We start from the raw sequence: 144179 nt of genomic DNA on the forward strand, positions 1-144179 counted from the left end.
TTAACAAATAATGTGGATATCATTGTGGGCGTCTGCTACAGACTTCCTAGCCAGGATGATAATGCTGACAAATTATTTGAGAAACTAAAGGACACTTCAAAGTCAACTGCCGTTGTCCTTATGGTGGACCTCAACTTCCCAGAAATCAACTGGGAGCATCACACAGATGGTACAATCTGGGACAGAAGATTCATAAAAAACCTGTGTGACAACTTTGTGAAAGAGGTTTTAAGCCAGCTGACCCAGAATCACGGAATCATAGAATATACTGGATTGGAAGGCACCCATCAGGATAATCAAGACCAGCTCCTGGCCCTATGCATGACACCCCAAGAATCACACCGTGTGCCCAAGAGCATTGTACAAACACTTCTTGACACAGAGAGGCTTGGTGCTGTGGCCACCTCACTCGGCAGCTTGCTCCAGTGCTCCAGCTTCACCCTCTGGGTGAAGAACCTTTTCCTAATATACAACCTAAATCCCCCCCCCCCAATTCAGCTTCATGCAATTTCCTTGAGTCCTGTCATTATTCATGGAGGGAACAGATCAATGTCTGTGCCTCCCCTTCCCCTCACAGGGAAGTTGCAGACTACAGTGAGGCCTGTCTCTCCTCAGTCTCCTTTTCTCCCGGCTGAACAGACCAAGTGACCTCAGCCACTCCTCATCCTGACTTTTCCTCAAGGTCCTTCACCATCTTTTCAGCCCTTCTTTGGATCCTCTCTAACAGTTCAATGTCTTTCTTATATTGCAGTGCCCAAACCAGCCCCCAGCACTCGAGGTGAGGCTGCCCCAGCTCAGAGCAGAGCAGGACAATCCCCTCCCTTGCCTGGCTGGTGAAGCTGTGCCTGATGCCCCCTGGGACAGAGTTGGCCCTCCTGGCTGCCAGGGCACTGCTGATCCATGTTCAACTTTCTTTCAAACAGGACCCCCAGGTCCATTATTACAGGACTGCTGTCTCATTCCCCAGTGTGTACATCCACGGTTGCCCCATCCCAGGTGCAGAATCTGGCCCTTTCCCTTGTTGAACTTCATATGGCTGGTGCTTGCCCAGACCTCTAATTTGTCAAGGTCTCTCTGAAGGGCCACTGGAGTACAAGAGCCTATACAACCATTTTCTATTAAAACACTCATACAGAAGAACTATAGGATTAAGATTTGCTTTTGAGCCATGCAGTCCAAGTATCTTTTTTTAGAACCATAAAGTGAGTAACATTGCAGAAAGTAAAGCATAGCAGTGATAGCTCCAGTCACTCTGGTCTGAGCAGAGATGGCTAAGTTGACACCCCGTTTCAGTGGGGATAGTCATGGTTCATTTTCAGATGTTCACATTCTGAAGAACAGTTTTGCAAGGGCTTGTCTTCAGGGACTCTCCAAAGACTACAATATCAATGATTTTTCAAAAGGGGACACAAATGTGGCATTAGTCACTAGGACTTCTAGAAATAATTTTTAGTATCTACATTGTCTTATCCTGCAGACAGAGTAAACATGCAAGAATGTCTTTACAATAAGTTCTCTCTTCTCTTCTACATGTGGTACCTAAGAATAAGCAACATGGGAAAATCACAGTCTTTATCTAATTCCATATAGATTACACCCATTCAATGCTAGATGACTGCTGTGCTGTCACGGGTGCTTTCTAAACACCAATTTCACTTCAACTGTCCAAGACCAACTCCAAATGCAACCACCTTGTGTTGTGAGAATTCACATTTTCCATGTGCACCTCATTTAAAAAGGGACATAACATAATTAAAATGTATTAAATGTATCTCTTTTTTGAATATAAACTATCATTAAATCCTTGAACCCATGAAAACAACACAAAAATCTGTGTACAGCCACCAGATGGTGCCACCTCCATAATTTAACTCTCCCATCCAAGCATCCTTCACAAAAAACAGCAAAATCAATCATTTGCTCTGAGTCTTGCAATCTTGTGAGTAAAAAAAAACAAAGGTCAACTTTAAGATCCAGAGACTCCATTTTGGTTAAAACTGCTCACTGGCATTTGAGCTTTTCCACTCTCTTTTCTGCAAAACAGTCACACTTCATGATAAAGAGTCGTCTTTCTGGTTTGGTGTGATGGTTTTTACTGAGATAGCGTTAATTTTCTTCACAATAGCTAGTGTAGGGTTATGTTTTGGATTTGTGCTGGAAGCATTGCTGCTAACTCAGGGATGTTTACTGCCAAGCAGGGCTTACAAGGTGTCAAGACCTTTTCTGCTCTTCACAGCACCCCATGAGTGTGTGGGCTGGGAATGCATAAGGAGCTGGGAGAGGACACAGCCAGGACAACTGAACTCAATTGACCAAAGGCATATTCCAAACCATATGCTGTTGGGGAAGAAGGAAGAAGGGGGGACTTTCAAAGTGGTATAATTTACCTTCCCATGTGTCTGTTATATGTGATGGAGCCCTGCCTTCCTGGAGGTGGCTGAACACCTGCCTGTCAATGGATAGTGACAAATGAATTCCTTGTTTTGCTTTGCTTGTGTGCATGGTTTGTATTTTACCTATTAAACTGTCTTTACCTCAGCTCATGAGTTTTCTCACTTGTGATTCTCTCCTTCATCCTGCTGCAGGGGTGTGAGTGGGCAGCTGGGTAGTGCTTAGTTGCCAGCTGGGATTAAACCTTGATGTTTGGTCAACTGAAACAAGTGAAAAAATATTTACCCATATGCTGGCCTTCAGATCTGACACCATACACTTACCTACTTACCTTCTCTCTTGTCTCCCTTCCTATTTTCCCCCATCAAGACATGCATTTAACAGACTCGAGAGTCTTACAGATCAAATCTAGCATGTAGACTACTGTTTGACTACTGCTATTACCAACCTTGAGCATTATCAGTGTGCAGCTGCATTAGCACAATGGTATCATCTAACTGAGGTTCAGTAGCACAACAGAAGTGGGAATGCAGTATAGAAGTGCAGGCTTCATTGAAGACCAGTGCTTAGTGTCTAATTAAAACACAAATAAGGTGTTCAATAACTACATATAATATATGAAAAGAGGCAAATTTCTACACATTGAGCAGGATAAGCAGCATATTGTAGGTATTTATGTGGCATATTATGAGTATTTGTCTGCGTAGCACAGCAGAAATGTACACTGGTGTTGAATATAAGGAGCTGTTTATAATAAAAATATGAAGATGAGGATGGCAAATAAGTTCTATGAATTGATTTCTCAAAACTGAGGAAATAACATATACCTGCCCTTTGTGTCAAAAAGAGGTCTGTGTCATGCAAAATATCATGTAGTGTGCCCTGAGCAGTTCTGTCAATTGTACCTGTATACTCTGAATAATTTTATTGACACATTCTCTTGTGCAAATTTGTCATGTCAAATACAGATTATTTGTATTTTCAGTACACAGAGTTGCCCTACTGGGGTCCTGGTGCCATTTCTACTGGATTAAGTGGCAACGCATCCACTTACTTTGCTGATGAGGGAACCATTTGGAATGATACCTAACACTGCTCTTCCAAAAACAGACAATATAACAAATGCTACTGTAAAACTTTACTTTTTTGGAACTTCAGAGTATGTGTGATGGAAGTGCCAAGGAAGTGGCACTTTTAAGAAGAGTTGCTCAAGCTGCTCAGCCTTCTTTTCTATGTTTCTTTTTTTTCATTGGAAACTCTTTAGAGTTCTTCTTTCCCCATATTTTATCTATACTGGAAAAATAAGGATCAGGATAGAGCTTTCAAAATTCCTTTGAGAAATACAGTAGGAATAGGTTTGATATGGGTCTAACAATTCAAAGGATGAAAGGTCTCAATATTTCAAGTGCTTTAATACTGAAGCAATTTTGTACTATGTGTGTTCAAACTGAGTAGTTGTTTCTCTCATTCTCTTTTCACTGCCAACTCCAATTTTTTGTTTATATGATAATACTTGGGCTTTCAGTGAAACTGCATACTTTAAAAGAGTAAAAGATGCTTTGATAGGCTTCAGTAATCAAAGACCTAGAAAAGCAGTGGAGCAAGAACAAATCTCTCAAATGGTATAAAACAAAGAACAGATCATTTATATGTGAAATTTTTGATAGAATAATGGTTTTCTTTACATATAAATGTATAAAACTGTAAATCCTTCTGAACCGATTTGCTGGAAAAAATTACTGCTATTACTAAAAAAGTGTCAGAAGTTTTTGTCTGTCTGAAACCATAATCCATAGGTTTGGAACTGTACATCAGCATGGCTTTTTTATTTTTATTAATTTTTTTGAAAAAAAAGCCCAACTACATGTTTGTAGGACCTCTCCATATTGTCTCAGTCTCCACTCAGATTGTTTTTCCCCCTTTTGCAGGTTCTTAATTTACAACAATTCTACAAAATTCCCTCAAACAAAAACATCTCTCCTTACATCACTTGTAAACCCTGGATATATGCCCTCTGAGAAGGATAGGTAAACTATAAAATCCATGAATACTGCTTGTGTGGGAAGATGATGGGATTAAAGGTAATGGTATGAAAAACACAGGGGAAAATACAGTTGCTACTCCCTGGATGGAATGTGGCCAGCACACCTGACCTCCCACACACAACACAGTCTCAAGGGAATTAAAGGAAGGGTGGAGTGGGACACCAAGACCAGGCTCTGTTGACACCCTTGCAGAGGAGGGAGGAACTTGGTAGTACTTTCTAGCTGATAAACTGCATAGCAGCTGAAAAACAAATGAGATAAAGAAACATGTCATGCTGTTGCATCAGCAGCTATGGTGAATTCACTCTCCTTGGACTGACACATATCCCTGTCCCAAGGTTATGTTTGGTACTATACTGAGATATCTGCTGCTGAGGTACAACCTGTTTTGTCTACTGCCATGTCAGACTACAATTTTGAACAAAGCTTGAAGATCAGAGTCATCTCAGGGACAGTCTTAAAAAGGCTACTGGACTTCTAAAGCTTCTATTTTACCAAATCACTGAATGAATCCTTTGATGATGACAAGAAGAATAAAATTACTCTCTAGTTTGTTCCTTGAACTGCAAGAACTGGCCTTAAAATTTAGCTGAAGTGTCTTATTGATAAGAAAGTCCTGGAGTTTTTATTGCATAGCTTGAGCAGATAAAAACCTCTGATTTTATCTTTGGATTTCAAAGTCCTTAAGCAGCTCATGCTCAGTAAGACTGATTTACTAAGATTACTATATGTTTCAGCAGTAACTACATTGCTGCATGTGTAATTGAAGGATTGTATGACTTACACATTTCACCTTCTCTTGAGGAAAAGTTCATGTAAGCAGAGCAAACATTCCACCACGATTCAGCTGATTCTGAAGGAGATTCAAAATCAGGTGACTCCAAAAGATTTAGGAAATAAGACACCCTTGTGGTGTGTGGTTTTGCTGTAGTTATAGTCTAAAAATCTCCAACTAGCTCAACAATTTTGAAAGCCCTGTAAGATTAGGCTTTTAGGTTTTCAGGGACACAATAAGAAGGTTCACAGTTCCTCCTGCTGTATTCACTGCACTTGGTGCTTCTTTGAATTAAAACCACTTGAAAGCACTATTGGAACATGGAAGAAACAAGGATAAGAACATTCATATTGATGAACATGAAAATGCATAGAATCATGGCCGTATGCCTAAAGTAATGTAACTTCATTAGATACTGGAAATTAGAAGTTTTTAAAGAGAGTGTAAACTAAGAAGAAACATCTTTTACACTGGATTCTATTTTTTTAAAATGATAAATCTACTTTCCTGAATTCTAATATGTGGCTGAGAGGGATGTTTGTGATTGTCCTGAAGCAAGGACAACATTTACCCTGAAGATGACCTGCCATCCTGGCAGACCTGTGAGGTTCTGAGTCACTTGAGTAGAAGTCTTAGCAGGCTTCACAAAGAGGGTAGCAGAAAGCTGACCTGGAATCCCGCACTGTCTCAAAGAAGTCTGTGGCCTCCAGGCTCAGCTTGCAGAAATTCCATGAGCAGTGAACCCAGAAAATTGGTTGCTAACATCTTGTCACATGTTAAACAGCTTTGTTACAGCTGTAAAGTGCCACATATTAAATAGCTTTGTTACAGGTGTAAAGTGCCATCAAGCACTTCAGAAGCTTTGGTTACAAAAATGGGAAAAGCGGAGTGATTACTAATTGATTTCAATGGAGACTGCAGGAACATACAGGATAAGAGTTCAAGTGGAAAAACTGCTGTCCAGGTGCCTCTGATTGTCATGTTGGCTCTGATTGCATTGTGTATGTAGACAGAGTTACCAAATTTTGTGGAAATACCAGGGAGAAACTTTGGTTCATGGGACTGGATGGATGCCCCAAGATGCTCCACTATTTGATGCACTCTGTTCCTTACTTCACAGATACTGCTCCAGCCTGGGCTTGAAATTACACTGCTCCTGCCAGTGCTAGTGAGCTGTGGGACATGAAGAGGAATGAAGGGGAAAAAGATGGAACTCCGTGCCTTGATGAGTCTGCAAATGTTATGGATTTCTAGGTAGGTAAGAGTCACTAGTAGGACACACATGCTTGTCTGTGGTCACATACCCTAGGCCTAGCAGTTCATCAGCAGTAAGCAGTTTTTCTCAGGTGGAGAGCTTCAAGCCTCACTAATTGCTGTAGAAGTTTCCCCCACACTTTGTGAATTCAAAAAAATCCATCATACCATAAAATTTTCTTTGCAATAACAGAATAAAAATTGTATCACTGTGATCAAAAGAAATCATACTTGACCTAGGACACTCCTGCTTCCCTGACTTCAGAAAGCCTTCTCCAGAATATTTGAACAAGACAAAGAAATTTTACCCATACCCTAAGGAGCAGTAGACTTGCAAAGTAAAGTTACTTTGGAAAACTAACTGGTAGAAGATAATCTTGAAGACATATAGTGCCAAAGCCCGATTTTGGAAGAGTAACTGGACAGAAATAGATTTAATGTCTAGCTTTTCTAAAAATAAATAGGAAGGTGTGTGATTTGAGTCACAAAATAAAGCCTTGTGTCCACACTTTTCTCTAGAGATAGCTTATAAGAAATATGTCTGGCTTTGTGTAAGAAATTTATAAAAGCCAGCTAGAGATTCTATAGAGATTCTCATGTATGTGTATTAGTGCATGGACACAGTTACATTTGGTGTGCACAAGCTGCTGATCACATTCAGGTTCATTGGTCCAATTAACCTCTTTCTAATGTAGTTGTGGGTTGTGTTTTTTGTTGTGTGTGTGGGGAGTGTTTTTATTTTATTTTATTTTTATTTCTGCTGTTTTTCAATAGAAAAAGATGCTAAACCCAAGAACTGGAAATGCTGAGATTGTAATTTTTCCAAACAATACAAAGTAACTTCAGAGAAACCTAGGACTGTGTATTTACATCTTCTGTTATCATTCTTCAGTCTCACTCTTCCCACTTCCTTGTGTTAATAAGGAACAATGTAATTTTTATATACATAAAAATGTATTTATTTATATCAAGATACTTATTTCCAAATTACTTTATTCTGCATATTGGGTGGATGCAAGGCATTACTGGTGTGGCAAGTTCTGGTAAGCAGGCTTATAAATCCCACAGTGAAAGGAAAGGTCAGAAGTGGTAGGCAGTATTATTTATTTCTGTAAAAACGAACAAAAAGGTGTATAATATCTGGCAGTTTTCTCATTCCTTTTCCCTCAGTGGTTTAATTTTTTATACTGAATACAAAGGTTCAGCAACACTGACAAACATGAGGTGTGTAGGAAATCCAGTGGCTCACTTCAGTGACTCCCTGTAGCCACCTGCTGTGAAGGGCCTTCGGTCCGAGCAGTGAAAGTCTCCAGCATCAGGAGTGCAACTGCCAGGGAACCTTGTGAATGGTCAGACAGGGAAATTTCCTTAAAAAACCTGTGACTGCAGGGGTACTCAGCACAGCCACTCAGGGCAAACATGGCCCAGTTATTTCCATGTGATTCAGCTGATACCCAAGCCAGAAAACACCCTGGGAGTCAAGCTCTTTGGAGAGACAAATTCAATTCAGTTTGTTTCAGTCATTATGCCAGTAATAGCTCAGCCACTTTTGAACAGCTCAAGACATGCAGTAATTTCAATATCTGCCTAGGCTGGGGAAGAGAAAAATACTCCCAAACCTGTTATGGCTATGCCACATTTAAATCCCTTGGACAAACTAATGGGTTCAGTGGAGAGCAAATATATGATTAAGGGATTGGAATCCCTTAGGTTGAGGGAGTCGGGCCTGCTCAGCCTCAAGAAGAACTGAGTGAGAGGCAACCTTAACAACGTCTGTGAGAACCTGAAGGATCCAGACCCTGCTCAGTGGTGCCGAGCAATAGCACAGGGGTCAACGGGCAGAAAATGATGTACAGGAATCTCCATCTATACATGAGGAATAGCTTCTTTACTGTGCAGTGACCGAGCACTGGAACAGGCTGCCCAGAGAGGTTGCTGAGTCTCCCTAACTGGCGATATTCAAGAGCAAGCGGGCCGCAGTCCTGCGCCATTAGCTCTCCTTGCCTGAGCAAGGAGATTGGAGCAGACCTCCTGCGGTCCCTTCCAGCCTCCCCGATCTGCGGTACCGCGTACCTGCACTGGAGCGGGCAGCCGGCACGGAGCGGCCCGGCGGGCGGGGCCGGCGGCAGGCGGCGCTGCGCGGCCCCGCGGCCGCCGCCGCCTCGGCCAGGCCCCGCCTGTTCCTGGGCGCCCGCAGCGGGAGGAGCGGGCAGCGCTGCTCCGCCCTCGGGCCGCGGGCGGGGCGGGCTGGCGGAGCGGCCGGAGCCGGGGCGGCGGCGCTGCTGCTGCTGCCGGGCGGCGTGAGGCAGGATGGTGTTCGAGTCCCTGGTCGTGGACGTCCTGAACCGTTTCCTTGGCGACTACGTGGTGAACCTGGACAGCTCCCAGCTGAAGCTGGGCATCTGGGGAGGTACGGGCCTGGGGAGCCGCCTGCCCTCCCTGCCTCCCTCCCGCGGCCGCGTGCCTTCCTGCCCGGCCGGGCTCGCCCTGCCGCCCGCACAAGGGAGGAGGCCGGGCGGCGTCCCGGGCGCGGCCGGGCCGGGCCGCCGGCCCACCCGACGGCTCTGCCGCCTTCCCACCTGCCCGGCCGCTTAAAAATAGCCGCGGGGGCGGGCTGGGAGGCGGCGCCCGCGGAGCGGCCGGCCGCGGCGGCGGGGGAGGGGCTGCAGAACCGGGGCAGGAGAAACCGGACCAAGTCCTGGAGGCGCATGAACGGCCGCTTCTGTTTTGTTTTTCCATATGGAGCCTCCCGTGCTGTCTCCTAAATGGGGACGGACCTTGGCTGACCGCGGTGTCTCTGGTGCTCGCGGAAAGTTTGGGAATTGCTCGGCGGGCAGTTTGGAGGCGGGAGCCTGACCTGGTTGTGGGAATGCGACACTGAACTGGTTTACGGGCGTTTTCCACTCCCGGAAATAAGCCGTGCATAAACGCCAAGGGTTTTGACGGTGTTTTAGTTCTTGTGGGAGTGAGTGGCCTCTCCGCGAGCGGCAGTGACATCCCATTCGTTCTTGGCGCTGTCATCTGTAGGTCTGGAATACTTGTTATTTTTAGCCTTAAAGAACCAGGAGTAGATACTGCCTTAGGTGTTTGCAAAGGCGGTGCCTGGCTGTACTAGGCGAGGTAAGCAGTGGTTACATGATCATGCCAGTTCTGAAGACAGTAAAGTGTTCTGTTTGAATATGCGCTCCTGAGGTCTCCTTAGTAAGGTACCTACAAGAAAACAGCACCAAAGGTCTGTCAGACACAGACCATGAACGGATGCCTATGCAGTGATTTGTGCTGGCTCAGTTTTGAATGTACATCCCTGGTGTCTGCAGCATCAGCAAAAGCAAACACAGAGGGTCAGGTTTTTTTACAGGTGCATTCAGACAGTAGGTGTGAAACATCCTCGAGGTATTTGCCTACCTGCAAATCCATTCCTAGGCACTCATATACATTAACAAGATTTTGTAAGCTTCTTGAGCATATTGCAGCATGGACATTTTTGTTTTCATGCTTGTTTTCTGAAATGGCGTCCTCATTTAGTTTCAGCTCTGCAGCAATTTTCCTTCAGTTAGTCAAGGCGTTCATAGCATCTTTGTAAAGTTTAGTCTCTATAAGGACTCCTAACACAGCAGCAGCACGTGTAACTGCTGGGGACAATGTATTAGTCCTTAATCTCTAGCAGTAAGGCTTAATATCGCATATCTCTTGCTGATCAGGTGAGCCTTATTTGAAAAGTTTGATAATTGCACCTTTCTGCAGAACTGTGTCAAGCTAATTGCATGATTTATGTACTGAAGTTACCATCGTTTCTTCTTGCTGTTCAGTGAAGACAGAATATTTCATGAAAAATACGGAACATTGTATATGTTTTGGGAAATAGTTGTACATTGCAAAAAAGGTGAAACTTATTTTTCCCAGCTCTCTAGGTTGCTGATGGTTAGTCATGACAGCTTGTGCCTCTGTGAAACAACTATTAACAGATTGTACATTGTCTCAATTGAAAAAAAAAAACCAAAACCAAACTGAACAGCCCAACTCAAACAAAAACTAAAAAAAACTTCTCACTTTTTCTTTGAAGTTTTGATATTCAGCTGTCATATTTTTCCATGTCTATGGAACTTAATTTTCTTTTTATTATTTTATCTCCAAGAGGCTCTCACATTTTAGAGGCTTTAGTATATATTTAATATATATTTGTATTTAAACTAAATTTCTTGTTTCTCTAGTGCTTATGTACTAGAATAAAATTATTTTTTCTCTACATGGCCTCTTGACTTGTTTATAATGTATACTGATATACCAATGTCTTGCTCTTAGAGGCTCAGAACAGCCTCTGTTGTGTTGGTAAGGCATCACCTGTAGAGTTTTATATTTTCCTGGACTACCACATTTTTTGACTTAAATTATGTCAATGTTTAATGGTATGTGTATCTACAATATTTCTTTTATTTCAAATATCTCACAGGACCTAGAAATTGCATTCTGCTATGTAAAAGGCAGCAACTATTAGTAGTAGCAGCAGTAGAAAATGTAGACTACATTTATATGGAGTGCATAATTGATTATCAGATCCTTACACTCACAGTATACCTAAAGTCTATGGATAATTTTGTAAGCTTGTTAATTACTGAAATTCTGTAACTAAGGTATTTTTAAGAAAAGTACCATTTTTGCCTTCATATTTTGTGTACACTTAATAGCTGTTCATGCTTGTCTGTGTGCTCTGAAAGCATTTCCATTACAGCTGTGTGTTTTCTTACAGTGTTTGTCTTTCTGTATCATGATAAGATTGCAAAATTTTACGTAATTCCTGTACTACTGAAATTGTCCCAAATCCATCAAATGAAAAGAAAAAAAAAAAAGGAAAGTTGTTTGGTTTTTTTTCCCCTGTAACAAATCACCACTGCTTTTTGGATGCTAGAGCATTGCACAAGTATTCTCTCTCTCTCTCCCTCTCTCTCTCTCTCTCTCTCTCTCTATATATATATATATATATATTCTTAAATTTTAAAAGGCATGCATTTTTTTTTTTGCCTCTGAATGATTAAAAACTGGAATGGTTTATATTAGAAGGCTGTAGGGAGCAAATAGTGCCCTTGTGGTTTTTTTATAGCTAGCCTCTTTGAATTAAGGTTAGTAACATGTTCATAGGCTGTGTATAAAATCCAATTTTACATAGTTTCAGCCTCTAAATTCAGAGCATTATTAATGACTTTTTAATGATCATGCCTAATATTAACCTTGGTTTTGATAAATGAGATAATTCATCATGCACTATTAAAGCTATTCTATATTTAGTCAGTGTAGTAAAGTTGTTTGAGGACGCTGCTCCAGAAAATACATGAACACATTAATAATTACAGTAATGACGTTTTTTCTTGTTAAAAAACCCACAGAATAAAGGGTATTCAATATGGACGATCTCAATATTGAAAAGCATATGATATCCTAAAACATGAATGGCTGAGAATGTTGCAAGAACTGAATGACCTGAAATATAAAAGGTAGTGCAGAAAGTTGAAGGTAGCTCAACCCACACAGGTATAAAAGGTAATTTGAACATGTAAAGCCAATACTGGAGAAGCCAAGGCTCAGAAAAAAGTGTAAAAGGAGAAAATCATATGCCTTGGGAAATCCATTAATATGAAGTAAGGTAAAAAAATGTGTTAAGCAGCCATTAGAGAAAGCTGTAGGATAGCTGATACTGGGAAGGACAGTATTTTTTAACCTCTTTTTTTTTGGTGTTCACTAAGAAAGATAGTTTCAATGGGCTACGTTAACCAGTGTGCAAGTACTTGGCTTAGATGAACAGGTTAGATAAGTATTTAGGTCAGTCAAATATTTTTGAATGCTCTGGATCTGGTCAAGTTAAAATACTTGAAAAGATGCTTGCAGCAATATGAGATGTCTGCAGTTATTTTTGACAAGAAGTGAAATGCCAGTGAGGTTTCCAGTAGTGAGAGATTAAACAATTGTTTTATTACAGTTCATTATACTGTTATTTTCTTTTGACTCTGCCTAATTTTTCAGTGTTTTGTACTACCCTTTAAAAAGCTTAAATCTTGGTTGACTTGGCACACTTGTGTAAGGTTTCAAGCATGTCTTACTTAACACAACTTAGTATTTGAGTAGCTGGTGTCTTTTTTGGGGCAGCTGTGTGAGTAAGATGATATAGGCAGATAAGTGGCATGTTTGTGAGCATACAAACACTTTTATTTTTGCCTACAACTATTATTATAGTGAAAGACAAATACTTTTGTTTACTTTGCCTTGTCTAGGTACAGCAGGTGCAACCTCCTGCCCTCCTCTTACATAATAGTAATTTGAATTCACTGGAGTGATACATAATGTCTGGTAGTTTTTACTGTCTTTCACGATCTATTTTACAGTAGATGTCAATAGACGAGATGTTTGGCAGGCACTGATCCTCAAAGGCTTGCAGCTTGTCTCTAGAGGGCATGCTTAAACACAAATAATTAACAGCACAAACACAAGTGGGAAATGACTAGCAAAAGCAGGTGTTTGTGTTAAGTGATCAGAGAGGTTCACAAGCTGACAATGCTGTTGGAAAAAAGCAGAAATTTTGTTACAATATTTGAACAGGAGTGTTGGGTACTGATTAGATACTAGCTAAGGTATTTGCATTTTCTCATCTTTCATCTCTCTCTTGTCTGCTTTCCTTCCCCTGCCCTTTTATTTGCAAGACAGCAGAGTGGTTAATTAGATAAAATCTACAGGATTTTTATGTTGATTAGTTTTATTCCCCCTTTTATCTTTTGTTTTCAACCATAATGAATTTTCTGTTAGACTTCTTTGGTGAAATAGTTTACTAGATCTATTTTTGCAAGCTGAATCCTTGGTAGTAGATGTTAGTTCATGCATTTAAATTAATGAAGTTATTTTGAGTATCTAAAATTAAGACACTAAAGCTATTTTTCTAGAATTTTGACAGCTGATTTATTTTGATGAATTATTCACATTGTCCAGAGATCAGTAAATCTAAAAATTTGCTTTATAGTGTAGCCTAAATAAATTCTAGACTTTACTATAGATATTTATAACTGTTCTGGCTTTTATTATTGTTTTGGCTGGTAGCCTGCATGTTTAACCGTAGGTATTTATACAACTCCGACTACTTGTACGTACAGTTTCTAAGGTTGCTTAGTTGGGTAATTTTTAATCATGTATTGGATGCATGTCTGACATCAAAACACTTAGTTGCTCCCAACAGGAGGACACCAGCCCTGCCAAAAAAACCCAACCAACCATCAGCAAAAATGACAATAAAGTCTTTAAAGTCTTTATGTGTTTTCTGATTTTTGCAATTAAAATCTACTGTCCAAGGCTAATTCACAAGCTGTTTTACATCCTGTAACTAGGGTTTATTACCTGGTTTTCTTGCTTCTGTTTGTGGGGGTTTTTGGTTTTTTTTTTGCCTCCAATCCCCACCTGAATGGTCAGGATTCAATGTGGTTGCACTTAGATCTGCATTTCATTGCAAGGGAAATGACTACATGTAGTGGAGACTAAATTTTGATAATGAAGGAGAATACTACAATAACTACATTTCAAATACTGAGCATCAGAGTTGGTTGCAAGCTTTGCAAGTGTGATGGCTTTGGAAATATTTCCTGTTTACTGCTGGAATGTTTAGTCAGTGTCTTGGGCTCTCTTTCAAGTATACTAAAAAGAAAGGTTACATCAATATACATAACCTAGTGCCTGTTTAGTAGACTTTCATATGCTTTGATGGTCCATTCACTGATCAGACCATAACAAGGCTTTTGCAAGTGAACTGTTATATTTTAGTGAACATGTTTCAGTAAGTTTGTACTAAAATTCAGATGCTTGGAGTTGTACTAATGGGTATTTCTTCTAGTAATTCTTAATTAAAACATCAAACTTTTTAATTGTAAAATCATAAGTGATTTTTAAAAATAGTAAAATCATAATCAAAAACAGTGAAGAATTATGTACCTCACTTCCAAATCCCAGCATTTAATGTAGAATTTTCGAAAGCTTCCCATTTGAAACATTATTGATTCTCGAGTTATTGTCTGCCATTATAATGTGCTCAAATAAAATGAGAAATAGTTCTGCCATCAGAAAACATTATTTGTAAATGTTTAAGATAATCCTTACTCACTTTGCAGTACTTAGTTTTTGGAAGCATCTGGGCTGCCAAATTATTGTAGCTTGTACCTCTGTGGAACAGTGGCATGTGTCAGACTCTTGATAAATGAGAGGGGTTGTTTACATAGCCATCAGTGAAAGTGAAGAAACTCAACCCAGCTAAACTGCTTCATGGCACAACTGAAGAAACTGCAGAAATCGCACCTTGTGCCTGGTAGCTTGGTTACGAACCTGAACCTTTGCTCTGGATACCCTTAGAATTACTTGCCATGAATACAATTATAATTAGTGATATCTTCTTGAAGAAGCAAACTGGTTTTTTTTTTTTTTTTTAGTGTTAAAATGGTATCTACAGAGTAAGCTTTATCAGGGAATAAATTTAGAATGGAATTGAAAACTATGGTATATAAAACTCTGCATGTAGTATTTCTCTGGAGAGGCTGATGTTAGCACATATCAGGTGTATAGATTTCTACTGGAATGTGATTCTAAATTGCTGCAATGAATAAATTAAAACATTAAAATCTTCATAGTATTTTGTGAGTGCTATGAGATGGATGGATTAGTTTACCTGATCAACTCCTCCATATCAGTTCAACGACTTGAGTCAACTGTTCTAGTGCGTACACTTTTGAGATTTGGGTCCAATTTCCCAAAATTGGTGCTACTTTGAACAGTTGTTGATTGCCATTAGCACTATATAACTGCAAGAATATTCTTGCAATTGGAGAGCTCCCATTTCTCCATACATTTTGCTATTTCTAACATGCATCCCAAAAGAAAAGCATTTTGGGTTAATTCAACCTTCATTTGCAACCTCAAGTTGTATTGCTTTCCAGGCCTGTAATCTGCTTCTGGTTTCTGGAATCTCATTTATGCCTCTGCTCAGCTGTATCAGATGTCTATTTCATGTGCATGTGTTAATGCTCTACAGCTAGTTTGAAAGTAATCATCACAGAAGATCCATTCGTGTAGATTTTGCAGAAGACATTGCTTTGGACTGTGTGCACATGTTTATGTTATGAGTTTTCTGGTCCCAGTATTCTTTTTGTTATGGCAAGTGTTTGATGTGAAGTATGTTGTAAAACTGATCTTGCAATTTAAATTTTCTTTGTTCTCTCCTTAAAATTTAGGTTACCAAAATACTTACTGTGAATTTTTGTAGGCCTATAAATAAAACTGGCAAAAATAAGATCTTTTGAGGGCCAAAATTCCACTCACATTTACTGTTGCTGGATTTCTACAAGGATAGGAGACAGATGGTTGAGAAAAAATAAGCTAACTTTTGATTTCAAAATGGGTTCTTAGAAAATTGAGAAAGGGTTTTCCAGCATCTTTACTTTGAGTAATTTTATGTTATTTTTCATGGACATGCAAGCTCCGTGAGACAATCTCAGATATAATTTTGTGGAATGATTAATCATCTTTCATGGATATTTGCCATGTAGGCTGTGAATCTCTTCCACGGTAGAAGTTTTGGGGACCATAGGTCACGGACCACTGGGGTGCGCCACTGAAGGGGAATGAAGCTCCTAAAATTTGTAGGTACTTGTGGTTAAAAAGGAACAACAGAAGTGAATCAGCAGTCCTGACTCCAGTGTCAGTGCAGCTGATGGTGTGTCCAAGGTCCAGGTTTGATTCTGGGTATCTTTATACAGTTAAGATTTCTGTGCCATGGAGCTAATTTGCTTGTTTACTATGAAAATGAGATATCATCTGCAGTTTGTTCTTCTAAACCTCTCTGGGAATAGGTCAGAGGTCTTTGGGTGTCTCTGGAGGTCTTGATCCCTCCTTACTGGATTGACCTTAGGTAGACAGTCCATGCCTGCTTCTTGTCCTCATTCCTTTGCTTATGCTCATTTTCAGGAGCCAGAACAAAGACCTTTGTCCAAGAAGAATTCTGGCTTATGGTGGTCTGTATGGCCACCCTTTCCTGCCACATCCTGTTCCTTCTCATGGCATGTTCTCACTAACAAATCTTGGTTGACTCCACTGCTATCCTCCATTGGTGTTTGATACATATATTAGGCCCCTTATCTTCTAGGCTTCTGTGACCCACAGGTTCAAACTTTGGGACTTGTAGTGTGTACCACTTTGGTTATTCCAATTTTTCTTTTGGCTTCTTTTCTTTTAGGAGCTGTAGCACTGAAAAATCTGGAAATAAAAGAAAATGCACTGGTAAGCTTGTGAAAGTAACAGTAATACTTGCAAAAATTATTCCTGAGCTATGTTATATGTGTTTAATGGGTTTAATGTTCATTTTTTGGTTCTTATTTTAGAACACACTTTCTTTTAAGTGGAAGCTCACTGATTTCTTTCTCTGCTCATATATATATTATCTGATAAATTTGAAATTAAATTTAAAGGGGAAAGTATGCATTTTTCATCCCCCTAGGAGAGCTCTCAGCAATTGCTAGAAGAATGTGCTTAGGTCAATGTGCTTTTAGTAATACTGAAAGACCTTTTTTTTCGTGTAGCTCATGAAGCTAGGACTATGTTTTTGTGAATGTATTTAGCCTAACATAGCATAACAGTCTAAACTGGTAACCAAATGCTTGCTTAACCATTTTACTGATTTTTTTTTTCTTATGAGGTTAGTTTGTTAAGGTTTTCATGATAACTTTTCCTGCATTGAAACATTTCACAAGTTGCTGAATTGAGCTTAAATTTTCTAAACATCTTTCTTTCAGAGTCAGTTGGATGTGCCATTTAAAGTTAAAGCAGGACATATTAGTAAGTTATATTTTATCTTATACACATGCAGGAGTTTCTAAAAGTACTACCTTTCCTTGCAAGTGACTTTAGGCATCCCAAGCAAGTGATTTCCATACTTTGTATACTTTGTACACTCTGAAGTTATCTCTTCTGAAAAGAAACTCTTTTGAGTTTTCAAAAAAGTGTACTGGAGTCTTGTTTAATCACCTCAATATTAATGAGGAAATACCCAGCACAGCAAATATGAGCAATTGGGCAGGATTGGATCTCATTCCTTGCCTTAATAAGACTCCACAACTGATTTTTACCTTTCACATGCCTTTTCATCTCCTTCCTTCCTTGTTTTTGCTAAAATAAAAAGTTTTCTTGTTGCGAATTGATTGTTTTATAAAAATGGTTTCTTAAAGTAACGTAAGTTTAAAGCCATTGTGCTTCCTTTAAATTGACCCTGGAATAATGTGTTTTGATTTAGTATTTTATTAAAATTTGCACTTGGGAGGGCACTATAACTTCATGCTCCCTGTGTTCACAAAACCTAGTATTTATGACTGATAATGTATAAGCTGCCCATATGCTTTTCTTGTTTCTGAGGGTGCTGCAGTGGATTTTCAAGGAGGGAGACACTGCTGTTAAGAAGTAGGAATGTAGTTTAAGGAAATAAGGAAAGACTGTAGATTTGATAGTTCTGCTTGTGGAATAACTTCTCATGTTGTTTATATATTGTGTAAGAAAATAAAATCCAACTGAGGAATCTTTTGCCTCAGGTTCATTGGGGTATTTTCTCTCCAGTATAATAACTGTTAAGAGATTTTATGTTTAATATTAATTATTTTTTAATTTCTTTTCCAGTCAACTATTTAATTGTCTACTTTGACCTTTTGTATTTGTAGGTCAACTTAACCTACAGATTCCATGGCAAAACCTTTATACTCAACCTGTTGAGGCAGTCCTTGATGGAGTTTATTTGCTTATTGTGCCCACAGCCAGTAAGTTAATTTATAGGAAGAAGTGACTATAGATTGGTGGGATTTCAGAATTATCTGGAATGGGTTGATACTGTTTTGATGAGCTTTATTCTTAGTAGATACTTTTAGCAATTACAGTTAAATAATGGAATGGAAGTCTTTCAGTAATTTAGGTTTCATCACCTATTTTTTTTGCTATGCAGCTGTTACATGTGACTTTTACAAAAATGTAAAAATTACAGCTTTTGAAACAGTATCTTTAAAAACAATATACAAGGCTTTTCGGTATTATACATTTTTACATTATGTGTTTAGGCATAAAATATGATGCTGAAAAAGAAGCCAGGCAGCTCTTGGAAGCAAGACAAAGGGAACTGCAGAGAATAGAAGAAGCAAAGCAGAAGATAGCTGACAAAGGTAAGACTGGGAAAAGCTAATGGAAATGATGCTGCTTCTTTCTTTACTTGAATCCAGAAAGTATGTCTATGTATTCTAGATTCTTGTTTTTTCCTTGTTACTTAAAAACCTATTAGTTATGGTTTTTTAGGTGTAATTGCCATCAGTATTGCAGAACCAGCATTCTGAAAATAAAAAGGTTTGAGTGTTGATGTGGTCTGATATAAATTGTGCTTTTGTATCGTATGTCACCTGACATTTTCTTTCCTCTTTTATGAGAAGCAGTTTATTTCCAGTATCAAAGCATTTTTACTGATACGGCTTTTTAAAGGTTTGCTTCAATCTGTTCTTCATGCAAATTTGCTCACCTAGAGTATTGGTGGGTGCTGGTCATACTTTTGAATTACCTGATTCTTCACTCTGCAGGTGTTAAAGCTAGGAAACCTACTAATCTGAGGTTGTTAATGTTGTAGATTATACAGAGTAAACATGTGTCTATATAAATGGAGTACAATGTTATGGAAAATTCAAACACTTATCATGCTATATTTATTGTGTTATTGTTTTGTCTAATTAAAAAAGATACTGAAATGTAAACAAAATGTTAAATTGTTTTTCTTTAACATAGATAAAGTAAAAGAAGAGAAACAAGACACTTTTGTAGAAAAGCTAGTAACTCAGGTCATCAAAAATCTTCAGCTGAAGATTTCTAATATCCATATTCGCTATGAAGATGATGTAAGTACTTTTGTTTATCTTAGCGTAAGGGGTTGTGCACTGTAACATGAAATTGGGAACTTGTCTGATTTCTTCTAGTTCCTTTTCATGTTGAGAGAATACCAGTAAAGTTGTGGAATTTTAATAGTTTGATTAGAAAGAAACAAACATATGCTTATGGAATATTAATTAATTTGTTGTCTTTTCCTGTTTTTTTAGATCACAAATCGTGACAACCCCTTGTCATTTGGGATTTCACTTCAGAATCTAAGTTTGCAGGTAATTTTATATCTTACCTTTTATCTGACAAACATGTTAATTTCTACCAATAGATGAAATATTTTTGTGTGTTGGGCTTTATGGTAACATACTGTCTAATGGAAAATGCACCTATAATCATCAGTAGTGCAAGATGGTAACTACTTGGTTTATCAAATTCAGCATAAGTACTGTGGTGGGTCTGCCATTAAAGATAAAATGCTAGCATTAAAGTAGATCTCTAGGAGGAAATTGTTATTTGCCTGCTGTTTTTTGTGGTTTCCAATACACTTTGCTGGATTTGGGATGTTCATTCTGCATATTTTACTGAAACTGACTTGAGCTCCAAGAAAGGAAGTTACTGCCTGATAACAGGGAGTGTTGGGAAAGGAAAAAAACGGAAAAAGAAAAAAAAAAAGACATATTTTTCTCAACTGGAGGTAATTTTTTTTTGTCTGTGGGCTGCACTTTAAGGTGCTAAGAGTAGTAATCACAAGATGGTATGAATTTTTTTGTTTCTGGAAGACTGTGTAGCAGGAGCAGTATGTTGCTTGTGCTGAGTTGCTCTGATCTTAAGTAGTTTTTGCTGTCTAACTGCTAGTCTTAAAATATGCCTTAAGTAAATGTTACTTTCTTGAATGAAATGGTGATTTTGTAAGGGTCTTCTTTAGGCTCAAACTAAAATTAATTGCTTCCAGATTTATAAAAGAATTCAGTCCCTTGTTTCTCTCTGTCCAAAAAACCTGTCTAAAAATATTATTGGTGTAAAGGAAAACAGTTTGCAATACTGAAAACAGAATCTTAAAGTATCTTTGTTTCTTGTGTGCAGCCTATCAGTGTACATACATGTACCTATTTTTGGGGGAATTAGCCTTTTCAAGTTTTTGTTTAAATTAATGGATTAATCATCTTAAATCAGAAGATTGTATTACATTATTTTCCATGGTATTTAGTAATGATGATGCTACTTTCTTTTTCTGTACTTATAACATGTTGGTGAATTATAGATATTGGAGTATTTTTGTTTAATTCTCATTTCAGACCTCAGATAAGAATTGGAATCCATGTTTACATGATGAAACTGCCAAGTTGTTCCACAAGGTACAGTATAGACTGTATGCTAAAGAAAGAATTGCTAATAAAACAAGCTGCATTAGAGTTTCAGAAATTAAGATCAAGAAAACATGTAACTGTGTAGACTTATTGTAAAAGTAACATTCTGAATATTTTTATTCATCCAGACGTAGTGAAATCCAAATTATTAATCTAAAATTTTTAGATACCAATACATATGTTCTGTTGTGTTTCCAGCTTGTGCGACTGGATAACCTTTTTGCTTATTGGAATGTGAAATCAGAGATGTTCTACCATGGTGGTTGGGATGAATCATTGGTAAGATAGTGTATCTTGTCTTCTAGTTGAAACTGGGAAGCAGAGAACACGCTTCACATTCAGGCCTGCTTCTTTTTATGTCAATGTCCTGGGGAATTCTCTGTAACTAAAAGCATTTTAAGGAAAAAACAGTATACCTTAAGTCTTTCATGTGATAGAAGTATAATCCTCATCTGAGAAAGTTAAAAAAAGCCAGTCTTCTGTAAATATCTGAATTTAGACAATTGATGGTCATCTTACCACTATTGGGTGTTATTTTATTAGATAAATATAGACGCATCATTCTGTTTAAAACATAGATGAGTATTTTGAATTTTGCTTTGGGTCAGAGGGATTATCTGAGAACTGTTTAAAAATGCTAACACTTTGTATTTTAAAAAATTTATGTGGAAATAGAAATGCAACTTCCTGTTCACTTCACTGTGTGTGTAGGTTAACTTAAAACAGGGAGTTGCCAGCCACAACATGATTCCAGACGGTTATGATTTTGGTAAGTGTTAATTGTAATACTAATTTTTAATTGTATTTTTTACTGCATCTCCAAGGTTGTCACTTTGGCTGTTACTCAAAAATCTTACTAAGGAGTGCCATTTAAGCCTGGAAGAGTAATTGTTTTCTGACAGTGAATACAGTATTGTATAGTGATATTAAAAAAGCCTTTATAACAGTGAGTCTTGAGTCATGTATCATTCTAATGGAATGTAGTAACATTAGAATAGTAATTAGAATAGATTCTCATTGTTAACATCCGTTGATTAATTCCTTTATTTAAGAAGTTTAGCAGTAACATACACACTGTGTAAGTTTGGTGAATTCACAGTAGCTTGAGTATGTTTTTGAGGTCACCTGCTTTATGCAAAGTATCTTTTTTTCCATGAGAGGTGGAAAAAGTAATCACACAACTTTGAAACATTAATTTCCTTTTTTTTTAGTGGGACTATTGCAAGTTAGATTGTTTGAGTATTACTTATGTAAGTCTGAAAATCACATTGGATTACTCAAACATGGTGATATTTTGCTTTCCACTGTACGGAAAATACATGTTTTTTGTTTATGATGTCCATCTGTGACTGCTTAGAAACTGTTCACAAGTCTGAATGGCCTTGGAAGTGGCTTGTTCTCCAGCAGGAAAGTCCTCAGTTCACTATAGCCAGGGTTAGAAAAGGCACTGTCATTTTTATGCTGCTACCTTCCCCTAAAAGTCTCTATGTTGACTGACAGAGAACTATCTAGTAATTTCTTCTGATTCCTTAGCCATCTCTTTTAGTTGCTGGATTTGATTATTGTTGCAAGAAAACTAATGTTAAACATTATAAATTGCTAAAGTCTTTATGCAGTAAGTTCAAAATAGGTTTATGTAAAGATTAGGATTCAAGATTTACACTCTTAAAATTCAGCAGTGCCATCAGAAATGCTGACCATGCTTGTTTACTGTGGTAGATGAAAATTTGGTCCTGTTTGATGCAAGTCTTTGGAAGTCTAAAACTTTGATAGGAAAGTAATAAGCATGAAGTCTAATTTTATACTTCATGTAAATAGAAACATTATACTTATGTATAAGAACCATAAAAAAGAGGAATTTAGGAAGCTAAATAGAGGGAGAAAATTAATTGAAATGCTACCATATAGAGGTGTAGCTAAAAGTTTCATGGTTTCTTGTAAAAATGCATGTTTCCACTAGTATGAACCTTTCAGATAATTTGGAATATTTGATACGTAGGTAATATATCAGTATTTTTGTTGAGATGAAAGAAACAATATTTGAAAAAAATACGATTTACATGAACTCAGATAATATAAGAATTCTTAGTGTTGCTTAATTGCTGAAACAGATGTAAATATTGAACTAAACGTGGCTTCAAAAGCCTGATATTGCCAAACTATGGAACAGATAAAATATTTCTGCTCTGAATGTTTTTTCTTGTAATATTGATTTTGTTCCATGCTTACTTGGGCTTGGAATTAGAAACATGGAATGTTTGGTTTTAACCATTGTTGTGAGTATAATTTATTGAAGAGTAAAGCATTTGTAACAGCAACAATAACAAAAAAATCTTAAGGAATCACAGTTCCTATAATGAAATAAATGCTATATCTGAAACTGTCTTGTACTATAGTATCTTGTATCATAGCCAAAAAAGATTCCATTTGTTACAAATGTAGACTATTTATTGAAACATCTGCATGTAATTCAGTGTACAGGAAAGTTAGTGGTGGTGTTCTGCAAAAATTTGTTTTGTAAATGTTGACAGAGTGAAACTGAAAATTGAGTATAGATTGTATTCTAAGTTGTGCTGGTGCAGTTCATGTTTTTCAAATCTAGCATTCTAAAACTAATAGTCTGGCATAATTTAAGATAAATATATATATAATTTACTGCAGTCTTAAATAATTCAATTACATTTTTTATATCAACTTGTATTTTTTAGTATTCCGCCCAATTTCAGCTAAAGCCAAGCTCCTTATGAATCCTCGATCTGATGTTGACTTTTCATCACCGAAAATAGATCTAGATGTAAACTTACAGGATATAACTGTTGAATTCAATAAGCCACAGGTACCAACTGTTTTTCTGAAATTATATGTAATGTAGTAAAAAAGTTAGTTTGCAGAATAAGGAAGGCAGTCTGAAATTTTATAGTGTACATATAGAATCTAGTAACTCAGTCTTGTTTTTTTTGTAACTGATTTTCTGTTCAAAGAGAAGCTTGATACCTGTTGTTCTCAGAAAGATAATAATACTGTTTGAATTTGTTTGCCCAGTACTTCAGTGTTATGGAGCTTCTTGAGTCTGTTGATATGATGACTCGAAATCTGCCATATAGGAAGTACAGACCTGATATTCCAGTGCACAGCAACCCCAGGAGATGGTAGGCAAACTTTGACTTTAAAAATAATTTGTTGGTTATTAACTTGAAATAATTACCAAGGAATTTCTTCTTACTTAAGAAGGTTAGAACTCATTTCCTTCTGAAAGGAAGTATTCTCTTTTGTTTTTATTATTTTTTTAAGCTGAGGACCTCAAAGCAAAGCAAAGCTATGGACACAGTATTTGAAAATCTTAAACTCTTAAAGACCATTATCAGGAGCTTAAGTCTGATAGTATTTTTGTATCATAAATTTGTTTAAGTGAAAGCCCCTGTTATATGTTAGGTAGTTCTACAAGAATATAGTTATTACCTAAAAACAGGCAAACCTTTGCAGTATGGATGGCAAGGGTTTGATTTATTTTCAGAAGATTCCTTGCAAATATATTTGTATTAGTCTAACATGTGCATGCATAGATTTGTGGATACTTTCAAACACCTTTGAACCAGCAATCTGTCAACTTTTTGTGGAGGGGTAAGAGGAAAATTCTTAGGTTTCTCAGCTGATCAGAAGTGTGCTATTAGTCAGGGGAGTTTACTCTTGGCAACTTGAATTTGTGAGAGTCTGCAAAGCCTTAATATACCAAAAGAAAGATAAGCTATATGTTTTTCTTTGCTTTTAGGTGGAAATATGCTATTGATGGCATCCTTGGAGTAAATGTTCAACCTAAGCTCCAAATGTGGTCATGGGAACATATTTCACATCATAGGAAGCAAGTGAAGAACTATAAAGATTTGTATAAAACAAAGATAACATCAAAAAAACCTAATGAAGAAATCTTAAAATTGTTGGAGGTTAGTAATTTTCTGTTGAAGGCTTAAATATTGCTCATCTTGATACTTGTTCGAACTTCAGTGTTAAAATGTTCCTAAATAATTTCTAAGTTATAATAAAATTTTCATTGGCCATACTTGCATCTTTGTCACTACCTTTCTTTGTAAGTAGTATTAATGAATACATGAAGTAAATCTTTAAATTAGGAACTGCAAGAAAAAACAGCTTTAGCTGTTTTTTAAGTTTTCAGATTGAGCGAATTAACTTGGATTGCATGAATTGAATTGCTTGCTGTTGTTTCCTGTAAAACTGAGGTGTGGTATGTAACAGTTGTTGAATTGTCAAAAATAATTTTTCATCTCTCTTCTAGGAATTTGAAAAATCCTTGGATATTTTTAATATCACTTTAGCAAGGCAACAAGCAGAAGTTGAGGTAAAAGTGCATCATTTCAATGTTATGAATAACTGAAACATGAAGTTGTGGAGATTTTAGGCAGATGCCTTTTAGCTATGGTGATTGAATTGTGTATCATACAGTCATTCAATTTTCCTTGTTAATGGCTTTTTATTATAAGGCATAGTTTTTCATCTTTAATAAAACAAAAATTAGATAACACCATATACTCTTTCTTCAAAATGATTGATCTGGAATCACTCTTTCTACTTCTGTTGGGAAAGATCTGCTGTGGAAAATGTGGCCAACGGATGACTGAAGTTAAATTGGAAATGTTACACCCAAAGCTGTCACTCCCCACAACAGCCTAGGCTATTAGTTTATTCCTTTTCTTCATGATACTGTGTTATATTGAGTGATCAGCTGTAGTATGTTGGCTCTTTGAAAAGAGATGCAGTATTTCTGTTTGCAAATGTTACTCTGAGTACAGCAAATGCAGAATACATTTAAGTAAATTAGTGCAATTAGGCAAGATAATGTGACTTGAGTAGTTAGCTTGATTTTTTAGCCTTGGTTTTCCTAGGCTAATGTACTGCTTAGTTTTACATATAGTATCTGAACATCTTTCTAGAACATTGAAGTGAAATATTTGTAGTTTTTCTGAAATCTATGATCTTTCTCCATTAATAATTAAGGCACCTAAAAGTAAGCAGAATAAGAAGTATACAATCTGAAAGAATGCAGTGATAATTAATAAAACTTTATAAAGCTCAGTTACTACTTATGGCAGTGCTTGAAAGCAATTTCATTTTTACTTTTTTTGGTGTGTGAAGTATATTAAATATAGTATAAATGCAATTGCTCCAGTCAGAAATATTGTGCTTCTAACCCAAAACTGTGAAGAGTAATCTATAAATGTGATTTTTCCTTCTATTTGTCTGTATGTACACCCCCATTTGAATGCTTGTGTTACCATTATCCAGACTCTTAACAGAACCAGAAGAAATACTCAGGACTGTTCAGTTCCCCTTCAGTTTGTCCAAACTGGAGTGCTTTTCAAGGGTTGGGGGAAGGTTTGGTTTTGGTTTAGTTCTCTTTTTATTTTACAGTAGTCTTGTAGTGTATAGTGTCTCTTGGTTTTTATCTTTTTCCTTTAACTTTCTGCAAGCTGATGGAAATTTAAAAATATTTCCTATCTAGTTTTGTTCTTCCTTCCCCCAGTGTGATTATGCTGCTTACAAAAGGTTATGTCATATTGCATTCCTTACTACCTTCCCTTCAAATCCTGAGTTTTAAGATACATTTCTGTAACACTTAGAAGTAGGTTGCAAGAAAAAGAATTTTCAGTTGTTTGGGCTTTAAGTCTTGCATTTGAAAAATGTTGGAAGCACATCTTGAAAGATGTGCTGGCTCATTATCTGAATATATTTCAAAGTATTGAAAATCGGGTCACAGTGATTCTAAGGTGTGTTCTGTCTCCATCTATCTGTCAAGACACATTTGTGTTGTTGTTATCAGGTCATACCTTTGAAAAAGGATTCCAATGACTTAGAAGGGACAAATCTACTACTACTTTGGTATCCTGACAGTTAGCCTTAGGTCTGCCGGGTCACCCACTAGATGTGGGTTGAGTAAAACCAGGCAAATGATCCTGCTGTTTGCGAAGCTTTTCTGTTTTTTAAAAGCATACCTAAGAGTTGAATTTTAAAGGCTTACCTTTATTTAGATCTTGAAATCAAGCTGCTCAGAAATTGTGTTTGTGATCACAGTGCTGATTTTCAGGCAACTTTGTAGCCAGAACTTTATATTCCAAACCTCAGACCATTTTTTGCTTTTTTTATAATATTTGAAGTACCAAATAGTAGCTTCAGTGAGCTAAGCATCAGGTCTCTGTATCAGCCTGAGAAATGTTATCTTTTCAGCCTAGGGCAGACTTTTAGCATTTACTTCAGTAAGAACACAGGATAGAGTAGTGGAATCATTAAGATTGGAAAAGACCTGGAAGATCACCAAGTTCAACTGTTAACAGAAAATTGCTAAGTCTACCAGTAAACCATGTTCCAGAGCACCACTCTACGTGCCTTTTAAACCCCTCCAGGGGTAATGATTAAGCCGCATCCCTGGGAAGCTTGTCACTTTGCTTGGCAACCCTTTCAATGAAGACACTTTTCCTAAAAGCCAATATAAACCTTCCCTAGTACAACTTAGGACTGTTTCTGCATATTCAGTTGCTTGTTACTTAAGAGACTGACCTATCTGGCTACACCCACCTTTCAAGTAGTTCTCTCTTTTAGTCAAAATAGTTGACCTTGCTAATTAGGTCTATGACTGTGTTGATTACTAAACCATTGTAAATGGAAGAGAGAGAAAGTTCAAGAGGATTATTCCGCAAATTTTTGTAGCTCCTGTACTGGACAGATTATTTTTCTTCACCTTTGCAGAAGTGGCTTCTGTCTGCAGTCCTTCTTTCCCTGGGTTCTGGTGCCTGCTTCTGCCTCAGACACGTGAAAGAGTCATAGCTTTAAACATTGCTTATTCTCCATGGCAGTTATCCTTTAGCACGAACCCCTCAGTATCCCAGAAATCTGTAGTTTCACAGGCTTAACCTCCTTATATCGAAGGCCTATCCATTTTTCTTTTGGGTCATTCACTTTGTAACTTCTGCTTGATGACATGGTAAGCTTTATAAGGAGGACTATTGAGTACTTTGTTCAAACTTTTTGTAGATTTGTGTTGTTAGGCTCACATTCTCCATCATCTCTCTGAGGTGAATCAATAATATAAATCTACAAGCCTTTACATTTTTGTGGTGAGTCCTGCCTTCCTTTGTCCAGTAGGTATGTAGATGTGACAAGTCCCTACAGAGTACAGATTTATAGTCAGCTGTTTGTTTCGTAATTGTGTTGCAGAGATATTTGGATTTTGAATGCTGAGAAGGGATTCTTATCTCACTTTCACTAGAGTATCTTTAAATTTAGGGCTTATCTGCAACTGATTGTTTATTTTTGGATTGTATTAGTCATGAAGAGTCACTGTAGTTCTGAGAGCAAACTTGTCTCTTGGACCACTTGATGTTTGTTTGCTCATCTCCATGGCAAACTTTCAGTGGTCAATTTTGGATGTAGTCTACACTTTCTGTGAGGACACAGTATTGGAATCATCACTGGCATCAGACAGGGCATCCTCTATTTGTGGAAGTAATGAGTGTGGGAGGAGGGAGGGCTTCCTTACTACTCTTAACTATATGTATCACATGCAGGAATAGTTAGAGTAAATACTGTATTATGAGAGTAAATACTTTTTTTATTGCTTTTGGTATCCATCTTGAAAAAGAAAATATAGGGGTAATATAAAATTTGGCCTGTGATGGCCATTTAATTGCTTACATATGAATTTTAAATTATTTAAATTTCTTTAGAAATCCATTGCATATAATGTATATGGTGAAAGCTGGAGAGAAGTCTGCTATGTAAGGAGTGTTTATTGACCTTTTACATGCTCTGTTCTTTTGTAAAGATGGTTGTTACTATGCAAAATAAAATTGGTCCATAATGTACTGTGTACTTGAAAAAGTGACTAGAAGGGAAGCTAAATAAAAACATTTTGCCTTTTTAATGCTTGTCTAATGATGTTCTAATATGTTAGAGCTGCTCTGGGTCTATATTTTTCTTAGGAAAATGAATAAAAAAGCATGAAGAAATTTACTTACCTGAATATTTTTAAAATTTAAGGCAACTAAGGCTGGATTGAAAATCTACAGGCCAGGAGTAAAACAAGATGCTGAAAATTCTGGTGGCTGGTTTAGCTGGATATGGAGCTGGTCGGGTCAAAAAAATGATGAACAGAAACAAGAAGTAAAGGGTTCAAGTATGATAATTTACTGGTATTCTTTTTGTTAGTAGGAATCCATTAGAGTCCTAGGTACTAGCAGTGGAATTTGTTATCAAGTTATTCCTGTATGAATTTTCTCTTAGCCTTTTCTTTTGCTGATATAATTGTTAATTGCGAGTAATAGAGGTTGTACAATTGTACAACTCCTCCATAGTTCCTTCTGAACTTCAGTACAGTAGAAGTTAACAGAACATAAACTATTTTATTTGCATTCATTTAAAAATTTGTGTATTTCATGCAATTTATGTTTGATATGAGGCACCTAGTAAAGATTATGGAACATAGAAAGTAAATTTCCAAGGCTGCTTCTGTTTTTAGCCAGATAGGAAATAGAGTATGTAAGGACAAAATTATAAGTGCATTTTAAAGCATGCTTTAGATTTGCAAGATTTGGCTATAAACCCCAGGGTATTTTTTTCTACTAATTCAGGACAATAATGTTGACAATATCTACTATATATTGTAGAGCTACCAGGCACAGGAAAATGTATAACAGTATTTGCATTTTTCAGATACTTATACTCAGTTTAACTAACCTCTTGCAATGTGACAGGTCTTGAACAGCTGATGACACAGGAAGAGAAGGCTAAACTTTATGCAGCAATTGGATATAGTGAAACAGCTGTGGATCCAACCCTTCCAAAATCAGTGAGTCATAGCTGACTATACGGTAACAAACAGTAGCTCTGTCAACTAACAAAAATCCATAAAGATGATATGAAATCACTTTTAAATTACTTGAAGCTTTGTCTCTGTATTTGGATATTGTTCTAATACTGCATGCTGGTTTTCTGCATCCTTAGATTCAGTTTCAGTGTAGTGGCTACAAAGCTTTCTTTTGGATATCCTGAAATAGTAAAGAATAAATTTTTTCTTCCTCTAACAAGAATAAGATCATAGATGTGGTGTACTGTAGTTTAAATATTGAAATATATCCATATATTATCATACAATATTCAAAAGCTTTGTAAGAAAATGCACTAGGGAATCTTAATAAATGATCAGGAAGTGCACTATAATCTAAAATATGAGTGATAGTAGATGAGGTAGAATAAGTGATTATATTTTATGTAAGGAAAGAGATGATTCAGGGATTGTACTGGGAAAGAGTAACATTTTGAACTGTTTGGGAAGAGTCGGTTAAGTCCTTTTACTGTGAGATACCAGGGATGATATAATGAACTGATTTCTGCCTTTGCATCAGAGAGTCATTTTCATAAAATGTGGTGAAGATATAAAAGCCTCATATTTAGCCCTGCCTCTTTGTAGACTTTTACACCAGCTATGATACAAGCTATGCACGAAAGCAGTAGTTTCAAACTTAGTTGTAGCCTTCATCTCTTTCTACACTGTATCTAGAGGTATATTAATGTATTTTATATTCCTGTGTTGTTTTTCTGGCATATCTAGTATGAAGCCATGAAGTTCTCTGTGAACTTATTAAGCATGTCGATATCAATAAGAGAAAACCACCAAACTCCTAAGCTAATAGAATTTTCATTGGCTGACTTGAGTACAGTATTTACCCAACGACCAGGTGCACAAGCAATAAGGTGAGCTTTCTCTGTCAAACTGGTTTTGCCTCTCATGAAATGATGATGATGACTAGTAGGCATTTTAAGACTGTGTTATGGTATTTAAGTGTCATTTCTTGTGCAGTTTGGACTGAAATCATTCTGCGGCTAAGGGATGAATCATGGATATTCTTCCCATGATTGAATTCTCTGCATCTCCAGAGCTTTTTGTGCTAATATGGATATACTCCTTTTTTTTTTTTTTTCAGTTTGTCATTGTTGCATGCAAACAATCCAGTTACTAACTTGTTATTTGCTTTGAAAAGTGACCGTTAAGTTTCATTTTGAAACTTAACCTGAGCAAGGTGATCTTGCAACCACTTGTTTGTGAGCATTTAACATGACTGGAAAGTTCTTTTGTTCCCAGTTCACTTTGAGATTTGGGGAAGAAAGATGTAACTGATGATTTTTCCTTTGTTTTGTGCTCTCACAGTAAGTGGTGAAAAGCATCTACTGAAAAATTTCCATTTTATTTCAAATGTAATGACTTTAAAATTCTGGGAGAAGGTAACCCTCCTGTTTTAAACCTTATTCCCTCTACTTTGAGATGTATAAGTATAATATATATATATATGGTATTAAGATATTATTGATCTTGATTAGTTTTATGTATAATTTTTTCTAAGATTTTGCATCAGTGTTTTCTGTTGGTACTCTTGTGCATCTAAATGGCCCTGACAATGCTATTGTGCTAAAAAAAGGGGAAAAATACTACATTTTTTACAGTGAAATATTTTTCTTACAGTGTTGGGAGATAAAAAAATCTTCAACTGAGAGCTGTTACAGAGGTGGATAGCATCTTGGAAAAAAAAAGTCCAAGATCTAAAAAGTACCTCTTGGAGTAATTAGACTGCTTATCTTTGTTTCTTTCATTTCTCTGCACCAGAACCCTTTTCTCTCTTCTGTGTATCTGTTTCCCACTATAAATACACCATCTAATTCTTGAAGTCATAGTAGAGAATTGTCATTTGAATTCTACAACTTTGCAGAATCTCTTACCTGCCCTGACACCTGAACTCATGAAAAGTGTATGAAGGAAATAACTTGGATGTCCTTTTGTATTTAGACAGGGAAGCTAATAGACACAAAAGATAATGAAATGGAAAACAATTAACACATGGATGTATGTATTATATCGTTAGAATAAGTTATTTATAGTTAAGTTAGGGTAGAAGAAATGTGTTGTATTGCTTTGTGATTTGGGTTTTTTTCCATCTAATTTTTTATATTCTTACCATGTAGTTGTACTTAGCCAGATGGATATTGCATCTGAACAGTCTACTTACATTTTTTTTACAGGTTTGAAACAAAAATTACCTCTCTTGAAGTTACAGGAGTGTCTCAAGAGAAGTGTACACCCCGTCTCCTGTCTTCTCGAACAGTCTATTCAGATGACAGTACCTCACTTTTAAGCATAATGTTTGAGACTAACCCTTTGGATGAGAAAGCAGATCAGAGGATTAGAATAGAATCACAACCACTAGAAATAGTATATGATGCAGTAAGTAAATATTTGAATAAGCTATAAATCCTTAAAAATCCAACTTAATATAAATTTACCATGATTTTTTTTTTTTTTAAACAGATGACAGTAAATAACTTAGTGGATTTCTTCAGACCTCCAAAAGATGTACATTTAGAGCAATTGACATCAGCAACTCTGATGAAACTTGAAGAATTCCGTGAAAAAACATCAACAGGCAAGTGCTGCATGCACTTCTGACATCACATTCAGACAAATTTTAGATTGTAGGAATGCTAAGAGTGTATCTTTCCCTATGGAGATGTGTGTGTCCAAATCATAGCTTTTTTTAACACAACACCTAAACAAGTTGAATTACTCAATCTTATGCAGTATGTTTATTCTAGGTATTGAATAGGCGTACAGCAATAAACATCTATGCTTGTATCTCTTTTAACTTAAACTATTTCTACTCATTTACAAAATATGCTCCAAAGCCATAGATAGTCTTTCAGTGTTACTCCATACAGAGTTAAAAGAGTTTGTTACATCTTCTGTTCGGTTCATCTGATACGTAGAAGGCCTTTGTTATTTATTACTCCTCAAATGCTGATTCTTAGCTCTTAGTCCTCTAAGTTAATCTCTGAATTATTTTCAGATTTCTTGTTTTTCAGGATATTATGCCTTTGCATAGGTGTTTTTGATTCTCTGACTTCCTTGATGAATATTGATTTTGATTTGGATTGACTCAGTTCAAGATATATAAACTGTATTTATCTGTTTTCCAGCTGCTCAGTTTTACAGCCATTACACTAGCTTTCATTTCATCCTGTTTATCTCTAGAGAACTTGTATTTTAAAGCATGAATGCAAATGCTGAATACTGTGAAGACTAACACTGAAATCTGTGGACTTAATTTGTTCCAATAAGGATGTCTGAGGCATCATAGATGTGTCCTGTCTCTTGTGGATGGGAGTGGATGCTGATGGGAGATTTCATGTATAAATTATTTTTAAAAGGAAAAAGAAACAAACAATGGATGTTTTCTTAAACATCTTACACTTTCTTAGCTTATTAATAATTAAATTGTAAATATAAAAAAATATGAATACTCAAATGATAAAGATTTAAAGAAAACTCAAGCAAAAAGTTTATTTAATTGATTGCTTCTATCAGGCTAGTACTGAGACGGGAATCAGTGGTATTTTTATTCCTTAGTTCTTCTTTGAGTGAACTATTTAATTAAGGTCTAATATCAGATTAACCAGAATTACATGGATCAGCTTGCTTGTCTTTTCTTTCAGAAATTCCTTGAGCAATATTGAGTATATTGACACAACAGTTGATTGTTGATTTCTGAGATAAAATTTTAAATTTGCTTAGATATAATATTCCTGGTTTTCTGCGCATTAGCACCAAATATAGTGGTGTTGATCATAATTAATATTTTGTGGAAATATGAAATCATGCTGTGTTTATTACAGTTTGAGCATATCATTACTGTAGAGGTATATCCAACACTGTTAGTACCCTCACAAGAATGCTGTGTTAAACCTTGTTCCAGTCACAAATGAAAAATTTGATGAGAGTATCTAAAAATATGTGGCACATTGCTTGTAAAATCTTGTCTGAGTCTTAGAGAATTGCCAGGGAAAAAAGATTTGATCTGCAGAATATTTCTATTGCAGAAGACTGGAGACTATGCTACTCTCAGAGGTAGAATAAGAAAAATGGGAACATATAAATGTAATTAATATGTCCAGACCTGCAGTCCTCAAGAATGACTTCTTAACACTTTTCTTCAAAACAATAGAAGGTAGCTGGAAAATATAGGGGAGCTGTGAACTGAAAAATTGGAGGAACCTGCTACACTGGAGTAGTTACGATTTTCAGCATTAAAATATACTACAACTGTTTGGTTTACCAGAGCTCAATTTATGGATTCCACTATATTTTCTTCCCAAATAAAAGAAACAAGAAAATATTTACTTGACCTTTCTACACACTCGAATTCAACTAGGCAGTGCAAACTGATAAGATCCTACTCTTCTTATTATTCTGAGTTGTTGCATCTTGCAAATCCTGAAATGTAGTTGCCATCCAGTTCTTTAATGACTAGCCTGGCTCTCCTGTGACAGTGCAACCTTTGATAATATAACAGTTTTAATTGTCTTCTTAGCAGTGGATGTGTTCACTGTCATGTTATCTTCATAATTCATTATGTCTACTGCTGTGATCATCAGCTTGTTGTAAACTGTAAATATTTAATGAGTTGAGGCTGCTTCATAAGGCAGTTTCCAGAGGTAACTTGAAGCAATACCATTCACTCTTCAGCTGAGCAAAAAAGCAGAATTTGATCTCAAATCGTATGAATGTCTGATTTTCCCAACTAATTGCATGATTTTAAAACTTAATTTTGTAAGATCATATGTTTGCAAATCTTTGGTATCTCAAGATGGAGATGTTTGCCAGCAGAGTTAGTGTAAACTTGTATATCTCAGTATCAAAAAACACTCACAGTTCGACCAGTGGATTTGGATACTCCCAAGAAGAAATTCCAGAGCAATTAAATTTCTGAATCTATGGAACATAGTGGGTTAATTCATTAATTTCAAAGTTGCAGTTCACATTCCAGTTCCTCTCATTTAATCTCTGCTCAGTGGGAAACATTTTTGAGTTTGCATATGTCATGTTGTTTATACTTGTCAGTTAGCACTGTTTGCTATCATCATTTAATCTACTTGATTCTTCTTTAAAGAGTGTCTATAATGAATGGTTCAGAAAAAATATGAAGAGCATATGTACCTTAGTTAGCTAGCATACAGAGTTTGTTTAAAATTAGACCTGATTTTCCTTTTATTGCTTTCTTTTAATCCTATAGGTTCTGTGTGAATTACTTCTGTTTGTTTGTATTTAGTAATTGTATTATTTTTTCAGGTTTGTTGTATATTATCGAAACCCAGAAAGTTCTTGACCTCAAAATAAATCTCATGGCTTCATACATCATTGTCCCACAAAAAGGATTCTATGATCATACATCAAATTTGCTACTTCTGGATCTTGGTAGTTTTAAAGTATGTATTTATGTAATGCGGTAATTTACCAAAAATAATAATTCAGCTTTTTACCTGATTTAGTTTCTTGATTTGAGTTTTATGGTAGTGAAGAGTACCACAGTACTTACTCTTACTCCTGCAAGAGTAAGAGTACCTCTTGCAGTTTATTTATTAGGTATTTATTTTAAAGTGCTTTCTAGTCAAGGCAAAAGTTACTGAACTCTTCTCAGTGGATTTGTTCAGTGCAAAAGAATTGCTAGAAAATACTCCTTTCCTAGTATGAAATGACTGTTGATACTTTGCCCTGTTATGTGGAAAATGTCTAGTAATTTTTTACATTGTCTTATAAAATAATGAACCTCTTTGTTACATGTTTAAATGCTATTCTTATTTTTCGTATTATTATTAATTATCCTTTAATCACTGAATTTACTTTAAAATGAGAAAAGTGAACATACTGGCAATATTCAAGATAATTTGGATGAGATTAGAGGTATGTTTGAGATAATGATTTATCTTTTTGACTTTTCCGTTGCATGAGTATGTAGAATTCTAATTTATCACTATAAAAAAGAAATAGACTTTGAAATAAAATAGAAGAAACTTTGTCCATAGTATTAACAGTCTTCTTACTCACTGATGTACTTGTTCTTCAGGATAAATGATCTTAAATGTGTACAGGCAATTTACTTTTTACTTACTTGTGTTCTGGGTAAAATTGATTCTGCCAGTTACTATCTGTTTAGATTGCTGTCTGTGTTTTAGCAAAAATTGGTTTAAAATCCTAGAATCTTGCTAAACAGAGTTAGTTTTCTATGTAATTTCCACATAATTACTTTCTGAACATGTGATTTCAGTTTGAATTATAGAATTGTTTGGCTTGGAAGAGACCTTTAAAGGTCATTGAGTTTAACCTCCCTGCAATGAGCAGAGACGTCTTTAATTAGATCAGGTTCCTCAGCCACCTGTCCATCCTGACCTTGAATGTTCCCAGGGATGGGCATCTGCCTCCTCTCTGGGCAACTTGTGCCATGTCTTGCCACTCTCATTTTAAGAAAATTCCTTATATCTACTCTTAGTTTTAAAGTGTTACCCCTTGACTTGTCGGAACAAGTCCTGTTACCATCTTTCTTTTTGGCCTTTGAATACTGAAAGGCTACTGAAAAGTCTCCCCAGAGCCTTCTCTTCTTCAGGCTGAACAGCACCAACTCTCACTGCCTTTTTCTTAGAGGAGATGTGTTCTGTCTCTCTGATCATTTTTCTGGCCCTTCTGTGGACCTGGTCCCAGAGGTTGCAGGAGTGATGAGCAGAGTAGAGGGTACAATCCCCTCCCTTGCCCTCCTGGCCACACTGCTTTGGGTGCAGCCCAGGATATGTTTGGCTTCCTGGGCTCTGAGTCCACATTGCGAGGTATCATCCAGGTTTTCATCCACCAGCACTCCAGGCCCTGCTCTATAGAGCAACTCTCAATCCCATTGTCAGCAGTCTATATTGATCACAGAACTACTGAATCACTTAGATTGGAAAAAGTCTTTAGGATCCTTAAGTCCAACCATTAACTCAGTACTGCCAAGTCACCACTGATTTATGTCCCTAAGTGCCATGTCTATATGGCTTCTAAATTCCTCTGAGTTCAGTGATTCAACCATGTCCCTAGGCAGCCTGTTCCAGTGCATGGTAACCCTTTCAATGAAGAAAATTTTCCTAATATCCATTCTAAACCATCCCTGGTACAACTTGAGGCTGTTTTTGCATGTTGAATTTCTTGTTTCTTGGGGTAAGAGGCTAACCCCTGAACTACATCCTCAAGAGCTACAAGCTCCTTTTGGGTAGTTTTAAGGTAAGTGTCTCACTCTGCCTCTTTTTCTCAAGACTAAAGAACTCCAGCTCCCTTGGCTACTCCTCACAGGACTTGTGTTCCAGATCCCTCCCCAGCTCTGTTGCCCTTCTCTGGACATCTTCCAGCACCCCAATGTCTTTGTTGCTGTGAGGAACTCCAAATATAGTATTCAAGCTGCAGCCTCACCAGTGCCAACTACAGGGGGACAATCCCTTCCCTTGTTCTGCTGGCCACACTATTGCTTTTGTCCACCTGGGCACTCACTGTCTCTCATTCAGATGGCTGTCAATTAGCTTGACCTGCTGCTCTCCTCCCTGAGCTATGTCACTAAACAGAGGGATTCTCTATTTGGGCACACTTCCCACAGGTGTGCTCACTGCTGCTGTCGTGTTGGCATGAGTCGGGCACATCTACAGCCTGGCATCTGGGTGGGCAGCATGTTCCCACCAGAGCTCAGATCAGGTACATCAGCCATGGTGGTACATGCTTTGGTAGTGGGCTGTTCCAGTCCCAGTGCAGGTCTGTGCAATAGGTCATGTTTAAAAAGAATGTGCCGAATTGCTTCAGAAAGTAGAATTAATGAAGAAACTTGCTCTGTAGATACTAAAAATTATGTGATGTGGTTGTAAATCCCAAGTTATTTCAGTGACAAATAATTTCATCAGCTCTTCTGAGTATTAGTCATCTGTAGGCAGTTTGTAGGATTGGCACTTTGTAGTTGTTTGTGTGCTTGAGACGGCCTCCTGGATCTAATCGTAGATCTAATAGCACACCTCCTTTTCCATCCATACAAGATTACTCTCGGAAGCATTACGTATAAGAACACATTTTGAAATCCAACTTCCTTGTGTGTGACATCTTTTTCCTGAAGTGGATGAGTAATTTTTTTAGTGAATGTGACTCCTAGATTGGTTTTTCTGATTCAATAGAACTTAGAAATACCATAAGAGAAAATTTAGTTGCCTCTTAGGATGTGATTAGTAATTCTGTATTCACTTTGAGTGATATATGCTTAGCTGAGAGGTGGGTCGTTTGTTGAATGAGTATATTTAACACAAAACAAATAATCGTTTTCCCTCAGTTGCATACTGGAAAACATCAAGCTGCAGGAGGAAAAATGGCATGTAAAATTTAAACCGTGTCTTAGTAGATAAATAGGGTTATTAATTTAGTAATTCTGAATTTGTATCTCCAAGTTATTTTTAACATAAAAGTTACGATGGACTTAGGGTCCAGCAGTACTGAAAAATAAATGCTGTGTTTTAAGTGCTACTTTTTAAACCTCTTTTAGTTCTTTTGGCTATTACTTGGGTTTGACAAAGCCAAATATGAATCCAAAATTATTAGATGGATAAGGATGAGGACAAACAAATTTTATCAGAGATGAACTCAGGGAGGGCATATACAAATGTGAAATACCAAAGAAAAGTGGGAGTCCCAAAGCTGAATCAAAGGAATATTGACTGATACTAAAGGAAAGACATTGATGATGAGCAGTCCACATCATCTTTTCCTCTCTAATGTGTCACAACTGAATTAAACAGAGTTCAGAAGTAGCTTTCACATGTCTGAGTTGTTTAATGCAGTAGTATTTTTTATATAAAAATTCTGAATGATTATTCTACTGATTACAAAGGATTTGAGACTTTATAGTTTGAAGTATAAGCAATTTATTAAAGAAAATTATTCTGTAATAGTATATATTTTAATTTGCTGTTTGTTTCTTTCTTTGAGGAAGAAATGATGTTAATACTCTGTCCTTTGTTTTGGTGCAGTCTAGGAATTTGAGATATTTGCTGTGCTTTGATAGTTGTAGGACTCTGTGACCTATATTTGCTGTGGTAGGAATAATTCGTTGTGGTAGGAACAAGTATTTGTAGAATTAGTACTTTGAATATTTCTGAAATTGATTTATCCTTCTGTTTTTGTTTTTTTTTTGACATGTTTTAAGATGACAAGCAAACGTCGTTCTGATTTATCAGAAATCAAAGTAGGACAAACCTCTATTGAAGATATAATGTCCAGAGCTTATGACAGTTTTGATGTCCAGCTCAGCAGCATGCAGTTACTGTACAGCAAACATGGTAAGTATTCATGAAAGTAATCTTTCTTTATATGACTAAATACAATGTGGTGATTGGTGGTTGTGCCTCATATTTTTAGCTGAAGCAGTGGAGAATCTATTAGAATGTACTTCTTCAAAAGTAAGTGTTCTAAATTCAGTACTATGACCATGTGGTGAATTTCCAAAACGTACCTTTAGGACTTCAGTTCCAATCTTAGCAAACTCATAATAAAATTCTTTTTGTTGAAGACATCTCATTTGATTTGTTGCATAAGTGTAAGACTGTAATTACTTTGTTTATGGTGTTTTCCTTCAGTGCCTTTTGCTTTTCTCCAGATTTAAAGCAGAATCCACAAGTAGTTGTAGGTTTGATCATTTTTTTGAGGGTAAAGAATAGATGAGAGTTGTACTACTTCAATGAGGTATCAAAGGAAACTTTAGTATTTTGGGAACTAGCAACATAGAGTCAGTCATAATTAGAGAAGTGTTAATAATTTGATTCTTAATCCTTTGGATTTAATTCAATTTAATGGTTTAACTCTTCAGGGGAGAATCCAGAGCCTAAACTCCCAGTACCATGCATGGTAAGAATTGGGTCCTTAGAAGTCTACTCCATGGATGCTGTAGCTGCGAAGATGAGAATAGGAGACATTATTAATTAGTCTTGTGTATCTGAAGTTCAGATCCTGTATAAATACATCTATTGATGGAACTGTAAAAGAGATCATGACACCTGAATTTTTAGGAATATGTACTAATATCAGATACTTGAATTCTGTGATGTGTACTGAGAAAGAATATGTTTCAGTGTTTAAAGTAGATTTACTCTGCTCTTCTAGATGAGAACTGGCGAGAAGCTCGGAAGCTGAAAAACTCATCTCAGTGTATCTTGCAGCCCTTGGATGTAAAACTGGAATTTAGCAGGGCTATGGTTGTTACAGATGCAAGAATGCCCAGGTATGTATTTTTCTCAATTTTGAAATGTTAGGGTAAATTACTTTTTTGAGGGGAAAAAGAGGAAAATAAGAATATAGTCATACCTGTGCACTTTTGCATTGGCTATATTTAAATATTGAAAGTAAAATACATTTATCTAGAAAAACAGAAAACAAAATAAGTTTTCAGATACTGAAAAGGTGATAGAATGTTATAGTAGGATGCTTAACATATTTAAAGATTTTTATTAAAGATATTACTGCCTCTTCTAATTCAGTCTTCCTAATAGCTATATTTCAGTTCTTGTTGAAAATACCAAGGAGCTAAAAATATGTAATTAAAATAAATTCTACAAATACAAAAAAATATTTTGAGAAGTAATGTGCTGTCATACTTCCTCTCTTTTGACTTGGCTTATTGCTCTGGTTGGTTTACCTACTGTGGAAACAGTTCTTAATGCCTTGAGTTTGCAGTTAGGGTTATTTAGCAAAATCTTGTTAGTTATGGAAATTGTACCAATCAGAAAATTATTAGTACTGTTAATAATGATCACTGATTGCATTACGTAATGCTGCCACCTTCTGGAAACCTGGGAGGCCAGATTCTGAATTTTGATGCTTAAAAAACATCCTAATGTTTTCCCTCCTTTGTTTTTCTCTGGTGAAGGAGGTCAAATAAGGGGAATATAATTCACATACAATTTTATGTTCGAAAGTGAGATTTCATTTCTATGGTCATATAACAGAATGACATAATTTTAATCAGTTGGTAATTCACATCTCTTAAAAATTACCCTGATGTAACCTGGATTAAGGAGTGTCTTCTCTTAATGAGTACACGTGTTGAAGTATTGCAATACTACCTGTTTGTCTTGGCTACCAGGTGTGCTTTGGCAGTTAATGTGTCAAACTGATTCTGAAAAATTTCTGCATAAATTTTCTCTGTATCACATTGGGCACAAATGATAAAGGTTAACTGTAGCTTTTGTGTCAGCAAGAATCCCCGAAACTATAAATTTTAGTATAGTTGAATAGGGTTGGATATATAGTTTAGTTGAATATTATGCTCACATCAATTACACATATATATATGTACATAAAAATGTATTTTTAGTGTACATGTATCTGATCCTTTATAATTCGGTTTTTATAAGTATACTGTCATGTAAACACAATATTATATTTTCTCAGAATTTTTAAATTAATGTTTGGAACTGCCTACATAGAACAGCATAGTTCTTTTGAGAAAAATGAGTGGAAAGATGTTACTTTTACAGCAAAACGTACTACTAGAACTGTTGTTTAATGTAGCAGATGTTTACAAATTAGTTTCTTAGTTTGGAAGGCCCCTCTTTTGCATTTATTCATCTGAAAAGGAGATGATTTGGTGTCTCTGTTTTTTGATTCTTTGATTGTATGTCTTTCAGTGACCATTGAACTCATTTGAATTCCTTGCAGTTTTGTTGCAATTATGCTACTAAGTGGATAGTTGCTGAACAAGTAACCTTTCTGTGAGCAACAGAAGAGTTGCAGATATATACATATATATATATATATATATATATATATATATATATATATATATACACATGTTTATGTATATATACACAATACATGCAGTGGTTACATGAAGAATTTTCTGACCCTGAAGACTTTCATGTTTTTCAGAAGAAAGATAATGTGAAGTTTGATTGAAATAATTTTGAGATTAATTAACTGTGGAACTTTGGTTCTTTAAAAAACAGGTTCAAACTGTCAGGACAGTTGCCTTTACTTTCTATCCAAATATCAGACCAGAAGGTGACAAGTATCTTGGAGCTAATTGATAGCATTCCTATGCCAGAAAGTGCACCTGCTACCAGTTCTCCTCCAAAAGTGACTGAGGTAAGATTTTTGAAAGAGATTTCATTAAAAATGATCAGAAAAATACCTTCTTGATATTAGCATTCCAGTTTTGAAAGGTGCACAAAAAAATGATGAACAAGCATTGACTTAGAGCCTCTTGAAAAAGTTAGCTCTTTCTCTAAAGCTGTAGAAAATTTTATTGCTGTTTAGTTAGTTTTTCGTGAACTTTAGCCAATAATCATGAAATAGTTGTCCAGTGTTCCAATTTAAAATAGAGCCCCTCAGAGTTTTACTACTATGGGAAGCAATTTGTAGTTCATAATAATCTTGACTAACAAGCATACTCAGTTTTGTTGAGGATTAGTTTAATTGTACCTTCAAATTTACAAATGTATCATAATGCTGCAGAATTTGGGTTCAGCTGTTTTGTGTAGTGAAGAAAACATTAAATGCTGAAATTTTTGAAGTTCAAGTATTATGTTAGGTTAGATGAGAGTGACAAAAGCCAAACAAAAAATACTCACTATATCTGTTTTATAAACAATGCCTGCCTGGCAAAAGTAGCAGGTTTTTTTCAGCTGACTTCAGTGCTTTTTCATTTCAAGTCCTTTACACAATGTAGCTCAGGGGTGGAAGTTTTTTCTTGTGCTTGTATCAATTAGTTTGGAGAGTTCTTGCTCTTTCACCACTTGCTTTCCTTGGTGAAAATGGTTTGGGTCACTGTTTTATACCTTCTTCAGAACAGAAGTTTGTCCCCTTCTTATTATTCCTGAAAAAGATATTTCACCTTTTGAGCTGTTCTTAACAAAATTAGGAAATTAACTCACAGTTACTAATTTTTGACATGGCTAGTCTTTGTGATCTGGCTATGTTGTATATGTGTGTAAAGCAGTCCTATTATTAGAATGTATGTGAACTCTTATAAAAGGCAAAGACAAAATTTGGCTCTCCATTTTTTTGTCATTTGTAAATACTTCTAACAATTTGTTATTTAGTAACTCATTAACTTCGTTCTACAGGAATAATGGTCATCTTTGTATTTGGGGTTTTTTTAGATTATTTGAAAATTGTCTTTCTGTCTTTGTACAAATTATTCTGTACTGTTGTGGAAAGCTGTTACTGCAGTTTGGTATTTTCTGTGGGTTATATTAGTATAATATTTAGTAACAGTAAATGCAACAATTAGATATGCATACCTATTGAAAGTATATGTACAGTGAAGACTGTTTTTCTTCATGTGGTTCTTGCGATCTTTTTAGTGGTGCCATTAAAATTTTAGCTAATTCTGATTTCTTTCACTCTTCATGTACTGATAGTATACTCAGCCAAAGGCACCTTAGTCTCTGTTATTTTGTGCAACTAATCACAGAATAACTTTTTGAGGGTAGGTATTGGGACTTTACTTAAATAGAATTTGCATGTATAAGATGCACATTGTCTAGTGATTTATAACAATGACTATATTGAATTTAATTATAGAATTCAGCTGTTAACATCTGAGGTATTTTAAGTGACCTTGAAGTAGTTAGTATTACGTGTACATTGATTGTGATACACAGTAGATGAGGTTAGGAAAGACTGTGAACCAAGTATAAATATATTTGTGTTATATGCGAATCCATAGCAAAACTTAGGCTTTAACCTGTCTCCTCAAGCTTCCATTTACTTCAGAACATGACAGACTACAATTGCTGATTAATTCAGTTAATTTGAGTGGATTTTCTGCTTTGATGGTGGCAGGTATACTACCATGCTTTCATCTTTACAGTCTGAACTTTGTTAACATCCCATCATTTCTGAACTGAAAAGAATGTGAAATCTGCTGTGTTCTTCTTTATATTCTGAGTTAGTGGTGGAAATGTTCTTGAGCTGTGAAAACAGAAGACATTTTGGAACATTTTACATTTTTGTGCTCAGCATTTTAGTCTAAGATGACACGTAAAAGGCTGTTTTTTGTTACTTGGTACTATGAAGTCAAATTTCAGTTTTTTCTCCTTGTTTTCATAGAATATGGAAGTGTTACAGATGAGACATTTTCACCTATTTCTTAAATACTATGTCTATTTATTACTTGTAGACATGAATATATTCAGTCAAGTCAGATTATGTAGCCTGGGGTTAGCCCGGGAGAGATGTAGGAATGTTGAGAATGAGGTGAAAAATGTAGCCTTGGAAACAGTATTCAAGATGAGTGTTTCTTGTTGCCATATGTATAGATTTGATGCTGTGACATTGTGAACAATGGCCTGGAGCTTGACCTTTGAAAGGTGCAGTGACAAGGGATAGGAGAAGCTGTGGTGCAGGGAAAGAATTTCTCTCAACCCTGTAGTCCAAGACCAAAGGCACTCAGAAAGAAAAGGCACACAGTGCACAGTTCTCTTACTTTAATACTCTGTGCAAGGCACATATATAATACATGTGCATATGGAACTTGCAGGTAAGAATTCTTTATGAGCTCAGATTGCTGAGATTGCTTTCTGAGACTTGATAAATAAAGCATTTGGATACCTTTACTAAGAGCATTTAATTCTATCATATACGAAACCACATGGAGTGGAGGATTCCTGTTCTAGAGTGCACTCTGGTGGCATGTCACACATTTTCAGTTATGATGAATTGTGCATAACTGCATTTCACAGTTGAAGACTCAGAATCGGATTATCCTGGCCTGGAAAGGGCCCACATGCATCACTGAAGTCCAGCTCCTGACCCTACACAGGACCATCCCTAGGACTCAACACCATATACCTGAGAGCATTGTCTAAACTCTCTCAGGCTGGTGCATTCACCACTTACCTGGGGAGACTGTTCCGGTGCTTAACCACTTTCTTGGGAAGGGAACTTTTCCTAGTGTAAACCTCCGTGACACTCCTTCATGCTGTTCCCTTGAGTCATGTCACTGGTTACCAGAGAGAAGGGATCAGTGTCTGCCCCTCTGCTTCCTCTTCTGAGAAAGATGAAGACTACTGTGAGGCCTCCTCTCAGTACTTTACCAGTTTTTTTTTTTTTCCCCTAATATCTGAAGCAGTGCAATTCAATGAGGCAAAGTGCTAGATTCTGCGCTTGGGTCACAGCAACCCCAAGCAGTGCTCCAGGCTGGGGACAGAGTTGCTGGGAAGCTGCCCAGCAGATTAACAGGCAGCTGAACACGAGCCAGTGTGTGCCCAGGTGGCCAAGAAGGCCAAGGGCATCCTGGCCTGTATCAGCAATATTGTGGCCAGCAGCACCAGGGCAGGGATTGTCCCCCTGTCCTTGGCACTGATGGGGGCCTCACCTTGAATACTGTTCGCAGTTTTAGGCTCCTCATTGTGAGAAAGACTGAGGTGTTGGTCTTTTCTCCCAAGTAAAGAGTGACAGGATAAGAGTAAATGGCCTCAGATTACTCCAGAGGAGGTTTAGATAGGATATTAGGAAAATTTTTTCAACAAAATGATTGTCCAACATTGGATCAGGCTGCCCAGTGGATGACTCACCATCCCTGCAGCTATTTAAAAGGCTTGTAGATGTGCCATTTAAGCTTACCACTAAACCATGTCTCTTGTAGTACTAGTTTTACACTTGGACTTGGTGATTTGAAGGGTCTTTTCTAAGCTAAATGTTTCTATGATTCTATGAAATAGAAAGCAGTCCTGTCTGCGCTAATGTTTTGCGTATCTCTTACTTTTTTCCCCACCCAGCACTTGAGTAAGTTTTGTAAAGAACTGTTGATCTTTATTGTTCTCTGAAGTTGCTGTATTGTAGTCCTTTGAGGAACTAGGGTTTCTGTGAATTTTCATATAATGTGCCATTTCTAACCATCTTTTGGTCTGTGAAGTTGAATGTTTGAACCTTTTCACTGTGTGTCACAGTGTTCTCTCTAGTTAGATGCAAGTGCAAAAGCTGCTACTTCTACCTATTTTATGCCTCATTTCTCCCCATGCTTATAATTTTAGTAATGTGTTTAATTTTATTGAATTTCAGTTAAGCTAAGTTTCCCTAAGTTGTAAAACTTGGATGTAACATATATGCATGCAATAGTATGACAATAAATACAAGAAAAATTTTCCTATCTCCTGTTTCAGGCTACAGTGTCCCCTGTGCTTTCAGGGCCACGTTTATCTCAAGGCGTGTGTCCTGTTTTGGATCTTCACTCATTTGCTGAGTCAGGTAGTATAATCTGTTTTAAAGTCTTAAGAAGCAGGTCAAGTGAAGAAGTTTTTGAGTTATTTGAATTAATTTATTATTCAAATAATAAATTATTATTTGAATAATAATTGAAACAAGGCTATGAGGCTTTGTTTCAAGTTCTTGAGGGCTGGGTAGTGTTATATTCTGTTTAGCTTACAAAAATAGCTTGACACTGTACAAATGACTTCAGTATTTTCTTATCGCAGTAAAATTCTGTATGCTTGTTTTTGTTGTTCCCTTCCTGAGGGTATAGCAGAAAATTTTGTTTGGTATGGTGGATTTTTTTTTTTTGTATTTTTTGTTGGCATATATTATTGCAAATCTGTATTTAGGGCATTTGAAGTAATATGAAATGTTTAGCTTTAACATGTACTTAGTTCTCTGATGATGGTTTTAATTATTTTCTTATGGTGAAGGATTTCTGTCCTATTTAGGTGGATTTGTTTAAATTACAAGGCAGGGAAATGATGACCATTAGAATTGCTGTGTCTTTATAAACATTTTGACTTTACTGGATAAATCAGAAGATTGACTGTGGGACAACCAGTTGTCTTCAATACTACCTTGCTGTTCAAAGTAACTTAGCTAGATAACATTTCATCTAGTAGTTACATTAGAAAAATAGTCAAATATATCAGTGTTATTTCAGTGTCAGTCATGTTTGTGATGCCAAAACACTCAACTGGAGAAAGAGACTACTATTCCTTTCTCAAGTTAATGATTTGTGTGGTTAGCAAACTCTAGCAAAATTATCAGCAAAGTTATTGTGTCTATTTCATAGCTTTGAATTCAGCACATATGCAGTATGTGTAAAAATACGTTCATCTGTTTTTATATAAGCTCCTTTAAGTGTTCAAAGGTAGAGTGGAAATGTCTTTCAGTTCTTAAAAACTAGGCTGAAGTGAGAATGCATGCTAGCAACAAGTAATTTGAAAAAGTAATAGCTAGATAGGTAGATTTAGATTTGAATAGGTAGATTTAGATTTGAATCAAGTCTGATTTTAATCTATACTATACCTACAGCTATACAGTCCTTTTAAGCAATTTATGTTAGTTCTCTATCTTCAGCCTCCAAAATCTCAGGGCTGCTTTAAAGCTTTACAAAATACTTAATGTAATTTGTTGAGTTTTTAAAGAAGGCTGTTTCTTCCACAATTACCTTTTACTTCAGTATTTATGGTTTTTAGTTGAAGAAGAATTTCACAGACAATATATAGTGCATTCTTTTATCTTGGTTATATTTCTGCAGTAATGTAAAGTAGATTAAAAGCTTGATAACTCTTAGGAGTCTCTCTGAAATGGGAGATCTACAACAGTGAGAAATCCCAAGTAGTGTGGCTGATAATGAGGCCAAGGCTCCTGTACTGTCAACAGCAGTCTGATCAGCAGATGAGTTAAGCTGTTAGGTCACACTGAAGGCAAGACAAAGCATCGATTGTGCCATCTTTTGCAAAGCCAGAAGAGAATGCTGATGAAGGAATTAGCTAATGAGATCTGAAGTTTATGATTATATGATGGAGGCAGCTGTAGGTGTGTGTAAAGTTGGGGAGGCAGGCACTGTTGTTATGGAAACAGATTTTATTATTAGGTGTCAGCTAGATACTTGTATGTTTAAGCTTTTATAGATGTAGATGTAAAAACTCTAGGTCATAATACTGTAAAATATTGGCTGTGTAAACTGCATATATAATGTTGTTGTGAATTAATCCTTAGAATCAGAAGAAGAATTTTATGATGCTCTAAGCAGTCCTGTGGAAGATGTGCCATTTTTTGAAGTCTCATCTGATTCCCTCAAGCAGGCTGTCAATACAAGGCGAAACAACCTACAAAAACAAGAATCTCTGAAAAATATGACAGATTTCCAGCTAAAGTTTGAAGTAGCTGAGGTAAAATTACTGTTTAAAATTTCCCTGAAGCACAGCAGGACTATAATTTTTTTCCACGTTTGTTGTGTTTATAATTCATGTGTGCAGAGATACTCATTCCCCATTTTTCCCTGAAACTATTTTGCAGAGCTTTTTCCAAGCCATAATTGTGCTTTTGTATCCTTGTCATCAGTGAAGTGCTTTGATTTATCCACTTGATTTCCCAGCTCGCTTTGTCACTAAATTTTCTTTACCTATATCTCAGAAATCACATTACATCTTTGTTTTAGCTAAATAGGTGCTTGTGGCATCTTTTTTTCAGATGCTGCTGTGGTCAGTGGGAAACCTTTATTTATGTTGTATGTTGTAACAAGCACCTTATTTTTCCGTTCTAGTTTTTCCCATATGTTGTCCGCACATGGACGACACCTTCATTACAAAGAGTTTTTTGTGTTCTTGCTGTTTTAGGCTTTGGGGGAGGGATAAAAGAGTACTTTATCCAAATGCAAGAACACTTGCTAACTGTATCAGTTCTAGTAAAAGTAGTAACACTACTTGATAGTAGTGTTACTAATGATAGTAACACTATCATTAACTTTGTCATTAGACCATCATGGCTGTGACACTGTTATTCCTGCAACTCAGTGTATTTTACTTTACATTTATTTTAAAAATAAATCATACTAATTCAGTTAACTTTACAAGTTTTGTTTTATGTAGGGTTTACAGAATGTCTTCAACACACCACAGCTAGCTTTTAGCATACTACCTACTACACTACTACAAATAAAACGGAAATGTACTGTTTATGTAATGACAAGACCATATTTAGAACTACTAGTCTAAAACAAGGATGCTGTGTTTTATGTTATTTTCTAATGACAATTAATTTACAATCTTCAAGAAAAAATTAATTTAGGAATATATTGGAAATCACCTCTGTTGTCCTTGTAGTTTAAAATTGCTTAATGGGTTTTGTTTTGATTTTCCTTATTTGTAGACAGCATCACATGGAAAGGAAGAATACATATATTTGTTTGGTTGTCAAAGTCAGATACAACAGCTCAGCTACATATTTATTTAACAACAGTGTTGTCATACTTTGGTGAATATGCAGTAAATCCTCTTGCCAGACATTCAGCTTGCGAATCTAACTCTTAGGAGAAGAATTCAGAGAAATTCCAATTAAAGTAATATATACTTGGTGCTGACTGAAAATCTAGTTTTGGCTGTATTGAACATTACTGAGTGCTCTACAGAATTTTTTTTTAAAATAATGTAGTTTGTGTAACTGTTACTTTGGTATTACATACATGCATATTTGAAATTTTTGTTATAATAACAGCAACCAGTACTGCTTGTTGAATTGTTTATTTCTCTTCAAGGCATTTGCTGTATAGAGTTAAATTATCAATACACAAATAGACATTAACCAGTATAATGTAAGTAAATATGTCCTGTATAAAAATTAAGGAGTTTTTATACTTCTTATAATCCCTTATTGGTTTTGGGTGTGTGTTTTGGTTCTTTTTTTTAGGTCTTAATTAAATTATGCCGTCTTACTGGTGATACTGAGATGCCTGTGCTCCAGCTTGATATTTTGGGCTTAGGTACTGAACTTAAAATGAGAACATTTGACATGACTGGGAGTGCTTTCCTTCGTGAAGTTGGTCTTCTGTGCCCAGAGTATATTGGTAAGTATTTATAATCTGGTCAAGGAATTCTTCACAAATAACACTGTGAATTTGTCTTCAAAAACTCTGTAGGGCTTTTGTAAAATAAGGAAGATTTACTTCCTAACTTAAATGCAGGGCTGAGGGCAAGTCAATCAGGAGGTCATCCACTTTTTAGTGCTTTGGTAAATATGTTCTGGTGGTGATGATTGTAGATTGTAGATGTTTAACTATTATATGTCTGCAAAATAGGAGTTTTTTTTAAGCAGCAATGACAGATAGTAGCCCAACTGGCAGTTTATAGATGAAGAAAGTTTTGATTTTTTTTTTCTTTTGAAATAAGTAATTTTCCTTATTCTTTTTTTTCTTATTTCTTTTTAGATGATAATGACAAGCCAGTTTACATAATTACTACATTGGATAATGTAGAAGATGATCTTCTCACTCTGGAGTATACAAAGGTTAGGAAAGAGTAGACTTTGCTTTTGAATTGTAAGCCTGTCATACGTATCACATTAATAATGCACCAGATGTTGAAGCTTTTTTCCTTATTGATGTTTTTAATGTCTTGAGTGTCATGTGTGAAGTCTGCCTGCTCCTTCAATGGAATATCTTTTAATACTTAAGTTGTAGTGGATTTAAAAATAAGGTTTTTTAAAATGAAATTTACAAACTTCTGATTTGTTTGTTTTATGTACACTTCTGGTGAAATAGACTGATACTAAGGGACCAGAACTGAAAACTGTCTGTCAGAATGTTCTACAGAAAATAAAGGTATGATAAGTTCTTTTAAACATAATTATCTCAGTCTGGGAAAAGAGGCATACTGGATAAACAGAAGTTTTTCTTTCAGGTGAACTTTTCTTCTCTAGATGTTCATTTGCATACTGAAGCTCTGCTGAATGCTATGAACTATCTGAATAATCTTCTGCCTAAACAAGCATCTAAAGTTGTGGAAGAACCAGTCCATGAGAAAACGGAGGAGAAGAAGGATGTTCTCAAAAAATTAAGTTAGTTTCTTTATTATTTTTTCCTCCTTTCATTCATCTCTCTTCACTTAAGTGAGAAATAAAACAAATGTACTTTCTATTTTTTCTATTTTTGCAAGCCTGTCAATGATGTTTGATATGAGAAATTATGCTTCAAATTATATATATATTTATTAGGGTTGTATCCTTAGCAATGTGCACTTTTCTGACATATAGGTCAAGGCATACCTTTGCTGTGTACTGGAAGCACTAAGTCAATGTAAATAGAAAAGCCATGAATTGTTGTCAGGTTTTTATATTTTTTTTCCTGGTATGAATTAAAGCATTTGATGGCATTATGGTTATTACCTTATACTTGAGGAGCATTAACCTCTTGCTTTCTGTGCAACTCAAAGGGATACCAAGATAGCACATGTCCTCATTGAAGAATGGTAACTTTTGTTATTTTTTATTTCCTATAGCATCAAAAAAATCAAAGTGTGAAGATGTTATTGACCTCATTATCTGTGCGGATTTATCATGTTTGCGTGTTTTTATCAGAGAGAAAAACCGTAAAATAGCTGAAATTCACATTGAAGGTAGGAACAAACCTTTAATCACAAAGACACAAAACTTTGTAACTATATTAGTGTATAGATTTTATATGTCTTGTTTTTAAGGTCTGGACAGCCAAGTGATCATGAAGAAAGCAGCAACTAATGTGACTGCAAAATTGAAGAACATCAGTATTTTGGATTCTGATGAGAAAGCATTATATAAAAAGGTAGGCATATGCATGTATTGTTGATTTTCTTTTTGAATGAATTCTAAAGTAAATTACCTTTTAGACTCTAATCTCTACTGTGACATTTTTCAGTCATGTTTTATGTATTTGGTGGGAGTAATATTCTTGATATGACAGATTAATTTTGCTCCCACAACCAGTAACTATTAGATCGATACTAATTCGTGCAACTGTGATATTTAGCTGCTCATTGTACCTCTAACTGTGTTGACTTTTCTGAAAAGAATTATTCAAGCTGAGATGTCAGCTGAATATTTTCAGCTATTTCAGTGGATTTTAAAAATTTGGTAGTTTTTTTCTGTCTATTGTTGAGATACTTGAAGTAAAAATGTCCTAGTGGTGTGTGGTACTACGTTTTGTTTTGAATTTAAGTTTCTCCAGTATGTAAGTTTTTACAGTTAGGATGCTATTTTTTTTTCTTCTTAAGGCTCTTTACATCACAGAAAAAGAAGTCTTCAACTTCAGAATGGTATCATATGTAAATGCTACAGATGGCATTGCATATACAAATATGGATGTTGTTGACAATCGTATTTACCTAACTGTTGGGTGTATTCAGGTAGTTTTTGTCAACAAGTTTGTTTCATCTGTTTTGGTAAGTTAAATTTTCCAGATACTGTTTCTTATCATACAGGTGAAGTTGTCAGAGCAAGCAAGGGATAAGATGTTCCATATGGGGTGGTGTCCCATATTTGTGTAAGAGCTCTTATATGCTATTGTAAAAAACTTTACTGGGCTTGATGGTTTATTTTTCTTCTACATATGTTTGTTACTGTGGAGCAGATGAGTAAGCAAGAACGTTTACTATTGTTAATAATAATGTTTTTCTTAGATGGTTTGAGACAGCTGTTAAATATACATACCATTCATTATTTATAACCCTGAAATATAAGTAAGAAACCATGAAAATTAATCCCCTTTCCATAAATACTGCTAAGTAAATCAATCTTCTGCTGCTCATATGATTAAATAAAATGTAATTCCTACAAGTCATGTTACATGGTCATTGCTCTTACCATCTAATTTTCCAAATATTTGGTATAAAAATTTATTTTTATATATGCATAATTTATCATATTTGAGGGGAGAATTAGACAAGAATTTGGACAAAATGTATATAGCAAAAAGAACATTTTAGCTATTTAAATAACTATGATTCATAGTGTTTTTGAAATACTGTAATTCTTAATGATACTGTAATTCTTAATAATTAATTCCTGAGATCTGTATTCCTTTCCTAGGCTTTTATAAATAACTTTCAAGCTGCCAAGGAAGCCCTTACTGAGGCAACTGTTCGAACAGCAGAGAAAGCAGCTACAGGTGTAAAAGAGTTAGCAGAGCGTAGTTCCCGTTTGGCGCTGGATATCAATATCAAGGCACCTGTTGTGATAATTCCACAGTCAGCAATGTCTGCAAATGTCCTGGTGGCTGATCTTGGTCTAATCACTGTGAAGAACCAATTCTTTATTGCTAAAACAAAAACACGGTGTAGTCTTCCACCTGTTATTGACTCTATGACAGTGAAATTGAGTGAACTGAAGTTATACAGGTAATGTAATGTCAATTTTTTCTAGAATTCATTTAATCTTTTTGACATTCTTCAGTTAGAGAGCTTCAAGGAATAGTTAAATAATTAGTTAATGGTTCTTGACTGACAGACTATTATCTTGGAATGTAACAGCAAACAAATATTTTTTAAAGCAATGAAAATGTATGGTTTAGGAAAAAGAGCAATCTGCACATCTTTAAATAGAAGTAAATATTTGTTCAGGATAAGTTGTGTAGTACTGTAGAGTTATACATTATTCATTACTTTGGGACAGGCTACACCTATGTGTATTAGATTGTTTTGATGAGATTTTCAAGCTATACATAGCAGCAAAGGTCCTCTGTTAAATAGCCATTACGAACTGTTTGAACATGGTCCTTGGTGCAGGGGGTTCATGGAGGGAGAGGGAATGGAAGGGCCTTTTCAAACACAGTTGAAGAGTACTGAAGAAAGAAGGAATTACTCTCCACTGGAGAGCAGGTAAGATGTCCTGACTTGTTAGAGTTTGTGTGTTGTGTGCCTGATCCCTCTTCTCTACAAAGGAAGGAGGTCTACTTGGTGGAGTAAAGCTTCAACTAGAGCTATTTGGAGTAGTAAAAAGGCAGTTTTATAGCATTATTTAAAAGGATGAGGAAAAGACAGAAATGTAGCTTTTAGAATGTGAAATATGTGAAAGCTGGAAGTATTTTGCTTCTTTTCACAGATCTTACTATGAGCAAGATTCTTTGCAAACTGAAGTACAGTTGCTGCAGCCAGTCAATCTGGAAGTAGCTGTTGAAAGAAATTTAGCTGCTGCATGGTATAATGAAGTTCCTGATATTGAAATATCTGGCCGACTTAAGCCTATGAATGTAAGCATTTGTTTCTGAATGCAACTGTTAAAATATTTGTGGAAAATAGATTCATTTTTTTTCTATAAATGTCCAACATTAGTTAAATTGTTGTTTGAGTCCAAGACATAAGGTAGAACAGCTTTTGTTGTTTCATAGGGGAAAAGGAAATTAATAGATTTCAGATCTGATTTAAGGTCTGTATTTAATTTGTGATACTCCAGGCAGACTTTGTACTGTGAATTACTGTTACTAGTTAAAAATGTTTATTCTGTTCTAGCCTTTTATCTGTCAATGTCTTCCAATGAAGGATTGGAAAAGCTGGGGTTTATTGATTTGTTCAATAGCAGTGCTGAATTTGTACCTCTGAATAGTTAATAGTCTGAATAGTTATTAGTGAGCTGCTGTGTCCCATAGATATTCACAGATCTATGGGAACAGATGGGATTCATCCTAGCATGATTTAAATTTAACATTAAAAAAAAAAAGTAAATTGAAATTTCAAGAGAGCATATTTTAATTTAACATTAAAAAATAGAAAGGTTGTGAAATGTGTGAGGAAAACCAATTTGCCAGATTTTGAAATAGAACTCATAAGTATTACTGTAAAGTGCCTTGTGACTAAATGCAGATAAACATTTTGGTCAACTGTAAGTCAAACTGTATGTGTACATCTTCTGACATTCCAGTTTCTAAATTGTAACTTGGTAGGGAAAGTTTGTAGATGAAAACAAAATAATGTGTGACTGCTTTGTAGAAATTACTGTAAGGAGTTATGTGAATTTGAGATAAATGTTCAGCATCCTAAAGAGACTCAGATGAGATTAATTTGATTTATCTGTTTACTTGTAAGCTCAGATTTTAGTTACCACAAGTTATGCAAACAGAGTTGTTCTGATTTCCATTCCAATCTTTTTTAAAGCTCATTCTCAGTCAGGAAGATATAACCACAATACTGAGGACACTAAATGAAAATGCAGGTGAAAGCTCTGTTGCATCAACAGCTTTACCAGAATCTAAAGCATCAACTAGTCACTCTAGTGAAATGCAAGGTACTTCTCAGCACTCTGCAGGTAATATTTTCTAAAATTACATCATCTGGCATTTTTAGGTATTATTGTCAATTTATGGCTTCTGTTGGAATTGCATCTAAAATGGATGCCAGATTAATCTGTGTATACCAGTACTGTAGAATCACAGAATAATTAATATTGCAAAAGACCTTCTAAACCATCAAATGCAACCTTTGACTAAACACCACCATGTCAACTAAACTGTAGCACTAAGTGCCCTGTCCAGATCTTCTTGAATGCTTCCAGGGATGGTGATTCCATTACCTTCCTTTGCAGAAATTCTTCTTGATGTCCAGCCTGAACCTCTCCTGTCTCAGCTTGAGGGTGCGTCATCTTACTCTGTCACTCGCTTGCTGTCTGTGAAAAGACACCAGCTGCCCATCTTGCTACAACCTTGTTTCAAGTAGTTGTGGGGTGCAATAGGGTCCCTCTGAGCTTCCTTTTCTAGCCTGAGTACCCCCATCTCCATCCACTCCTCATATAACTTGTGTTCCAGACCATTCAGCCTTTTGGACCATTCATTTTCCTTTTCTGGACATGTTTCAGGACCTGAATGCCCTTGTTTGGTGAGGGGCCCAGAACTGGAAATAGGATTTGAAGTACTGGCTGAGTACATCTGGACAATCACTGTCCTGGTCCTGCTCGCCACACTGTTGTTGATGCAGGCCAGGATGACATTGGCCACCTGGGCACAGCTGGCTCATGTTCAGACACTACTGACTAGCAGCTTTTCAGACACTCTGTCTTCAACCTGTAGCACTGCCTGGGGTTATTGTGATCCAAGAGCAGGACTTGGCACTTCACCTTGTTGTGCCTCATGTTATTGGCTTCAGCCTATTATCCAGCTTGTCCAGATGCCTCTGCAGAGCCTTCCAACCCTCCAGCATATCAACACTCCTGCCTCACTTGGTGTCATCTGTGAACTGACTATGGGGCACTTGATATCCATACCCAAATCCTTAATATTAAATTGTTAAACTGAACTGGTCCCAGTATTGAGCTCTGGAGAACACCTCTGGTGACTGTGTGCCAAGTGGATAGAATTGCATTTATTACCACTCTCTAGGTCCAGCCATCCAGCCAGTTTTTAACCCAGCAAAGAATTTACCTTTCTAAGCTCTGGCCTGATAGCTTCTTTAGGAGTATGCTGTGGGAGAAAGTATTGAAGACTTCACTGATGTACAGGTAGCTGACGTCTGCAGCCTTCTCTCTTTAACTACATGAGTCATCTAGTTGAAAAAGGAGATCAGGTTGGTCAAGCAGGACCTGCTTTTCCTAAACCCATTCTGAAACCATTCTGGCTGGACCTGATCCCTTAGTTGTTGAGTTTGTGCCATGTGATTGCACTCCAGATGATCTGCTCCATAACTTTCCCCAGCACTGAGGCCAGACCAACAGGCTTTTAGTTCTCTGGATCTTTCTTTTGTAGATGGACGTCACATTGGCCAATCTCCACTCATCTGGGACCTCTCCAGTTAACCAGGATTGATAATAAATGGTGGAGAGTGCCTTGGTGAGCCCATCTGCCAGCTCCATCGTCACCCTAGGCTGAATCCTGTCGGGTCCTATAGAGTTGTGAACATCTAGGGGTACAGCAGTCATTGATTACTTCCTCATAGATTGCAGCAGGTTTCTTCTACTCTCTGACGCTGTCTACCAGCATAGGTGGCCAGTTTGCCCAGAGAATAACCATGTTCACTCTTAAAGACTGAGGTAAAGAAGGCATGAAGTACCTCAGTCTTTTCCTCATCCTTGGTGGCAGGGGTACTCCTTCACATCCAGTAAAGGGTGGAGATTATTCCTTTGCCTGCTCTTTGTTGTTAATATATTTATAAAAACACTTCTTCTTCTCCTTCGCAGCAGTGGTCAGATTGAGATCTAGATGAGTTTTAACCTTGCTGATTTTCTATGTGACTTAACAGCATCCTTATACTTTTCTTCCAGTTGCCTGCTTATTCTTCCAAAAGTCATAAAATCTCATTTTTCTCCCTGTGTTCCTCCCTCTTCAGCCAAGCTAGCACATATGGAGAATATGGTCCTATGCCTATAAGATTTCATTCTTAAAGTATATCTAGACTTCATGGACCCCTTTGGTTTAAAGGGCTTATTGCCAAGGGACTGTCTGAACCAGTGTCCTAAAAGTCCAAGATTTTGTTGACACCCCTGAGTATTGAAAACTTGTGTCATTGTCGCTGTGCTCAAGATGGCTCCAACCATGGCCTCTCCCACCAGCCAGTCTCTGTTTCTAAGCAGCAGATCCAGTAGGGCAGCACCCCTGGTAGGCTCACTTCCCAGCTGTGTTGGGAAGTTACCTTCACACACTCCAGGAACTTCCTAGACTGCCTGCTCTTCCGTGTTGAATTTCCAGCAGATATCTGGCAGGTTAAAATCACCCACAAGAGCAAGGCCTCACAATCATGAAACATCACCATCACATAATAGAATCCACCTCCTCATCCTGGTTGGGTGGTTTAAAACCCACTCCCGCAAGGATATATCTGGCTTTTCAGCCTTCCTCCTGATTGTCACCATAGGCATTCAACCTTATCATCACTGTCCTTGAGCTCTGTACAATCAAAACACTTCCTAATGTACAGAGCCACCCCACCACCTCTCCTTCCTTGCCTGTCCCTACTGAAGAGCTTGTAGCCATCCAGTGCAGTGCACTGGTCATCCCACTACATTTCTGTCATTGCTTTCCTGCTGTACAGTCACCTCCACCTCCTCCTGTTTGTTACCCATATTGTGTGCGTTGGTATAGTTGCACTTCAACTGGACTACTGATTTTACTCCTAGCCCTGGCATGTTACCCGCAGGCTCATCCTAAGTGAGCCTGGTCTTCTTCCATCCCCCTGCAAACCTAGTTTAAAGCCCTCTCAACTTATGCCAACTCATGGCAAGAATTGTTTTACCCATTTGAGAATTTGAGACAGATGAACCTCATCTGTCCCAATCAGTATTACATCAATTGCCTCATCGTCAAAACAAGAAAATTCCACTGATGTCACCAGCCTTCAAGCATTATGTTCATCGGGTGGGTTCTCCTGTTCATTTCAGCATTCTTCCCTGTTACTGATGGGATCAAGGAAAACACCAGCTTATGCTCCTGTGCCTTCAACCATCCTAAAGCCCTTTCTAGTTGCTGTAGGACTTTTTTCCTCAACCTCATAATTGCCAACCTGTAGAAGCAGAAGTGGGTAGTAATCAGGGGGCTGAATCAGTCTGGATCTTACAGAATCACGGAGTAGGTCATTTTGGAAGAGACCACAGCAGGGCATCTGGTCCAACCCCCTTGCTCTAGCAGGGTCATCCCAGAGCACATGGAATTGGATTTTGTCCAGACAGTGAGGCAGACTCTACAACCTCTTTGGGCAGTCTGTGCCAGTGTGTGGCCATCTACACAGTAAAGAGGTTCTGTTTGGAACTTCCTGTCCATAACTTTCTACCCTGTCCACCCCACTGTTCATTGATCCAAGCAACACTTGCGAGTTTGCCTGTGAGGATGTTGTGAGAGGCATTATTGAAAGCCTTGTTGGAGTCAAAACAGACAATAACCACTGTTCTTACCTCATCCATCCAAGTAGTTATTTCATTATAGAAGACATCATGTTGGTCAAGCATGATTCCCTTCAGGTGAATCCATGCTGAATACTCCTGACCACATTTTTGTCTTCCATGGGGATAGAAGAAATGGCCTCCAGAATGAAGCAGTCCATCACCTTTGCAGGGATTGAAGTGAGGCTGTCTGGCTGGTAGTTCCTTGGGTTCTCCTTCATTGCTGTCTTTGAAGTCTGGAATGACATTTGATTCCTTCCAGTCCTCAGACATCGCTCCTAATCACCACAGCCTTTCAAAGATGAATGTGTACAGTCAGCTCTCTCAGCATTCATAAATGTATCCCATCCCATCAGGGCCCATGGTGTTGTGGATGTCAAGGTAACCAAGGGAAAAGCTTTCTTCCAACATTCCTTTACTCAGGCCTCTGGATCAAAGATTTCTGAGGGCTGGTCTTGTCAATGAAGACTGATGTGAAGAAGGAATTCATTAATTCCTTCGCTTCCTCTGTTACCAGTGTCCCCCCTCCATTTAGCAATGGCCCCACATTATCCTTAGTTTTACTTCTCTTATTGGAGAAGCCCTTCTTGTTATCTTTGACATCCTTGGCCAGATTTAATTCCTGACTGTCTCCTTGGGTTTCATTGTCTCTACTTAGCCTGAGAACCTCTCTATATGCATTACACTTAGATCTCCTGTGTATTTCCTGCATATTTGTGAGTAGTTCAGAAGCTCTTTATTCATCCATGTCCCTTTACCTGATTTCTTGCTCACTGGCCTCCATTGGGATGCCAGTTCTTGTGCCTGGAGGAGGTGATTCTTGAATGTCAACTCCTGTTCCCTGCAGGGCCTGTTTCCACAGATTCTTTCAAGAGAATTCCCTGAAATGGCTGAAGTTCTCTCTCCTGAAGTCTATGGTTGCAGTCTTACTTGCTGCCTTGTTTATTCCTCACTCAATGTGGAACTCCACAATCTCATGATCGCTACCCAGCCAAGACTGCCCCCAACATTCACTTCCCCCACAAGGCCTTCCCTGCTTGTTAGTGTGAGGTCAAATGGCTACAACATTCCTCATGGGATGCTCCACTATCCATGGCAGGGAGCTGTGAGCAGTGCTTTTAAGGAACCTGCTGGGCTGTTTGTGTTTCAGAGTGATGGTTCTGCAGCAGATGTCAGGGCAGTTAAAGTTGAACCGGTGTTTGTGTTTCTGAGGCTACTTTGTGCCACATGTCAAAGTCATCATCCACTTCCTTCTTCTGCTTGGGTGGCCTGTAGCTATCACTCACAGTATCATCCCTACCATCCCAGGGTCTGCCCTTTTATCCTGACCCATAAGCTTCTGACTTGCTCATCATCCACCACAAGACAGAGCGTGACACATTCTGAGTGTTTCCTCACATAGAATGTTTCTCCTAAACAGAATATAGCCCTTCATGACAACATTCCAGTCACGTGAGCTATCCCACCATATCTCTGTAATTGCAATTGGGTCTAAGTCCTCTAAGTCCTTTGACTGTGCACCCATTTCGTGTTTCTCCTGTTTATTTTCCGCACTGTGTGCATTGTTGTATAGGCACATTATCGAAATATTTGATTGTGCAAAGGGATGTCCCCATGTCTGTCTTGAGGTAACATCTTTGGATACTTATACTCACTGAAAGTATTCCCTCTTAAGCCTCCTTTTGCTGCTTGAGTGGTCACTATTTCTCCTCTTCCCACACCTTATCTCTGTCAAGCCTGGCCCTGTCCTCATTCCTCTTCAAATCTATCTTAAAGCTCTCAACAAGCCCTGCTAATTCCTAAGCTAAAGTCCTTTTCCCCCATTGAGACAGGAGGACCCTCAGTGTTCTATGGACCCATTATGAACAAAACCAAAATTCTGATGGTAACACAGAATAGATGAATACCAAGGTGTTCATCTGCATGATTTTCTTGACAGGACAAAAGAGAACACAACTTGTGTTCCAGATCCTATCTCTTAGTAGAGCCTCTTACCTGAATCCCAGGAAGGTGTGAGTTTGCAGGCCCCATTCTGGGCAACTCGCTGAGGGCTCCTCTGGCAGGGGGAAACCCTCCTGAAGCAGTTCTTTGTCAGGAAAAACAGATGCATAGGACTTTTTCTGTCTTCAGGTTCTTGTTTTATTATTACCTTATCAAGACTTCAGCACACTGTCTGCACCCAGACTTCACATGTGTGAAAAAAAGCAAAAAAATGGCTAACAACCTCGTGCTGCAAGGTCTTTTTAAGTCTAATCAAAAACTACTCAATTAAGAAGTGACACCTAGATTATTTCCCTTTCTAACCCCATAACTGACCCCTAAAGACCCACAATGCGGATTTTTCTACCCAATTACAAAATACCATCCAAACCCAAGAAGAAGAAAGAAGAAAGGAACTTGAGACAACACCCTGTATCCTCCATCTTGTACCCATCTACAATATGCTAAAAATCCTAGAATCTAAATTTCTCACCCATGTGACATACTAAACTACTCTCTACAATCTCTACAATCTATTTCACACTTTTGTGGTCTCTAGTTTACTTTGAGGCTTAGGAGGCCTTCTCCAAGAATGAGGGTCAAAGTCAGTGTGTTCCTGGGAGTCAGAGCACCCCAGGGCAGACAGGGGGATATTCCCCTTGCCCTGGGTTTCCACAGGAAGGCAGAAGACCTGCTGTTGGCTGGGGATAGGTCCAGCCGGCATGCAGGGCCCTCAGTTCCCCTCAGAAGAGAGTTGGAACAATTACTTTTCTTTCTCTCTTTTTTAACCTGAAATTGTGATGCATTTGGTTGACTGACTTGCTGTGGCAACTCCCCGGGTAGACCTTCACCTTCACTATCATTTTCTTCACCCTCAGATTCTGGAGCCTCATACCTATTTCCTAAAGTTACCTGTGAAGGCAGGGAAGATGATTCTTCTGCTGCCCCGAGCAGGCACCTGTTTCCATTTCTCCCTTGTCTTCTAGATCCCCTCCTTCTCTCTGATGACAAGAATGTTGAAGTTCCTCACTTGCACTGAGCTTCCACTGCCTACATTTCTCTCAGGAATTTTCACCAATCTATTTTTCTATTAGACCCCTTGATACTCTTCAGCCTCTCCACTTCTTCTCTAAACTCAGCCACCAGGCTCAGTACATCATCCAGCTGCTCCCACTGCACACAAGTGTAGTCTTTTCTGCCCTCTGCTGCTAATGACAAGCTCAAACACTCCCTGCAGCTGCAGACATGAACAGATGCATGCTTCTGAGAAGCTTGGTCTGGGTTGCTGTGATACTGGCAATGGCTTTTGGCTTTATGGAGATCACTGTTGTGTCTGTTCTCATGGGGTAGGTGAAAACCACCTTAGCTCTCCTTAGGAGCTGGGGAGGGTCACCCTGCCCTTCTGCATGCCCTGCCCACATGAACTGCTGCAGCAAGTGCTGTGCCACATCCTTCTGACATGCCATGTCCTGTTTGCCTGCATTTTCACTGTGCTCCAAGTTCTTATGCTCCCTAGAGTCATTTAAATCTCCCTTCATTGCTCTGACAAGGCCCTCACCATGTAGGCCTCACTTAGGAGAGCTCCTGGGCCCTGCCAGATCTCTCCCATCTCTTAGGTTTCCTGACTTTGGGACCCCCCTGCCATGCTCTTTGAGGTATTTTGCCCTCCAACTGTAGCCACTGCTGCTGCTGCTGTTTCTGCTGTCACTAAATGCCTCCTTGGCTGATGAGGTTGGTTGACTGCCAGTGGACCTATTAGCTTGACATTGTGGTTTGAGCTATATCTGATGGTAATAGTAATGCATAGAAGCAAGTTAGCCACTGTAGTGAGTTTTGGAGCATGACATGGAATCAAGAGTAATGTAAAGCTCTTGTTTTTCTGGTTGTAATACAAGGCAGCACTTAAAAGTATGTCAAACCATTTGTTAACATCCCAACTTTGGAATGCTACCATTTTACTCTCTTTCCTGTATATGGTGGTTTCCTTGCTATTCTGATTAAATCTGTTTGTCTGTTGTAATGACGACACCCCTGAAAGATGTTCCTATTCGATAGATGTCACTGCCCATCAAGTCAGCATGCACTAAAAAGAAAAGCAAGTAAAGTTACAAAAACGATCTTTTGCTGAACTCCTTTATTGCATATGAAAACCAGCAACAATGTGGCAGATGAACAAATGAGGAGGAAAGTGAATTTGTATTTTTTGTAACACTCTTGCACACAGTACTGTAAATATTAATAATAAGTTGTATATTTGAGTTTTAAAGATGGTAAAAATCCCATGTAGAATATGTAAGGGAAGTGTTTTATATTCTCAAATGTGTGATTTTGCCAAAAGTAGTTACATAAAGCATGATAAACATATGCTAAGTGTGGCTGGATTTACATGTGGAGAAAAAGGGAAGTTGCTGTCTTTATGGTTGTAAGTGAGGATAGTTTATTTTGGTTTTATTCTTATTTGCAGTCGGGTAATTTTCTTAATGTTAACAATTTTTCTGATTCCTGAAAGGTGTAACTGTCGTGACATCAGCTGTGGTGGAATTGCATTCACCTATGAAAATAAAAACAACACTAAAACTGGACTTCATATTTGATTCTCTCACTTTAGTGTTGTATAGTCCAAATTCGAAACAGGTAAGTGTAATTTTGGTTACAGAGAGTAATCAGCAGCTTTAAAGTTGCCTAGAGTCCTGGAAATTCTGAACAAGAATAGCTTAATTTATGACAGAGAAAGTGTGTTCTAGCAGTAATAACAAATGTGATGGAAATGAGATAACAGCTATTTTATCTAAATTGCTTGGCAGATACTGCAGGAATAAATAGAATAACCAGTGGTAGGACATAGTTCGTGGCATCTTCTGTCACCTGACTAAAAATCTGATGGAAATTTGTATTAATTTAAAATATAGTTTGGGAGAAAAATATGCAGAGGAATGAAGCATATTCGTTAGTTACATATAAGGAGAGGTACATGGACACACACAAAATGTTGGAGGAAGATTCTTAAATTTGTCAATAGGAATACATTTATATTCATCTTTGTTTGAACTTGCAAAACTTGTTACCAGATTTCTGACTAAAAGTTTGTAATTTATTATAAACTTAGGTCTGTCACATTAACTTGCTTTAGAAAGATGGTAGAAGGGCAAAGCTTTGCTTTCTGAAAGTTTTGTCTTGTATGTTTGTGGCTGTCTCGAATTATTAGTCGGTTTATTTAATTTATTATTATTGAAAATATCATCAGGTAGAGTAAAACTGTATATCACACCTATATATTATTTTTGCTACCTGTAATGAAATCTACAAATGTTTCATTTAAACAGGTTAACAGTTTGGATCAGAGAGATGACCTTTTGAAGCTTGCAGAGTTTAAATTAGTTCTCATGTCAGCTGCTGTGAAAATGTTATCAGATGGTTCAATGAATGCTTCAGTCAAACTTACAAACTGTACATTAGATGATAAAAGACAGTCAATCCAGAAGGCTACACCAAGGTCTGTAATTTTATATAATTTACTGTTTATTAGAGTTAGACACAGAGTTCATAATGTTTACATTTTATTAGTATTCTGTTAAAACTGCAATTGTTTTAGTGTAGGAGTTCTTAAAGTACTTAGGACTGTGCATTTATGTATGTCACGTGGCTTTTGTTCCTTGTCTTTGGAAGACACCAATGCTAGATACAAAAAATGAAATAAACTGAACTTTAAATATAAATTTAATATGTGCATAGAAAACATTTTCTCTTTCCGCTTTAATGAAGTTTTAAGTAAGACTGAGATTATGTCTCATGAATAGTAACAAACTTCAGTAAAATGTAGTACTTTTGATATGTAAATGAGGAAATATGATGGTTTGTCTTGTTAAATTACTTACATCTTTAGTTACCAGTGTATGGGATTCCAGTTAGTTTTAAATTTATTAAAAAATTATGCCAATCTTGGTATCAGACATATTCTAAAATTAATTGTATTACTTTTTAAATTCAGTCTTGTTAATGTATTGCATCTAGAATGAGAATCTTGAGTGTTTTTCAGTATTTGTGGCTGGCTTTTTATTGTTTCATTAAATGCTTCCTTAATTGCCTTTCAGAATGGTGGAAATGAAACATGGATTTGAAAAGAAAGTTATGGTGGATGTAAACTACAAACAGGGGAGAGATGGCACTGTTCTTGATGCTATTGTTCAAGAGATATACCTTTGTGCAAGCATGGAGTTTCTACTTACTGTAGCAGATATATTTCTAAAGGCTAATGCAGAAAGTGCTGCTGCACAGAGAAATCTCAAACAGTCATTACCTGTAAAGGACCAAGGTATATACCAGTATACACTGGAAATAGTTTAAAATCTGTATTTGAATATCCGCTTAATTTTGGTATTTTAATATTATGTAAGAAATACAGTACTCCTTTTATGCTCTTTCCTATGTTTGTATGTATAGAACAGCTTTTAACCATTGATGTTGCTTTCTTTGCATCATGGAAATAGATTCATGACCTTTACTCTTTGTTTTCAAATGAAGTCTTGTCTTACTAGAGAAAGAGATACTTAAAAATGTATATTTAAAATAAAATGGGATTAATAATGGAGTGTGTTATATGTACTTACATGTGGAATTGGCCTGCCTGATATTGCTGCCTGGAAATGTCATAATGTCCACTGATGTGCATTTCTTCCTACATCAGAAACCAGACTTTCAGCTTGAGTACCTGACAACAAAAATTGGTCCATTAGTGCATCAGAGCAGGAAATATTCTTTGTATGCTTCCAGGCCTTAGGTAGCTCTCATCAGGTATGCCAAAGCAAGTCCCTGTATTTTTGGTGTTGTTTTCCTGTGCCCTAAATATTGTAGTTGTGTCCCTGTCAACCTGCCCTGTTGTGATTATTTACTGATGATCGAAGTCTGAACAGATAAGGAGGTCTTATATGAAAGTATGTTTTTATTGCAAGTGTTTACATTAGGCATCAGTAATGTTGCATTATTTTCCTGTGAAAAAATTAGGGTATGCTACTCCAGAGAGCTGAAAATGTGCCCAGCATTTTTGTAAGACTCTTATCAGAGTTGGCAGATGTAGGTAAAGAGTGAAGCTGATAACATTTGTTATTGTCAGAGATAGTAACAGTTGTGATACTCCTCATTTTTGCTTTTCATTTTGACAGAGAAGCTTTGTGGATGGAGTTTTCTGTTATACCCAAGAGTAATTAGATATCAAATGGTTTTGTGCCTATAATGAAGAGCCCAGAAATGTCAGTTGCAGGGATCTACAGATTTGCTACACTAGTTATGTTAGATCTTAACCCTAAATAGTCAGTGCCTCCCTGTAAATTATAAGAATTAAAAAATTATTGTAATCAATGTTATTAATTATAATAATTAATTATATTAATAACTAAATCACAACAAGAATATAATTAAGATTTAATCTTTGAACAACTAAACTATTGTAATTTATATTTCTGAAGCATCTGTGCAGCCTGTATCTACGATGGAAATGAACATTATTGTTAAAAATCCAGAGATTGTGTTTGTGGCTGATTTAACAAGAAGTGATGCTCCTGCATTGGTGGTTACAACACAGTGTGAGGTCTTCATTAAAAATAGCCCTGAAAGGTACAACATGACAGCTGCTGTTAGAGAAATGCAGATGAAAGCATGCCCATTTCTTCCAGAAGAAAGGAAAGGGAACATTACTACGGTGAGTTTGCAACCATTCAGTGTATTTAAAAGGTGCTGTGTAACTAAAATGCATTTAATTTCTGAGATGTTAATCAGTAAAATATATACTACAATATGGTAGTATAGATTTACGTATGAGTAAAATTTCTTGGCTAACATTTTATTCTCTTTTGTCTGATATGCCTGAAGCATCATCTTGATCTGTGGCACTGGGGTTTACTTTGTATGACAAGCTACAATGCAGAACCCCAAAGAGTATAATGTTAGTTGTCTTTGATATCCCATGTAAGCCTAATAAATAAAATTTTGTAAGTGTATGCTATGACAAATGCCGTATAATAAATTTGGAGTGTTATCAGTCTAAAACTTTGTATTAAATAGCTATGTAAGAGAATAAGTGTCACCAAAAAAAATGGGAAGTGCATATTGAGAAGTTGTTTACTTATTGTATGCTGTTCATAAATTCCTTTATGTTAAGGTCTATATATCAGTTATAGTGAAGCTGCCTATTTATATTTGACAACAAAATCAGACTTGTTAGTTACTGACCAGATGAAAATCACATTGATTCCTGGAGCTTCTTACAACTTTTCTGCCTCTACGGCAGACTGTTCTTCAGTTAACTCCGTAATAATATTGTTACATCAGAGAAAATTTCAAAGTGACTATATATTCAACAGTTACCCATGTCCTCAGACCACAGATGAATTTTGAAGAGCAAACTTCAGCTCTCTATTAATGCCTGCTTACTTCTGGAGTAATGTAGGAAAGCTGTAGGCAGAAAGGACTGGGGCTTCACTTTCATATCAGTTTCAGGAAGAATCATAGCACCTCAGTTTACTCCTTGGGTTCACACAGTCTTTAATTCCACTAAAATGTTTATATAGTCATTTAGAAAGTGATGCACTAGCATTGATAGCCACAATACAGAGTTGTTTGACTTCTGGTTTTGTGGCTGGCAAATGTGGCATAAATGTTACTTTTTTCATAGAAAGCTATTGGACACCAAATTTTACCTCATACAGGAATATCTTCTGATGGAATCTCTTACCTCAGACTGTAGAAACCAGGAAAAAGACCTGAATCTGACAGGGTGCTTGTGCTATAGATAGGAAAAAAAAAATGTCAGTGGACACTAGTTTCAGTGCTTAAAAACAGTACCTTGAAAGATTCAGAAAGTTCTTGAGATGAGTCAAAAAAGCCACCAAAAAATCCCCACGTATTTCCTGCAGGTAGGAGCATAATTGCTCCTTTTGAAAACATGTGTAAGCAAACCTCTGAACCCAGGTTTTTCTGTAAACAATCTAATTTTAGTCTGGGAAAGTGTATTAGTTGTAAGCAAACTAGAGGGAAATCCCAAGTCAGATGTACAATCTAATAGGAAAATTAAAATAAATGCAATAGTACAGGAACACTGAGTTAGAAAACAAACTGACACCCTGTTAGTCAGGGAACACTGATAGCAGTCCGATTAAATGGTGGCTGCAATTCTGTTGAAATGTCAGACATGGTTCTGTTAAAAGCAGTGCAGTGATCCTGTAGAAGGGTCTGATCTTCCTCTGAAGGTCCAGTCATGGCTATGGAGCTCTTGTCTGCTGGGAATCTGGTAGCCATTTGGGTGTTCAAACCTCAGATTATATCCAGGTAGGAATGCTTGTTTCCTCCCCCTGGACAGCGCATCTTGCAATGGGATGATGTAATTTTATCAGTCATGCAGTGAGGCTTGATGACCCATTAGCAGAAGATATCTACACCCTCCCCCCCCCCCCCCCCCCCCACACCAGAGGGAGTTACCAGGGATGAATCATGGAAGAGATAAGGAACACTGCCCCACTTGATTTTAAAAGTTTATGATAATAGAGTACATCTTTTTGGGTACATCTTACATTGTAACCTAAGACAGAAAGTAATTGGGTTGGATGAATTAATCCGTTTGATGATAGACTCATCAAAACTGAAAGAGACCTTCAGGATCATTTAGTTGAAGTGTCAACCCAGGACTGTCATAGTCACCTCTAAACCATATCCCTAAGTGTTATGTTCAGATGTCAAGTAGGGAAGCTAATCTCCAGATTTAAAATAGCATGAATGTTGAGAGGTTCTTTGTGTATTTCTCATATGTGTGTTGGTGTAAAGAGAAATCTTATTTTTGGTTCCTGAATGTAATGCAGAGTAAGAAAAAAAAGGTAATTTGAGCAATAGAGTAAAAAATAATATTATGGACAAAAACTTCTGTTAGATCAGACTTATTTGGGAAAAGTGTGGTCAGACTGATTCAGGGTATACCTATGCCTCAAGCATCTGATTCAGATATGGATAGGGATGTCAGAAAAGATTGCTGGATCAGTTTGGTTTGAAATTACAGTTTTGGAAAAACTGACCATCTCAGATGGGGATTTGAGAGCAAATTTTTCTGTCTGTACAGTGTATAGTCTAATTTCATCTGAGTCCTTTATTAATAACATTGCACTGGTCTTGTTTATAGCATACCTCTGATTTGTAAACTTTGGCTAGTGAAAATGTTTAGGGACTGATTGCAGAACAAAGTAGGAGCTTAGTGATTGTGATTCAGATAGTTGTATTGTTATTCAGGAAAACTGTAGCTGTGTCAGTTGCTGTGTTGCTGGTTCTCCCTAAAAAGCAGAGGCATGGTGGTGCAGTGCATTGAAGGTATTGGCACACTTTACCATAAGAATTGAATTACTGAAGTGTAATGTGTTTTACTGTAGTTGAGGTTTCAGTCTTTGATGATTGAGAATGGCTGTAGTGATGTTTCTGGATACTTGTTTTTTCTTTCAACATGTTTCTATTGTTCAGATTTCTCTTAGTTTTGAAGAACTGAATATTGGTAAGTTTTATTTCAGTAAAAAGAAAGAAAACCTTTTTTTAACATAAAAAACTTCCTTTTTTATGTGTATGGTTTCTGAAAATATTTTTCTCTATATATGACATGTGTTTTTACTTTATTGCATAGGTGTTGCAACCTTGTGACTTCTTCTTTGAAATGAAACAGTCAGGTACTAATCCACAGACAGCTGATCTAACCATTAAATCTCTAACAATAGAAGTAAGTAGACTTGTACTGTGTTTTTAGTTTTCATCTCCCACTCAGCAGGCTGTGAAGCTGCTTCAGGAATGACTGAAGCAGGGAATTGTTCTATTCTTCATTAGGTCACGTACCTGTTGAGCATGTCAAAATGAATAAAATTGAAAATAAACAACTCTGTCACTGTGCTTCAGTTTTGAATCTACAGTTTTATAAAATGCCTGGTGTGCAGCGATAAGTTTTGAAGTGTTCAGATAAATCATTGAATGATGTAGTTTTTTCTAGCTTCCATCTGGAAATAAGGCAGGGATAGCAAATCTGAAAAGATTGAACTATTGCTTGTGGAAGGGAAGTATATTCCAATGAGAGTCCTGTAGAAAATGGAAGTGTTTTGTTGTTGTACCATACTCATTATATTTTTGTGTCTGAAACTAGCTGTTTCTGTATTAGATTCTCATTTTCAGTTATTCCAATTTCTTGCTTGTAGGTTTCACCAATAATCATAAACACAGTAATTACTATTACATCAGCCCTTTATCAAACTACAGAAACAACGAAAGAAGAGATTAGTCAAATTCCTCCTGACTTGTGGAATAAGAAAGATATAAAAAATCTGAAAATGTGGTTTCTTGAAGAGACTAATGAAAATGAAGATAAAAATCCAAACACTGAACTGGTTCCTACAGGAGAGTCATTGAAAATTAATATAGAATCTGTTTTTATAACACTTGAAGCTGGGGTTGGGCACAGAACAGTGCCAATGCTTTTAGCCAAGTCCTCTTTTGTTGGAGAAGTCAAGAACTGGAGTACTTTAATCAACCTAAATTCTCGTCTTGAGCTAGAGGTGAGAAATCTTACATTAAGAAAACAAAGTTTTCCTAGGATACTCAACCTTATTGTCTAAATTTTACATACATGTTATTTAGACAATAAAAGAAAAATAACCCATATATTTGGTGGCTAAACTCCTGCAAATATGTGTTGTGGGAACATGATGGGAATGAGGGCTTAAGATAGCCAAATTAAAATGAAAATCTGCTGCACTAGATGTGATGTTAATTAATGGCACAGTAATTGGTGTTGTGCAGCCTCACATTTACACTTTTTGCAAATTCCTGAAGACCTATTGCATCAGTGTTAAATGTTGGAATGGCAGCTGGCTAAAAGTCTCTAATCATCTTCAGTTATTATTACAGTAGAATATATAATGTATTCTTTCTATAAAATGCAATTTTGTTCATAAAACATCCAAACTGACTCATATTTGGAAATTATGGCAAAATTCAGTGATTATTATAGGTAGAGTCTCCTTTATTCGTAGTGCTTTTTAATTCCAGTGTAGCTACTATGTAAGCAAAATTGTATTTTAAATTGCTCAATTTTTATGATTTACTTGGAATCAGGACTGTGCAGTAGAGACTTAGCTGCCTCATTTATTTCTCTAATGCATTTTTTTCATCTTATGGTAGCAGCTGAAAGTGCAATCTGATTATGAATCTTTTAGATTACCAAAATAATTAATATAATTATTAATTATTATATTAATAATATAATAATATTATTATTAATATTAATATTATTCTGTAAATCAGAATTTTTAATTTAAGTTTTATATAAATTCCTAACTGATTTCTGGATTTTGATAGGTACATTATTTTAATGAGATGTTTGGCGTGTGGGAACCTTTGCTTGAACCATTAGAAGTTGAGAAGACTGACTTATTTAAGCCATGGACTCTTGAAATCAAGGTATAGTTTACAAAGCTGATCTCAATTATCATATTATGATACCTTAAAAAAACCCAAATGCTCTCTACCTTTCATTTCTGAGACTAACCTAACAATTTTGTTCCTTCTTGATGGTTACTGAGAGTTTTTCCCAAATAGTAAATGAAACCACTTCTTATACAAGGATAGATCCAGATACACAGATCTGTTAAATATTGTCTTTCAAGTGGCAAAATTTTATTTTAGTTGCATGAGGTAATCATAACAGCTTTATATCAGTTTGTCCTATTAGGCCATATGCTAATGATGCATTCAGTGACTTCAGAAAGACAAGACACTGGTCTTGTTCCACAGTGGTATGTGTAGCAAAATTGTATTAGAAAAACTAATAGCTGTTGAGTGGCACAAAGAGTACTGTGAGAGTTACCACTTAATTTTCATCTTTCCTGGAAATAGTCTAGATTCTGGTCTCGAACTACATAAAGTGTCATTCATTATAGGATGGGACTTAACTTTTATTTTTCCTCCTTTTATCTTAACTGTTTCATTTCATTGTTTCCTGCCTTTCTTCAAAACTGTTCAAGTACTTTTAGGGGTTGCTCAGAACTGAAGGGGTTGCTCAGAACTGAAGACCCATCCTTTTCCTAGTTATCAAAAACTTTCTACAGTGATAGCCTCAGAAGGGTAAAGACTTTGGACTAAGATACTGCAGTTAAAAAACGCTATTAGAAATACCCCTGACACTTTTCCAGAAAGGTACATGACATACAGGAGAGAGAAGGTATTGAGTCAAAGTTCATGTCTTTTCACCCCAGTATGAAATAAAATATTTGGAAATACATAATTTCTAGAAGTGTTGAAGGCTAGAGAAATGTATTCCATCAGGGTTTTAATTTTTTTTTTTCTTTCAATGAAATGAAAACAAAATAGGTATTTGATTTGGAAACATAAAGACTAAATTTGGAGACTGTGTTAACACTAGGAAGTCCATTATGTGTAACATTTTACACAGTGTTACTAAAGAGATTAAGATTAATGTTATCACACAGAATTTACTGGATATGTTAGTATGTATTTTCTTTACTTTGAAATAATCATAAATTTAGTTACTGGAATTTCATTGACTTCCTGAATATATTTAGACTCTTATTTTCTCCCCTTTGGTTTTTATTTGAAAATAAAAATGTAAACAACAAAAAAGGAAAACTCAAGACATAGAAATGGGAAAGGGAGACACAGAGAATCTGGAGGTTAAACATTCTTCTACAGAATGAGTGGTCAGATAAGAATTCTTTAACCATCTCCTTTCAGATGAAGAAGGCTAAAAAAGCACTGTTTGAATCAGATGAGGAGGAAGAGGAGAACTACAAAGTTCCAGAATATAAAACAGTAATAAATGTTTCCTCAAAAGACCAGCTTAACATTACACTGTCCAAGCTAGGACTGCAAATGCTGAGTAACTTGGGCACGGTAAGAAAGATTTCTTAACTATGTGGTGTTAGAGTTGCTAGATGAATACTTGCAGAGATCATCTTGGTGAAGTCTTACTCAGTATGTTCATGTTTTGTTTTGATTCTTTGCTTTCTAGGCATTTGCTGAAGCAGCTAGTCAAACTTCAGACATCTTCAAAAAAGATCGAGCACCATTTTTAATAATAAATTCTTTAGGAGTTCCCATCACGGTTTCACCTAGTGATTCCTTTAGTGTCCTTAATGTTGAATTTGGAGCAAAAATATTTCATTTAGAAGACAAAGCAAGTTTAAATATGGATTTTGTCAGAAGTAGAAATGAGAGTGACCAGTTCACAGCAATGACAACACTGAGTAGCAAGAGATTTTACATTCAGATATGTAAGTTCTGGAGTTCATACATCTTCTATTTTTGTAAATATTTATCATCCTTGATACAGCATCTTGTACAGGACAGTGAATGTTGGAGGACAACATAGCATGAAAGGAGTGTCTCTTTGAATTCTAGATGCACATCAGTATTTGAAATCCTGCTTTACCTTTACAGCTTAAAGTTATATATATCATACTTCTTAATTTTTGCAGCATAGGTTTTCTACTGTGACAAATTATTTATGTAATAATATTTATTGAGTCATATATTTGTTTGCATTTATATGTTATTGCAGGATTCAGCTGCTCAGAATTATTTTTGTTTTAAAATTGAGTTCTGTGTACATGTGTGTTTACAGAAGTTATTCTTAAGAGGGGTGTTTTTTAAAAAAGATTGTTTTAAATAACTTTAAGCCACCGTTTAAGGCTAAATTTTAAATATATCTATTTTTAATGGTGTGGTTTTTTTTAAATTTATATTGATTTATTGTAGCAATTGGCAGTTTTTCAAACTTGACCATACGATGAATTGTTTCTACAGTATAATACCATATGTATTCCTTGTTAATTTAATACCATATATACCTTGTTAATGAGCTGTTACATCTTGTAAACATTTCCTGTGAGACATTTTATTTGCAATAACAAAACCCACTTAAATATTTGAGTGATGGATTCATTTACTCTTTTTCTTGTGGCAAGAAAGAATCTTTGCTGTTTCCTTAGTAACACTGCAAGAGCAGCGTATTAAGAGTGCTGATTGTACTTTTTCACCATTGGATGTTTTTTTTTATTAGATTGAATGATGTAGAAAATTCTACTGAATGCACATTTTTGTCTTTCTACTCTTTCTTTATGCTCCTTTTGAGTGTTTCATGTCTCATCTTGTAAATTTTAGGTCCTCATAATCATTCTGCTGTGGAAAAGATTCCTTTGACTAAAGTGGGTCGATGTATTTACAAAGTGAGACACAAGGAATCAGGTGTTGAAAGGTCCATCGTCAGTCAAATTGACACTGTTGAAGGAAGCAAGATGATAACTATACGTTCCCCTATTCAGGTCATTATATATTCATACATAAAAAAATTAAATGTATTAAAGTGATCCTGTAGTCTTTAAACAAACATTGAAAAATGTACTTTAAAACTTACCTGAATGGTCCATACAGCATTGCTTTGTGTTTGATTTTTCAAGAATAAAAAGCATTTTCAAAGTGACAGACGGGTTGGATGCTGACAGATGTCAGTTAGACTTTGACTGTATTAACTAATACTGGCTGTAATTTTTGTCTTGAACTATTTACTTTGTATGAAGTGATCAAACTTCTTTTAATCTTACCTTTATTCCACAAGTTATCCTTCAGTCAGGTTATTTCATTTTCTTCATCCTGTACCATTGATAGGTTATTTTTAAATTTAGTAGTGTCAGTTGAAAAGTGAGACCTTTGAGTATATGTCTTTTGATTGCATAGACATTATAGACATTATATGGTTTATATCTACAGGGATGAATTAGATATTACAGTTCTATGGAGATAGTGTTCTTGTTAAATTTCAATTGCTCTTTTTCACTTCAAAGTGGTTTATGACTTGATTAATAACAAAAACTTGTATTTTGTTATTTTCTAAATTATTTTTTTTCTAGGAACTAATTAATGCCATTAAATTAATAATGAAATAGATAAAAACGTGTGTGGGAAAGATAACTACATGCCCTGGAATGGACATTAATGATTTAACCTGAAACTTCTGACTTCCCTTACACTTCCACTATATGGATTTTTGAACCTTGTATATATTATAATTTTAGGAGACCACTGTTTGGAAAGTTACCGTATAGTTGAGATTTACTTGTCTTTGGTTTTTCAAAGTCTTGTGTTTCTCCTTGAAAAGTGTTTTACAGTTAAAATATTTATTTAATAAATAAAATACAGCATTAAACTGCTCAACCAGATCATTTAAAAAGATTTGATGTTTTAGATTCAGTTCTTCTGAAATACTGACTTTGAATGGTGTAGGGGTAAGATGAAAAACAAGATTTCTCATTCTTGCTTTTCTAAGCTCAGAATACTTTGTCTTTACAGTTTTTCCTAATATGTGTTGCTGGATTTTTATTTTATATAGATAAGGAATCACTTTGCAATCCCGTTTAATGTTTTTGAAGAAGGAAGATGTTTAGGGACTGCTTCACCAGCAAATGAATTCAACATCCCATTTTCCTCTTACAGGTACTTAATTGTCTTTTTCTTTTATTGTAGAATATACTTATACATTTTTGATTATTGTATCTATACAATTATGCTAAAAAAATTGTTTATCCTTGCTACCTAATGCTGAAATGACATAGTGCTGTCGTTGTTAGGTAGGATCTTCTCAGGGCATGTAGTCTGAGTTAATCAGAGTGCTATTTCATTGTTAGATTGGAAGTATTTTGAAATCCATTTTTATGAACAAGTTAAATTTGCTAAAATTGAAATCTGAGCTCAGGTACTTTTTAAACACAGTGATTGTAATTCACATGGTACACTTCCTAGTGGGTGATGTTTGGTCAATTAGCACAGCTTTTTTATTTTTTATGAAAAGGCTGCTTCTGATTTTTTGATTATGAAGTAAAAGATTAAAAGCTATATATTTAAACTCTATCAGAGATATAGAAAAAACTCATCAGCCTTAGAAAAACTTGGCATGTAGCATAACTATGCTATTATCACAGTTAAGATAATAACAAATCTGCAATGAGTTTGAATATAAATTTTACATGAACTGTAACCAAGTTGTAGGTAGGTAGGTTTGCTTTGATGGATTTTTTATGGTTGCAGAGACTTTAGAGACTTTTCCCTTCTGTTTTCTCCCAAGCACTCTCCTCATTTTTTACAGTGAAAGCTTTTTATCTCCTTCATTACTTGAGTAATGTTGTACTGTAGATTCATGAATTCATTGATATTTCTAATGATTTGTATAAGATTTAGTGGTGTTCTGATTCATTGCACAGATGAGTTCCACTAGGCAGTCAGGAAATGTATTAAAACAAAAAAAATCTTCATTCAGGAGAAGCTGTATTAAATTAAAGCCATTACCTTATAAAAGCCATGGCTGTAAATAATGCATGAACTAACTTGGTGCTTTATGTGAGTGAAGAAAAGGGCATTTTCTGCACATTTGTTTTAGGAGTAAGTTGTTGATCTGGACCTTAAGCTTGGAAAAGGAACAGAGCAGCACTTATAAGGAAATTTAGTAGTCTTTTTGTAAGAATCTTCAATAACTCTTCCTTTGTAAGGGAAGCATGTGGAGATATGGAACAAAAAAACACTGCTATTAAAATAGTAAGAAATTTTGGGATCTAATACATAATTTGATTCCTCTTTTAATCAAGATAAAGGCAGGCAATGAACTACTGCTAAAAATCTTCCTAAATATAAATAATATTAAAATGACAGTTTTGCATAGTACTTTTTTATAATTGAAACATTCAGTCGCATGTTAAGTGTCTAAAAATGTTTTCATTTACAGATCCATGCTGAGTTTGCAACCGCTAGCCAATGAAAATGGAGTGGGTGGAGAATATGATGTGTGTGAAGGAATTACTTTTGATGAAATTATGAAAAATGTTGACAGTTTATTACAAAGGAAATGCCAATCTGTGAGGTCAACTAACCACTCACTTATCATCAATATTGTTCCTGTAAAAGATGCATTGACAACTTCATTAGATGCAGAAGATGAATGGGATTTTCCATATGTTGTTCATTTATGGCCTTCTGTTCTTCTCCGCAATCTTCTTCCTTACCAAATAACTTATTCTGTAGAGGTAATTGTATAATGCTTGAATTTTAGTGATGTTTTCCACTTAAAATGTGAAATTAAGATTAGAACAAAGGGGTTATGATGGGAGTATTTGTGAAGCAAGTTCACAGATCTTATAAGGGCAAGTCTTACATAAAGTCTGTATTTTCAGAAATGAAATATCACAGAATGTGAAATGTAGTGTTATTGAGCCATACTTTAGATATATATGCAAAATAAAACTTAACACTGTACAAGTTGGGCCCTAGAAGAGTCAGTTGCTCAAGTGCAAATTCAGAATAATTAAATAGTGCAGCTTTTTCTGTGAAGACTTCCTCAGGTGGATCACCCTATATTAACATTTTATGTGCAGTCACTGACTTTCAATAGTAGCATGCTTTTAATAAATTCTCACAGGCCTGCCTTTTTGCCAGGTTTTGGCTTGAATTGTAGCCTACTGCCAAACTTCAAATTCTTTCCAGATGAAATTAAACAATTAGGTACACTTTGACTGTTAATAGGCATTCTTTCCAGTGCCAGGTGAGAGACAGTCTTAAGTAAAATACCTAAAACATGCAGTATAGACATTGATTCCTTAGCACTGTATGTGTCATTCTATGGGTCTGGTATAATTGTGTCCGACTTTTTTTTTTGTCAGTTAGGATAATACAAATACCATTGGGAGACATATTTTTTTTTTTCAGATGATCTTAATATTTATTATTTGAACTCAAATAGTAGAATCTAAAACTTAATCACAAATAAACAGTTACTAGGACTGGAGATTGTGGCTTATACCAAATGTATGGAAGTAACAGGCTCTGTATGTATTTTACGAATTTAAATTTACTGAAGAAAATACTGTGTTGAGGAAATTTGTCATGTAAGAATATTTGTTTGTGTGAATTAGGTGACTGATGGGCTTTTTGATGTTGAATATAGATGACCATGCATTAAGGTTCTCTTTGCAAAATATTGTTTTAAGGTAGATGTTTAGGAAAGTAGCATATTTAAATAGCACAAAAGATATTTTAAAATTGTACCTAAGTAGCTTGTATCTTAATTTTTAGAGCTAGCTAAAAGATAAAAGTTGGTAAGAATTTTGTGTGTGATTCATGTAGATGTATCCTGTTTGATGTCGTCTTGTCTTTTTAAGGGGAATGGGAACAAATATGACACTCTCCAAGAAGGATGTTCTGCCCAGATTCATAATGCAGTCTTGGACCAAACAAAACTAGATTTGCAGTTGCTTAACTATCTTGATCAAGACTGGAGAAGCGAGTACCATATAAAAAGCAATCTGCCTGATATCACCTTCACAACATTTCACTGTGTCACAGAGCTGGATAAGACTGAGCTGGATATTGCTGTTCACGTGACCTACACAACTGGGCAGATGATCATAGAAATTCACAGTCCCTACTGGATGGTGAATAAAACCGGTCGAATGCTACAATACAAAGCGGATGGTATTCACCGCAAGCATCCTCCAGATTACAAAAAGCCCCTCCTTTTTTCTTTCCAGCCTAAAAACTTCCTTCAAAATAACAAGGTATTGTATTTTGCAAACCTGACAGCTCTGTACTCCCTTATGTTGCTGTATGAAAGCATTTTTGCACTTTAAAATGTTTTTACTCTATCCTGTGCTTTGTAAAGGGCATGAAACCTATAATATCTCTGTCTAGAGACAGTGCTCTAAATAAGTGTGTGGTCATATTTGCTTGAGATAGGAAATTTACATTATCAGAGGTGTTTTCAAGGAAGAGATCTTCACTTTGAAAGAAGTTAACTGAGAAATTGTTAGAAATTGTTTTCTAAATAAAACAAATTCCTTTTACATTTACTGCATCAACAAAGGTTCTTATTCCAAGTAAGACATAGAAACTGTAGGAAACGTAGGAAACTGTAGGAAATGTAAAGCTGCGGTACTGGAACAGTGAATGCTACTTGAAAAATTAATACTTGCAGTGGTGGTTGGTAGATTGGTTCTGAGTATATAGAATACTAAGGTTAAGTTCACCATTTGAGTTTCCTGAGTTATTTCATGGTGAATGTTACTGAGGGATGAATGATATAAAAGAGATTACAAGAGTGCATTGATTTTCCTTTGAAATTTTAATTACGATGATTTTTAAAGAATCCTTATCTGATTTTAAAGAACCCTTATCCTTCCTCTTTAATGTCTATACTTACAATAGTTATTCCACATGGGTTATAACTAAGCATGGTAGAAAATACATTTATTAGGTGGTACTGGCAGTTGCTATGTCTTGATCTTTTAATTGAAACACAAGTATTTCCATTTATCTTTATGCATACTTTATAGCTATAATTTTAAATGTTTTCAATGACTTGTAAATTGAAAATAAATTCAGGGTGCTTCTTCATAGGTGCAGCTTCGGGTAACTGACAGTGAACTGTCTGATCCGTTTTCACTGGACACTGTTGGAAGTCATGGTTCTGTGAGATGCAAGAGTCATAAAAAGGAATATCAAGTGAGTTAAATTTATCTTTCAAATTAATTATTTTCAGGAGATACAAATGGGGTTTAAAAAGTGTACTTTAAATAATGTCTTTCTGTTCACAGGTTGGTGTCACCATAAACAATAGCAGTTTCAATATTACTAGAATTGTAACCTTCACTCCATTTTTTATGATTTCAAATAGAAGTAAATATACTTTGGAAGTAGCCGAAGAGGGCAAGGAAAAGTGGATTCCCATTGTTTTGCAACAGGTAAACTTATAATGAAACCTATCCCAAGTTGTGTCACTAAGAGAAAAAAAACTGGTTTGAACACTCTGATGGAAAACGTGAGCTGTATGTCGTGTTCCATGACAATGCCTGACTATGTCATGCTTTTTCAATAAACAGTCTGTGTCCTTTACCATTCCTCAGTGTTGCATTAGGACATACTGTAAAGCTGGTTTACATTGTAATTGGAATTTTTTATTCTGTCATGTTGTATCATAAATAACATGAGAAAAAGACCTTTACTATATTATATTATTACTGTATTAGCTCTCTGCAGTGGCACTGAAGTTTCTGTTCAGTTAAGCAGTGGTTTGTGGTAGAATATTTTGGTTGACCTGGTATGTATAAAGCCACTTTGGTATGGGAGAAATTCCCTCATATGGTTCAATTCAGAGTGATCCACATGGTTCTTCTGGATGTAGTTGCACTTCTGCTAGTAAGTGCTCAATGCATGCTTCCTAGAAAGGGATCCCCGGCCTTCAGGCCAAGTGGTGTGAAAACGGGATTAGGGCTTTTGTCTGTGCTGCCGAGACTGTTGCTGCTGGGCGTGCATCTTGGTGGTTTGCACTGCAGTATCACACAATTATGTTTTTTATGTGTGTTGGGACTTGGGGCATCATGCCTTCCTGCAGGGCATGTAGGAGAAGCAGTGCTTGTTTGGGGTAGTGTTGGAGGTTTCTTAAAGCTGTAAGTGATCTGTAGTGCCTTCTGGGAAGAGTGAAATATTTCACCTCCCCCTCCCCTTCCTCCTCTTCCTCCCCCTCCCCCTTCTGACAAGAGCATTATTCAAAACAGTTTAGCCTAAAAAATAGTGTGGTTGAAGGCCCGGTTGATTTCCTTTAGAATCCTAGAAGTACAGGATTGTTAGACTTGGAAAAGATTTCTTAAGATAAAGTATCAAGTCCACCCACAAACCTGGCACTACCATAAGTAAATCACCACAAAAATAAATACCCAAATGCTGCATTCACAAATTTTTTGAACACTTCCATTGATGGTGATTCCACCACTTCCCTGAGTAGTCTATTCTAATGCCAGACTTCCCCTTTAGTGAAGAAATTTTTCCTCACAGCCACTTTAAATGTCTCCTGGTGCCATCTGAGGCTGTTTCCTTTGGTCCTGATGCTTGGAGACCAGCTCCCACTTTGCCACATCCTGCTTTCAGGCAAGTTGTAGAGAGTGATAAGGTGGCCTCTGTGCCTCCTTTTCTCCAGACTGAACAATCTGAGCTCCCTCAGCCACTCCTCCTAGGACTTGCACTGCAGACCTTCAGCAGTGCTGTCGCCATTCTTAAGACACACTCCAGAACCTCAATATCAACATTTGTAAATACTCCGAGTGGTTGCTAAAAATGTTTGCAAACCAAATTGCAAAAGTTAAAAGAATATGGTCAGTCAGATTCCTAACCAGATCTATTACTTTTCTGGTACCTGCAGTATATGCTCCTTAGCTGTGTATATTATCTTTAATGATGCAGTCATTAAAGATATGCCATTTAAATAGCAGTTTATTTCTGCTGTTTATTTACTGAAATGGATATGTTGTTCCATTGTGATTTTTCTTAAGTGTGCATAAAGGTTTAAATCCTTAGATGTTGAAGTCACTACAGTTTCCCATTATGCTCATCATTTTCAAAGTAAGATTCTTTGCTTTTACTCAACTGGACTGTTTGACATATGCCTGCTTCTTTGTTCAATGTCCTAATATTCTTATGTTCCTCTAAACCAAGCTTTTTTGCTTGGCCTTACATAGTTTTTGAGTTCTTTACATGTATGATTCCTCCTCTAGTTTATTGATGAAGGTCTGAAATGACTACATCATTATAGTAGTGTATGTGTAGTAGTATGGGCAACTTCATATCTAATTTTTTACTTTTAGGAAATATGTTCAGATGGTATTACTTCTCATTTTGTAGTGTATATTTGATATATCTTGGCTATTAGAATAAGCTAAAATATTTACAAAAAGTTCTGCAATTTCTATAAGAACTACTCAAAGGTAGTTTTGATAGTTGAAATACATTCTGCGTATATCATCCGTAGGTTTCCTATGTTGGCTGTTTTATTTATATGCCTACAGGATTTTCTAGTTTGTTCCACAAATGTCAGTGTTTCTTAGGTGTTTCATAATTGTATTGATTAATCTTAGCCTTATTTCAGTAATAAAGTATCCAAGGAAGACTTGTGGATCTTAGGATCACTCCTAAAAACTTTTAAAAGGGTAGATATGGCAGTTTGCCCAATAGATACCGGTCAACAAATGAATCTGTATCCTCTTCTAAAGCCTGTTTTCACATTGTGTCAGTATTTTCCCCTTTGAGAGGCAGTCTCTAAAAATCCATGTTGTGACAACTTGGTCTGCCAGGGTTGTTCTTCTGTCATTCAGTTGCCTAATCCAATATCCAATATTCTTCTAAATGTAAGTAGTATCAAGCATCTGTTGGTCTCTCTTTGGTCTGTCTCTGTTTTTAATCCAGAACAATTTCCAGGAGCAAGTTTACAAGTGATTCTGTTGCTGACATGGACAGCTCTGCTATTCTGCTAGTCTAGATTTTTTTTAAAATAATGCCTGTAATTTTTTTTAGTATTTCCCACATAACTCTCTTACATTAGGTTGATCTTCAAAAAAATTGAGCAGCTTACTGAAGTGTTAATGCATATTTTGGCTTGCCCCTTTCTCCCACTATTCTATTTTTTGTTATTTTAAGTTAAGTGGAGGCTTTCCTGCTGATTTTTTCTTAATTCAGTCTTCTTTTTACTGACAGATAACTTTTCTTTTTAGGAAAGAAAGCAATTCTAATGTAGAACTAATCTCTGAGACATCTTCCCTTCCTATCTTTCCATGTGGAAAGTAGTAAATATATCAGAAACCTTAATCACTATTTCTAGAAAAATCAATTGTTCTTCAAAGATCGCAGTAGACTTTATTGGACAGTGATGAGTGTGCAGTGGTTTGCTAAGGACAGTCCTTTTAATTATGTGTAGTGCAAGGCAGTTGATCAACGAATATCCTTAGAGGAAGAAGACATTGCTGAAGACTGTTCATAAGACCAGTGCTAAATATAAATTGAAGATACCACTGTGGAAGCAAAATTGTTGTATAGATATAACATCTGGTGAAGCACTTAGCAAGTGTGTGGTAAAAGGCTTGAAAATGACATCATTATGTGGCACAATCTCTGGCTAAAGTGTACTACAAAAATTTTTCAGTTCCCTGTAGTTGATTCTGTAATGTCTTATTTGGCCAATCTTTTTTATTTACTTTGTTTGGATTTTAAACTTCCATTTGCTATTGACTAATTCTCCTTGAAATTCCTCTGGGTTCCATTAATTCCATGTTGAGACTCACATGCTGTGTTTTATTATAGTTTGCAGCGCAGTTTAAGTTTCCTTTGTCTGTGGGATACATGTTGATGTAAATTATGCTTTCAATCTTACTGTTTAACTATATTTTTTTCCTTTGTCTTCCTGCTTCCTGTGGTGTGAGAAACAATGGGAAAGGGAACTTAGTGGCATGGTAAGTTGGTGAACTAGTCTTCACCACTGAAGAATTAATTACAGGATTCAGATGCAATGAAATAGGGACATCTCATTTATTAAACTATGTTAGAGAAAAATGGTTCTAAAATTTTGGATTCTGCATGTCAACAGTTTGAAATACAGGAAAGATAGTCTATCTAAAAAGACTTAGGCTGTACTATTAGTCTTAGCTTTTTCTTGTGGCAGGAGTCAGAGGCTTTTTACTAGTTACAATTACAACTTTTGTCTTCTCCGTCTCCTGGTTGTCTCCATTTAGCAAGTAAACTATTGAAGAGAGTTTGCCTTTGAGATTTTTAAATCCATAATTGTTAGGATTTCAACTATGAAGGTAAATAGCAGGATGTGCTCTCTGATTTAGCTGCCTGATGCTCCATACTATGTGTTTTATACTCACATACTTATGTGTAGATACAAAACACTTTAAAAAGGACTGCTAGTATCTGATGTCCTGTGTACTCAAGTTGTTCTGGTGTGGCATTTATGCTAATATCCCATTTTGTTATTCATTCTCAGTGTAAAATTGATTTGAAATTTATACTTTTTTTGGAAAAAGGTCTGCTAATGGAAGAGCAATTTCATCTTTTTTATTTTACCAAGCTTGGAATTTCTAATGTTGTAGTTATTTTATACTCTGGATTTTATATACTTTATCAGTTTTAAATTTACTTCTTTGAAGTCTTACTGTGTCCATTTTAGCTCCTTAACTCCTCATTTTCTTCACTGTACTCAGAATTATTTCTTGACTTCCTTTCAATTTACTGTATCCAGGTAAGTGATAAGTTTCAGGGTTTTTTTAATAGGTTTCTGATCCTAATTGATACACTTTTGGACAGACTTTATTAGATGAATTATGGGCTAATGTGAATGGCATTTAAAGCCTGATTTGTATTCTCACTTTGAAATTTCTGATTTTTCTTTTCTAGTGCATTCCCTTTTGGCCTGAAAATGATGCCAACAAACTGCTTGTTAGAGTTGAAAATTCTGATCTCCCTCCAAAGAAGATAAATTTTGATCAGCAAGAAAACTGTCTTTTACTGCATTTAGACAATAAGGTAACATATTGCCTTCCATGTTTACATGTTAGATAAAACAGCATAAATCACTTTTTAATTTCATTCTCAAAGCTTTGTTTTCCCATCAACCATCAACTATTGCAGAACCTTAGCTGAGGTAAAGATTATGTTTATGCAAATACATTCTCATGCTCTCTCTTTTGTGTGTGTGTACAAACAGATGTAAGTAGGTATTCTGTTTTAAGTGTTTCTCTGGGGAGCAATTTTACAGGAGATAAAATACAGATTGTTTTGCAAGTATTCTTTGTGAGAAGTATTAATATTAGTTCTAAAGGAACACTGAGTAACTTTGATTTCACTAAATTTTCTTTTATGTTGCTGATAGTCTCATTTATCAGTAGTTTTTAAGTAGGTGAGTGGTTTTTGTGGTATAATGTTCTTGAGGGCATGAATGTGTATGCTTGTAATAAGGAAGGTTACTCTACTACCAGTCTAACTTTTCACGGTACAGAACTCCTGCATAGTTCTAATTATGAATTGTAATGCCTACTACCTAGTATTTAGATCAAGGAAGTATTTTGCAGCTAGTTTTACTACATGATAGTTTTATCTTATGATGAGAGGAAAAGGTCTTCAAAATATTTAAATTACATATGCTTTGCTGGAAATCCATTCCACTGTTACTTACTTTATAATTTTTACAACTGATAGCTTGGAGGAATTGCAGTGGATGTTAATCTGACTGAACATTCTACGGTGATTACCTTTTCTAATTACCATGATGGTGCAGCTCCATTTCTGTTGATAAATCATACCAAAGAGGAGATTATTGAGTATGGACAAAGGTATGTATGAGGAGGTTTAGTGTGGATGTTTGCATGGAGACATATGAACTTTAGTTTTGTATATTGTAAGCATACATTCTCTAAAGAAGCCTGTTTTGAGGAAATGGCTGTCAAATTTTGTCAGAGCACGCAAAAATCTCTTGCTTGGTAAATTGAAGACAGTGAATTGTTAGCAATGTTACATAGTGCTAGGTAGTTTTACAAGTGAGCTGCTTTATGGTATCTTTTTTATATGAATTTTGTGGCTTTGTGACATCTACATTCCTGGTGGGGGGCAAAGGATGTGCTTTTCTGGAACTGTGCAGGTTCTGACTGTGCAAAACAAGTAACAGAGAAAATTTAGCTGAAGGAATGGGTTCAAGTTATGTGAGATAGGGGATGAGAGGTAATTACACTAATTTTGCCAAGCCAAGACAAAACTAAGTTAATTTTAACAAATAATAATTTTCTGCAGTGAGTGAATATTTACTTCTGCACCTGCATACAGTTTATGTTGTTCTCTACCTGTAATGTTTTGTAATGCTTTGTCACTGTATGCAGATACCATGCAAAGCTCAGAAGTGTGTACCTGCAGCATTCTTGAATTATTTCTTTTTAAAAACCAAACAGCCTACTCTTCTCTCCTTTTAGTCAGTCAGAGCAGTGTTGTTTAAATATTTTTACTTGGAAGGTGAAAGAATTGTTAGTTAAATCCTGTTTGCTTCTTGTTTAAGTGCCTCACCACTTCAGGTCTGATCAAAAGTTAAAGCATGTTATTAAGGCTATTGTCCAAGTCAAGGGCTTGGGGCACCTCCTGCTTCTCAAGAAAACCTGTTCCAGTGTCTTTAAAGAAAATCTTCCTAACATTCAGTCTAAACCTCCCCTGGCACAGCATGGATGCAATGCAATGGTTGAAATCACTGGATCCCAGCAAGCAGAAATCAGCATCTCTCCACTTTCTCTCCCTGGGTAGCCTCTTTCAGAGAACGGTAGAAGACAATTCTGCAAGTTTTTGACTATATGTGAGGGGGAATGGAGTTTAAAGCACGTCTGTCTAAAAATGTTGATCACAAAGGGAGAAGCAAATGAGTATATAAAATCCACTGTACATACTTTATTTTTAAAGTATATGTATGTATATTAAAGTATGAACTCTCATTCTTATTGCTGTTCTTAGAATGTTTTTGTGCATGTTTTTTAATGCATAATGTTATGTTTGTTCTGTTCTCATTACTTGAAAATGTTATTAGTGTTCTTCTTGAAATGCTAGAATGCAAAGGTCATTGACACAAAATATTAATTTACATTTGAATTTAAAATTACTTTGTTCTAGCTCCCTCAGTGAATTGGAAGACTGCCTTCAGCCAAATAAGGCAGTATTGTATACCTGGGCAGATCCAACAGGATCTAAGAAATTAAAATGGAGATGTGGAAATAGAACTGAGGAAATTGCTGCAAAAGAGGTATATTTTTAAATCAAAATCTTCTTTTAATGGTGTCTAATTTTATATGTCCATTCATCAGTGTATGCATGAAATTTCACATTTAATGAGCACGATCAGCAGTCTCATATATGAGTTCCTAACACTTTGTTTGTCAGTGCTTGTTCAAATAAGCAGTCTGCAGTTGAAAAGTGTCAGTGTGTGTGTGGTGAGAGGCTGTCATAAAACTTTGTAATTACTTTTTCCTGTACCATTTAAAAAAAAAAAAAATCTTCCATTGTTGTGTTGCTAAGACTCTGGCTTGGTTTGGTTTTTTTGGTGTTTTTTGGTGCGTTTTTTTTTTTGTTTTGTTTTGTTTTGGGGTTGTTTTTTTGTTTTTTTCTTTTTTTTGTGTGTGTGAAGTAGAATGATTAATAGAGTTGTAAAAACTTTTCCTCTCATTTGCAGGACAAAATGGAAGTACTCAGTGTGGATTCTAGAAAAGTGGTCTATTTAATGTCATTTTATGAAGGTTTGCAGCGTATTGTCCTTTTCACTGAAGATGAGAATGTATTTAAATTGACATATGAAAGTGTAAAAGCAGAACTAGCAGAACAAGAAATTATTCTGTCTTTGCAAGATGTTGGAATTTCATTGGTTAATAATTATACAAAACAAGAGGTGTCCTACATTGGAATTACAAGGTAACTTACTTTGTGTGCAACGGTCTAAAATGTTTAGCTTCAGGTATTTTCACTCTTTGAATTTCATTTTGGCTTGTGCTGAAAGAGCAAATAGAGGTCTGGGTTAATAATGTTTAAATCTTTTCACTTTATTTTGCTGCTGCCAAGAGAAATGCTTTCACTGTATTTTGTACTAATGAATATGCTAACTGTATTTAGATGTACATAGTTTTGGTACATGTATTTGTAACTCTGGCAGACTTCCCAATACACTCGACAGAAAATATTTCCTGTCTACATAGTTTGAGAAGTGATAATAGAGTTTTAAGGCGCATGGTCTGCAAATAGTTTGTGTCCGTGGGTTTTGTTATCTTCCCTGCAGAAACAGCTGAATTCTGTGTTGGCAATTTTGATGCAAAAGCTTGTAGGTCTCCTTAGTTTTGGTTGATTAATTATGGTGATCCAGGGCTCTACTGCTTGTGTTTCCTACTATAATTATACATTTCAGAGGGAAGCAGAAAAGAAATTATGTAATGCTTTGGAAATGTGTGCTACCATATATTTGAACATGGGCTCTTTGGAATAATAGTGGGACACTGGAATATAATTGCCATAATCCACACACTTCTTTTTATTCAGTTATGAGGTTGACAGAATGAGAGTTATTTTTTCTTGATTAATTCTTTGCACTTTACTGAAAAAAAAACCAAGTGTGAACTTCTCATAAACATAGGCCACACAATCATATCCATCATTTACTAAGAAAATTCCAGTACTTGCCCTCATCTGAGAAGCTATGCTCTGATATTTAGGCTGTGGAAACACTCTATTAAAAGTGACAATTGATTCACAAGATTCACAATAGTATTGAGATTTCACTAAATTGTTTTTTCTTTGAAAGCAGTCATCCATAGTCGTTAGTCTAGCGGTGCTTAGTTTTGTTTTCTTGTCAAACCTTGATAAGATGTCAGATTTCTTGAAAGTGGATGGCAGTACTGTTGAATTTGGCTTCACTTTTTTTTAGGAGCAGGAAAAAAACCCACAAAACCCAAAAACAAGACCAAAAAAGGTGGAAAGAAAAAAAAAAAGGGGGGGGTGGGAAACTCTGAGCAATCAAAATAGTACTCCTTTTTGTAGTTGTATTGAACTTCAGGTTACCTTTTTTTTCCTGTCGTTGATGTGTCTCAACACCGACACAGATATAGCTAAAAGAGGTTAGGTGGCTGTTTGGAAAGCTACATATTTGTAGACTAGAGAGTAACTTGTGGAAAGAAGTACCTTCTACCTGCCTGATAATGTTGGTTTATGTCCTATTTTTGTGCTTTGACTATAAGGTGAAATCAGGCACAGAGCTTTTCACAGAAGCAGTGGAAAAAAGTCTAATGCCCTTTAAGTTTGTTTAATTATTTGCATTAATAAAACTGAGAAACAGAAGAAAGGATAACATTTAAAAAAAATCAAACAAGAAACAAACCCAAAACTCCCACCTTGAAATCATTAGAAGAAACATGTAAAACTAAACCACCTCTTGATTTTAGATGGAAAGACTAAATGAACATGCTTATCAAAAATAAGATGCAGTGCAGAAGGCACTTTATCTTGACTTGAGCTTTTCAATATGTAGTAAATTTAAAATGCCAAAATAAATGCAGGACTATAAGCAGAAAACTATATTGAGATTGTAGGACAATGGATGGCAGTACAGCTTCTTTGATAGAGCTTCCTTAGTATCACTACATACTCATCTTCATCAAAGTGGGAAGTTAAACAGACTTGTTAACTACATTTTTCCATCGTAATTGAGAGGCTGGCTTCTGCTTAGTTCCAAGAAGGCAGTGCATGATTTAGGTTGCTTCTGTTTGCTACAGTAGTGCTTTATGTTGTGGTTTCTCATTCCCTAGTTACAACATATTAGAAGTCACACTAAAATAGTTATGTTCTTGAAAACTTGTTTTCAAAAAGCTAATCCTTCTCTTTTGGTTTTTTGTTTTGTTTTCAAAGTTCTGATGTGGTGTGGGAGACAAAACCCAAGAAGAAGTCAAGATGGAGACCAATGAGTGTTAAGCAAATTGATAAATTAGAACAAGAATTCAGAGATTACAGCGAGCTAAGTCCTTCAGAAAATAAGATTATTGAGTTGGAATCAAATGTTTTGGTAATACTGATAGTTCTCTATTACTTATATGAATGCACAAGAAAAAAGATAATATATGAATTTTGCTGTCTTTGATAAAACTTATGGTAGAATTTGAGATTCTTGATTTACCTACTCCATTTGCAAACACTTCTTTGTCCCTGTATTAAAATGCAAGAAAAATTCCACAAACTTGATATATTGCTACAGACTTTTTGTTGTTAGTGCCTGACTTTGAAATTGAGGTGTAACGTTTTTGGAGGTGTAACGTTGAAGTGTAACATTGTAGTATGAAATAGCATAAAATTACAGTGAGGAAGGTTTGCATTTGTTTCATATATTATACCAGCAAATATGTTAGTTTGGGGTTGATTTGTTTCTTTTAGCCTGAAATCCTGCTGTGGAATGATTTAGCTGTCATTCAACTACATAAAATTGAAAAAGAAATTTCAGAAATTATTCTGCAATGTAGAAGCAGATATGCTCCAAATGCTCGGTGCTTGTGTATGGATGATTCTAGACACTCATTAGAAATGAGGAAAATAACTGCTGTAGGAAAATAAACACTGGATAGATAAATGATCCAATGTTTATGTCAGTGATAGTCCATTACACTGTTCAGCTTTTCTTCTAGATAGCTATGTGGTAAATGATGGTAACACCCAAATAATACACTATTTTGTGGTTTTATTTCTATTTTTAGTTTATGGCAAAAATGTAAAAAATTTAAAAATTTATTTGCTTTAAATAGAGGAAAATTATGATATCTAACTTAAAAGGTGCAGAACTTTTACCGCTGAGCTTTACAGTATTGGTGAAAAGGGTAAATTTTTAAGTATATTATATGAAGCAGGATTTTAAAACACTTGGCATACTAAATTTTCTTTAATAATAATACACTAGGTATGTTTAACTCCTAATGGAATGAACATGACAATTCAACAGCCAAATGAGATTCCTATCAGAAGAAATTATCTGCCAGCTTTAAAAGTAGAATACAGTTCCTCTGCACATCAGAAGTCTTTCAGAATTCAAATTTACAGGATACAAGTGAGTGATGTCAAAAAGTAGTTGTTATTTATTCTGAAGGAACAGCTTTATGGAAACTTGGGTTCATTTATAGAATTGTTTGGATATCTCATGTTTTCAATTTAATTGTGATCATAGTCTTTTACATCAGTGCTTCTCAGTCTTTGAAAATACTACTTAAGTGCTTCTTGGAAACAAAGGAAGACAAATATGACTCTTCAGAAAAAAATATTTGGCATTCATCTTACTTGCTTTTTCTTGGAGCATTTCTGTATAACAAGCAAAAAGAAGTGTTATGCTCAGTATTTTAAGAACAAATCCTTTGCAGAACTTTTGTGGATCATTTATTATTAGTAATTTAAATAAGCTTTTCTAAATTTTTTGAATTTGATTATTAGAGTTTAAAAATAGATATATTTTAAGTACAGTAGTAGTGGCTTTTTTCTGCTTTTGGATTGGTGGAAGGCCGCAGGTAAAGATCATATTTCTAGAATTTGCCCTGGTTTTAAAATATTTCACTATTGAAAAGCTAATGTGCTGCACCTTGTCCTGTCCTTACCCCTACTAGATACAAAACCAGATTCCTGGAGCCATATTTCCCTTTGTGTTCTATCCTATTAAACCTCCAAAGTCCATCACCTTGGATTCAGGTTTGTTCTAGTTTAACATAATCCTACCTTTTAAAACAAAAGATAACTTAACTTGTACTGAAGTTAATAATTTTATCAGATTTATCACTTTTATCAGGTGAAGTCTGCATGAGCTTTCTGACTATGGATAATACAAATAATAATGGTAGAAGTAAGGAAACAGTTACCTCTGCAAAGAAGATATTCAGAACACTGTTTCAACAGTTAACAATTAACAGAAAAAAAGAAAATGTCTTCTATTTGTCATTATCATACCTTTTAAGAGAATATTTTTGGTACATTACTTAATTGATTGTGGAGAACATACGACGTGAAAGTTACATGATAAACTTAAAAGGAGTTTTTAGTTCAGACCATCACTAAAATTTAATGCTGACTAATTCATGAGAAGACTTGTCTGTTCATAAGATAAATTTTGTTGATTTTGATGATAGTGAATCTGTTGCACTGTTTCTGTGCTACTTACATTTGGAGTTTTGGGGAAGTGAGGATTAACTTGTCATCTTTAGCCTTCCACTATTTCCCTACTGCTCTAGCATCATGCAGTGCATAATCTAGTAATTTATGTAAAGTAATCTTAACTACTAAGAATAGAAAGGTGCCTAAGCTCATAGTTGTTACGGGAGGCCTATAAGGTCTCCAGATGTCAAATTATATTTTGTATGGTTTTTGGGTAGCTTTCTGCATTACTTGGAGCATAGCACTCAATGTTGCTACACTAAGTGGTGAATTGGAATCTTTCATTAATTCTTTCACACCAAAGTCACTTGAAAAACCTAAGTAATATCAAAAGGGACTCTGGATTGAGACAAAGAATACCGCTTGCAATTTTGTTTGGAAGCTAGTGGGATTGTCAGTTGTTCATTCTGAATATGACTGGTTTTAAGCTACAGTGCATGAATCTACAGAATTAATTTTTGTTTAGTTTACATTTTTGTATCAGCCATTGGAAAATCTTATTCCATTAATAAAGAAATTACCTAAATGTAATATTATATCAATATTAATTTGCTTTTAAATGAAAATGGTGCATTTTCAGTTAAACAGCATTTTCATGTTTCATTTCATCCTTGTCTTCCTATTACTTTCTGTTCCTGCTCTTTTCCCTGTCTTAGTTGTTTGCCAGTCATATCCATTATGTAATCCTGTTGTACAGGATTGAGAAAACCCTGAATGTATATGACATTTACATAGGAAAACTTAGGAAGTTGTGAATATCATGAAGCAATCTGTGCTGATCTCTTTTTATTTGACAACTTCATAGCACCAAAACCATTTACTGATGTCAGTATTGTCATGAGAACTGCAGGACACTCACAAATATCTCATATTAAGTAAGTATTTTGACATGTTGCATCTCTATTGCTATTGGATATGTTTAATCAAGCTTTAAAATTAAAATTATTACATAATGAAAAGTAATTTTGACACAAACTCAGTCTTGGAAACTCAGAGCATTTTAACAGAGATGAAAGCTCAGTGTCCTTTATTATCCACATAACTGAAGAGTAAAGCCAGGATTTTTAGATGTCTTTTTAATGCATATTTTTAGTCATCTTTATTTAGAAAAAAAAATCTATGTATAGTGGTGCTATATGCAGTGTTAAATGCTGCTATATTTTAAAATTGTTTTGGTTATTTTGAAATGTGTTTATCTTACACCTAAGTGGGAAGTCTTCTTTTCATCAGCAATGATGAATCCCTCAAAAAAACCACAAACAAATAAAAAAAAAAAGAAAACCAGCAATAAAAAAAAACCCTCCAAAACCCCAAAGTGAAAACCCACACCAAAAAACCCCACCAAAACCAGTACCGGAAGTGTAAGTGGTCTAAATACCCTCTACTAAGCTTTAAGTGTTAAATGTTTTTGTAGAACACCCTTAATAATTATTTTTGTTTCATCTGTAGATATTTCAAGGTTCTGATTCAGGAGATGGATCTCAGATTAGATCTTGGCTTCCTGTATGCAGTTGGTGAATTCTTTACACAGACTGATGTGCCGAGTGACCAAGAGGTAGAAACCTTTTGTTGTTTGAAGATAAATGGGTTTTACATTTATAACTATTCAACTTGTCTTTTTAAAAAAAATTAAAAATTATTTTTTGTGTCCATATCATTGGTTAATTTCTGTGTATCTGGGAATAATATGAAGCTATGAGGTTTTCATTTACTTTTACCTGAGTCAAATAGTAGAACCCTTCCTTTATGCTCATCCTGTATGCTATGCAAAGGAGGCTTTAAACATTATGGTACAGGGACAGTGACAGGAGTTTGTGCATGAGAGAGTATAAGTAGTATTAATCCATGTATTGTATCAGTGACAAATGACTAGTAGTTTTATATACTCCAAATTTTGAAGAAGTATCTATTTCAAATGCATTTACAGCTACAACTTTTTGAAAAGGATGTTGAATCTCTTCAAGAAGAACTAATGAGTGTGTCATCAATGGATACGTCACAAATCAGCTTGTATGAATACTTCCATATATCTCCAATTAAGGTATTCCTTTTTCACCTTATAGACTGAGTTTGCTCTCTGAAAATTTTTTGCCTCATGCAGGATAGTAGGCACTGGAAATAACAATTGAAACAGCTGATTTAATAAAAAAAAGGGCTAATAAAGTATTTTCATTGTAACCAGTATACCATCTTACTTTATTAGTAATTTTTTTTCATTTTATTATTTATGAGTTTCTTGCAGAATGCTCTGGTTTGTGTGCACATAGGGTAATATGGATTAGAGAATGACATAATTTCTTAAAAACACACACAGCCAGGGTAGGAGATTAGTGTGCAGCTGACATTGTTACAACTGTGATAGGACTTCATAGGCTCTCTAACAATTGGCAAGAGAGTCTCCCATCTATCCAAGGGAAGTAGATCGAAGAATTATTAGTGTTGTACCTCTTCATAGTATCTTGTGAGAGGTTAGAAATGATATTTGACAAGAAAAAATGCAGGGAGGAAATAGGATGGAATAAATGGGCTTGAGTTTTTAGTAGAAGATTGGTCTTTAGTGGTTATGGATGGAGTGACAGTGGTTGTGCAAGGTAAGCTGTCTATCACTGAAATGAGTTACTGTTAAGCTCTGTTATAACATAATGAATATTGCGTGATACTGTCTTCAGAGAGTCAGAAACAGGCATAAGTTTCTTTAAGCTGATTTTGAAAACTGCTGGATAGATTTCTACCATTTTGTGTCATGAAAGCCATTTCAGCAATTTTCCTGAATTCTGTTCTTTTCTGATTTCTTTGACACAAATGCTCTGGTTATTTCAGGTGTGCACAGGTAGGATTTCTCCTGTATGCATATTCCAGTAATTATTTGGCACCTGCAAAACTTGCGTTAATAATTACTTGTTTTCACACTTTTATGTTACATTCTTTCTTGGACACTATGTTATATTGTCATTTTCTATCTGCTTTGATTTTGGGTATAACTTAGACACTAACTAAATGTTTTAAAAATGAGATAATAACCTAAATTATAGCTGAAAGAATCTGGAGACTATCTCTGAAAACAGAAGTGAGCAGTTTCAAGTTCTTGTTTTCTTAGAAGCAGTTTAAATTCTTCACTTTAGCTTTAAATGTCAGTGGGCTTTTTTGGTCTACATTATGTATTTGTGTATTCTGTTACAAAGTCTGACTGGTTTCAGTCAGACTAGAAATGTCTAACTCAATTTTAAAATAATGTAAAATATTTTAAAGATAGCAATATTGTACATCTAAAAACTAACAACTAACCATGTTATTTCTCGATCTCATTTTTATCCTTCAGTTACACTTGAGCTTTTCACTCAGTACGGGTGGAGAAGATAGTAACAAAGAAGAGGGAAAGAATGAATTGATACCATTTCAGTCCTTGAATCTCCTGCTGAAGAGTATAGGGGCCACCCTTACAGATGTACAAGATATTGTCTTTAAGTAGGTTAAAAGTACTAATGTAAAAATCACTCAAAAAGATTATACCAGTATTACATACGTTGAGTTTTATTTTGTTCTGCGTAGTAAGGGTTTACTTTTTCGATCATCTTTTTTTAGGCTGGCATTCTTTGAGCTCAGATATCACTTCTGTACTACACAGCAGCTCCAATCAGCAGTTGTAAGGCATTATTCAAAACAGGTGAGAATAAGAAAATTGTCAATATTCCAATAGATTTTATTTTGAAACTGCTGCTGTGCACTTCCATTCTATTAAACGAAATAAAATTTACTTTCATACTTGCATTTATATACAAAGGTTAAATAAATGCTTGCAAACCAAATTACTTGTTAATAGGATTTAATTGCCTTGCCAGGTGGCATGGATAACAAAACAGCTTGCTGGGGATAGATGGGGAACCAAACACATTGGAGCTCTGATAGAACATGATTGGCATTAAAATACTAATACCTTTTGTTGGACATTAGTACTACTTGAATCATGTTCCTTCTTGGCTTTTGTTTACTGGTGAAAGTCCTGTCATCCAGTGGAGAGAATCCAACAAAAATACTTTTGCAGAAAAGAATTAGTCATCTCCATCCATGATTATTAATAAGGGGATACTGAAATGCTTTTAAGTACTTTTGTTTCTTGGCTGACATAATAGGGGTTACTCTCTGATTTTCTTTTTAGTGCAACTACTTCTCTGGACGATTTTGAGGTTTTTATATTCAACTCATGTTTCTTTCCCTGTTTTAATCTGAGATACTACACTGTTTGCCTTTGTTTTAGTGTAATTTAGGAAATATTTTCACTAATACCTTTTTTCATTTTAGGCTATTAAACAGATGTATATTCTTATTCTTGGCCTTGATGTGTTGGGTAATCCATTTGGATTCATAAGAGGCTTGTCTGAAGGAGTAGAAGCTTTTTTCTATGAACCATACCAGGTAAAATTCTTTGCTGCCCTTTTTACAAGTAGATGGATAGACATTGTATTGAAAATCTATATTAATACCTTTTTGGCTTAAATTTTTGATTTAGAATTTAAAATTTCAAGAGAGATTAAAAAGTACAGAGATGTCTACTTAACTACCAAAAGGCCTCTTCTTACAGTTTATACCTTAAAATTAATCTTTCTCTTCTCCTTAAAATAAGCAGACTTCAGGGAATAAATTATTATTCTAAAATTGTCTTTCTGTCACAGGAGCTTTTGTGGGTGCTTTCACACTTTATCACTCAGTGTCATCCTGTTTTCCTCTTTGTTACATATAAATTCCAATACAACTGCAAGATGTAATAATACATAATGCATACTATTCAAAGCTCATTATGAATGTATTCTTTTTTCTTCACAGGGAGCCATCCAGGGTCCTGAGGAATTTATAGAAGGAATGGCACTAGGACTTAAAGCACTGGTAGGGGGAGCTGTTGGTAAGTTTCAGTGCTGTGATGGTAGTTGGCCTAATAGTAAACAATAGAGGTGAGTATTTGTAAATTGCATTATAATTTTAATTTGGTTTATATTCTAATAGGTGGATTAGCAGGAGCTGCCTCAAGAATCACAGGTGCTATGGCAAAAGGAGTAGCTGCAATAACTATGGATGAAGATTACCAGCAAAAGAGGAGAGAAGCCATGAATAAACAACCCACTGGTCTGAGAGAGGGTATCACTCGTGGTGGAAAAGGACTAGTTTCTGTAAGGAGGAAAATAAAAATTAATTCATTTTATGTAGGCAGAAGTATGAGCTTCTTGTTTAATTCACCAGAGAGTTGTTGATTTTCAATTTTTTTTAGTTAGTTTTTTGTTAGTTTCTTAAATTTAATATTGGTTTTGCAGGTGTATAGCTACAATTAAGTGATAGTTTTATAGAAAAATGCAAGAGGGGAGAAAAGAAGGTAGAAACTGTGAAGCAGGTGCCTCTAATTATGTTGGCTTGTAGTGAATTCTAGAATATTCGCACGCATGTACTTTGAGGCTATTCACCAATGAAATAGAAAGAGAAATGTTAAAAACGAAAAATAATGTATGGAAGCATATTTGTAATGTCTGTTTTGTTTATTCTGGTAGGGTTTTGTCAGTGGCATAACAGGAATAGTTACAAAACCAATAAGAGGTAAGTTTGGTCTTGATGCATTAACCATTAACATGATGGTAAATTCTTTGTATTTGATGAGCTGTTGTAAATCAGAGTTAGAAAACCCTTTGTCAAGATTTTATATTTCTGATGACTTACTGTTTAAACATTATTTACATGAACTTTGTGTGGTGGAGACTATGTAGTTGTATAGCAAATAAGATTTGTAATTAAATGGTAATAAAACTTGTTAAGATTTTAAGAGAAACTCTGTGGTTTATAATTATTTACTCCTTTTAATGCTTTTAGGAGCTCAGGAAGAAGGAGCAGCTGGTTTTTTCAAAGGCGTTGGAAAAGGCTTAGTTGGAGCAGTAGCTAGGCCCACTGGTGGCATCATAGATATGGCAAGCAGCACATTTCAGGGTATTAAAAAGTAAGTAAAATAAGTGTACATAATATCATATGGCATAGAGACAATAGTAATGCTAGTAGTACTTTGTGTCTTTGTATCATTTCTATGTTACTTACATTATAAATAGGTGGCTCTTTAACAAAATACACACTTGATATAATTTAAAAAACACAGACACAAATCTAGTATTTCTAGCATTACTGAACAAAACCAGTTTAAATATCTCCGCAATCAGACTTCCTTCAGCTGATGATTTTTAACTTTTACCCCAAATAAGCAGGAAAAAAAAAGGACTTCTCAGATGTGTTCAAAGTTACTTTATATATTATTACTATGATATGAAATGAGTTCCAAGACCGCTAGATTGTGCCAGTCTCAGAACTATGTTGAGACAACATTTAAATATTGTGATAGTCACACTTCAATAAGTTCATTGATGAAGATTATTCTATACTTTTTTGTGCAATGAAGGAGGAGACAGTGTTTTGAAGAAGCACTTAGTAACTTTAAATACAATTGTTCAGTGGCCCTGTTCTTAGTGAGTTGGATCACTTCTGTTACCATAAGAATGCCAGTCTCTTTTGTTTTCCTGCTCAAGGTTTTTAGTAGAGAAATGAAAGAAAAATATAAGAGTGAAATATGATATAGCTCTATTTTATATGTTACAGTTGTCTTTACTTTTGAGGTTTTGACGTGCAGTAGTTAGACACTAATTAAGTATTTGCAGGTATGTGCTGCTCTGTGCTATCTAATTTGATAATTGTTATTCTTGGAAATAGATGTCTGAATATATTGCTGTTTTATATAATGTCTGTTACTATACAAAAATGCATATATAGACAACAATAGTTGCTATACAAGTTATATTTAAATTGTATACAAAATAATTTAGTTCCTTAGCTAAATAGTATAGTTGAGTAGAGATACTGATATGTATCTTAAATTTTCTGCTTTTTTAGGGTTGCAGATTCTTCAGAAGATGTGATAAGCCTGCGACCACCTCGCTTCTTTGGTGAAGATGGAGTTATTAGACCTTACAGATTAAGAGATGGAACTGGAAGTCAAATGTTACAGGTGAAGAAAATGAAAGATACATTTTTGACATAAATTTAAACTCATCTTACATAGAAATAAATACTTTATAAATTCTATTCCTAAATTTCCATTCACTTCTTACCTAGTAACTCAGTAGTCAAGAATTTAATTTTATTTCTTAGGCTTGTAACCACAATGGGGATTTGGCTGCTGTGGTACAATTTTTGAGGAAGACACCCTAAAGTAGATCAGTATATCTATACACATTTATGCACGAGCATTCTGAAGAAAGAGAAAGGTTTATATGTGCAAATGAGAAATTTTATGCCTTTAATTTTTTTTGTGAAACACATTGTTTTTTCAGTAATTTTATAATACATAGCTTAAACAGTGACTTTTAAGTCTCAAATTTATGTAAAACAGGATTTTAAAGACACTTAGAAATAGTTGTATTTGTGTCACACTGAAGCCTTTGGAAAAACATAAACAGTTCTGAAATGGAATACTGTTTGCAGGAAGTATATGCTGAACAGCCCTTACTTTTTAAAGATTCATCTGTCATTTAAGCAAATTTGACTCAAAAAATTCCCCTCTGAAAGGGAAATAATTTCAACTGTGATGCACACAGCTTACTGAGTTTCTGGTTTTTTCCTTTTGTTAGAAATAAAACATCTTTTTAGAAATGTTCAACCATAACAAAGTAGTAATTAGTGATTGCATGAATTTAAACAGAATTTAAAAAATACACATGGAAGAATTCACAGTGTGCTCCAAAAATGTTGTACCAAAATAACCTTTCTGGAGAAGTAAATAAGAATGTAGTAGCTTTTGGAGAGTATTTTATGATTAATTTTGGTTATTGCTACAGCTGTTTATTCCATGTTGAGTTCCACTTACGTTTCTGTTTCTCCTTCATTTCATTAGTTTGTCATTCATTTTTTGTTACAACAAGGTTGATCTGTTGGGGACACCTTAGCTATGTTGATTGCTCCATTCACTGGTCATGTAGTTCAGCCAACTGTGAAAGTGCTTTGATAATAAATACTGTACCTGTGCCTTTCTTTTAAATGAGATGGTTTTAACCTGTGCTCTCCAATTTATAACTGGTGTTATAAAGCCTTAACTACCCTCTGCTCTCTAGTAGTTAGAAGCTACTACTGATTAATAACATAAATTTTTTATTAATATTTATCCTCTTTTTGTTAAGAAAACAAATTTTAAAACATCCCCTTGTCTGTTTTTAAATATATTGCTAAAACAAATGATGGAAAACAGTCAACACTGATGAGCTGACTTTACATTACATTTGCTTCTTAAATTTGTACATTTTTCTATTTTGGGTTTTTTTCTGAGAAACCTTTACAAAAATCTGCCAGGTAGCATGTAGTTTTATTTTTTCTGTGTCGTATGGTTGAGTACAGTACCTTCCATTATCCAACTTAAAATACACTAAGGCGTATCCTTGTGTAATGCCTTTGAGATTTTGTGATGGTAGCCACCATTTGAATGTAGCTAAAACTGAAGGATTGTTAGCTTCATATTAGTTTTTGCTGTTGATGATTCTAAGGCATGATTACTCTTGAAGAAATGTTTTCAGAGCTCCAAGCAGAGTAGACAGCTTTTTCTAGAGACAGTCAAATAAGAAAATAGAGATTTGCATTTTTTTCCCCAGACATTAAATTCTGCTATATTTGTTGTCTTAATTTAACCCTTACATATACTAATGTTTTCGGTTCTTAGTGTTTGTGATTCTAGAGCTGTTAGTTTGTTTTGCATGAGACTCAGTCTGTTGCATGTCCACTATTTCAAAGAGTTTGAATAGAATACTATTTTTTTATGGATAAAAGATTTCTCTCCCCTTTTGCAATGCTTCTTTGCATACAGGTCTGGTGACTGGTCACACTGTGATCACTGTATTGTAGCTTTTCAACAGATTGCAGGATTAGGTTGGAATAAAACTTCTTTTGGTTATTCAGAGATTGTAAATGCTGATCAAAGGAAATAGGATATAGGTTGTTTTGTGTCCCCTTAGCATGTCACATCAGAATTTCTGGTTTCTGTGGTTTTATTTTGCTTTAATTAACAAATTTTCCAGGCAAACTAGTACTTTTAAACTAATACTTCTGCTTTCTTCTTCCCTTACCATGCTTTCAGAAAAGGCAGGCCTACAAAGAGTGGACTATGGCTCACAGTAGTAGTGATGATGATGACAGTTAGGATAACATGGATTGTAACAGACATACGTGGCCTTTTTGCATTCTTTTGACCTTTAATTTTTAAATGTTGCTGCTATAATTCCACTGAGAAATTGGAGTTTTGTGATACTAAAGTCTTACTTTTTAAACTGTGAAAAAAATGTGGGGATAATAAAATGCATGATGATGCGTGCTAGGCAAATAAGAAAATATAATAAATATAGTCTTACAGATAAAAACATATATTAGGTAAAATGGTATTGAATAATATGAAGAAATAAGTAATACCGTGACTTAGAGTTTATTTCAAGATGTATTTTTATCAGCTGTGTTTAATGTTTTTTTGCATTTATATAATGTTTAACAGGGTTTATTTACTATTGCTTTATATGTGTTTAGTAAAACTTTACTGATTTGTACAGTCCTTATTGGTGTTAAAATGCTGTTTGACTGTTTTATTCAATTACTATTTCAAAAGTATTTTGTCTGCCTTTCTTCTTAACAATAAACATGTCTAAAGTATATCTAAAATGGATTCATCTGTTCTGTTCCAACATTGTTTCTCATATTTTCTGGAACTAGACAGTGTAAGAACACTAAATGGCTTATAAACTTATTTCATAGATAAGATACATACATTTTTCAAGAAACATCAAGCTTTTAGTTTTTCATTTATCATTTGTTTTACCATAATTTTTAATACTTATTTTGTGTAACTTTTGGTATCCTTAAACATGTGAAATAACAGTTTATTTTGGTTTTTATTTTGACTATAAATTATTTGTTTCATTAGTCAATATTTTTATTTTCATAACAAGAAAAAAGTAAAAAATCTGCCCCAGAACTAAACTCCATGTAAAAACCACAGACAGATGTAAAAAAATACCAGTAGTTCTTCAAGAAATTGTGTAATAAAACATACATAATTTGCAAAAGTGTTTAGTTTTTGATTTACTTAGACATTGGGGAGTGAGGGGAAAGTGTGAACACTGATTGACTACAATTTGGTATTATAAATTCTACCAAATACCTTTACAAGTTTCTGGTTTCTTAAAAAAGTATTTATTCTATATTCACTGAAATGCTTGCACAGTTTTCTTGGTTTTTTGTTTGTTTGTTTGTTTGTTTTTGGGGTTTTTTGGGGTTTTTTTGTGGTTTGTTACTAAATTCAGATTTTTGTGTTGCATTTTAATGATATCTTATAATAGATAATTCTGTACCAGTAAGTATTATAATGAGAATTAGTTTTTCTGCCACCATCTGAGCAGTTGGCATTGCTCTAAAACAATAAGAGCTTCTGAAATGTTTGCATATGCAATGAGGCAATGGTCTTTCATTGTCTGTTGGCTTCCATTTATCAAAATTCTGGGGCAAGAACCATTAAAATTGTTAAGATTGGTTGTTCTGGCACTGTGCATTCAAAAACTGCAGTATAGGGTGATCTCTTGGGCAGTTATCCTTTGCCCTTAATGTCACAGAGAAAAAGGGGGACAAACTAAGTTTGGGAAATGGTTTTACCTAAAATTGCTGATGCTTATGATTGCTACAGGTCATGTGTTCCTATTTGTTTTGTAATGCTGTCACCTGAAAAGGATGCCTTGCAGAAACAAATGAAAGGCTCTACTGCAGTGTGTTAGGCCTGAAACATTGTGGGAAGGATTTTGAATGTTTCAGGTACAAATGGATCTCCCATGTTTCTTTGAAGAACATAGGAAGTAATTTTGCTCTTCAGTTCTGAAGACACGTGATGTCAAAAAGTTGAGGAAATTGTTAAGTATAGCATAATGGAAATGTTACTGTGACATTTAATTAACTTAGGTTTTGAAAATTTGGAATAATGTTGCTTAACATTATCTTTTTCCTTTGCACTGCTTTACGGCAATTTGGTTTTTATCCTCTGAAATTGTTTTTCTTTTGTAATAACTGATCTTACTAGGAAATACATGTGCATTTTATGAAAAAAACATATTTCTTCCTCATTTAGAAATGTCATAATTTTTTTACCAAAAATTGACCTAGGTTTTAAATTTTTTATCTTAATATCCTACAAGTTTATGCTGAACATGGAGGTAAAATTAGTACATGAATGGTAGTATTTCTGTGTCAGATATTACTAATTCATTTTGCAGTGCAGTATAAATGAAAATAATTTATTCTTTACTTCCTAGATTAAGAAATTGTAGAATGCTAATTAAAAAAAAAAAAAAAAAATCCAACAAAACTAACATCTCCAGTTGGAGCTGAAAAATATTATTATATGCCCTAGAATATTTTGTCTCTTTGGTGGACTATAGTTCTATTTTTCTATATTTGAAGGTTTTGTGTTAATAGAAAATATAGGAGTTTTGTACAAGTATTTTACTTGTTTCTCTCTTGAGTCTAGGCTTCTCTGAACATACATAGAAAAATAAATAAATTGGATCTGTGGGTATGGGGATTTAGGATAACAAAAAATTCTACCATCTGGGATATTAGTACTTACTTTCTCTTTAGGTCATGTGGCAAAAGCTGTGAAAACTAATAGCAGAAACTGATGCTCTTTCAGGATAGAAACATCCCTGGAACTAAAACAACAGTGCTGAAACATTTGGAGATTTTCTTTAGAGATTTAAAGTAACCTAGCAAAATAAAGAGACCACATTTTCTTTTTTTTTTTTTCTTCAGTTTAAAGTATTTTAGCAGTTGAACTTTTGGCATCATAATTCCACCATACCATGCCTTTTTAACTGCTGAATTTGAAGTCCAGTACTGTCCCTGAAAACTCCAGGTCTAAGTGCCCTCCTTTTGTCTCAGATTGCTAAATTTTGTGCTGTTGACAAATTAACAATGCATCTTTTCCCAAGAATTCAGTTTTACTCTTAGTGACTTGTATAACTTCCTCCTTGCTGAGCTCTTTACCTTTGATGTCATGCAGAACATCCCTTTTGTTCAGGCCTCTCTGGTAGTCTGGTTTTCTCAAGACGCTCTGTATACGTAGGTCAGTGCAAGGGGATAAAATAAACATTTCGTTTCAGGGATCATTTAATAGACTGTTAATGCATAAATTGTTATTAGTAATTTCCAGAAGCAACAGACATGTGAGGTCTTGGCCCTGCTAAAACACTGGTTTTGTGCTTTTGAAGCTAAGCCATTAACAGTTGCGCCATGCAGTCAGTGGTTCTCTGTGTCAATGTCTACCCAACCTCAAAACATATTCAAAATATTTTTGTTATTATTTTAAATTTTCTTTTATAAATTGTGAGTTTGTGAGGGTGCTTATACTGTGTTGTATAAGGTTGCTGCACAATTATGTTGCTTCAGAGAAGACAGTCCTTCAAAGCTGTGCTTCAATACCGTATCCTCTTGTATTGGAGGTGTTCAGCTTTTGGTTTAGTGACTCTTTTTGGTCATGAGCTTCGTATCAGGTAGAATGTTGAAGTGATTTGAGCAGGCCCTTGTTCCTTAGTATTCACACTTTGGCCTACCAGAAAGAACATCTGAGGGGTTGGAAAAGTATGTCATGCTAATCCTTGCTGTCTTTGCTTCGCTGCTCTTGAGCTTGGTTTCAAATCAAAACTTAAACATCCATATCCTGAAGTACCCTAAAACTAAGGTTTCACTTTGCAAAATTACATTCTTTATGACGTTCAAAATAACTTCATTTTTATTTCACATTATCCAGACTTAGCACGTATTCATGCATGCCACCTAGTTTGCTGGTCCCTTTACTGAGTCACAGATGTCATGATCTGTCCTACTTTGGAAAACCTTGTCTGTCTAGGTTTAAGGAAAAAGCAGGATCCTTACCACTTAAATATGCAACATTTGGATACTATTACATAGCCATTGCCCAATCCAAAATAGAAGACAGTTATGGGAAGCTGTCTGAAACCAGCTGACACCAGTTGTTCCAGAGGAATATGGAAGCTTGCATGACTCAATTTCATTTTAACTTGATTGTGATTGAAGCATAAAGACAATATTCTTTTATTTCCTTGCTGATCCAGTAATCATGCTTCTGATGGTATGAATCCAAGAGTTGTGGTTGTATTGGCAGGAAACAGAACACCTAGATGTGGTCATCATGATGAAAGTGAAGATCAGCATGGTTTTTCCATTTCAGCTGCTCAAATTTTCCTGTGTATTTAGATCAAAAATTTATTAAGATAATTCTGCCAGTCAGCATAAGCAATTTATATTTCTGCTGTGAAGTAGAAGTTTTACATTCTTCAAGAAAGCTGCTGTTGTAATTTTCATTGTCTTGCTGTGGCCTTAGATTTAAATGATAACCACAACCACAAATTCCCACTGATTTTAATATAACCAGGTTGATTTCAGTTACTGTTCAGCATGGCTAAATGGAATCTGGATACAGATGCTAACACATCATGGACATTGCACATTAGGATAACTGAAATGAGGAAGTAGGTAATAAAGGATTATTGGTGATTATTATTCATAAATGATAGAAGAATTTTGCATGGCGAAAAGTGAATGTTTTACATGTTACTTTTTCATTAACAGTTTTTCCCCTTTTTTCACACTCATTCAAGCTACATCTAAGGAGTCACCTAGGAACTGCTTAGAACTATTAAATGTTTCTGTAGGGAAGACTGGATAAGTAATTATACCAGGTTAGCTTGCTGAAATTAGCAATTCTACAGCTTTTGAAAAAGTTTTGTTATAATTTGAGCTGAAAGATGCATTCAGGGTTAGAGTTTGTAGCAACGACAGTGGATTGCCTTCAGAATTCACACATTTGGACAGTCACCAGCACAGGGAAATATGCTGGTAGTCCAGATGAAAGTTAATTTGAGCATCAAGCAAGAAGAGCAATTTATAACCACTTTTTATGCAGTAACAGCCTTTTCAGTATTCTCTTACATTCTGTTTCATCTGAGTGAGTTCAAGAAGGTTGTCAAACATTCTGACTTAAGTATCACATATACTACTAGTATTTGTTAGAACTATTACCAGAAGATTAATAGATTTTAATTTTTGCCTCCAGTACTTAATTTTGCTCTGTATAATTTCTAACTTTTTCAAAGGCCTTTCAGCTTGCTTCTCATTATGTTAAGAGGATGTGGTGTGATTAGGAATTTGTCCAAGTGCAGAGATTAAGACATTGAGCATATTTGCATATATGTGCTAATCACTTTTACTGTTAGATTCTTGCAGTGACATCTAAGTAATTGTACTACAGGTAAGAATTTGCAAAGGAGGGGATCTCTTCTTGTGTTACTTCTGAAGCTGCTTTACAGTTTCTGGAGTGCCTTTTATTAATAGATTTGCATATACTTAATCAGGTGATTAAAATGTTTTTAATTTTAAATACAGACAGTGCATTTTAAAGATTTGTATGTTTTCTTCCAATGTTGAAATTAACATTGAACAAAGAATGACTGATTAATGTTACCTTTCATAGTTTAGCATCACCAAGCAGTGGTCCAAGCTGCTGTCTTTTCCAAACAATAGCTACATACCATAAAAGTTTTAAAAACTATTTATTCTGTATTGAGTGATCAATTATATATTGTTTTATGTTTGAGTTGTATAAGGGACTTTGGTAGCAGAGTGCAACAGTGAGCTTGTTACAAGAATTGTCAGCAGTCTTCCTCTATGATATATTTCCTAATTAATAGGTAGAAATCTAATGCTAAAAGGGATAAAGTTTGGAAATTAAAGGTAGAAAAATCCAAAGGCAGAAAATTTAAAAGTTCTTACTGCTTAGCATTAGCGTTTGTTCCCTTTCTAAATAGCCTGTGCAGCATTTCTTTGTTTTATTTCCCAGTTAACTCCTGTTGTCTACAAAACTATAAACACCAGATAGTTTATGATTTTTGACTCATAGCTAACAATGAGGGTTAGCTATCTCAGTGTATGCTATATGCCAACAATGTTTTTGTGCTCCACAAATCACATGTTTGAGAACTTACAGAATAAAACACTTTTTGTGGAATTTGGTGTATATTTAAGTAGCTTTTGTTTAAGGTTGTTTCATGTGCAATAATTAAGTACTGTACTTCCGTAGTAATTTTCACAATTCCCAATTTGTTATCTGTAAGCTGAGAAGGTTACAGCAGGGGGACATGACTAGTTGAAAATGACCTAGCAAGCTAATCAGAAGACAGAAAGAGGTAATACCCCTTTAGGAAAGGGATGTTACTTAAAGGGGATTAATATTTGGTTTGAGAGCCTTACTTCTATGCTATGCAAAGTGTAAGAAGGTTACTTTCTCTAACATGGGACATCTTCTCCATCCTGATCTGGCTAAATTGCTAAATGCTTGTACTTCTGCTTACTTTGAATAGAACAGAGATACTGGTCATTCTGTGTGATATTTATATGTTTGGTCAATTAGAGTAATTTGTGTCATTGTCAAAGTGTCTTGCAGTTAAGTGAAGTGTATTTTATACCTATTCTGAACCACCCTTGCTCTTTCCACACATTTCTTTGAGTTCTTATCAGCCCTTTCCCATTTCCCTGTCATTCTTTCTAGGCCACTGATGAAAGGCCATCAGTGTACAGACCTAGACTAGTAGCCTGACCTGTGGGTCAGGTAGCCTATTCATGCTGTCCATAGTCTGTCCATACAGGCTTCTTTGTTGTGTAACCATCCAGCATATTATGTGCCAGCATGCTATGTTCTTCTAACCATCCAGCATGTTATGTACTGGAATGTAGTAGGGGCTACGTTTTAGGGAGTTTTTTTCCAGTTATTTATTTATTTAGGTCCAAGCTTCTAATACAAAAGGCAGGGAGGAACACGTTGCAGAGGCAGATCAATGCCTTGATGAAGCTTGAGTAAGATGTTTCCAAAAATTAAAAGAAAAAAAAAATAGCTTATTTTCCGAGCCCTTAGTTCTTAATTTCTTAGGCCATTCTTCTTGCAGAATTCGTCCTGCTTCTGACACTAGCTCATGCAGAAATAAATGCAAGCAGTAACTTACCTAAGTAGGCATGTGACCAATAGCTGTGATTTTGTAGCCTGAAAGAGATGGTGGAAGAGAAACAATTGGAACTTTCTAAGAGCTTTTAGGGTAACCTGCTGCTCAAATATTCGTGTCATGAAAGAATCAGTATCTTTGGGGAAGAGATAATTTTAAAAAGTCTGTTTGTGCAAGTGGAATTATCCACACATTCAAATTTGAAGTTTTTTACACTAATTAAATGTCTTCATCATTTTACTGTGTTGCGGAACATGCATTAAATGGCTTTACTTTCTTAACTGTTTTAAGAACTAATCTAGATATTTTTAAAATTTTGGCATACATATCTGAGTCTTATGTTTGTAGTTCAAAATTTATTGAATCACACTAGTTTGTTCTAATCTGCTGTTGCTTCGAAGTTGTAACAGCTGGGAAACATGCAAGCACTTGTGTTGCTATTCCCAGCCAAGTTGCAGCAATATTAATTTGACCACTAGTTTAATCACTCACTGATCAGGAAGTCAGAAATCCAGTGGTCACCAAGTCATGTGAGAAGTATAGGGCTTCTGTTTTTAAAAAGTCATTAATCTGCTGTCATCAATATTTTAAAGATATTGCTAATTAAAAGTATTCTGCTACAGTATTCACATTAATTGTAGGAAATAGTTTCGTTCATGAGTAAACAAAATAATTTAGAGGAATGCTAAGTACTACCTCAAGTGCATTATTTTTAGTCCCACTGTCTGCATTATAATGGTGCTTATATACAGCCAGATATATATTTATTCTCAGAGTTAATTAGTCACTGTTTGGGGGGCAATGCGAGAAAGTAGGAAAGGAATCTTTATTTTGTTTGCAGTCTCAGAAATTTATTAGTTAGCAGAAGTTCAGTGTATACTAAAAGTATGTGGAAAACTTGAGTCCTGACATTTTTAGAGAAATTATATTATTCCTTGTCAGTTTTGGTTAGGATTGATTTTTATTTACATAGGTGTATTAACAGAAACCAAGTAGTTATGAACATTAGCTATTAGAGATGTTAGTTATATTCTGACTTAATGAAAGTAGCCTTTTATTTAAAGGTCTATGCTTTGTGCTTTGTTACAGTTTTTATTTCTGGAGCATAAATAACTTTGAAGCATAAAATTAGTACATTACTAGCATATTCAAAGCCATAAAACTTCTATCTCTTTTAGAAAATTGAAAATGGAAGATTTGCAAAACTCAGATATATTGCACATGCTATGGTCAACAGTACAGATCTGTTAATGGTAACAAAAAGGTAAACCGTTTTGACTCTAAATAATACGTACCTAAAATAATCATAAAAATGTGCATGCCTTGATGATTTGCTGATCAGTATCTACATTCTCACCATATATGTAGACAAAATAATGGGGAAAGCATGCCTAGTGTGCTGGTAATAATCTTCAACAGTGTCATTGTTTTTACTAGGAGAGTTTTCAGTTATTTCTCTCCTATTTAAGAAGGGAAAGAAATAATGATTTCAAGATTTCTTTAGCTAAGAAGGATTTGTGATACACTGGGTTGGGCCAAAATTAACTGAACTGTGGGATTCAATTATGATGTTGTATTGAAGGAAAGTAAGGATAATACAGGAACAGTCAATATCTAGTGTAGTATGAGGCATCCTTCTCAGATACAGCTTGAAGTAGTGTTGCAGTTTTGCTATGAACACAGTATGTTAAATGTTAGAGGGAGTTTCAAAATTCACACTTTTGGAAAGTGTGCTGTACAGTTAGAGATCATGAGATGAAACCTATTTTACAATGACAGATGAATTCACTAGAGCAAGGATAACATGATAACTTCTAAATATTTTTACATTAATTTTTAAAACTACTTTTATTTTCTGGTGCCTAGTGGTGTGTTATTTGTGACAAAAGGGGCATTTGGACAGCTGACATGTGAATGGCAATACACTTATGATGAATTTACCAAAGAACCATTCATCGTTGATGGTCGAAGATTGCGCATTGAAGCCAAGGTACATTGTTTTTGCCATGTTTTGTTGTCTTTTTGTGTTACTGTTTATGAAATTGAACTTTAAATTTCTGCTCACTCTCCTCTGAATTCTTGATCTCCTTTGTATTTGAGAGGTACTCAGAGAAAGGAATTGAAACTTGTCATAGGTAAACTCCTCAGATAACTAGCCTCTGTTGTAAGCAGCATAGTGACTTGGTCTTTGCAAATGTGATTTTTCCTTGAGCTGTAGGAATTTTTTGTTTATATGCCCCAGTTCGTGGTGTATTCATAGTCTGGAAAATGCTTAGCAAAAGGCTCAGCAGATTGCAGAATATTTTTATTATGCTCTCTGGGGCATATAATAAGGTTTTATTGTCTTAAAAACTGACCATAATGACATATATATTTTCCCTCGATACAAATTAAAGAATGTTGCTCTTAGTTACAATTTTCCCTTAAAAAAATCCTTTAAATTCTTTTCCCTAGTAAGCTAGCAAAGGACATGAGGAGAAAGATGACCACCAATGGCTATTTACAGAGGCAATTTCTTAACAAAAAATCTTAAATTCTATTGATATGTTAAATGACTTTAGTTTCATTCAGTAAGTTTCTCTGCCAGAATTTTGTTTCTGTTTTTAATAAGCTGCACATGTGTAATTACACATACTGGTTATCAGGACAGTCTTGATGGTGTACAGCATCAGTTTTTCACTCAGATTATTTGTTTCTATTGCAGAGAGCATGAAAGGCAGAGCCATATTGGTTTGGAATCCTCCAAACTGGATTTCTGACTGCAAGTGAACTTTTACAGGATGAAATAATTCTTAGCGTTTCTGCCATTTCAGACAATGCTGAATAACATATCCATCTTTACCCCTACACAGCAGTCATTTCAGAATCCATTAACATGTCTGCAGTATGCTCTTTATTGAAATCTATGGTTGAAAACCGTGTTTTGCAAATAACTCCTTACATTTTTCTTTCTGAGGTTTATGTTTCTGTTTTCAGTACCTATGTCCACTATTTGCAAGTCAGTATTGGTGGAATGTCCACTCAAGTAGTGACTTGAAGGAGAATTACAAATTAAAACCTTGGGGAGTAATGGATTTTGTTACCACATGCACATTATCTGCCTTCCATTCCTACACATGTTTTATACACCCTTATCCAGGGACTCCATGGTAAAAAGGGGAGTCTATTACTGCTGGACTGTTCACCCTACTGTGCTTTCATGCAGAAAATGGTCTCTCTCAGGGTATGTGCATGTGATGCAAACATACTCAGGTGACTGGTACACGTGGCTGTTTGAACCATTATAGCTGCCTTGATAGTAAATAGCATTGCAGTCTTAAAGTCTGAAGTAACTAACTTCAATTTTGAATTACTGTTTTGTTTTTTGTTTTTTATTTAGGAGCGAGTTAAGTCTGTCTTCCATGCCAAAGAATTTGGAAAAATTATTAATTTTAGAAGTCCAGAGGATGCTAAGGTAAAGTCAAAATACAATTAAGAATATCATTAACTACAATTAAAATAAATACAAATACAAAATACAATTAAAAATGTAGTTACTTTTAAGAAGTGTAACAGAAATACTCTTAACCCAAAACTATGTGTAGTTAAAATTCAGTATTTCCACATATCCATTACAGACATGGAAATAGCAATAATCTACTCAGTACAGAATTTAAAAAATAGTCAATTCCAACACCAGACTTTTCTCTACATACATCTTCTGAATTACAGCAGTTTGACAAAAGATTGATTAAACAGTAATACTAACAAAAACAAAACAATCAAGAATATGAATTAGAATTTTAATAGACCAAAATTATTTGTAAATTACTCCTAGTTTTTTCCAGGTGGTGGGCAGGTGTTGTGTTACTGCTCTGTTCTTTAAAATATTGGGGTTTTTGAAGAATGAAGAAAATCCTTAATAAAAATACCAGTCGTTTATGTGATATATGATATTGCTGCTATTGTTACACATTTTCTATATAACATACTAATTTTGACATCACTAGTTTTCACTGCAACAGACAGTAGCAACAGTTCAGATCTGCTACCAGAAGGTAGCTACATGTCAAAGTTCTGCTTTGTTTTTAACTAGTGTAGCTAGTAATTTTCACAGAAAAAATTAATGAGTCTTGTGTATATTTCAGAGAGGTGTGGTTCCCTGGGATCATGGTTTGAGACAGCTTGCAAAAGTTGCATTCTCATTAGTTTAAGTTGCTTTTACATCTTCTCATCAGTTTAGGCTGTTTTTGTCTTTGTGAGGGTAGTTTCTAGTTACAGGTAAGTGACACCAGTTAACTCGTACCTCAGGAATGTAAGGGCTCTGTGCTAAATTAGGAACTATTCCAAAAGTGAAATTAATACATCATATTACATATACTACAAGTCTTAGGTAAGGGAAAGAAAGGTTAAAAAAATGAATACACCTTTCACAAAAATATTGGGGTGCTTATTTTCCTAGAGAAGCCCAGGAGCCTCACAAAACCAACACAAATGAGGGGATAGAACCTGATACAGTAATAGATTCTGATTTGTAATAATCCACTCATCTTTCTTCAAAGCTATATGCACACCTTTTATGGCAGACCCTTGATATTACTTCATGTCCTACTCTAGATTTCAGTCTCGCTGCCCTTTCTCCCAAACCTCCTTTTTTTTTTTTTTTTAAAATACTCTTGGGAAACTGATTTCCCTTTTATGTGAACATTCCAATATGAAATTCCTTAAAAGAAACAAGGTACAGTTTAAAAAAGCTTTTTTTTAAATAACGTATCACACTGCTGCAACTTATTATTGTTTTCTGTCTGTTGTAATCCTCACTTCTCTATTGTCATCTGTGATTTGTCTAGAGCTGTAGACAAAAGCCGAGCTCTGATGGGGGTTAAATGTTGTCTTCTCTTTTTTTCAAATATTACTCCTTGAAGTGCAGACCAGGAAACAAGTTTAATGCGACATGGTATCAAATGTGGAATATTGGTGCCTACATGTCTCCATTTTCATGTTAGAAAGCTAGGGGTTTATATGCTACAGGAGAATTTTTAACACTGTGTTAAAAGTTGATTAGGAAAAGAGCAGGAGTAAAGACAGTGACAAAAACCAGTCCAGTTTTCAGCTGTTTTGTCCGTTTTGTACCACAGAAGGATTTTAATTTTTGCTTTTTTTCTTCATACAGTGGATCCTTTCCAAACTAGAAGAAGTACGTGAGAATCAGCCAAAATTGTAATGAATGGAGAAGCACCAAGATGAAGAACACTCAACAGTTGCCTTTTAATTCCTCTTCACAAGTAGAACTGTTTGAATGTCATCAACAAAAGCAAAAACAGGAAGGAGGGAAGATTTATCCAATTATTTATTGTGGTCACAACAGTCTATATCAGAAAAGTGGGTGATGTTAGATTAAAAATTATGTAATCATAAAAAAAACCTGCCAAGTTTTGTCTTGGTTTGCTTGATTTTTTAATGTAAGAATTTCAGATTTCATTTTTTATATAAGCAGTATTATACTGCTTATTATGTACTATATATATAAGTGAGTTTGTCTTAACCTTTGATACTGAAATTGAACTCTGGAATAATTCTTATGATAGTATTTGGAGCAAGTCTTGCATTTTTGATTTGATTGTGATAATCAGTAGTTACTTTATGTTTTGGTTTTTATGTGACTTGAGGCTGTGTTGAAATACAAATTTCTCTGTCAAAGCAAATGTTAATATAATCACTAGTTTTACAACTCAAAATATAAGAAGGAATCAGAGAATTTCAATTTAAGTCACGAATGGCTGCTTAGTTGACAATACTAGGGCTTTTTCTAAATGAATGGACCAGTATTGCTTTTAGTGTAAACTTTTTTTATATCTTACTCAAGGAAATGTTGCAGCACCTCTGTCAATTATTGCAGAAAATTTAACAGTTTACAAAAATGCATATTGGGGAGAATTAATTCTGCACTAAAAATATTAATAAAAGCCTATTATTCGCTAGTAAGTTAGTAAGTCTTGCAACTCAAGAAGGAGTTTATGGGGTTATAAGTGCACTGTTGCATACCAAATATAAATGCCTTGAATTACACAATATTGTGTGCTAAGTGAAAGACTAGTGGAGTCAAAATTATATTAAATTATAAATATAATATGTCACAGTTGCTTTTCTTAACTTTTCTTACCTAATGAAACTTCTTTGTTTCATACCCAGACAGCAGCATTTTATTAGCTTGAATGTCTGCAATTCTGTTTATTTCTTAGATGTAGTAGTCATGGTATTGTTGAGTGGTTGTTTACTGCAGTTGATACAAAAACTACAAAAAACAATGCAGTGTTACATGAAGGTTTCCATAAATTCCCATAGCAAAGTCTTCAAAATTTCTTATACATATAGAAAGCACGTACTGCCAAAATATAATTTCCAAGCAATAGTTTGGAATATTTATAGCTACAGGATAGAATTCTAACATTGCTGGTGATGCTTGAAGTATCCAAATTGTTCTGTTGTTGTAAATCTAAAACAACTAGCATATAGCCTATATTTGCAGATATTTAATTTACTGTAAGTCTTGCCATTGGTGTTGAGTAACCATTTAGCAGGTTACAAAATACAAATCTTGCAATTTTCCCCATAAAACTGTAAATGAAATCAAAATATTATAAGGGGATTCAAAACTATTACAATGATGGTATTACTCCAATAATTTTGTATACCAAGTACATACCAAGAGTATTAACTCAGGTTATATCATGCCAAACTTCCATATTTTGCCTTAGATAAGTAGTGGTTTTAGGTGCACTGTAGCAGCCACACAACACCTGCATTTTTAGTGCACTGAGTACCATTCTTTATCTGTCTCGTTTTTCATCTGTCATTTCTGTCTCAGGCATGATAATGATAGTTCATTTAAGAGCCTCATAATGTTCTTGATAAAGTGTGTGGTTTCCTCTGTGTCCCCAGAATTTACAGACTACCTGCTGTAAATTTCACTTAAAATGCATCAAGTGTGTACTTTGTACATTCCCATTTGTGTGTAGCTTTTCCATTTACCTGATTCTAAATATTTTCTCTCCACAGAGCCTCTATTTTAATTATTTCTTAAATTTATTTTGCCAAAAAACTGATTCTCAAATCTCAGTTGGCTCTTTGGTAATATGTAAGCAAATTAACTCTTAATGTTGAACGATTTCTTTTAAATGTGCATATTTTTGCGGTTAAGCAGCTGATGTTTTGGAAAACATAACAATTCCCCCAGAATGGCATTTTTGTTATAGACTATTAAAATATTTTGATCTTCTATTCTAACTAAAGGCCTTAAGACAGGATCTGAAATGTCCACAAGTCAATGTGGGACTTCTCTTCCATGTCCCTTTGTTTCCACTTGTAATGAAAATATGATTTTCTATAGATCTCTTTCCTAGTCCGTAATTTTTGTCTTTTGACTTTGTTTTTTTAATAAAGCTTTCTCCATATAGTCATGAAAGAATTTTACCATTTCTTGGCAAATGCCAGTTTTCTCCTTTAACTATGTATTACCCGAGGGTGAAGAGAAAGGTATTTAGACTTGTGCTTGTGCCATTTTTCTGGATTACTGCAGGTAGTATGAGATGTCTACTCTGCTGTGCCTCATTTCTTATTTCAATATGCATATTTTTTTCAACAAGAAGGCTGAATAGGTATGTTAATTTTTATTGAAAGTGTATATGCAACTAGAAAAGGGGATCTCTATAAACATTAAAATGTAGGCATTTGTTTCTGCCCACTGTGGTGTTTAAAAGTGTATCTTGGCCTTTACTGAAATGCTGAAGAACTGCTCCTCTTCTATATGACTGTTATGAAAACTTAAAACATTTGAGAAATGTCATTTGGGTTCCCAGTTTGCTAAGAGTTACAATTACCTCTAAGAAATTGCTGAAACATTTGCAAGTCTGATTGTTGCACTTCCTTTTTGTTCAGCTGCATGGCTTCATGGCATGGCTCTCTTGGTTTCCACCCCACCCTGCCCCCCCTTCTTAATCTTGAATAAAGTGAAACTGAATTTTATATGACTGAAGTGTGATTATTACTTGCTTTCTTTATGTGCTACTTTAGTTAACAGGTAATACCATTCATTATTCAGAAATTCATAAGTCAAGTCAAATCCTGTCTTTGAGAACACGTAGTCAAATTTCTTTTGCAGCCATCTCAGGAAAAGAAAACTATGGATTTTAGAATTTACCTTTGGTTTATTGTTTTAAGACAAGTTTTTAGTAACTGGATTAACATGTATAAGTTCCTTTTTATTTTTTTTTCAGGTGTGGGGTTTTTTTGGCTGTTTATTTTTGTTGTTTTTTTCCTTCTGTTGATGTTTTGCAAAAGACATAATGATGTTTCCAGATGATAGAATCATGGAATAATTTGGTTGAAAGGGACATTACAGTTGACCTAGTTCCTGTCCCCCTGCTGTGGGCTGGGGCACTTGCAGGTTGCTCAGAGCCCCCCATCTAACCTAGCCTTTGACAACTTCAGAACTGGGGCATGCACAACTTCCTGGGGCAGCCTATTGCAGTGATTCACCATCCTCACAGGAAAGAATTTCTTCCTGATACCTTGATCTAAACCTTCAGACTTCTCTTAGTCTGAAGCTGTTCCCTCTTGTCCTGTCTCTACGTGCTCTTGTCAAAAGTTCTTTCTGAGCTTTCTTGTAGGACCCTTTTTGGTACATGAGGCTGCTACATCATCTCCCCAGAATCTTCCCTTCCCAGACTTAATCTCCTGAACTCTGTCTTCATAAAAGAGCTACTCCAGCCCTCACACCATCTTCCTGGTCTTCCTCCAGACCATCTCCATCAGGCCTGTGTCTTCTATTCAGAGCCACAGATCTGGCACAGCACTCCAGGTGCACTCTCATGAAACTGGAATAGAGGGGCAGAATCCCCTCCCCACCCCTGCTGGCTACACTGCTTTGGATGTAGCCAGGATACTTTTGGATTTCTGGGCTGCAAGTGCAGTTGGCTGGGTCTTCTTCCCTTTTCTCATCCTCCAGCACCTCCAAGCCCTATTCAGGGGTGTTCTCAATGCATTTTCTACTGTGCCTGTATTTGTGCTTAGAATAACCTAATTCTTGTGAAATCCTCTTTTCAGGGTTTTTTTTTTTTTTTTCCTCATCATAAGGATTGTGTATGTATGCCATTAGGTATTTGTTATCTTTAGTGTTTTACAAAATTACTCCTACCTGCAGACTTGGGAATTTTCTGCCCTGTATATGCAAGTACATCTATGCATCAACTCAAGAGACAAAGCTTTGTCTAATCTGTGCAATAATGATCTTGGTCACAATTTTTGTGACTGAAAGAATCTAGGGTTCACTGACCACACACCCAAGATTTTTTAATTTGGATTTGATTGTCTTCATGGCAAATCTGGAACAAGAATTGTAAATATTCTTGATATACCTCAAGGGAAGAGTATATTTGTTTTAAGTCAACAAGAAGTAAAATAATGTCTTATGTAATTTTTTTTGTTTTAACTTGTCATGCATGGTACAGCAAAGGCTGAAACATATGGCTGCCAGAACAGGCATGATGAGGTAGGACACTAATATGCAAAATGGAAAAAAAATTGATTTTTTTTTTTGCTGGTTGTATGTTTTATATCTTTGTACATGTATACTCCTTGTTGCATCAAGCAGATTGAGAACTATTTGCAGAGGTTTGTCTTGGTAAATGCCTTCATGTAAACTTCTGATTGTTGGTTGCGAAATGTGACAATAAAGCAAACTTGTGCTGATGGGTCCTGCAATGGTAGCAGTCTCAACATCTGCAAAATTCATACTCCAGCAAAGCCAGGCTCCCACATTCATGGTGCAAATGTCCTACTCACATTCACAGCAAATCAGAGACAACCTCTAAGAGTTTAAACATATTTTTCTGGAATCCCAGGGGGCTCAAAACTGGATGAAGCAGTCCAGGCTTTTGGGCATTTTATATGCTTTCTTCTAATAAATCTGCTGCCCTAGAAAACTATTTCATTGATGTCTTTTCATGTGACTTGATTTTTTTAAGTAAACTTCATTATCTATAGATCTTATGGCAAGAATTGTTTTTGAATTATTCTCTGAGCAACAATGGTTAATTTTGGACAGTGTGTTTGAGGACTTAGCATGACATCGGTAATTCTAAAGGGGCGTTCAGATTATATGTTGGATGATATTCACACAGATGGGCTGTTGTATTCTATGCTTTCTGCCACCCCACCTTGGCTGCCTCTCATTCTGCAAGTGGCTGTATGTCCTGTACCTCAGCCCAGGGTGTTCTTCACTGTTCCCTCAGCATAGAGAACTGCCATTCACTAGTGTGGACGCAGTGTTATAGGTCAGTGTCCTTCACTTCCTTAAAAACATAAAAGCATTGTTAAGAAAGGGCTTCTCCTCCTTTTCCAACAAAAAGAAGCAGATTAGTCAAACATTACAGACTTTTCTTCTGGAAACACTACTTTTTCTGTACTTCTGGAAAAAAAGAGATCTGTGTTGTTTAACATGTGAAACTGCAAACATCTTTTATGAGCAGGGAAAGGTCAGGGTGTGCTTTTCCCAGGACTGAGCTATGAGAGCTATCACCTGGCAGCATACACAAGAGCACTACTCAAACTGAAAAGTCAAGAGAACGTTTTTTATTTTTCTGTGCTGCACAGAAATTGTTATTTTATGCCGATAGTAAAAGCTATTGCTATATTATTTTCCCTTAGAAAAATGGCATTTTGATGTATTTAAGTATAGGAGAAACTCAGCACATATTTTGAGGTTAATTACCACTATTACAAGGCTGTTGTACCAACATGCTGTCTTCACTGGTGTTGCTGGGCAAGCTGATAAGTGCCAGTAACCTCCGAGCTTTGCATAGTAAGAACAGCTTTCAAAATTGCCTTCATGTCTTTATTATTTTGTCTGAGAATTGTTGACCCAGTGAAGAAGTGACTGTGCTATTAGGGGTGTTGCCATCTTTAGTGGAGGGGTTTGTAGTTGGGCAAAAAGTGTAGGAGGTAGGAAAATGGCTGGAAATATCCTAAACAATGACCATTACTGCTCTCTAAGCCATGGAGAACTACCCATGAGGCTTAATAGCAGGGAAAATGCAATGTGCAAAAAGCAGGTTACGTTAGTGACTTGGAGGAATTTAAGGCCTAGTTGATCACAAGTATCTGTGGATAATCTTTCAGCTCCCATGGCAGTGGATGCTGGGAACATTTGTTAAGTGCCTTGCTCTTTGAGAAAAGTGTTACTGTAAAGCACTTGAACAAAAAGGTAGTGATATGAAGGAGTCACCAATAATTAATATTTTGTAATTTCTATTAGAACATCCAAGGACTTCATCTATCAAGACTACAGAGAGCTACTTCTATAAAACATAATAGACTTACCCTAGTCTTTCAACTGCATTGTTCAGAACAAGAATCTAAAAATATCTAACTAGCACCCTGAAAAAATCTAACTTGTTACTATTAAAGGCAATACTGTTACAAATTTTATAAGGTATGATTGTAAATGCTAAATTAAAAAAAAAAATCTGAAGAAAGTACCAACCGGAGAGCAATGTAGTTTTGTACATTCTTCTAAATACACTTGATTATATAGCTGTCAAAAAATAACTCACTGGCAAAAATTAGATGGGATTTATGAACTCAGTATTTAAATGTACAACTTATTAAAACTAAACTTCAAAATAAATTCTTTAAAACTCTCTTTGTCCATATTTCTTCAGTAAATATAAATCCCCCTTCAATTTCCATAAATGGTATTTTAGAAGATGCCCTTTCTAAAATCAACACAGGCTGTGTTATGAGCAACCCACACTTTGTAGCTGCAACCATATTTTTCTTTAAAACAGGTCAAACTCCCTCAGGTTCACTGGACTTGAAAACAGCAAAGACAAAATGAGCATTTTCCGTCTGAGACGTAAGCGGGAAAGATAATCTTGTCTGGATTCTGATCCTGATACATCTCCAAAATTAAGTCTCTGACAGCTTTGACTTCCTCTTTAAATCATAGTTCAAAGCACAGTTTGTGGTTTTGAACAGTTAAGTGCTATGGGGGGGGGGGGGGGGGGTGGGTTAATGAAGAACTATATGGACAGTATCAAAACAGGCTAATTTTGTATTTTGAAATATCCAATTACCATAAAGATATAGTCCTGTTGGGTTTTTTTTCATTAATTTGTTCCATTAGTGGAACAAAAGCTGTTTGCAACACTGCTTTCTGAAATGTGTGGAGTATGGTTTTTTCAAAGGTAAGCCTTACAGGTCAACATAATGTTTTCCAAAAGCCTACTGAAATTTTCCAGCATATATTAATAGTTTGCTACACTGTAGTTTGTCAATGACCGTGAGAGAAATGAAGTTTTCTATAACACACAAAGTAAATAGGATTCCCTTTGGCCAAGAGGGAACATATATTTCTCTATAATGAATAAACTAATATAACATTTTCAATTTCTTTTAGTAGGATTCAACATAGAATCATAGAATCATTTAGGTTAGAAAAGACCTCCAAGATCATCAGATCCACCCTTTGATTGATCATCACCTTGTCAACTAGAGCATGCCACATCCAGTTTTTCAGAACACCTCTGTGGGTGGTGACTCCACCCACCACATCCTTGGGAAGCCTGTTCCTGAAGCTCCCCTAGTGTAGCTTGAAGCTTGATACATGTTTTGCAGAATATAATCCTGTACTATGTAACAGAATACCTAATCTTTTTGGTAATGTAATGCATCAGTAACATTTGTTAAGGAAAGATATTCAGGCTGTTTTTGTAATTTTGACTTTTTCTCTCAAGTCCACTGAATATAATTTTTCTTTGAATTATTTCTATTATATGGCAGGAAGAATAGAGGCATCTATTGTTGTGACCCTTTGCCTTTTTGCTTCCCCATCCTCCTTCTCTTAGTGTCTCCAGCTTGCTTCCATAATTTTATCTAACTGGAAGTTGTAAACATACTTCAGGGCTTTAGCATATCTACTAGGGCCCTCTCTTCCAAACAGCTACAGTCAGGTGACAAACTGTTAGCTCTAAATGGAATTAAACTACATTCTAGTAGGAGCACTCAGGTTACTACAGGTACCTTGTCTCTGCACTACCCCTCTCCCCACCTAAAACTTAGTTAAATAATAGTTCAGCATTCACAGTAATTGGGCTGCTTGAATTGGAAAGCTTTTTCATGTAATGTAAGTCTTCTAAAGCAACATTTTGAAACACCATTCACATAAATGTGTTAACTTTGGAAAATAAAAGGAATGAAAACACATCCAGCACTCATTGAATGCAGAAGCTTAAAGGGCCACAGAAGGAAAGCTGCAGCAATTACTTTCACAATTGTATGCTGAATAATTTGGCAGGTCATCTTACCTAAATAGGATATTTTCTAAACAAAAAGGGCACTCAATAATTCTTGTTGTTGCCACTAGTACTACAAGAATATTTTTACAAGTTAGTACAAATGAAGACATAACAATATGACCAAGGTCACCCAACAAAAACAAGATGAAGGCATTATCATATATGAATCACACAGACCCAAACACAGAGTAGTAACCAGCAATCACGAAAGTGTTCCCACAGAAACAGCTACATAGCAGTTCATTTGTATATGGCCTTAGCCCAGTTATTGTTGACATAATAAAACCCTTTAACTTTTGTTTGAATAATCTTTGCTATTACCCCAAAATAAACACAGGGATTAAGATCTGAGGACAAATATAAATATCAGTTTAGTTATTATGTTTACTAATTTCAATCTCTTCATCTGTGCTGTTTATATAGCACAGTAAAGTGAAAGATTGCAAATATGAATGCTTCAGACTTAAATATTTTTAATATAAAAGATGAGGCATTTAGTTTCTCGTCTGACTATGCAGCTAACCTTGCTCTTCCTAGTTCCACAAGTCTTATGGTTTTAATGGCTGTGTTTAAATTTTAGGGTGACATTTCCTGTGCCTCGATAAAATGTGTTTGTGGGAGCACGCAAGATTGCACTCTGCAATCTACCTTCCCACCACAAGGCGTCAACGTTAGATCACCCAAAACCATAAGGGTCGAAGTCCTAGGAGGATTAGAACAAAAGATAGGAGGTGTATTCCAAATCCTACATCATGGTTGTAGCACAAACCTTCCTTTATTTAAGCACCAATTTCTCTTTCCCTTTTCCTTTTATGGAAAAGCAAGGACTTCGATGTATTCTTCCCTTGCTGCCCCAGAATCCCTCATATTTGGACTTCAGAATAAAAAATATTTACTCAGAATGAGAAATTTCCTCCTCTTCAGTAATGTAGCAAACTATTGTTGAGATTTCACCTGCAAGTAACAGTAAAAGGAAGATCTAATAAAATTTAAAATAAAACTAATAACTGATTTCTTAGAAAACGAGGCTATAGTACACTGTTAAATTACATCCTTCTTCAGTGTAGGATTATTTAAGGAACATGCAGACAAATACATGACAAGAATGATAATGTTTGACACAGAGGAGCAGATTGCTTATGTGCAACTGTTCTGAGTTAAATTTTACCATAAATGCATAATCTAAACATTTCTTGCTGAAATTTAACCCTGTTACTTCTCAGCCTTGGCAGAAATAGAAATGTAATTCTTCTGTTATCAGATTAAAGCTCTTCCTGCTCCCTCCCCTCACCAATTAAATTATTTTAAAACTGGAGGAGAAACTTAATCTTCATTCTTATTTATATGCAAACATTTAATATAATGGATCTGTCTGACCCACATACTTGTTGTCAATATATTTTGTACAGCTGTTTTTCATTATTTTCCCCAAGGGAAATTCAGTTATGTACAAGCTGTGCTGATCTCAGAATTGGGAGGAAGGATGGTTCCAGTATGTTTAGAACACCTAAAATTAGTTTCATCTCTCCAGCTTTAATTTGCTGTATACCACTGACAGGTACCTCTGCATAGAGATGGGTATAACTAATAAAACCAGAGTGAAACCATCTCTTCTTTATGAGCCAGCATGTGCTCAGGTGACCAAGGCCAATGGCATTCTGGCCTGTATCAAAAATAGTGTGGATGACAGGGCCAGGAAAGGGATTGTCCCCTGTACTCAACACTGTGAAGGCCACACCTTGAATCCTGTGTTCAGTTTGGGGCCCCTTGTTCACTACAGGAAGGTCTCTGAATGTGTCCAGAGAAGGGGAACAGAGCAGGTGAAGGGTCTGGAGCACAAATCCTGTGAGGATTTCTTCCAGGGCTGTCTAGCCTGGAAGAAAGGAGGCTCAGGGGATATCTTCCTTATTGCACTCTATATCCCTTTGAATGGAAGCTGTAGTGAGGTGGGGTTTGGCCTCTTCTTCCAAGTAACAATTGACAGGACAAGACAAAATTGCCTTAATTTGCATCAAGGGGATAAATACTGGATATAAGGAAAAAATTCTTACTGAAAGTGTTTTCAGAGCACAGGCTGCCCAGGATAGTGGTTGAGTCACCACGCCTGCAGGTTTTTGAATGTCGTGAAGAGATGGCACTTTGAGACATGGTTTAGTGGTGGACTTGGTAGTGTTAGGTTAATGGTTGGATACGATGATCTTAAGGGTTTTTCAAAATGTAAATATTCTATTATTAACTTCTTTAAGTCTTGCTTAAGTGTTGCTGTAATTCGGCATGGTAATTAGTGCTTAGAGGAATCTAAGAAATGCTATTTCCTCTGCCTTTTGTAGAATTCCTGAATTCAATGAATCATAAAAAAATATTAGGGATTTTAAAGATATATTGACTTCAACACCCCTACTATGGGAAGGAACACCTTCCACTAGACCCGGTTGCTCCAGCCTGTCCCTGAAGACCAGGGATAGGATTTGCACAAACTACTCAGCAATTTATTTCTTTTATATAGTCTAAACCTACTTTCTTTCAGTTTAAATCTGTTTCCTCTATCCTAGTCTGACTTCCTGAATCTTCCCAGAATTCCTTGATTGCCTCACCTTCTCTTTCCTGCAATGTCACTTTATTCATTACCACTTCTTTAATCATCTAACAATTAAATTATTACACAACTGTTGGAAAGGACTGCTATTGGCACACAATGCAGCACATTTCCTTCTTTCTTATTATACTCTTCCCATCAGTGAGACTAGGCATCATAAAGGAACCTAGGTGAAATTAAGGAGTTTCAATCCTTGAATGCATTTAATTTTCAAGTAAATGACTGCTATTTAATATCTGAACCTCTTAAATTTCAGCAATGCCAAGTACGAGGTCCTGCACCTGGGCTGGGGCAATTCCCTACATCAGTCTAGATTGTGGGACAAAATGCAGTGAGAGCAGCCCTGAGGAGAAGACTGCTGGGGATACTGGTGGATGACAAACTAAATATGAGCCAGGAATGTATGTTTGCAGCCCAGAAAGCCAACTACATCTGATGGGAGATCAAGAGATCTCTCTCTAACTGTTTGATCCCATCCCATTCCATACAGCTGTGGAATCCCCGGTCAAGAAAGACTTGTTGAAGTTAATCCAGTGAACAGACTTTTTCTGGGGCCTGTAGAGGAAGGACAAGGGGCAATGGTTTTATGCTGAAAGTGGGTAGATTTAGTTTGGACTTAAGGGAGAATTTTTTTATGTTGAGGGTGGTGAGACACTGGAACAGGTTGCCCAGGGAACTTGTGGATACCCTTTTGTTGGAAGTGTTTCAGGTCATGCTGGATGAGGCTCTGAGTAACCTGGTGTAATGGAAAGTGCCCCTGTACTAGGACATTGGACTAGAGGATCTTTAAGGTCTCTTCCAAACCAAACCATTCTATGTTTGGAAGCACTGTCTTCTTTGTTGAACTGGTATATATTGATGTTTGCCAATACCTTTAGGAGTCAGCAAAATAATTGTTCTAAAATTCATCAATATTGTAATAAATTATTTAGTGGGTAGAATATAAATTGTAAATTCAGCTGGCCTACACTTTTCCTAGTACACTGATAGATATTAAAACCTTTTAACTTAGATCCAGTGTAAAAATGAAATAAGCTTTCTTCCCTACCTCTAATTGAGGACATACATGTGCTGCATACAGATCTGGTTTGGATCTCGGAGCAGTGAATTCCAGGGTCTGTGGAGGAACAGGCATAATTATATTGTTCTCAAACATTCTGACTATTGTAACAGGACAGTTGTGCTTGGAAGAGAGTTTTGTGCAGAGCTGGGGTGATGCTGTGCTGAGCCAACTTATTTTTCTGCCTTGAGACCCCTGCTCAATTCATCCTCTCTGCCAACAACTTACCTCCTAGAGGAGGGTCCCAAAGGCCTGTGCATATGTGAACAAAATGGTGTGAAATATCTAAATTACATAACAGGTGTGCATCACTTAGACAGTCAGTCAGTCAGTCAGTCAGTCAGTCAGTCACTCACTCACTCACTCACTCACTCACTCACTCACTCACTCACTCACTCACCAGTAGGATTGGGGAGAAAATTGGAAAGGTAAAATGTAGAAAACTTATGGGTTGAGATAAAAACAGATTAATAGGAAAAGCAAATGCCATGCACACAAGAAAAGCAAACCAAGGAGTTAATTCTCTGCTTCCTGTGGGCAGACAGGGGTTCAGCCATCCCCAGGAGAGCAGGGTCCCACATTACAGTGACCTGGGAAGATAAATACCATCACTCCAAACAACTATCCCTTCCTCCTTTTCCCCCTAAATTTATATACTGAGCACAATATTGTTTGGAACACCTCTTTGGTCAGTTGGGGCCACCTGTACTGGCTGTGTTTCCTCCCAGCCTCCCAAATGCCTTGTCAGTGAGGGGGTATGGAAAGCAGAAAAGGCCCTGGTGCTGTGTAAAACCTGCTCAGCAGTAACAAAAACATTTCTTATATCAGCACTGATTAGAAAGGCTATAGGCCTGGTGTCTTGACCATACACTTTCTCCATATTTTCAACCTTACCAGGGGAAAGACGTGCAGAATAATTTTGATTATGAATTACTGTTCCTTCATTTTACTGAAGACATAGAACAGACATCCTTTCGCACGGAAACTAAAGGGCGCTGTCACAAAAAGGCACATCACAGCATTTTGACTGGCATTGACTCTGGCTTCATTCCATGACTTTGCATATCTCAGGGGGTTTCATGTAATTGCAGCTGAAAAACCAGCTTTGTGATCAGGGTCTTGTGTGACGAATGATTTCATAAGCATATACATCTGCAAACCTCAGTCACCTTATGTGGCCAAGTACCAAACATCAGGATTAATCATCAATTTGACAGAATATAAGAAAAGGAGTTTGGTACAGACAGCTAGTCTCATGCTATAATTCATAGAAAAGAAAAGTCCCACAATGAAACGAAAAATCACTTAAAGCACCAAGTGATTATAGTATAGAGCTGTGGACATATCTTCCTCATTGTCAGTAAACAGGCATGTTACTAATAAAAAATGCTTGTGGTGTGAATTATAGTGGACAATATGGTAAGAAAGCAAGATACAAGAATTTTCATGTTCCTTAAAATGAAGTTCTCAGGATAAATGAGTATGCCAAACACTAGGAGACAACCTACAGTCTAGCCAGAATCTGATGGAAGAGGGGATTAACATCAAAGACACCCTAAAATGTCCTTAGGAGCAGCAGAAAGTCCTTCAAACTGGACAAAAGAAGAGTCCTGTAGTGTTTTATAAAGGGGATTATATCAGCATTTTAACCAAGAGGCAGGTGTCACAGTGCTTTGTTTGAGTGCTTGTGCTTGGTTTTGTGACAATTTACTTTTTACTACTAACAGGGAACATTCATTGTAAGTAAGACCAGTGCAATGCCAGCTGTTTCAGCCTGGCTACTATAATGATTTAAATAAATTATTTTTCTAGCAAATTGTGTTGGCAGGCTGGAAAATATCAGTCTAAAATAGGATTATAATTGGAAATTGATTGTTTGTTTTAGATCTAGTTTTAAATAAAATTAATTATCAGGCTTTGATATAAGCTATAGCTAAGTTACAGATTTTCTGTATTGCATTCATGGTCAAGAGAAATAATTGCAACTGATCTGAAAATTTCTAAACCATTGGAAAATTAAGTAACTCATTTTATGTAATGAATTGATAGGATCTGTTTTTACAGCTCCAGCTGTATATAAGAACAAATTCTGCTAACCAGGATTTTTTTTTTACATTGTTTTATCTCTTCCACTGAAGGCTTTTTGAGAATTATTACAAGTAGGTGGACTTTGAATCTATGACTATTACTGTAGCTCTAGCTCTTTAAGCTAGTCTGATAAAATGCTTAAATGTCCCTTCCCCCCACCCCTTGTTAAATACTGTAAAGGGTAACAGTGACCTAAGATGTCCCACAAGCCTTGCAGGATTTTTGCTATTTTGCTGTAGAATCTCAAAACTAAGAAGTCTAGAAAATAGTTATTGTTTTCAGCACTTAGTAATAACATAAATTTACATTTTAACAAATATATTTTGGCATTTCCAACTGTGTATCATGAAAGGAGTTAAAACGTCTGAAAATTTACATCAAGATTGGAATTTTATAGAAGTTTCAGCACTAAAAAGTTAGCCCAAGAGACATGATGGAAATATACAATGCTGTAAACACAGGAGTGGCTGCTGCTCTACAGAAAGAACAAAAAGGGTTCAAAGCAAATCTATAATCATTAGAGATCAAACCAAAGAACAAAAGGGGAAAATACAAAACAGCATGAGCACATGTTAATGGCACTTGGCAGAAATTTTTGTGGAAATACAGCAATAATGAAATACAACCCAGAAATTAATTCTAGAATTAACTCTTAATTTAAATACATAGAATATAACATGTTCTCTGTAAACACATTATAAGCAGGCACAGCAAGAGTTACATTTAACATGCTATAAAATTTTTATATTCAATATATCCATGCCAAAGTTGCCTTACTTCAGGCTGTTTTTTTTTTTCTTTTTGTAGACCTCTACTTTTCCATGACCTGGTGCATGGTGCAGAAGACAAAATAAAGGTAAATAGTTTTGAATATACAGAAGTAGAACAATGTACTTGTCCCATTAAAATAAAAAAAACATATGAGAAACCAAACGAAACCAAAATCCCCAAAATCTATAGTCCTGGAAAGAAAAATGATCATGTATAATAAAGATAGTGGCAAAATCATTTGACAAATAAACTCAAAACCTCTATCTAACTTTAACTGAATACTAAAAATCTATTAGTCTCTTTAAAATGTGTTACATTACACTCCATTGGGAATCAAATTTAATTCTGCCATAAAATTATGGGCAATTGATGATGAATAAGAGATGCCACTGGAAGGTTGTTAATCTGTTTTCATCAAAAAGTGATATAGCAAAAAACCAAAATATTCAAGAGAGGTCTTGAGTATTTCTTTTTAACTTCAATCAGTAATACCACTGGGTAAAACTTTGTAAAAGTGACAAGAAAGAGGGAGAAATGCCAGGTGAATGAGTATATTAAATACAACTCATAGTAAAAACAATTTTTTGTTGGGCAACAAATTGTTCACATTGCAAGTGAAAAATAATGTTTTGAAGATATATGAATAAATTTTATCTCCAGCTGTTACATGTAGTATTATTTCAGTAAAGCTTCTATTTTGGAGAGTTTGAATCTCCATTCTTGGAAACAAATTGTATCTGGTTTCATACCTTGCACCTCTGTGCTATTTCCTTGGAAATGAAATATTAAGCAGATCCCCAAGCAGTGCTAAAGGCTGGAGGCAGAGTGGCTGCAAAGCTGTCCAGAAGAATAAGACCTGGGAGTGCTGGTTGACAGTGGCCAAATATGAGCCAGTGTGTGCCCAGGTGGCCAAGAAGTGCAGTGGCATCCTGGCCTGGATCAGCAATAGTGTGGCCAGCAGGAGCAGGAAAGGGATTCTCCCTCTGTACTTGGCTCTGACAAGGCCACACCTCAAATCCTGTGCTGTTCTAGACCCCTCACTGTAGGACAGACACTATGGGGGTAGAGAGTGTTCAGAGAAGGGCAGCAGAGCTGGGGAAGAGTCTGACACACAAATCCCGTGAGGAACGGCTGAAGGAGCTGGGGTTGTTTAGCCTGGAGAGACTCAGGAGAGTCCTTATTAATCTCTACAACTACTTGAATGGAGGCTGTAGAAGGGTGGCACAGTGTCAGCCACGTCTCTGCCCCATCAGCAGGCTGGGGATGGTCCTGGGAGGGGCACAACTGGGCCAACTGACCCCAACCGACCAAAGTTGGGAACCGAGAGAGAGTGAAAATTTAACAGAGTAGAAATCTATTTAGATTTAGGTGAAATGTGCCTCTTTGAGCTTGCTAACATAAGTGAAATATGCTGTTTAGTTTAGTAACTGTAGCACTAGCAAAGTCGTCCCAGCTAAGGAGAAAGAATGCAAATTTCCAAGTTAAAAAGATAAGAGATAAGAAAGACTCCTCAGACTTCAAACAGACAGTGCAGAGTGACTTAAAAGTTCTTTCTGTACTTTCTGACAAAAACTGAGTACAAGTGTAACTAGCTATAAGTGTAACATGAAATCAGCATAATGAATATGCATGATCCTATTGTGAAATTCTATGCATATGGAAATTAGTTAAGGGTAATAAAAAAGGATCGGGAGTTCTCAGAGGTGTGCATGTCCATTAAACAGCAATGAGTCCCTACATGCATTCAATGCTGTAATAAACATACCATTCCCTAGAAATCTTTATTGGAATTGTGAAGTTTTAATTTTTCTCCTCATTTCAGAACTCCATACCATGTGATGTCACTCAGATATAAAACTAAGGAAAGGAGAAAGAAGGGGTCATTTGTTGTTTACAATGTTTGCCTTCTGGAGCAACCTCTACTCATGCTGGAGCCCTGCATCCTGGGAAGAAGCTGAACACTGAACATCACTTGCTGATGGCAAACAGAAAATAATTATTTTTTCACTTTGCTTATGTGTCCGCAAACTTTGCTTTTGCTTTTATAAATTGCCTTATCTCAACTTATGACTTGTTTTCCATCTGATTTTTCCTACCCTGTCCAACTGTGGAACAGTAGAGAGGCTTGGTGGTCACCTGGTGTCCCACCAAGATCAGCCCACCACACTGGTCTAGTTAGTGCTACGCGCAATAGTACTAAAAAAGCACAAAAAAGATGTTTCCTAGCATTGACCAATGCCAAACACTGGCCTTCTTGCAGGACATTCTGCTTGAATGAAATGTTTTTGCAATAGTGGAAATATGGCGATACCAAGTGTAATTCTGACTACACATCAGTTCTATTTCAACACTGCTAAATTACTCATATTAAAAAAAAAAAAATCCTTCTTTAGTACAGATCTGCTCAGAAGTAAGGAATATAACAGATTATGAGAAATTGATAAAAGATAGAATCAGAATATTCTGAGTCAGAAGCAGTCTACAAGGATCATTGAAGTCCAGCTCCTGGTCTTGCAAAGGACAGCCTGAAGAGTATGAGCCTGATGACATTGTCCAGAAACTTTCTGAATTGTGTCAGGCTGGTGCTGGGACCATTTCCCCAGTGACCCGTTCCAGTGCCCAACCGCCCTCTGGGGAATTCCTAACAGCCAACCTAAACCTTCCCTGTCACAACTTCAGGCCATTCCCTGGTCACCATAGAGAAGTGATCACTGCCCCTCCTCTGCCCCTCACAAGGAAGTTGTAGCCTGCAGTGAGGTCTGTCCCCAGTCTCCTCCAGGCTGAACAGACCAATTGACCCCAGCCACTCCTCGTACAGCTTCCCCTCAAGGCCCTTCACCATATTTATAGTCCTCCTTTGGACACTCTCTATCAGTTTAATGTCTTTCTCATATCATGACACTCCAAACCAGCCCCCAGCACTCGAGGTGAGGCTGCCCCAGCTCAGAGCAGAGCAGGACAATCCCCTCCCTTGCCTGGCTGGTGAAGCTGTGCCTGATGCCCCCCAGGACAGGGTTGGCCCTCCTGGCTGCCAGGGCACTGCTGACCCATGTTCAGCTTGCCACTGACCAGGATCCCCAGGTTTGTTTCCATGGCCCTGCTTTCCAGCTTCTCCTTCCACAGTCTGTCCATCCAGGGTTGCCCATCCAGGTGCAAAATCTGATAGATGTCGTCTGATAGTAATGCCACATCTTTTTGGAAGAGTATGCAGCTTACACAAGGAGAGAAAAAGTGTATGTTTTATTGAAAGGTCACAATATATCACACATGCCATTTCACATTACTACTATTTATTCATATTGTGCATAAATATTTGAGGAACTTGCTCCAGTCTTTACTCTCACAAACCTCTCTGACATTCCCTGCTAGTCTGTTCTTTGATTCCAGTTGGGCCCATTCCAGCAATTTCAAGATGTCAACTACTTGAGAAGGTTCTATTTAGGAATATTTTTGTCTGTGATGACAAAGTCTATAATTGAATTTGATCACTTATATTAGACAATGATAAAAAGAATCAATTTCACATGTCTAGATCTTATTTGTATTAAAGCTTTCTAGAGAGATAACTTTATCTTGCATTCCTTTAGCATTTACTCTTTAAGGATGGCTTATAGAAAATAATAATAAGAAAGACATGTTAAAAAGTGAACATACCCTGATATTCCTTATTCTTACTTTTTTTTAGTTAGACTGGCCCTAGCAAATTTCAGCAGTAATACAGATTTCAATCCATGTTGTTTCAAAACCTAGCAAAAAATAACAGCATAGGAATAACTATATATAGTAAGCAATGCAGTAACATAACAATGTTAAGTCAACGGACATTAAAAATTACAGGGATTATTTTTCTATCTTTGTTTTCTAGAAGTGCTTAAAAAACTAATGAAACTGAATTTTCATGCCCTTAAAACATAATAATATATATCTGTAGGGAACGCTGGGCTCCAGGGCAGCTTAGATGAAGGGAGACGAGAGATCTCTGCAGGCTGCTCTTGGGGTATCAGGTTTATTAGGGATGGTGAAAGGTCTTGCTTGGAGCACGTGGTGAGGCCTGAGGGGATGGGGAAGGGAGTGACAAGGGGTAGAGAGGATGCTCCAGGAGAGGCTGGAAGTTCTAAGAGGGGGGAAGATCCAAGAGGGCGTCTGGCCCCTCAGAGACCCCTTATCAGGGGGCTTCAGGGTGGGCTGGAACAAGGCTTGGGCCAGTGGGGTCACAGACACCTGATGCTTCAGGGGAGGGTTACAGGTGTGGGATGAACCATACATTTTGGGGGTTGAGATAGAACAGTCCCTTTGACTTTTGGACTTATCTGTAGGTAAGGGCATTGTCCAGCCAGCAGGGGGGATTGTTTTCATCCTGACTGTACTATTGTGAATCTTTTGCCAGGCAATTATATTTATCCATCCTTTCCAACATATATCTATAACAGAAACTGTCTCTTTTCCTGAATAAATTATTCTAATTATCTAACCCTGGAATGCAGACTGATTTTTAGTTATAGAATTTAATCCAGGTAATCTTCTACATAACTTCTGGTTTTCTCACAGTATACTATGAAAAAATGCAACCAAGTTTAGTGAAGGTATGAATTAATGTCTATAATTTTTTCAAAAGTTAAATCAGAGGAATAGGTCTAGGCACACAAAAACTAATAAAATATGTCTCTTTTGTTCAATACTTTCTTGTCACCTCCTTTTACTTCACCAATACACTTGCAATAATTTTATCACAAAACCTGCCAGAACTTAATTACCTTTGACATCTCTCTCCTCTGTAACTTTGACTGACACATCTCAATGGGTTTAAAACCTACAAGGAGTGAAGAAAGGCAGCCATGCACAGTGTGATCACAGAATATTTCTTGCTTAAGAAACCAGATTTAATGCCTATTAAATTTATTCCAGCCTTACATAACAATAGAAAAGCCTTATTTTACTTAGTCACAGTCAATGAAAGAAAAATTCTATGAAGAAAACATGTTTCCATGTAATAATATTCCAAGTAACAATATAAATATGTGTTCAAATCAGGAAGAAATTTACCAGTGTGTTTTCTGACTCGGTTTGTACATGTATCCCACTACTGACTGTAATGGAATTCTTTCAGATTCATAGTGAATCAGGAAAAACATTAATAGGTCTCTGAAGTTACAATATGTGTAGATTCCTGAAAGGAAGGAAGCAAATTCAGGGAGTTTAAAAAAAGGTTTGATTAAATAACATTCATATCAAATTGAAACAAACCACAAAAATGCAGCTGGGTAAGAATAGGAAATTTGTCCATGCCTTGATTTCCTTCCTTGAAAGCAACAAGGTTCACAGATCCAAAAGCCTGCATGTACAGCCCTGTGTGCAGAACAAACTTTTCAAGTGGGAGAAGGGGGGACTCCAGCTAATACACACTACATGGAAATTTTCTAGGCTGAGGAAGAGATTCAATTAGTGAATTCAGACTCAGGAAAGAAAAATAAATCAAAATGCAAGCATTAAGATGAAAAAGAACAATTTTCTGGCAAGGCAACAAATTCAACTATTAGTCAGAAAAAACAAATAGTTGGACAGAGCTTGTACAAAATTTCATACTTCTGGGTGTATTTCGTAATGGAAACTAGCTGATGCAGGACAAAAATGACATTAAAAAGCTTTTAAATATGTGATTATTATATAAGTAACAGCTACTGAAGTCATAAGGAGGTTCTCTAAGCAGTTGAAGCCATGCATACACACATACACACACGAAGAAAAGAAAAAAATAGAAAAGGACAAGCATGTGGGTGAGAATGTCGATGTCTAACTTCTACAGTTAGTTTGGTGCAAGTCCACTAGGTTTCGTCTCTTCTGTCAAAACTACAGACCTTTCCACCTATTAATACATCAAATTTTTGGAGGAATAAACATAGATACTGCAAAATTAATTTCCTCTCAATTATTTCTGTAGTTCTGTCAGCAAATATCTCAATCTATTTGAAACAGAAAATTCTTCAACTGTAGAGAATGAGAATACATTGTGAAAAGGAGTTTATGCAGTCAATAATTGCAAATAACAATTTCAGATATTTACATCAAAATTTTAGGAATTGATTCCTGCATTCTATCTCCAGCTTTTTAAATTACTGTATAGAGGGTCTGCATTACAAGCAGTTGGAAACAACATTCAAGTGATACAGACTTTATCATGGAACCAGGAGCAAGTTGAAAGATAAATGTATCTTTTTCCTAGGATGGTATTATAGAAAGAAAATGTACATAGGAAACCAAGAGCTATTGGTTATCTCTTCTCAAACAGCTCTAGACAAAGGAAGAGCTTTGTCTCTGCACCTCTTGAAGACTAAGAGTGACAATAAAATGAGCCCTTCTTGAAAACTAATTTCTTTCCTGAAATGAAACTGTCTCATTTGGTCTCTACACAGAGTTTCCCTTTCCTGATGATCTTTCCTTCTGTCTTCATTACTTCTGACACAAGAAATCCTGATCTGAATAAAGAAAATACATGCAATCACTAGCCATAAGAAGCCATATGACATAAAAAATAAAGGGATTTTTTTTCTATCTTTGTTTTCTAGAAGTGCTTAAAAAATGAATGAAACTGAATTTTCATACCCTTTAAACAAATCACATATTGTCTCATTTTTAAGACACTTACCAACATCAAAATTGAAAATCACAAGAAATACACCATATCTTTGGAGACTTCATGTTAAGAGCATCTGGAGAAAATTAAATTTCTGGCCACCCTAATTTTTGCAACATACCACAAGAGAAAAAGAGGCAAATGTTATACAGCTCCACTGATTCATTTCAGGACACAATACTGCATCTTCATTATCACCCAGTACTGTAAAACATAACATTTACCTAACACTTTCTGCAATGTTTTTGGCATTCTTTTTATAATAGAGATGGACATTTCAAAGGTATTTCACAGGTCACACCACGTCTCAAGAATTTACCCTCTTGCACCCTTACTGGTGTACTTACACTATACAAAGTTGTTGCAGGGAAGGTTTTGGATTATGGACATTGTTTTTGATGTGTATGCATTAAGATGCATAAGAGCTTCATCAAGTAGGAACCATGAGAATTTTCCCCTGCTTTCTACAGTCAGGGGTACCTGTGGGCTGACCAGTGAAGACTGATGCAAAAAAGGGCATTCAGTATCTCAGCCTTCTCAGCAACTTCTATTGCAAGTGTCCGTGTCCCGTTCAGTAGCATGCCTGGACACCAGGTATTAAATACTTCTGTTAATTCAGTGTACAAAGATAAGTGAAAATACATCTTCAAGAATATTTAGGCCTCAACTGACAATAATCTGAATAGATGCTAGATGATTCCCCAAAATATATCTTAGTTTATGAGATTATCTTTAACATTTCACACTTGAGTGTTAACTGTTATACTGCACTGCATATTAGACTGATTCTTCCAAACTTTCACCATCTTCTTTTCGAATATAAAGTCTTCCGTCGCTGTGAAGTAATTAATGACTTGAATTTCTAAAATGGTTTGAATACAGAAAATACCACATATCTAACAATATCTAACAATCTGGTTTGCCATATTTCCAATTTGTATCTGTAGACATAATTAGTTTAGTTGCCATTGCTATCCTAGCTAAAATGAACTCCAAGTTTTTTGATGTTCATGTGTTAATAAGGACTGGTTTTAAGGACAATGTCCTTGAAAGTGGATGCTTTCCCATTGTGCCAAGCTACTCAGCTATCTAATTTCCTTGCTAAGTGATTCCTTGGATGTTATCTTATGTAGGATTGTAAGGGTATATCATGTTGTACAGAAAGTGAATGCTGCCAAATATAGCATAACCCTGCCCTGAGAGACTACATTCTCAACACACTTCAGACACCTCACAGCATGGCCCAAGTAAATATGGCTTCAGATACATACAAGTCAGAAATAATTTCTCCTTTCACCTTCAACCTAAGTAGGGCATCAGATAACTTGTTTCAGTACCCAGAAGAAAAGAAAGTGATAATGAATGTAAAACACAAATGTCATTATTTTTCTATATTCAAAAATATCTCTGTATTCTCAAACTGGCATAAGGAGAATCCTTTGCTAGACCTCTGTTAAAACACCTTTCCTCAAGTTCTGAAGATCTTGCATTATCAGCTTCTGTTTAATTCACTTATTTATCAGTTTAAGTACTGAATAGATCCAAAGAATTTTACTTAAGAAGTTAATTTCACATTTTCATGACAGCCATTTCCTTAATTTCTGTTCATTACTCTGAGCGTCTTAAAATCCACAGACACAAAAGTCTTTTATCTCATGTGTTGAAACATGGGGAAGCAGACCACTCTGCATTTTGGTTTTCACTACTGAAAGACAAAAGGAAAGAAAAAATATACACTGTCATTGGCTTGCTAAGTAGTGACAACCTCTAAACAAAACACAGAATCACAGAACCATAGAAACATAGAAGCATGCAATAACCTGCATTGGAAGGGACCTTAAATATGACTTGCTTCCAGCTTCCCTGTGATAAGCAAGGACACCTTCCACCAGACCAAGTTGCTCAGAGTCTCATCCAACCTTGTCTTGAACACTGCCAGGAATGGGGCATTCACAGATTCCTTGGGCAACCTGTGCCATGGCATGCCTTACCATGTTTACAGTAAAGAATTTTCTTCCTAAAATTTAAATATAAAATATGAACCTACCTTTTTTCAGTTTGAAGCCTTTCCCCCTTGTCCTATCACTGTGTGACATTGCCAGAGGTCTTTGTCCAGTTTTCCTGTAGGGACTCTTTAGGTAGTGCTCTCATGTCTCCCTTGAGCCTTCTCCAGGCTGACCAGCTGCAAGTGTCTCAGCCTGTCTTCTGAGGAGATCTGCTCCCAGCCCTGATTCATCTTCCTGGCCCTCTGATTAACAGGTTGAAGACTTTCTTTTGTAGGGCACCCCAGAGCTGATGCAGCCCTGCAGGTGGGGTCTCAGCAGAGCAGAGCAGAGGGGCAGAATCCCCTCCCTCCCCTGCTGCCCACACTGCTCTGGATGCAGCCCAGGACACGTTTGGCTCTCTGGGCTGTGAGTGCCATGGCTGGGTCATGTCCAGCCTCTCACCCACAGCACCCCCAAGTCCTTCTGGGCAGGGCTGCTCTCCATTAATTCACCTCGCAGCCTGTGTTTGTACTTGGGATTGCCCTGACATGACTGATACGTCAAGACAGAAGATGCATCTTAAATGCCTGCCCGGTTTAGTACTGAATTATGTCAACAAGGAATGTAAGAAAACCCATTTGCCTCTACCATGTAAATAACAGATATTTTAAAGTGATAAAAAACAAATGGAAGAACCAAACCCCAAAATTTTAGCTTGTAAGTTCTGATGTATTTCTATTGGCATATTTTTCCAACACTCCGGGACAGGAGATCCAGGGTGAATGAATATTTATTTGTCATGCAAATTAGTTTTGTAAAAGGCATTGCAAATACTGGGTGTGGGTCTTCTAATTTTGTTGACTCAGCTCTGTGAAAGAAAAGGGCCTGTATTCTGGTGCTGCAAACCTTTCCATAAACTGGTTAAAAAACATTTTTCAAGGAACATACATGAGAACTCTTTGTGTTTTCTATGCTGCTCTCTGAGTTCACATAGTAAACTTAACCTCTTTGGTTTTGCATAATAATGTGAATAAAATATTGCTTGTAATAGAGGTCATTATTTACAATTTATCGCTTAAAAAACTTTATTTACATAGTACTGTATGATACTCTTTTTCTTTTGAAACAACTTATTACATATGTCATCAAAATTAATGACATACAGTTTTAAACCAAAAAGTTGTTTCCATTTATGAGAACAGTACCATACTTGAATAGCAGAATACCATGTTGATCAATATTTTCAGAGTATATGATTTTATTTTCAATCTATGAATACTCTGCATCTGTAAGTTTTGATGTCTATACTCCAGACCCTCTTTTTATCCTATTTGCCTCTACTACCTTAGATATTAAAACTAAAAAATGCTAAACGCTGCTAAAAATGAAATTTGATTTTATAAAATGCATGTCATAAAAATGAAAATGCCATAAAAATGCCTTCTAAAGAATTTTGCTAGACAAATGGCTGTGTTTCATGGTTCATTTATTACTTATCAGTAATTCAATTTTGCTTTAAGAATGAGAAGACACCATTATAAAACTTTTCAACTGAGAGCTGTAGTAGTAGTAAAATAGAAAAATCCACTGCCTTCTAATAAATGGGGCTTACACAACCTGCCTCAGATAAAATTTTTTTTTGTAAAAAGCTGGAGCAGCGGCCGACAGCCCAGGGGCCGTGCAGCCCTTCAGAAGGGCCTCGACAGCTGCAGAGATGGGCAGGGAAGAACTGCTGAGATTCAGCAAAGGCAAATGCAGGTCCTGCGCTTGGGGAGGAAGAGCCCCAGGCACCGGCACAGGCTGGGCTGATCTGCTGGAAAGCAGCTCCGAGGAGAAGGACCTGGGGTTCCTGGTGGACAGCAAGCTGTCCGTGAGCCAGCAGTGTGTCCTGGTGGCCGAGAAGGTCAATGGTGTCCTGGGGTGCATTGGGAAGAGCAGTGCCAGCAGGCTGGGGGAAGTGATCCTGGGCCTCTGCTCAGCCCTGGTGAGGCACCTATGGAGTGCTGTGTCCACTTCTGGGCTCCTGAGGACAAGGGAGACACAGAGCTGCTGGAGCTGGTCCAGCAGAGGGTGACAAAGATGATGGAGGGACAGGAGCATCTCTCTTGGCAGGAAAGGCTGAGGGAGCTGGACCTGCTCAGCCTTGAGCAGAGATGACTGAGAGGGGACCTCATCCATGTCTGTGAGTATCTGAAGGGAGGGTGTCAAGACGGTGGAGCCAGGCCCAGTTTGGTGTTGCCAATGAAAATTGGGAAAAAGCTAGCTTAGCCAGTCTGCCTCTTGATTTTTATCCTCCACCATGAAGAAACTTGGAACTGATTCTTTTTAAAGGACTGGAGCCATGCCTAATGTATGTCTTCATGAGAACTGAAATTTTTAAGGGATCAAAGAGAATAATCATGAGTAACTTAATCGCACAAAGTGTAGTACAGAAAGTAACAGATGACTTTGCAAGATAACAAACAAATATGTAACAATTTCCACACGTCAAAAGTGGAACCTTGGCATGGAACAGAACAAGGCAAAGTTTCCACCCATCCCTATGAGAATAACCTATCACTGGAATACTTTACTGGGAGCTGAAATTAATTTACTATTATAGTGACTCTCATTTTATTTTTAATTGGAGCTTTTGGAAAAACAGACAAGCTGGGATGAAAGGAAGTTCTATGGTCTGTGTTGTATGGGAAATTAGACTAGAAACTTGCAGCAACATCTCTCCAGTCCTTATGCTGATCTATAATGCAGTTTTGTGCCAGGCAATCTTGGAACTTAATGACATGGTATAACAAAAGAATAGCTGTCAGCTTTTGAGAGACTTCTAAGAAATGTTATGTCTTGAAATTCAGGGTAATGTGTGTTATGTTCCATTTAATTAATTTGATTTGTTGCTAACAGGAACACAGAGCAGAAGCCAGCTGGGCAGAGAAATTACAAGCATATATCCAGCATCAAAGCATGGTGGTAACAACGCCAAGGTTGTGGGTTTGATGCCTTTACTGACCATTCACTTAAGAATTGGACTCAGTGATCCTGGTGAGTCCCTTCCAACTCACAATATTTTTGGATTCTGTGAAAAGGAAATAAACATGATTTTAACAGCGGACAATTAGGAATAAAATACACATACAATACTAAGTTTTACTTACTTTTAGAGTTTCTACTCCACTTTCCAGCTCACTATTTGTCCCTGTTCCGTTTGAGCCTCATATGGCTTTATATTTTGGTTGCCCAACTGCTTTTTAATCCCTTATCCCAAGAATGCTGTAATATATCCAGTGGTCAAAGGTGTTATCATTGAAAAAACCCTAAGTTGCTCTACTGTGATTTGGGGGGAAAAAAGAAAATAAAGAATCTTGTCACTCTAGTCTTTCTACTTATAATCAATTTTATTCTTCTACAGGTAAAGCAGAAAGAAGCTTTTTAGCTTTCATAATTTTCTTTTTGTAACATCATAGCATCTGTAGCCAAGAATTACCTTGCTTCTGATCATCAGACAAAAATTGTCCCTTTAAGTAGATGGAAAAGAAATGAAAGGAAGGAAGGGAAAATCCTAGTGTTTTGGTAAATCTCTTGTCAAGTCTCTTTCAGACTAACAAACTCAATGCTAGATATTCCTAGCTTTGCTGTGGTCTTTACTAACACAGGCCCCATGATCTCATGGCTCACAGCTATGGAGAAGGTAGACTTCCAATACCAAAAAGACCTCTCAGATATCTGCTCAAAAACTCAACAAAGCTGTAGCTCTCCTATGGGCCTTTTTTTCCCCCACTGTCTACCTCCCAGACTATATCTTTCCACACTGCCCCAAGGACTGTGACCTCCCTGTGGTCTATCACCATCCCTGTAGAGGTCACAGAGTTACAGAATGGATGAGGTTGGAAGAGATCTGTGGAGGTCACCCACGGTAAAGAAAATCACCTCTATTTTCTTTAATTCCATTAGCCATCAACTGCTTATCTGCTTATCCTATAAATGTGTGGGGGGGGGGGGGGGAGGGGGGGGTTTGTTTGGTTTGGTTTGGTTTTTTGTTTGTTTGGGTTTTTTGTTTTATTGTTTTTATTTATTTTCCCCCAGAGCACAGGTTGAACTCACTGTAGTGCAAATGATGAGCAGATAAATAAAGTGCTGAAATACCTCAGACACTGGTGTGCCAGTACAAGTGTTTATGTGGAATTCTGACAGGGTAGCTGCCCTCTAGCAGGTGTGGCAGAAGGCTTGCAAGAAGGTCAGGGTGTTACTACTGCAACAATGTGGATGAATAAGTAGTGTGAGTGTGAAGTTTGTATCTGTTCTCTTCCACTAATAATGCCATAATGGTTAATACTACTTGAGCTCCTCTCCCAGGAAAGTCTTGACAATACACACAGTTCTTTTTTCTTTGGACACTTACACTTTAGATTTCTGTTTTAAAAGAGTCCTTGTCAGTTTCCAAGAATTTTCACACAAGGTGTCTTAGGCAACTTATTCGGAAATTTGCAAAATACAAAAATTCTCTAAGGTATTACAGATTTCAGACTTCCTTAATTTTTTTTCAGTGACTAAGAGATAGAAGAATAAAAGAAGAAATAGCAGCAGCACTAACTCATACAAAAACAGAGCAGGAGAGAAACATACCAGCCATAAAACATACGACTACCTTGGTTTTTACTGTAGTGCCTATCATTAAGTCTCAGCTTCAGAAATTTCTCCGTAAATAATACTGTCTTCCTTCAGAATAATACACTTGTCACTCAGATATACTTATGTTCTAAGATACAACAAAATTGAGGGAAGAATTCAGAGGGACAGACCTGTTTAGTTAAGAAACAAACTAACCAAATGGAAAAAAACCCCACCAAAACTATTTTACTTCCCAAATAAAAATGATTTTTATTTCAAATTTCTAGTATAAGACTAGAAGTTTTGTTTTACCAAACCTATTCAAAGTAGTATATTTGTATTCAAAGTAGTAAGACAAAATCTGATCTGAAGCCAGTTCCTGAAGGCCTGTGTTATTACAGCTTTCACATCCTCTTCCAAGGTCAGGTTGGATGGGGCCCTGGGCAGCCTGCTACAGCGGGTGGCAGGGAGGCCACTCCATGACAAGGAGGGTGGAACTAGATGCTAAACTTTAACACAGCTTCCAACATAAGCTGTTTTGTGATTGTATGGTTTTATGATGTGATCTTTTTCCTCTTTGATGTGAATTACCTATCTTTAATTTATTCTGTTGCTCCAATTAAATTTGTTATACACTCTAGTCTAAGGGCAAATTAGTCCACTTTTCCCATCAGTTTTTAAATAGCATTATATAAATACTTGAAAACCGTGAGATACACTCTTTAATGTCACATTAATTGAATTTTGTGTGTATTACATACTATTTCTTTTTTCTTCTAATAAATACGGTTTTTCATGGTACAAAATGAATTGAAAAAATTAATTCAGGATTTATTCATGGTGTCTTGCATCCAGATAGAATGTATCCTATACCAGTGCAATTTATCAAAGAATCAAGAGACAGAAAGGAAGCTCTTTTGTTTAAAGGATACAAAATTTTGTTGAAGCTTCTTTTTTCTGTGATAACCTGCTGCTCTGAGCTCTGCAGGATTTTTCCCCACAGGTCTACCACACATTCTCCTCAAAGCCAATATTCACCAGTGAATGCTACCATTATAATTTGTTGAAGCACAGTGAATAAGGTTTGCACACCGAATTCCATCTTTCCTTAACTTACTCTATTCTTGCTGATCTATAGACGACTAGATAAATACGGCTGTAAATGTCAAAGCCATTGACATCTATATTTTTTGCAAGCAAACAGGGCCTTTGTAGGCTCTACTTTACAGCTACTGACCACAACACATACTCAGAGTAGGCCAGCCCTTGCAAATATATAACACCATAATCACTGCTAGAGTAGAGGGACTTCCTTGCTGTGTTGGCAGTGTGGCCTTTAGGCAGCAAGCAGGCATGTCTCCATGCCTCTGAATTAATCTCCCAGTCAAACAAGGTTTGTAAATGACTTGCAAAAAAACCCCAAAACAAACAACCAAACAAAACCAAACAAACTAACAAAATAATCCACACAGAGGTACCCTATCACAAACAAAACCAAAAGAAAACAAACCAAATAAAAAAAACCCAAACAAAACAAAAAAAACCCACAGAATGCAAAGAAAATCCAGTATGAGAGTTGCACTTTCTGCCCTGGAAAATGCTCTACATCCTTCCAAGAAAGATGCTTAGATTTGCTGATCAACATCAATATAATGGCCTTTAGAGTTACTTCACACATTGCAAGAATATCTAAATAAAGTCAATGAAAAGAATAGTATGCATCCTGTATTAATACACACACAGGAGTGGAAAAGAAGGAATGTAAAAATGGAACCATGGCATTTGGTTGGAAATAGACTAACACTAAAACCACTTCTTCATTGTTGAGAATTTGCTTCAAATGATAATTTGGTGGTAGATCATAAATCCATAACATGTGTCACAGGCTCTAGCACTAAGGAAAGAGCACCTAGAGGAGCTTTCCAGCTGGTTCTCTTTCTGATGTGGCCTTTTCATTTCTAACATGACAGCAGATGCTAATATAAATGATTCTGGCTGAGTTGCTACTAATCAGTCTTTTCATATGCAATTAATTTCTTTGTTTCTTGTTCACTAAGGGATTTAATTGTCGCAAAATAGAAGTTTGCCAATTTTCCTTTAGAGAAATACCCATTAAGCTTTCCATTAAAATAAAATCCTCAGATCTTCCACTGCAAGGTATTATTCACATATTACTGTAAATGTCTGTAAAATAGTATGTTTCTCTTCTAAGAATAAAGATTTTTCAGCTGTACTCATTCACTCATTTCTATCTTAAAGACAGATTATGCAGGCATGACTATACAAGAAAGCTAATGAACTGGAAAAAGTTGTCAGCATTAGCAGTAATATGGCTTTCATGCAGAGAACATGTGTTTCATACAGCCAATTGTGTGCAGGTATCAAAACTCTCCAGCTGCAACACACATTTTCAAGTATCTTCCTCTCAGGATGATTCAACCTCTGGCTCCTCATGCCAAATCTAAAAACACAGACTTTTGTCTTTTGTTGTTTTAAACTTTATTTTCTTAGAACCTTTGATGAATCCAACATTTTAAAAGACAATTTTTTTCTTGCCTTCTGATTGAGATTTTTTTTCCCTTATTCTGCCAAGGAAGGTCTCTGAGAGATGTACTCTGGTTGATTTTGTTGTGATGACTACAGATGCAAATTTGCCAGATTGAACCCAGGCAACAAAGCCAGGGGCATATGCTTCCATCCAGATCCTATGCAGAAGCATCAGGTTCTGATAGAGGAATTGGGTCAAAAAATATATTCAGACAAAACTGTCTCTGTACAGCAATTTTATTTTAGTCTCTATAGCAAAGTTTTGACACTTTGAATCTCCTCAAGCCACAGCTCAGAGAATAACTGGACTCTGTTCCATCTTCTGCACCCTTAGGATACTTGTTTTTCAAGCTTCCCTTTGCCAATAATGTTTATGCAGCCACAAAGGCAGAAATGCAATTATATTATTCACTTATTACAAATAAAGGAGCATGGGGAAGACAAAGGATATTTGGTCTGCAGTACATTGAAGTCTGTTCTGACAAGCCAGAAAATATTCACCACTTGCATATATCCTTCTAGTGTGAACCCTTATATGCAATCCTTCACTTCCAAGTACAGCACTAGGTCTGGAATCCTCACTTGCAAGCTCAGAATCATTAATGATTTTTCCCATCACTACTGTCCTTCCTTTTCATTACCAGATCACATCTTATCTATATGTACTATTTACGCCACTAATATTTATAACATGGCAAAGTAAGAGGAAAACAATTTGCAATAAATCCACTTCTGGCTGAAGGGCTTCCTCCCAATCATTCCTAATGCACTAAACCCAAGCCTTTTTACTATGTGCTGCGTGCTTGTGTAACTTTGAGTTTTATGTTAAAGGCTACATAGGAATAGCAAGTATAAGGTCAGAATATTTTAGATGAAAGGCCATATAAAGAAAAGAATATATAACTATACCCAAGAGATACAAATACGACTTTTTGTGGAGAAAGTCTAACAAAGTATCAGTTCTAAGGAGTACCTCAGAGTACCTCAGTACCTCTGCTCAAATGTTTGTATTTATGAATACATAGGTGATATTGCCCAGAAAAAAACCCCCAAATTTCCCCCCATTGACTCAGTATTCACCAGTATTTACTTTTCTTAAAAACAGCTCAGTCTAAAGTATGGGTACCCTTCATAATATTTTTTTAGAAAATATGCCCCTTACAAAAAATTAATTATAAACCTACCTCAAAGACATGGACATGTAAGAAATTAAAAATCACCACTATCACAAATATAACTCAGTTTAGAGACTCAAACAAGCCAGTTCAGCTCAAACTTCCTTTAAAATCCAATATATATATATACAGTTGTTCTCTCATCTTCCATTTTTCTGTGAGAAACCATAGAAGTATACACTTTTTTAAGACCAACTTTTTTCTCCTGTCTGCTCTTCCACTTGTGATATTGTTCCAGTTGCCATTTTTTATGTTATTTTTTCCCAGAAGCATCCAAAAGTCAGTTATAATTAGTTGAAATAACTTTAAGGTTTAGCTCTGTGTAAATGAAATCATCTCCCCTAGTGCAAAAGAACCAAAGCAAAATAAAAATGTATGTAACATAATTTTTTACTGAAAGAGTAGTAGAAAACACAAATAACCAAAAAACTCCACAAAACAAAGCAAAACAGCCTGACCCCTCAAACAAAATAACATAAAGACAGCATAATTGTGTCTTGGAATTAATCT

The 144179-nt window shown here is 36.0% G+C and overlaps 1 protein-coding gene across 6 annotated transcripts; it reads left to right on the forward strand.

The window, feature by feature from the left end:
* Window positions 1-8696: 8696 nt before the first annotated feature.
* VPS13A (vacuolar protein sorting 13 homolog A) lies at window positions 8697-114889 on the forward strand. 6 transcript variants are annotated; one of them, XM_077790188.1, is made up of 73 exons: window positions 8697-8875; window positions 16718-16761; window positions 17274-17316; window positions 18189-18284; window positions 18579-18680; window positions 19288-19397; window positions 19596-19655; window positions 20676-20735; window positions 20946-21026; window positions 21459-21516; window positions 23456-23583; window positions 23790-23896; window positions 24517-24688; window positions 25039-25101; window positions 28794-28929; window positions 29507-29601; window positions 30364-30506; window positions 31827-32028; window positions 32113-32227; window positions 34927-35063; window positions 38837-38969; window positions 39790-39907; window positions 41631-41769; window positions 45792-45876; window positions 47611-47783; window positions 49300-49456; window positions 49817-49896; window positions 50150-50209; window positions 50289-50445; window positions 50886-51002; window positions 51084-51187; window positions 51636-51803; window positions 52450-52757; window positions 53461-53608; window positions 54510-54660; window positions 62705-62829; window positions 63519-63688; window positions 64287-64507; window positions 65658-65890; window positions 68846-68938; window positions 69405-69761; window positions 70564-70665; window positions 71956-72114; window positions 72233-72494; window positions 73384-73544; window positions 74609-74712; window positions 75995-76292; window positions 77424-77819; window positions 78658-78762; window positions 78855-79000; window positions 82496-82535; window positions 83482-83610; window positions 84283-84416; window positions 85729-85858; window positions 86285-86520; window positions 88501-88654; window positions 89537-89683; window positions 90231-90312; window positions 91577-91646; window positions 92221-92326; window positions 92699-92812; window positions 94091-94236; window positions 94354-94435; window positions 95071-95184; window positions 95593-95668; window positions 95770-95933; window positions 96306-96351; window positions 96622-96745; window positions 97684-97798; window positions 108059-108144; window positions 108747-108870; window positions 110260-110334; window positions 112033-114889. In XM_077790188.1, the coding sequence occupies exons 1-73, from the start codon at window positions 8776-8778 to the stop codon at window positions 112081-112083; spliced, it is 9627 nt and encodes a 3208-aa protein (XP_077646314.1). In that variant the 5' UTR covers window positions 8697-8775; the 3' UTR covers window positions 112084-114889. The 6 variants fall into 6 exon arrangements, with proteins under 6 accessions (XP_077646314.1, XP_077646315.1, XP_077646316.1 ...); XM_077790189.1 differs by having other exon boundaries at window positions 82499-82535; XM_077790190.1 differs by lacking the exon at window positions 112033-114889 and adding an exon at window positions 109585-109641 and having other exon boundaries at window positions 110260-110308.
* Window positions 114890-144179: the final 29290 nt, after the last annotated feature.

Source organism: Lonchura striata, chromosome Z (genome assembly GCF_046129695.1).
Source record: "Lonchura striata isolate bLonStr1 chromosome Z, bLonStr1.mat, whole genome shotgun sequence".
In the NCBI taxonomy this organism is placed as follows: domain Eukaryota; kingdom Metazoa; phylum Chordata; class Aves; order Passeriformes; family Estrildidae; genus Lonchura; species Lonchura striata.

Excerpts from the sequence above, each read along its gene's own strand:
- VPS13A (XM_077790188.1), top strand. The coding sequence starts at position 8,776 with ATGGTGTTCGAGTCCCTGGTCGTGGACGTCCTGAACCGTTTCCTTGGC. Across the intron at positions 69,762-70,563 it reads ATTCTCGTCTTGAGCTAGAG|GTACATTATTTTAATGAGAT; the intron begins GTGAGAAATCTT and ends GGATTTTGATAG. Across the intron at positions 73,545-74,608 it reads CTATACGTTCCCCTATTCAG|ATAAGGAATCACTTTGCAAT; the intron begins GTCATTATATAT and ends TATTTTATATAG.